Genomic DNA, 133,501 nt, shown 5'->3' with positions numbered 1-133,501 from the left:
TTTTTCATGTTAATGTTTTAAATGTCATGCATTTATTTTTTAACGAAGAGAAACACCATGATTAAACTACAGGCTATTGTTGCCTTTTTATAGCCAAAGAAAAGTGAACATCCAGAGCCTCTGCATTCAAAAGAAGTTCAACACTGACATTTATGTCGTCCTATTTCCCTCTTTTCACCAACATTATATTTTAAACTGAGGATTTCCTTTTTCTCGGGTCGCGCGTCTCTCCCCCAGCTCGCCCCCTCCGGTGCGCTCCTCTCCGTAATGCGCTCGTCTCCTCCCCCTAAAGCCCGCTGCTGCTACTCTGTAGGACGCTTTGATTGGGGCACCTCACCAATAAAATACTATTTTATATTTTATAAGCAGTTTGCCACCACACTGTACTTTTACTCTCCAAAGGCATATGAGTATTTGCGTGACAACTTTAATAAAGCTTTACCACACAGTCACACCATTCACACAGCTGATCCAGGATTTACTGTAGCATCTTTTACAGCACTAAAAGGTCATGTACAGGCAAACAGAGAGAAGGGAAAAGAAACAATCTGTGCTCTCAAATAACAAAGCAGTCTCAAATCTTTTTGAGGAATTACAGCTAAAAATCTACTTTGTATACAGTACATCCTCTGATAAATAAAGTGAAGTACTTTGATTGCATTTCTGTGGTGTTCCTGTAGGTGATCATGATGCAGCCAGACTGAAGCAGCATGTTGTGAAGGTGGACGCCATCATCTTGTCTTTGCAGTGCTGATTCTGAAGAGAACGCCTTCATATAGGACTCAAAGGTAAAATTATCTCTCATATGATTGGACTGTGTTATTGTAACCGCTATCAGCATCAAAGTAACTTCAGTAACAATTTATAATCCTTCTTAAAATGTAAGGAAGACTAGCAGAAGATTTTAACAGCCTCTATGATTCTGCAAGAAGTCTAGTTCATGTTTAAAGTGTTCTTCTTTCTGTCTTCAAGGAAATCAATGCTCAAAGGAAACAGCAGTCCATACTCTGATTCCAGCTCCGGTGAGGTTCTGCATACAAATCTGATTATGAAAATATTTAACATTAGTTTAATTTATCAGGCTGGCCCATGTGATGACAGTTTAAAATAATCTTCAATAGAAAGTGGCAGGAACACTTTTGTCTTAAAACATAAATTCATAAAGCTGATCATATTATTGGATTTATCCTGTCTTGTTATATATTTTGTTTTTCCTCTTAAATAGTTCTCCTGTCTTTAAAACAAACTTTAGAAGCTGAAGTTTAGCAGAACCTGAGGACAGATCTGATTTCAGGTCTGAGGCATAAACATCACAGTAAAATTCATTATACTTTACATTTAACTCCATGATTGTTTTTCTTTATTACAGAAGATGCCCTCAGATTCAGATCCATCAGCAACCACTGACAACATGGAGGACTCGTCCCCTGAGCGTTTCCTGTCCTCTCTCGATGGAGTTCTTCTCTTCAGTTATTAACTCTTGAAAACAGCAGCACAAAATGCCAGACTGTTTGACAAGTCTGTGATTGAATAAATTGAAATGGGATCTCATGCGTATCTTGTTATGCTTATTGGCTTTAAATGTTTAATATTAGATATGTTTGAAGGCCATTTATCTCAGACGAGCCCGGCTGTGACAAGCTGATCTTGTCTGTTAGCTTTGCTGTTGTCTTAGCTGTTGTTGGTCAAGAAGAAATTAATGTCAGTTCAAGGCATTTTCAAATGTGAGCTATAAACTTAACTGCTAAATTATTTTACTGTGATCAACACTTTGTAGTGCTCCAGTTAATCAGAGACAGTTAATTCAGATTTAAAAAAAAGTTTATTTAAACATTTTATGAAAAAAAAAAACTTCAATAAACAACACCTGGCTTCATTAACCATGTGGAAAATAAGTAAGGGAGACCAACAGGTTGAACTGCTGGGACATAGGAGAAAGTATAAAAAATTATTTAACAAAGATCCTGGATGATTGTTTGACTGTTAAAATATGATGGAAAAGCAAATCCAACACAACCCTCCAGCATCTGGCCTTTCAAACACAGGGCAACATCATGGAAAGAAAAATAGCACCATTGAATATTGACCAGGATCTGTGTTTTATCTGAGGATGACTGTGGTAGCCTTCTCACTGGTCACTGTCACAAAGCACCAGACTCTATCCACCTTCTTCAGTTGTGCAGATGTCAATCAGCTCCTCTGGGTGATGGCAGAGAGGACTCTTCATCTGGGAGAGCTGCTGGTGTAAGGTCATTTCTACCACAGTGGATGAGCAGGGCGTCTGCTTTTATCTCTTCTTTGCCTAAATGAAGACACAAAAAAACAATTGATTTACTGTTCAGTTAAATATATTAGAGAAGCAGACATGAATCACACTGCAGACTGTCAGTTTCTAACAAAATACAACATATCTTACCACCTGTAGCCTACGGTCTGTGGTGCTAACCTAGCTTAAATATATCTTAAATATACAACGATTATGTTAAAAACAGGACCCAGCAGCCCACGTATTTTCAATAATGATCAAAATAGCGGGATTTTTTAAAACACAGTGTGTTTAAATATTAGACTTTGAATACAGTGGTTTGTTGTACTTACACATTTCTTCATAAGACTCGTAGACCGGCGGAGCGCTTTCGGCATAGCTGGGCTGCGTAAGTCATCAGGGCAGTACGCTAAATGGGCGGGGCGTCTTACCAGGGCTCCTCCCGCCGGACCCTACTGCGCAGACTCTGGCTCCAAATGACGTCAAAATCGCAAGATGGAAGCGCCCCTAAGCGGCATATTTTGGCTTCAAGAACGTTGAGTGGGAACAGCTACAGTGCGCGCCCACTGGTCTGAAATCGAACAGCTGTAGGCAATGTTGAAATTGAGCTAAATTCCTTTTAGCTGCTTCAGTTTCATGTTTCTGTAGGTTATATTGTGCATGCTGACTCATCGAAATTCTGCTCAAACATTTAGGTTTAGCATTTTTTTTAAAGCTTTAAGCTCTGTGTTACATTTGATATCCTACCAAGACAACTGTGCCAAATAAGGGTCGTTTGTTGAGGTTAGCCTATAGCCTAAAAAATGCCATTTTGCCAGAAAGTGACATTTTTATTAGGGCTGTTTGTTGTGTTTCTGACACTAGGCTAGAAGCAACCATAGAGCCTGTGTAGAGTGAACAAATGTTTACAGGATTTCACATTTGTTTCTTAACAAATCATTCATTTGTACTGTAAGAATTGTTTTCAGCCTGTGCAGAGGTTTGTCTATGACTTGTTCCTACGTTTTTTACTTCTTTGTTTTACGATATGACATGGTTAGGCCTTTAGTAGTTACTCAGCCTAGTGTATGAAGTCTAATTTCTCATCAATAGACTGTCATCTGTTCAAGTATGCACGTTTTCCTGCAAAAGTCTTAATGTGTACTCAAGTCTGCTTGACATACATAGCCCAAAGCAATATATTGTCATTCAAGGTCTTTGCAGTTCCATTTTTCAAGAACAATTGATACTCTTGAATACTTTGAAAGGCACATTGAAGTGGGGCTCAAGCACTTCAATGTTCAACCCAGTATTCAAGATTGAAGCAATATAACAGTCACAACAAAAAGAATGAAAAGAAATTAACAACTTAGAAGATATTACAATAGTTTCTCTATTAGCTTTAGTAATAAATTAATTGTTATTTATGCAAGAAATGTGTTGATATGCATGTTCATCTGATGATGCTGGTATGCCCAAAGGCTGGTCCCTTGTGAGATAGGTGATAAAGTCTAATGAACAAAGGCGAAACACTCTCACCCTTTACCCTTTCTGCAACAGCGCTGTAATGACGCTCGGCCAACATTACACCTGTGTTCTTACATTGCATCTGTACTGGTGTATTATTGTTGTCCCAGTGTGTGAATTCACATTGCATAACAGCATTGCAGAAGCACAAGTAGAACAGGACAGGGGGAAACTCCACATAGGCCCTACACACAGGACGTTACACATCGCCAGTCTTCACCCAGTTATGCCTCTGTTACTACTTTCAATGGCAGATCAGGGGTCCAAAGACTTTACCACTATTGCACATCTTTGCGTGACAAATATCATGCTAGGCGTAACAAAGGCCTAAGTATCCCCTTCAACAGGTAATCTGTCAATGTATTGTGTCTCTGAGTTGACTATGGAGGTGCTTGGCAACAGCTGGAACATGTTGGTGTTGATTTGAATCCTTCTGTATGTGATCACTCCGGATTTGTGCATCCTTTTAACTAGAGCTCATCTTATTGATTCTACATAGAAATATAGAATCTGTACATGGGGGTCTGGATTGTCAGCATAGGAACTGTTCTGGTTTCTGTTGACTACATCTGACCAGTTATTGTCGACTCGGCATCAGCAGTAATCTAACAATGATTTATTGGTTTCTATAAACAGATATCCGGATAAAAGTTCAGCTAACAATCAATTATAGATCATATACATTACAACTTGAGCCACAAAATTGCTTGACGGCAGTTTGTTAAAGCCAAACAGCATTTCGATTTCCGACCACCTGAAATACCTCAGAAATGATCCATCCTCTCTCCATTCCACCAACAAAAATTAAAAAAGTAGTACCTGACAAAATTAGCATCTTTACTTTTTACCAATCTTCATCATGATGTTTTTTTTTTATTCGGTCAAACTTAATCCCCCGTTAATTGCAAATCATGACAAAATCAGTTTCTTTTTCTGGCTCCCTAAAGTGAGTTGGAGTGAAGCCGCTGTATACCTAATATTCTACTGTTGAACTGAACTCAGATTCAACAGATGAATGGATGCTACTCTGATATAATATGAACCAAGAAATGTCGTTTGGCGTTTACTTTGTAAACGCAAACTCTGTACAGAAAAGGAAGTCCTGCCTGGAAGTTTTTCATCACTAATTGCTGGCTTCACCAGAATTACGGAGAAATTAACATCCGTTCCCAGAGGCATATTTGTCGATCAGACAGTGATAGGTAATGATTGCTGAAGGGTTTAAGATTGAAGTACTGTATAGCCAATGTGGGCAAGTAAAACCCCATAAACTATACTGTTTTTCTGTGTGTTGCTGTAGTATTGAAGGGACTGATGATTATTACTTTGATTATGATCATACTGATGGAGACGATGATTATATTAGGATGTTGTTTATGCTGGTAAGAATTCTCATGAGAAGCTGTTGATGTTGACAATTATAAAAATGTGCTTTGCCTCTGTGCACTGCCTGGCAGCACCTGTGTCAGATTGTACTTAAAGCTAGTTAAAGTTACCTCAGATCCTTGTTTATGTTTTACTTGCTCCTTAATGTACGTCACTTTGGACAGTGTTTGCTAAATGAAATGTAAAATTGTAAATATGTCTATGTTGGAACTCTATGCAGTCATTTATTGGCATTTTGTGATTGGCATTTTTTGGTTACACAATCCATATTTGTAACAAGTTCTACAATTACTACATCAGACCTCAAAAGGGGATGTCTCACTCTTTAGATAATTAGTTATTTGAGATAGTCTTCCGCAGGCGTATTCTAGGATGATCAGATGTAATCAATAACTGACAAATCTCACCTCCTATATTTCCTATTTTTTCTGAACCATCTTATGAAAGATTTGCTTTATATCCTACAAATTATCATTAACTCTCTGTGCCTGACACTTACTTTTCACATTATGTCTTTGTACTGCTGGTCCTACACCAGATGCCCTGATGAGACTATAAATTGGTGTGATAAGAACGCAGCCTAGATACCTTAGCTATGTCTCTTCTCATTAAGTGAACAAGCAGTATCTTATCATAGAGATATGGTGTTGAAGCCAGATAACTTAATTTGATGTGGAAAAACACAGCATGATTAATCAAATCAGTAAAAGACAGCTAATGTTAAATATAGTCTAATATGTAGTAAATCTATTTGTTTTATGTGTAAGTGATTTTTACTTTGTCTTCAATTAACTTTTTCTATTGAATTCCAATAATACAACCACATTTGTACAAAATTTTAGCTGTCCACATGATGAACCTGTAAGCGTCATGTAAGCAGCACCTTTTAACATGTGCTAACTTTCTATCTTCTTTGGAGCAACACACATCTGACATGATGTTATTACATAGACTTTACTCTCTCACTCTCTCACTCACTCACTCACACACACACACACACCATCCTCTCAGGAAATCCACTCTTGATGGACATGATAACATCAAGACGATATTTCTTCTGTGACAGATAGCAGACAAAGAACCAGCTCAAACTGGATTACAATTAAGGGAGTAAAGGAGATTCAGACAGAGGAGGTAGGTAAAAACAGAAAATGATAGTTTTGGAGACATTGTAATAAAACTGGAAGGGAGTCAAAGACCAGTCATCTGAAGAGGTCAAGGCATTAATCGGGGTTAGGTATTTAAACAAACATTCTCTCCTCACTCACCACAGGACGGGGTTTGTGTTTTCCCTATCCTGCTCTGCTTTGTCTACTTAGATAGCACGTCATCTGACCGCAGTTCTTTTTAGTATTGCATAATTGTAAACAAAAACATTGGCTGAAAATTATAAACACGAGACTTCTCAAGTTTCTGGTATGGTATTACTACAGTGACAGAAAATCTTTGGTAAACTTTTCCCTTTGATTGTATTTCTAACTGCGGTCTGTCTGGTTTGCCGAGATCACTTTTTAATTTACTAAATTCATCCATCCATCTTCGTTATAAAAACACTGTAAATTATTTTTGGCCACTGAAAAAAACAGATTAGTGCTCAGTAAATGAAACCTCTAATCTCCAAAGCTAACATTCCTTCCTTAGGGCTTCTTATCACAAAAATACCACTTCACTTCCATGTTCCATCCATCCACACTGTTCATGTGGATGGATGGAAAGTGCAACACAAAATTACACAGCAAGCATGTATTGAGTGATTTCTACATTAGTTCATCCATCTAATGCTTATCTATTTCAGTAACTTTCCTCTTTTCCCACCATATAGGAACAAATTTGCTTATTGACAGGTTACAGGTTAAATGTGTTACAACAGTTTGCCACGACTTGAAGTAATCTATTGACTAAAGTCTTACCATAAAGGTTTTCATAAAGAAGAATGCAATTCTTCTATGGTTCTGCTAATAGAGGTCATAAAAAACAGGTTCAAGCAACAATATGTCATTTTCCACCTAAAAAAGTGTCTTCAAAGTCGATCTAGTAGTACAACAACTTTCACCTATGGGAATAGTGTCTATCCCATGTCCCATGTCTTTCTTTATGAAAAAAGAAATCACAGTGAGTAAGAGCAGCAATTCAATACATAACCACTGTAGTAATGTAAGATGGAAGTTTGTTTCTCACAACCCCCCCAGTTCTGCTTGTCAACAGATGCATGTTGTCTGATGGGAAACGATAACAGCAATGTCGAAAGTGCAGTTGTTCTCAGAAACCTGAAGTGGGCACCATGTAAACTATTTCCACACTGTGCAGCTTAAAAAGCCCACACAGTAGACACAGTTGACTCCATGGACATGTCCTGGTGAAGCTTTAGAATTTCCGATTTGTATGCCTTTAGAAGAGATAGGACAGTTGATAGAGTTTGAAACAGTGGATAAAGTCCCCCGCTTGGGTTATAGGCTTTGTACATGCACTAACCACTGGGCTACTGGCGCCCCAGTGAGTAAATACCTATTTTTTTCGGCCAAAGAGTAGGCTGCATCCTATAAACTAATGTGTCCTATATATATATAAAATGCTGAGACATATGGCTGCTCGATTATGGCAAAAATCACAATTATGATTATTTTGATTGAAACTGAGATCATGATTATGAAATGTTAAACATAGAACAATTACTCTAAAGATTAAATAACACAAACAGTCATTTCACACACAGAAAGCTATTACTCTCCTTGTAAGTCCTTGATGACATCCCCTTTTTAACAAAGTTTGACAATGCCCATGTGTAAAATAAAACGATTGTAATTTATTTTCAAACGTTTCCTCTCTGCACTCTACTCTTCCAAATACAAGACCAGTATCTGCTTCTGAACGGATTTACTTTATTTTCAATGTCAAGGAAAAGCAGATCACTGTGGAACTGTTCCTGTGCATTATGATGTTTAAGAGATATGCATGGGTGCGTATGCAGAACTGAATCTCAATGATATGTGCAAGTTTCCAATGATTGAATTAGCACAAATGTCCTTGGAGTCATTTGTATACATTCTCTGGGAATATTTGTAAGACCTGCTGTAGATTGCCAATTAATTGCTCAATGGTGAGGAAGAGTTATGAATATTTACTGGCCATCTTCAGAATTAATCACTTTAAGTCTATTTTGAAATTATGTAATAGATGAAAGAAGCTGAACAATGAGAGCAAGTGAGAGAAAAAAAGAAGGGACACTTAACATCAATCAAATGAATGTTGGACTATATGTAAATCAATGACATGCTGAAAATGTCACAAAACATTGTTAAATGCAGAAACCTATCTAGAGTGATAATGACTTAACAGAACTGTTCATCTATATGTGCTGACTCATATTCCAACATTTACCACAAAAGTGACAATCCATCTCCTGGTCTTTTTAAGACCCTCTCTGTGTCTATTTTTGAACGTGGACCTCATGTTAACTATCCCAGTGGGATTCATATCAGATGTTTGAGGTCTGCGATGGAATATTGTGCGTGTGTGGACACAGAATACGCTTCTGCAGCTGTGTAAATGTGGACATGGATGCAAGCTGTGGGTGTTTCAGTCATAATACTGGTGTCTTTCAGGGAACAATAGATGATGATACACTAACTGGTTTCTAAATAATTTGAAACCTTACTTTAAGTAAATGCTTTTCAAGTGTGACTCATAAAAATTGTCCTTTACACATACTGTTAATATCACATAGTAAGAGGGGAACAGAGAATTCTTAAACAAATCATTTATACAGTTTATTCCTTCAACGGTTACATCTTTGACTAAATGATATGCATGCTTTTTATTTGAGGTCAGATATATTTACCAGGAGTTCATGGAAGCTATGGCCAATTAATCATTCAATGGATTCATGTTTGTCTGAGACAAAAAACAGAGGCTACCTTGTATTGAAACCTTTGCTAATATGGTTAAACAGACTTGTGGATTAAATAATCACAAGGCGTTTACAGTTCTCTGCTTCTTGTGAAGACCATTTGGACCTAGTCCAGGTTCTTTGCGGTATTCACAGTTGTAGGGGTGGCCCAAGAAACAAAAAGGAAATGCATCATAGTTTACCCGTGGGAGAAGAGGAGTTTCCTGCCTGTGAGGAATGCCAGCCTTTATTGCCTTGCCCATAGCTTTTCTGTGGTTGCAAAGTATCCAAGTTAGCCATGTTGTTATAAAATGCCTTCACAGACTTGATTGGTCTCACACCTTAAACTGTAGGATATATTAGACATCATGCAGAACTGACCAGTAGCAATGCATGTTAACTCAACCCTTGGTTAACTATATACCAATTAAAATGTTGAAATAATTAAATTAGGAAATGAGGGAGGAAAAAAGCATTCCTGGGTATCACATCAATCAAAATGGAAAAACAGTTGCATGCAACCAGCAAATGTTTTTATTAAAACTCAAGTATTGAAACATTGTTGTTGTCACAGTTGGACATCATGGTGGAAAAGATCATCCCTCGCTGAGATTTCTTCACATTTCCAAGTAAAACAATGGAACATTTTATGCACCAGTGAGACACTGATGTCTTTCATTCTCTGTAACCAAACACCATGTAGTCGTCAACAAATCAGGGATGATGTCTGTACTGTACACAGATGTGGAGAGGTGTAATACGCATGTAGATAGATCTCCTTGGGCCCCATCAGATATTGATAGTAACAGCTGATCTGATTTCATAAAAAACTTTATAAGCATATAGTTTTCCTTTTTTACAGTTTCGAGGAGAAAAACTTTAGTGGAAAACCTCAAAGTATGATAAAACTAACACTTCCACAGTAGCACCTTCGCCGCTCTCCTTGTGTTGGGATATCGATAAAGTGATTCTGAAAACTACAGAAAGATTTAGTGCACAGTCACATGGATTATTCCCTTGCAATTGGATTAAGAGTATAGATGTCCTCAGTCTGTAAAAGGCTGTCCTGTGCCCAAATCACATTAGTGCTGCACAGAGCTGCCAATAAAGATGCAGTCTATTGTGGTCCAGCTTGACTTTTATTAGCAAATCTGATAAAAGTTTGTGTTTGACCTTTTTGAGGCATTAAAGAAGATCTTAAAACATTGAGAAGCATAGCAGGAATGAAATGAGAAGGAAATGAGGATAAAGCCCTTCAACACAACACATCAAAGGCAGAAAAAGTAGAGTGCTTATCAGCTGTATGTGTTATCAAATAAGTTTGTTCTAAAGAAGAACATGATATGTTTTTACCTTGTGAATTTTCCAACTTGCTAATATAATTGATTTAGCTGCCCTGGTCCCTTCATTACCAGTGTTTCCCCTAGGTTTACAGTGTTGGGGGGGGTGGGGACAAGCCGACACGATGACACAAACACTTGAAGGAATCTTGGTGTTCATGTGTTACTTTTAATGACAGATGTCCTTTTCTATCGGAAAGGTATCCTTAAATGACTTCTTTCACTGATTTCCGACTCTATCCACTATCCTATCTCTACAATAAAGGCACAAAAAGACCAAAAATGAATCTTAAAGAAAAAAAAAAATGAGGGGGGGGGGGGGGGGGGCGGGCCGCCCCCCCCCTCATTTTTGGTTTCAAGGTATGGTAGGGGTTTGGTAGGGGAAACACTGATTACTATGCTAAAAATACTCTGAAAGACTCCACGTTATTTTTGTTACAGTAAAGGGCCCAGCATTTAATGAAAAAAGCTTTATAAAAACTCCAATAACTGTTGGTGTTATTATGTTTCAAAAGTGAGCTGTCCTTCATCTGCCAAATTCAACATTCTTCACTTTATTGCTAGATCTGCGAATGGCTGAAATTGAAACCCATCAGGGGTTTGAAAAGAGTTGAGAGAGACCAGTGAAACAGTACTCTTCAACCTGGTCACAAGTTTCTCTTTAAAAATCAGCTAACAAGACATGACGACTGGCTTTAATATAGAAAAGTTGCCTGTTACATGTGCATTATGACCAATGATAATTGTGTGAGTGTGTCCTGTCTGAGTAATAAAATAATATTAGTTTCAACTACGATCTTTTTGAAGGGGCGGCCCATCCCCCAACACCCAGCTCCCGCCACTCCTAGAAAGGCCCAAAATACTTAATTTATGGTTTGTTGTCCTGAGCAATGTCCCTACACTGCTTGTGTATTCCCAACAAGTGCGGGGCTTATCCATGTTACAGTGCTGTGCCTGAACATGTTCATTAGACGCGCTCATATTTTTGGTGAACTTTAAACAAATCAATTTGCAACTCTTGAGTACCGAGAGTGGCCCAGCACTTCCGGAGCGCTGCTAGAATGAAGACTGTTTTGATGTTTTGGAAAAGTGTCTATTTGTAGATTTTCAATACAGACATGTGTAATTTTAATAGTTATCTAAGTCACTATGGCCTCTTAAGAACAACACTCATTTGTCATGCTAAAAGCTGATATTATTGTTTTTTGATTATGCTGGGATAAGTTCAGTTAATCATTAATGGAATTAACTGATCAACTACTAAGTGAAAGTTTCTGTTAATGGATTACGGTTATTAAAGTAAAATTTTTGTTTGACTGTTCCCACTTTTGAGCTTAACGTTATCCTACAGTTTGCTGTAGTCTGTAGCTGTATACTTAGCCAAACACTTCTTTACAGATCACTGTGATGGATTGAAAAACTGAAGATAGTCCCTAAACACATCCCGTTTGTTGTTCTGTAAAACTCTCGCATCAAGTGCAGATAGTGTACATTTTCACTCTATTTGTGTTATTTTAGGTTATATTATATAAGGTTTTGTTTGTGCACACAAACTTGCACCTGTCCTAACACACTAAGCGGCTTGTCTCAGCCCTTAAGTTTATTTTTTGTGTTTCTGCTCTTTTGAAATATTCATAAGCAATAAGTTTAATAAAGATGCTCCAACTACACAACTATTTTGAAATGTTTCACTCGATGTTCCGTTATTACTAAAGGGCATGCCAGCTTGACCTGTTGTTGATGACTTATGTATCATAATCATGTATGGCAATGATCATCCTAAACAAAGAGTAAAGGATAACAATAGGCAATAAGTTTTTATCGTTTAATTTTTAGAGAGCAGTGTTAGCAGACGTTTCTCTCTCATGGCAGACTCGTCAAGAGCCGTGTGCGCAGCGCTTAGTCCCCGCCAAGGTTTTGTTCCATCGGATGACACTTGCCATATCTCACTGGGTCTGTTTCTGAAGCGTAACCGAGTTGAACGCAGCAATGGGCTGCTGGACTTGGGTTCACAACATGGGAATAAAGAGAACAACGTGCAAACAACATGTTACTTTGTCTTTCCAAGGTTGATTTGCTGTTTGTTTCTTGCCTGTTTTGATGTAATGGTATTAGAGTGATGGGATAAACAGTATGATGGGGAGTCTGTATCTTGTGTTTTATTTAACAATTGACTGGATTCTATGCGTTCCCATGTCTGACTTCCTGTTAGAGTCATCTGCTCTGTGTAAATATAATTGGAGCGTATTTGGAATGTAGCAGAGTGGAGTGGTGCTTCTGGTATGCACCAGAGAGTGACCGCAGCATTGACTTGTTAGGGTGAGATCATCTCCAGAGTGCATGGCACAGACAGAATGTGCAGCAGATGGATCCTGTGGAGTCTTGTCATGAAGCTTCAGTTCCATCTTACTTGGGGACACTGTGGCTCGAGTAAGACAATCTTTAAGCAGATTGATTTTAGCACACGATTGTGCAGGTTGCTCTTCAGTTTAAAAATTGGAAGATTGATACCCTCACTCTCCTGTATACATACAGAAGTTTCTTTGTGAGAGATACTGAACCCGAAATAGCTTTCAAAGACATAGTTTTGAAATGTATGACTGTGTAAATAATTAGCTGATATGTGGCCTTGAATGAATATGTGCTATGTGTAAAACAAACTGGAGTGGTCCAATACTACAATGGGGCCAAGAAGATCCAGTCCATTTACACTTTTTATCATCTGGAATGATTGTATCTTTAAAAAATAGTCTTATTACCTTTTTAAGATTGTTGCCAATCAATTTTGTTTGTATCTTCAGTTGGCACTGTCTATCATAGGAATGGGTATACCATCAACCATTATGGTAATGCTTCAGTCAGCTGTAAAACTGAACGATACGGTTAGAGGGTCCAATACTTAAACGTTTCTCAAATATGACAAATTGAGAGGAAATAGTCTTCAAGTGTGTGTATAGAAGAAAATCTTTATTATCATAGTTTGATTACTTGAGACTTCTTCATGGATAGCGGTCACTCACGCTCAACAGGACGTTGGTATTGTACATAGAATTTTCATGAACATAGTCCAAGATGGGGTGTCTTTTTTCACATAGATGTGACGAAGGAGCCTGGGTTACACTGAGGAATATTTAATTTTAATAGTTTCTCTTAGCTATACATCAAACACCATGCTATGACTGTGGACAGTTACGCTTAAAATACTTTACATTCACGTTTTGTTATAAACTATTTGATAAATACAAGATTAGTTGTAACAAAAGAATATATTTATATATTTTACTATCTTATATATTCCACATATATCTGTATTTTTCTGTGTGGCTTTATTCCTTTCAGCAAGGGTCTGTTTGATTCAAGGTTTAAAATCAACTTCATTCCAATAAATAACAAAAGCAATATAAAAAGATAATCAAAAACATTCCTAAAGGAACATATTGGCACTTCTAAAGTGATATAAAGTGGACCATCACAAGATATGTTTCAAATGAAATCACAAAAGTTGTAAGCATACATTTGACAGTTGTCGCTCCTACATGTCACTCCTTCATGAACTCTACACCAACAACTAACTACATAGTTGGCAACAAAATACCAATAAACACATGCACACCCAGCCAAACAAACACACTTTCATTTACTCTTGCTGTTTTTTTAGAATAAGCCACATATTCTCTAAACCCCTAAGACAAAAATATGTAAAGAAAAAGTCCAGCAACAATAATACAAAAACTCTCTGTAACAGTTAAGTCATTTGTTTTGCTGATATTTTCATCTTCAGTTCGACGGCCATTCTGATAAGCCTTTTTAAAGCTTAAGAGGTGAATGAAGCAGTTCTAAAGCTTCATAGAGAAAAAATGCGCTATTCCCTTTTTCTGTAACTGGATGTGACACAAAAACATAATAACTGGTCTGTTCCTCTTGTTGCGAGCTTGATCTGGATGCACTGTTGACCTTCAGCTCTTTGACTTGAATATCAAAGGGCAGAGTCAAATCCAGAGATTGCCATCCACAAACTGTGGTTGGATTAAGTGGGTTCCTGAGTCAACACAGTTTATTTTGTTTCTTCCTGTAAGGACTGTGAGAAGCATGAAGTGTCTTGCTTGATAAGGCACTGACACAGATAAGCTACTCTGTCAACAGAACAGGCCATTTTTATACAGTAGTAACATAATAACTAATAACCCCTGGCCGAAATGAAGTTAAAAAATGTAAATATTTGGGTCCGAAGTTAAGTAGCACACAGTGAAATTGGGTTGTTTTTGGTTTTAAGTTTAGTTTCTGTCTTTTGCAGAAGATAATGGTTACATCACAGACATTCAAGAAACCATAATGATGCCTAATGGCAAATAACAGTACAGTTTTATCCCAAGTGTTGCCCCTCCTTTACCATCTGAAATTGTAGAATGACATTGAAATGTTAACAGGCTTTACTTTGAAATCAAAGTGCTTAAAGCTACTTTTGTCAACAAAGGCCATAGTTGATAACGGTAAAGGGAGAGGGGGAAGGATGATGGTAGAGTTGGAGTCTGTTTTTCTTGCTTTCTGTCCGACCACTGGTGGAACACAGGATCTCCAAACACCAGATGCAAGGATAGATGAGGGAATTCTGGGTGTCTGTCATATGGCCAGCCAATGCTTTAGCTGTAAAACACAAGCAGTCATGGTTTGTTGATTATCAAAATGCATTTTATCATATTTAAGTAGTTATGTCTCCTTTTTTAAAGACCAACACCCAAATGTCTAATCTGTCTTTTTTCTCTATTTGTGCAGCAGTTTAAACACTTTGAATAATAACTATCAGAAAAGCAGAACTTTTGGCCTTACTTTGAATTGCCGTATGTTTCCTTCAGCTACCAAATGATGTTCATGTTCTGGTGTGATGCAATAGGCTATCCTCTGCAAGAAAAATAAATTACAAAAAATCATTTCAACCACTTCAAAACCTAGTGCATCATTGAAGAACGCATACAGTAAACATAATTTGCCTTTTTTAGATGTCTCAATACTTTTTTTAAAGATTTATTTGTAATTCGAGTCATTTTAAAGAGTTACTTTCCTCATCAGCATATTTTTTTGATCGTATTCAGACTGTCAGCTCACATAGGACTTTTTTTCATAATTTAGATTGTATCCAAGTTGATTTTTAAAAAGTTTGGATAGCGAAAAATTAAAGGATGTGTGATTTCCAATCAAATTTCTTTGACCTGGTTTCAGTCAGTCCAGATGGTATGACTCCTCAAATTATATTTAAATGTGCTTTTGGTATCCCATGCAATGCAAAACACAGACAAACTCAAATCTACAGTGAGTAAAGTGTATCAGAGCTGCTGTAAAGAACAGCCTGCACTGTCCCTGAGTATGTCTGGTGCAATGGAGCACTGAAACCTGACACACGATAGTTTTGAGTGTGAGATGATGGCTCCGTATTTGTACTTCTGTACTTGTTGAAAAGAGCATCGTGAGCATATGTTGTTATTGCTCCCTCTGCAATTACCACAGCGAACCACACAGATAGGTCTCTGGACCAAAATGTGATGTGTTTTAAAGGTAAGCTTTTGAAACAAATCTTTTTTACCTGCAGTCTGAACAAAAACATGCAGGGCCCAATGAGTCCATGTATTACTTCACATTAGGAAAACAGTCATGATCTTTATCTCTGACTTAATACTTGTGTTTTTTGGAACCTGTAAGGAGTCCATATGATAACCTCAGGTTTATTCTGGATACTATGAGGGATAATATGGGTCCTTAGAGCTTCAGAAAAAATATTAAACCTTGAGTGCCAATGGCAAATGCCAATGGGATGTGGTAACTGTAATAGGAGAGTGACGCTTACATGGCTATGGGGGAGAAAGAAACTGTCTGGTGCTTTGATGATTACAATCATAAACTCTCAATGTTTTGAAGCAACTATTTTATCTGAGAATGTTCTCATTGTACCAGTGTTATTAAGTTCAGAGAGGACAGTTGACTCTTGAATCAGTTTGTTGCTGTCTGTTTTCTTTTTGAAGGGGAACATACTGTCTTTAATAAGGGCACGTCACACTGGCCATCTGTACCGTGCTGTACTCAAGCACGATTGCCCCCCCGCTGCGCCATTAGTCCTGCGTCATACTTGCCAGAACTAAATGCCTAAAAGACGATTACCGATTACCTCTTGTACATAACGTTGTAATACAACACATGCACGCTTTATGTTATTATGACGCGTGCTCAGTTTACAAACAGGCGGACGAGAGAGAGAGAGAGAGAGAAAAAGAGACGTGCAATCGAGTCCGCGTCTGCACATCGGAGAACAACACAGAGAACAGCTACTTTGTGGCTTATATTGTGTCATTTTAGTCAGATACAGCCATGAAACTCTGGATTTCTCCATAATGAAGGCTGTCAGGGTTGTGTACCCGCGTGCTTGTGCTCGTGCATGAAGTGTACCGTGCTGAAGCCAAGGAAGTGTACCGTGCCTGAGCATGATATGGAGCGGTCACACTGGCCAAACGAACTAGACTTTAGGGTTGAAGCGTGCTTGGGCACGGTACGGTCCAAGTACTGTGTGAATCACCAATATCCTTTTTTTTTTTTTTTTATCTCAATAGGAAACTCTTTTCACATATTACTTATGCCTGTCATTCGGAATTGTTTTTCCAATATTACTTAGTATCATCATCCACTATCACACTATTTAGATAAAAACTGTGTTTATAAAGCAGCTTACAAGGACCTTTTGGAGACAAACATGCTTTCATACTGACCTCTTTAAATGTTCCCGGTACACTGATGAATTTATAAATGGCGTAGCAAGGTACAAACAGCATGGAGGACATGGCAATACCCCAGCCAACTATGTTTGCCCAATAAGGGAAGACGTACTCATCATACTTCAGGCGTGACGATGTTAAAGTACTGGCTATAACAACAAACTGTAATTGAGAAAGGGGATGAGAAGGCAAAAGAAAGTTAAGATGTGTTACATCTTCATGTATTAGTAATGTACAAAGTCTACAACTTAATAATAAGAGTGTAAGCCAAAAATATTTCAAGAACAAGATTTGAGAAGAATATCATTGCTACAAGGGTGTCATCTACATAACAGCACAGAACAGTAGACAAATTTTGCACTTTCTTGGCAATTTTGACAAGCATGTGTAGCCTTCAGACTACAGACACTTTTAATTGGGGTACTTTACATATGATAATTAGATTTTGCATTTTCAATGTGAATTGACAAATTCTTCCACATTGCTGCCCTTGGTTATACAACCCTCTACTGTTGTCCAGGGCTTTCATATTAGGCCTTTTGTATTAGGGGAGCACCTAGCTATCCACACCCTTGCATGGACATTATTGCATACAAGACATGGTGCTCTTTGAGTTCAGAGTAGCGTGCTACTAGCCAGTTCTCATTGGCATCAACTGCATCTGCCTTGTCACGGCCCTTGGCATCTCATACAGACACAAAAGATACCCATCAGCATCTGAACTCAGCTTTCAAGTAAATGTGACTTAAAAATAAATAGATTATAAAATTTTAGACTGAGAAGGTCTGTTGGTAGTCCAGGGGGGCTTATGGATGGGCCAAAAAACACAAGACCTGGAGAATTTCGAGTCAGAGTCCAATTTGATACCAAAATGTTTCTTTGTCTTAACTTGCCCACCATGCAGGTTTTTTTCACCCTCTTGTAATAAATGGAGGCTCTATAAGGTTCTTTATAATCCTTCCTGATTACTCTCGGTATGGGCCTGAAGAACCTTGCCATGATAAAAACTGGGGACATGTAGTAAGGGGGTGAGTAAGCGCTTTTCCTTGTGTCAAACAACTTATTGCATCTATTTAATAACGTCAGCTATGGATGCTTACTGAACTGCAATTTAGATTCAAAGTTAGATCTTAGTCTGCTGGCTAACTTAGTTTTATCACAAACATGTAAACAAACTTTTTTACCTCATGCTGGCCTGAATAATACTTTTTTTTTTATACAGCCTGTAAGCATGTGGCTGATTTATTCTTGCCTTATGGCTGGGTTTACATATTATTACTGTCTCCAGCCCAACTGAACTACTTCATTGTGATTTATTGCACTTACCAACAGAAAAACTGGGCTGACAAATTTCCAGCACAGCCTCCAATAGAGACCTGGCTTAAAGCCCATCATTCTCTCGATATCTTCGCTGAAGCGGTCAACACCTGTAGTGAGCATGATTTTTTTTACTGATTATTGCAAGAAGATGGGAGTAGAGAAATTGATGTTTTTTTTTTGTTGTTGTTTTTTTTTTACAGTTTTTTAAACTTTCTCTTGAAAATGACCAGTATGTTAAGAAAAAATATTTTTTGAAGGCAAAATTTCAGTAAAATGTCATACCATAAAACCACGACACTCCAATCGCCTCAATCAACACACCAAATAGTATGGAAGTCCCAGCTGCATACTTATCCAACAGGGTCAGCACGTAGATACCACCCTACAGAGAAAAAACAGGGGGTTTAAGTGTGTGATATAACTTTTAACCCTTGGAGATACATGGACACCGGTGAGCTGTTAACAAACAGTGGTCTCTTAGCTATTGTAATGTATACTGTATGCTTGTTTTGATTTTTTATGGACTCTGTTGACTGCCTTGATCCTTTGTGTATTACAACTTTTTACAATCAATCTTTAATTTGATTCCTGAGTTCTGCAATCTGTTTATTGTACCATGAATCTCTCATGGGAAAGACTTCATAAAAGACATCATTCACTTCCTCAGTAGCCATGTGAATCACTAACATAATATTTTTCTGACTCCAAAGTCTGTATTTCTGTAATCAGCAAGGGTTTCCCCCTTCGTGCTGATACCATGTGAATGAATTGGGACAATAGAGAATGTTTCTCATTTGCTTCCTGTGTACATCTGTGATCAATGCTTAAATAGTTCTCAGAGATAGATGCCATGGCTTTGTTGATGAGTTCTTAGAATGAGTTCTGTGACATTGACATCATCAGACTTAAACCCTTTTCACACATACGGAAATCTCCTGAAAAACTCTGGAGATTTGGCTACCCGGAGGTTCTTTAGGCTATGTGTGAACGCAAACAGCTGCATTTTTCGCGCGAACTTTACCCGGAGTTTCTCCAGCCAGACCCCTATTTTATCCGCAGAAAATCCGAGTGAGCTGATGTCTGAACGCGGCCGAATATACTCCGGAGATTTCAACTCGAGCTCACCTCGAGCCAATGAAAAGAGAATGATGTTTATATACAGTGACCGGCTAAAGTGTCTGCCCGCGACCACTACAATCTCCGTGCACGTAATTAAACGGCTGCATTCTGTTTTCTGTTCGTCAGTATGTTGTTCTCCTCTCTTTTGTGGATGTTGTCATTCCATTGGATTACACATAGCATTGATATAAAGGCAAATATTCTCATTATAACGTCGTGTAGCGGACTCTGTTGCTTCGGCCGCTACTTCCGTGTTGTTTATTTACGTCACGTCTTACCTCAGGAAATCCCCACGACCCCCCTCCCCTCTGACAGGGAAAGTCCCCCGCTGTGAGGAGCATATGTGAACGACTAGTTCGGGAGAATCTCTGGAGAAGTCCTCCTGTAAATATCTAGCTATTATCCGGAGTGCATATGTGAAAAAGGCTTTAGATACTTTCTTCTTGACAGCAGTGACGTACAGTGTCATGTCTCATTTATTAAGGTTTGACATTACTGGCCATACATAGTTTATCACCATATTTAAACTCAAACAATATTTTTGCTGTGAGACCACCAAGTCTGTAGCTTAAATTATTTATGCAGTATTTTTGAATGGTTTAAATTAATACAATTAAAATCTTCCAGGAGTAAAACAAAGCGTGAAAAAATAGGCATTTTGTTAAAAGTGGGACTCTGAAATTGTGTCAATACTGAGTGTAATTGTGTGGAATAAATGATACTGACATTGGTAACGCAGAGCAAGGCAACCAGGAAGGTTCCAAAAGCCGTGGCAAAGGTGAAGAGCTTCCTGTGTCTTTTGAGGATCTTAAAGTCATCCGTCAGACCTGTGATAACTGCCTCCATTCCTCCCATCTGGTGGACACAATGAAAGAGAGATGGGAGTCAGAAATCTCTACCAATCCAAAGTATTGAGTAATGTAATGGGCAATGCAGATTTGCCTTCTCTGCAACTCGATAATTAAATTGAGTTTAGTACAGTTTGCTGACGGTGTTTAGCAACATTAGATCCTTGAATGCTTCAACATGTAGAAGTGCATGTGATCATTGGTAATAGTAACACTTTCAAAACATGTATGTATTTGATTAAAGTTAATGTTCATGCTACTGTAATTGGACAAATGTCTTGCTCTAATACCAATAACAAAAATTGAGAAACTTGTCGTCCTCCCTTAATAAAAGTTCAGATGCAAAAGGGGTTTCTAAGAACATTGCATCCCCTAAACTTAAAATAACTCCTATTAACAGTGACTAAAAATGCAATATACAACGTATGTTTAGTCTTAATTTGTTACTGTACAGTTTAATGGGTATAGTTTTACATTTTGACATTTTCACTTAATTGACAAGAGTCAGCTCATATCATTTAAAGAGAATTGGTACTATGGGAGGAAAAGCCAGCACTGTTATTCAAAAATCAAATTGATGCCATTGAGCATGCGATAAACATGTTCTTTTAAAAAAGGTTAGCTTTAATTGGCAACGCAGCCAAGCCATTCAGCAAGAAACACAGATATCATCGTAATCTCAAACTGTGTCTGGACATTCACATTGTCTGGTTTGTTATTTATATGAAAAGCAAAGGTGGCATTGTGTCAAAAAAGGGAAAACTAGAAATTCTTTAGGATGAAGAACTTTCTTCCAACGAATAAAGACTTAACCTTTTTTTAGTTTGAGTCATATAAAATGTAAAGATAATTTTGTAAGCACTGTGTAATTCGTAATATTCAGCTGAACAGGGCCTTGTACTTTCATACGCAATCTACTCACTAATTCTTTGAAATGCTTACATATGTCTTGTGCATATTATTAGTATGTTTTAGCAGAGCTGTCTCTTTCCAATCCATCAGCTGAAAATACTTCTCATAAGAAGATAATTCATTTAGCGCGGCCACAGTGGCCTTTGCATCTTACCGAGCTATCAATGCCCAGAGTCAGCAACATGATGAAGAACACAATGGCCCAAAATCTCGAGCCAGGCAGTGTAGAAATGGCCTCAGGATAGATGATGAACACCAAACCTGCCCCTGCACACACACAAAGAAACATGCACACATTAAATATGTAAATTTCAATTAAGGCCTAAAAGTGCACCTTTAAAATTATTCTTTATACTTGTGTCCATATATTACCCTCTGTTGCAACATCTTCTATTTTGACACCATGTTTGTAGGCCATGTATCCGAGCACAGAAAAGATGGCAAACCCTGAGAAGAAACTGGTGACGCAGTTCACAGTGCTGGTCAAGAGAGCATCCCTGGAGACAGAAAACACACAACACAAACATTTTATGAAGAAACCCAGGTGTCTTTAATTGAATGTTTTTAATAATTTAACTGCCCAAGTGTGGAAACAAGTTTTCTTTGGGTTGATCAGTCAGCCAAATACTTTTTCTTAAAGGGATTTCAGGTTTATTAGATGTTCTTGTTGTCTGCTCCTGGCAGGAAGTTTGATCTGTTCATAACTAGCATGCTGCACTAGAAAAGTCAGACTTCAAAAAAAGGTAACAACAGATAATATTAAGCTTTTTTTAATGTGAGATAAAGGCCCAAGGACTGTCTTGTAAGACATAAAATGAAGAATGGTAAGAATAGCCCAAATCCTGCATTTTCATCTTGCACACTTCTGACTGCTCTGGCAGTTATGTGTGCAGAGGATACAGTGCTTTTCAAGCATTGCCCTGTACCTTTAGCAGATTTCCTCCATCTGTGAAGGCATTAAAAACAAAAGTCTGGGTTTGATGCTTGTTTTTCTCACATTACCATGCTGCTGCCTTTCCCCTTGTTCAGATTTGGTCATTGGCCACTATGGATAAAATGCAAATCCCACCTGCCAGCAGCAGTCCACATGCATGTCTGAATGAGACATGAAAGAGGAGGAAGGCATGAGGCCCCGTTTAGGGTTGAGCAAGGAGGAAGATATGAGGGAAGACGGTATAAGAAGAGTACAATTCTTACAACACTTAAACGGCACTGATTTATCTTGCAAGCATCTGTGATGAAACTTCACAATATATTTTACCTTATTTTTAAATAACCAAAACTGTAGGAGAATAATAATTATCACTCAGATTGAGTTTAGTGCCAGTCTGCGGGGTGAAGATGGCCTTTATTTACTGTTCTGTTGAGATGTGCCTCAAACAGCACCACTGCAATTTATTTATGCAGAGAAAGATAAGCCAAACTCAAAACCTTGTGTGCTCTTACTGAGGAAGAGCAGGCCTTTGACACTCCAGCCAACATACAGCCCTAGGCTATTATCTGGAAATCCTTCCTGGCCTGTACTTTATCTGTCCTGCGAACACCTGGCCATTGGGTTCAGCTGGGCAGATTAGCATCACCCTTGCTGCTTGGGGATCCGGTGACATGCTGAAAAAACTGGCTACTTAAAGACAGCAGGATGTTATGTTGCTGTGGGCTTGTTTGGACTATCAAAAAATCCGCTATACTGGGTAACTAAGCTCTTACCTGTAACAGTTGTTGTCAAATTTGTTATAACTGGCAAATGCAATGAGCACACCAAAACCTGCTCCCAGCGAGTAGAATATCTGTGTTGCAGCATCAATCCACACCTGTGGCAAAGAAACAGACAAACAAGAAAGCTTTGATTCATGGAAAATAAATGATTCAAGGATCAAATTGCACTTAAGGACTGACTGTAATGTAATAGCTGCTTTTATTATTTAGGTGCAATTTTCATTAATCATGCAATCCTTACACTAATCATCAGCTCACTCAATGGAAGATGTTATCTGCAGTAAATGTGTAGTCCATTCATTAATATACTGATACTGGTATTGGAGCCACTAGTTGGATTTCAGACTTTAAATCTCAGAGCATGACTGTCAAATAGAAAATAGGCTCTCTGAATCAACTTAGACATTGTTGCAAATGTCACACAGAGTAAATGGGAAATGAATTGTAATGAATCTAAGTCATATATATGTTACAGTATATAAGTGAATGGACTAATACAAAACAAGAAGTCACAGAAACCCAAAACTAAATGGGTTTTGGCCATTAAAACCTCAGATTTCATATAAAATGAGTATTTAGATTTTCTTCACAAGTCAACCAATGGCAACCCATTCAATATCTCTCCAACACCCTTGGATGCTTTTGACTAACAAGCACTGTCTCTAACCTCTAGATTGTTGAGCCGATTGAAATCAATGTGTAGGTAGGCCCTTATGCCATCCATGGACCCTGGTAGAGTAACACCTCGAATCAGCAAAACAAAAAGGACCACATAGGGCATGGTAGCTGTGATGTACACCACCTGTATACAAACAGGGGAAAGAGAACATTACAATGATATTGAATCAATTCATTCTTGTAAAGAGGCAGTTATAAACAACAGTTTGCACGGTTAAACTGGATAGCCAAAATAAAGTCTTTTACAGATATTATTGTTGTCATGAAATGACTTGTATTTCAGATTGTAGAAAAAATTGAGGAGGATCAAATATTTTTTGTGTGTCCGTAGTGGTCCAGTTTTTTTACCTTCCCTGAGGACTTGACACCTTTCCAGAGGCTGAAGTAGAGGATGAAGACCACCACGACAAGGCACAAGGATAACTCCCAGCGTGGTAGTCCCAGGTCCTGGATACCCTTGCTCTCATAGAGATGTAGCACACCCCGTCTGCAGAATACACCAGCATTATTTGTCTTAGTAGTAACACGTGAAATACACAACACTATGATGACCATCAATGTTGAACAAGGCATCAGTCATTTTCTCTGGCATTGGCAATGTTGAAAGATGTTTTGGTTAAATGGGAACACCCAGATTGTATTGCATCTGGATGAGTCTATACCAAACAACCCTCACTGTATGTTCCTGAAGTGACGATGTGCAATTCAGTGTTGGATAGATTCTCTTTTAGGACATGTAAAAGAGATGTCTTGTATTACAGCACGTTCTCTTTCTAACATCTCCAGTCGGAATCCACCTTGTTTAACCCCAGTTAGTCATTGGCAAAAGTCTTAAGTTACATGATTCATGAATGAATTCCATGTTTGTTTTGACACTAATATGGATTAAAGTGTCAATCTTTGAGAGCTAGAGATGCTTATTTCATTATTTTCATTTTATAAAATGAATGCTGTATGTGTCATTGTTGACTGCTTTCAAATTAAATGATAACATATGTCTCTCTCTCTCTTCCAACTACTCAAAGTGCTTTGAACCCGTCAAAGAAGTCTCTTGGTATTGCTTTGATATCGTCAACCATGTCTCCTCACGCCAAACACTGTCAGCTCAAGGTGAGCATTCAAAGGTGTAAATGTTACCAAATGAAACAAAGAAAGACAAATGCTGTCTCTTTCTTCTCTATCTATATATTGTTTCTAGCTGTGAGATCATTCAGAGTTTTGGGAAAGAAGCAGAAGATCTGGGTTGTGTACTATCCAGTATGTGGTGGGCCTTTTAAGCATAACAAATACTATCCATCACATTTAAAGAGGACCATAGCTGAAAACTGACTTCATTAGTGAGGCTATGGTAATAGATAACTATGCTTACCTGCTTATTTTAGCAATTTTTTAGGAAATTAAGATATAATAAATATATTTGTGCTAATATATGTGATAGCATGATGACTAAGAAAAGAAGGCTTAAATTGCTCTATCAAAACTATACCAAGAACTTTAAACAACTATCCCCAGCCCTCAGTGTCACATGGAGGCAAAAAGAAGCTCTCTGCATCTGCATGAGACACCTAGAGAAATGACTCACTCATTTGGAGTTTGGAGTGTTGGTTTTGGGAAAGGTGAAAGAATCACAAAAATGTCAGTCACCCAAGAGGCCAAGGTTCTCAATTCATGCCGAACTAAATACTGCATTAAAGGGATACTTTATGAATCTGAGACACCAAAAGGATTTGAAGAAAGCATTGGTATTTGATGTCCTACACTTCTCCATCTCATTGTTGCTTGTATGCAGGCGGTGTGATTAATTCTTCATCTTTGCTACCATGTTGTAATTACCAAGTTGATAACCACCATTGTGTGACTGTTTAGCATGAATGCAGTTGGTATATCCTGGCTACAATAAACTTGCTTCAGACCTCATGTTTTCAATTAAAATGGATAACCAAATGGTATTGAAACTTTTTGAGTGATTTTTTTTCACAAACAAAGGGTGAGCCTATTTCAAGGCATACACCAGAATAACTGCTTTTTTGTATGGTCCCACCAGTCAGTTAAGTTGCAGTTAAAGTCAATTAGTATTTCCTACATAATCATAGTGTACCTGGACAGTCTGTGAAGGATCCTTAAATAAAACTGCATTAGTAGGTCTATATTAAACAATAATGATTTACACGACGGACAAGAATCTGAGCAAGTCTTTCTCTTTCTGTATGTTTTTCTACAGATTCTGTTTGCAAGTAGACCCTTTTTTCTGAATCCAGCTAACATAATTTAAAGGTATATAATAGTAAAGTGAGAGGATTTTCTCCACTGGTTGACTGCTAATGATGTTGTTCTCTTTGAAAGATACAGTTTTTAAAACAAAACCAGATTTTAAAAATGACCTACCAGAGTTTTTGTTCACAAGAATAGTTTGGGCTTAACATCCCATTGACATTGACCTTTGACCAGCAGGGTCCAATCTGTTTCATGAGCGAGTCCAAGTGGTCTTGCTGCCAAATTTGAAGACATTTCCTCCTGGTGTTCCACAGATAGTGCATTCATATGAATAATGCTGAAATAATGGCTACGTACATAATTGTCCAGGACATTATGTTGTCCTAGCAAGTTGACGGTCAAATGGGCAAAAACGAAATGACCCAGGCCTTGTCTCACATCATATCTGCTCAGTCTAGTGTTCCCCAAAATACAAAATAAGACTGCAGTACCTCTTTTAAATGCTACGTCTTTGCACTGGCTGCTCCTGCACAGAGCCTTGTTTGCTGTAAGACCAAACAACCAACAAGGAGTGTACATTTAGGGGCTGTATCTTCAGTTTCTGCATTGAACACGGCCCTGTTTAACAGAGTTTGTATCTCACAGTCTGCTGTAGTCTGTTGAAAATTGCCATATTCAACAGACTACAGCCGACTATGGGATAATGTTATAAACCTTAAGTTACTAATGCTGCCAAAAGCAACCACCAGCTGATACTAACATGATAAATGTAGACACAATGAGAGTGAGAGGAGTTGAAGCACTGTTAAAATACCAAGTAGCCATACTTATGTGACTGTTTTCTGTGAAAGTTTGTGCAAAACTCATATTATAATGTTCCATTTTAAAAAAGACTGGACTGTCATATTTGTACAGCTGATCTTCATGGTGCCTACACACACTACTTAAATGCTGCTTTCTTCACACTGAGACTCTACAAAGGGGTTAGCTTGTAGTAAATTAATTTCACTCCATGATAAAACATTTTCCACTTTATACATAGATCACATTCATTCTGAACCGTGGAACATGATCCTTAAAGTGCACGGGTCAACTGTGATCTTTTGCACCACTGATGATAATTGTAGAGGGAGTAAGCAGATTCAAATATCTGGGAGTCTAAATCAGAGAAATTAAATTAAATGCACGGTTCCTAGTTCTAAGGTTCTGGACAATTTTTCGTCAACCATATTTATAGTTCATATTAGGGTCATAATTTCTTTCAAGGTTGCCTTTTGCTCAAAATTCTGGTTATTGCTTCAGTATTTAACTATGTTTTAAATATTTTTCCTGCATTGATGATTTGCCAATAGAGGGCAGCATAAACCATTGAACGCTAAATGTGTTTACCTTTCTTACCAATCTACAATACATGATAAGGAAAAACTTTAACCCTTTTTTTTAATTATCACTTTACTTGTTTCTTCATTTGTATTTAGTATATGATACCGTTATACACGTTTGTTGACATTCTCCTTGAACTGCATACAGTATGGGGCTGAACAGTGTTGTTGAAAATGACAATAGAAAGTCATTTCTTGTAAGAGTTGGCTGCCTGCAGCTTATAACAGATGACTGGAGTATTTCGCTGCTGCACATCATTGATGACCTGAACACAGTGTCTCTTTCTGAAAGAAAGATTCAATTAAGTTGGCATGTGATGTTATGTTTGATAAACAAAAGTACCGGATTTGATCTGATACCCAGGTTGCTTACACAACTGCCTGACACGAAAATCTCCGGGAACACGCAAACTGAAATATGTTCAGAAACGCGATCCTCAGAGACTAGAGGATCTGTGAAACTCATCTTTAGCAATTACTTATCTTTGGCTGATAATATATTCAAAGCTATAAAGTCTTTTGGGAGGCAGATAGCAGTGTGAAGACATCGGTTTGTTTGGAGAGAGATATTTAGTCTGCGCTCGTGAAATGAAGTCCTTGTGTTGGTGTTATGTTGTAATGCCCCAAGGCCTCCTTGTTCATCTGATAGCATTAATAGTGTAGTGCCAGTAAATGCCCACTATAACATCAATCCAGCTCCCTTTGGCCCAGTTACTCTAAACACAATCACTCTTATCTTCACTCAGTAAGCTGGTTATGTGGATTTCTAACACTCAATGTTGCCTTCAGCTGGTCTTTGTATATTTGAGGTTGGCACACTATGGCATGTATATAGTGCATGTATATATGGCATGTTCAGTTTAAAGTTCTGTAAGCAACATCCAAAGTAAACATCAACGAAAGAGGACTAAAGCCCTGAGTTACTATACAAAAACAGCTTCATTACACCTAATTTATTTACTAAAACATCCTGTAATTTATTTTAAATTCGTTCATAAAGTCATTCATTACACAAATAAGTTACAATAAGAATTTAATGAAATATCTGTTTAATGACATAATTTAGTTTGAATAAGAGCTTTTTATCAAGTCTAGTTATCCTCATAATTGAATCAGATGTGGTTGTTTCAGGCTGGATCTAAACATGAAGTAAGTTTTTTGTCATTTTGTAAAAATGGTACTTTATTTTACACTTTTGTTAAAATGTGCACCTACAGTTGAATAAATTGGTATAACATTTATGCATTGAGGCAATGAATATAGTCTGGACATCAACCTTTAATGAAAAACGTCTCTATTTTCTTGCAAAGTTTACAGTTTGTAACAGAATTGGATTAACATTATGTCTATTTGGCTGATAGTTTTCTGAAGGAGGGGACTTGCACAAAAAGCCCATGTTCTAAGAGATTGAGTTTTTTTTATTGTTAACACAAATTAAAACATATAATTGTTAACACATTACATTCTTGAGGCCCAGTAAGGATTTTTTTATTGAATTGTGTAATTGCTACTCTAAATTTGACACTTTTATTTTATGTTAAGGGGCATGCTTTGCTCTAAAAGAACTTATTGGTACAATGTTGACTGACAAAGGAGTTTTATAGTTGCTTATGGTCAACCTTTGAAGGCAGGTTGAAAACACAGGAGCCTTGTGATAGCCATTTGAAAATGTAATATTGAAGCACACATTTTCAGACAGACTCTCTTGTATTACATGTATAGTGTTGCACCTGATTTCACTGGTGACATAAATCTTTGTTGAAACAATGATTCATAAGAAACTTGAAAGAAGTTCCCTCCCTGCTCATTACTGGCCAACTGCTGCTGGAATAGGAAGCGTACGTCATTGTCTACAAGGTTACACAAATTGTCTAATACGACACTCCATTCTGGAGTTGGCAAGGAAAGAAAGGAAAGGAAGGTGTTTCCAACTGTTTTTCCATCAGACATGCACACATAATGAGGCTTACTGACAGCTTAAGAACTCTTTGAAAACCTGTCTCATCTGCCTGTATTTATTACTTATATTACAGACAGCAATAACCACAGAAAAAGGCCCACATCTATTTTGCAGTCAGTCTTTTGGCAGAAAAAAATGTTTTTGTCTGCATTCACAAAATCCCTTTCACTCTACTTTCACATGTGAAATTATTGAAAACTCACTGGAGTTATTTTATAATTGTCTGTATGTGATGGTAAAACAACATCAGAAAGTTCCCCTGAAATAATCTTTTGATTTTAGTTGACACCTTTTGCAGAAGTTACAGTAACATACAATTTATTTTTGATAGGATTGACAGGATCTTAAGTTGATAAACTCGTAATCCAAACAAGAAGGTGTAAAAATGTATCTTATGTCTATACACAATGATATATAGTGATGGGTTTGTTTATTTTAAAGTATTCTTTGTATGTATTATCCCATTAGCTAATTGCTCATACTATAGTTGTAGCATTTTTGCATTGTTTAGCTCTTTATTTCTTTGTTTAATTCCTGCAAATCAGCTGTATGAGTCAGTCACATACAGTATAGCACTGTTTTCAGATTTAAATAAAACTTTTGATAAACCAAATGTTTGTCTGACTAGTTCATCTGTAAATACATGACAAACTTAAAAGACAAGCGGGTGAACAAAATGCAGCTGAAGAGCCCATTTTACAGTGGATGGCTTTATATTCAGACGGCCAAAAATATGACTTCCATTACGAGTCTGCTGGATGAGTACATGAGCAGCTGTTTGCTGTATAACGTTTGTGTCCCATGTTCTTTAAATTTACGATCCTGAAGATTCAATAACAGAAATAAAAGTCATCACATCTCTCAGATCTCTGTTCAACTGTCCTCCAAAATCACAAAGCAACTTGCAGTTGCTTGTTCACAGCGCAGGTGCAATCAAAGTGAACAAACTGACTTATTTCTCTTTATCTCCAAGATTTCACATCTTATTGTCACATAGCGATCATGAGAAACCTGGAGTGCTGTATGTCTTAATAAATAGATCCAAATGATTGGCTTAATAGTTACCGTGAACACAGTGTTAGTCAGTGAGTCTAAACCCCTACTTAGCAAACAGAAAGGCACTGATTAATGTTTAATTTAAGTTAGATTTTTGACTGTTATAGTTCTGGCTTTAGATGAAGACAGTATGGCTCAAGAGTGTTGTGGGTGTAAGAGGTGGTACAAGAGAATTGTTGACACAGTTGGCCTCACTCTCTCATGCTGTGCCTTGGCATTGCTCCTGCGCTCAAAGCTAGCTGTAAGCAGGAGGATTTATTGTCCCCTACAGAGCCTAACCCTTAGCAAGATCTGTCTTGAAGCACTTTATTGTTGTCAGCCTGTCCATGTACTTGAAGTGGTCTTTTTCTTACGAGTGTCTGCTTTAGATTTTATGAACCACATATACTCTTTGACTGACATTGCATCAACCATTTAAAGTCTGTAGTAACTCACAAGGCACAAGCTTTTAAGTCAATGCTGACCTCCTCATGCTAAGACAAACTGTTTACCTTCTCTTAATATATCAAGTTTGAGGGGTTCCTGGAAGTTGAAAGATGTCCAGGGATGCTGATTAAATAAAGTCGTTGTAGTGCAGCAGAATGAGAGTGGAACTTTTAACAAGCCCAATTATGTGCCTGAATGTATTCTGTGTGGCTTAGTATGAGTCCCCAAGTCTTCTCACAGACTTCCTCTGGGCTGCACAGTCAGTCTTCACAGAAGCTCGGGAAGAACCGGCTCTCTTTGAAGTATAAACAGATGGAGTTTTTTCATGCAGTTCAAAGTATGCATTTGAACTTTTCATGTAAACACCTTTTAAAGGTGCAAGTGTTTTTGGCTGGGTAACTTTGCACGCATTGACTCATGTTGCATGACTTGTGTCAACCTCTATGCATGAATAGCTGTTGTTTTGTAATGCGTATCTATGTAGAATACTAGAGTAGTTTGAAAGTAAGTCCAACATGAGAAAGCATCCCTTTCATGTGACAGTATGTTGAGTGGACTGTACTCAATATACCGACTCAGCCATATTGTGTTATTAAGTGGAGAAAAAAAAACAAAGACGAAGAACATTGATGGTCATGTGAAAACAGTGGCTACTTTAACATGCAGGCTAAAGCTTTGATCTTTGCACAATTGTGAAAAAAAGAATAAATGGTAGCATCAATCCATGTTACAGTGATTTAAATAACTGCGTTTTGACATTTAATATTGATCTTGATTGGGGATTAGATTTAATGACCTCAGCACAGAGTCTGACTTGTATTCTTGTTCAGACAGAGAGCGTTGCATTAGAGCAGCAGATATTCAACAGCAGTGTAAGCGTTGGTTACTTGTTGAGATTTTTATTTTTTTGTTGGGGGATAATTTGTTGTTGGGACTTAAATCGGATCCTTTTTTAGTTGTGATGTATGGAATATTGTGTAAGACCCCTAACCAACCACTGCATTCTAACTATATACTGTGGGGTCAGCGTTGTTACAATGTTACAATTCACTTAGCAGTTGTTAATAGTAAATATTAGACTTTAGTTTCTAGGAGGCAAGACATGACTTCAGAAGGACAATGTGGAAGTCACCGAGTGGTTATTAGAACTATTTCAAAATGGCACGGAAAGCAGCATAGTCCAACACTATGATCACAGTTTCTGCCTGTATACAATAAATATGTCCAAGTACACATAGCATTTATACAAACAAAAGTGTGCAACAGAAAATGCTAGCAAGCAGAAAAGAGTATGCTGCAGCTGCATTACATGCCCTAAGATTGAACCGTTTGGGCAGCGGTCTTTGAATAAGAAATTCATTACCCCCACCTACTCGCTGAAATGTCCTGATTATTACCTGCTGCATTCACTATTCAGTTCATCTTGACTTTGTGTCTAATTTTTACGAGGGGACATGCAGGTAGAAGTCCTAATAAAGTGAAAAACTCTGCATTTTGCTTTCACACATGCAGCTCTGAAACATTTTTGGATATTTTAAGGAGTTTTATGCAAGTGTGAAAAGGCTAGAAAATACTTTCCAGGGATGCACTACGCTGACAGTCCCATGCAACACCAGACACCACCATAGTTTTGTTACATCAGAGAGATGAAACATTCTATAGATCCTGTCGATTCTGTCTTCAGAGACTGTGTAAACAGCAAAATGAGCTGATTTTGAACAATATTTTCTAAAAATGTAATTTAATTGATTTTAGTGGATGCTTAATGAGACAATCAACTTATAAGATATATATTTTTAAACTTTGAGGCCACATTTGAAGAGGCTTTAAAACTTGGAAAAGTTTGGTTACTGTGAAGTGGTTCCAGTATATATTTTCTTCTCAAAGGTCAAAAGAAGTGTTTGAAACTATTAGTTTGGTTATTTGTTTTGAATTGTATTAAGGTGGTTATTTGTCATTTGTAATCATTGTCTCAAGGATCTTCCTAAGAGATGATCCATTCACTGTGCTTGTTTACATCGGGGTTGTAGAGCGGGGACTGCAGGCCCATTAACCAAAGCTAGAGGCAGTCTGTGGCTACAGCCCCGTCAAGTGATGGACGGCTGCATTGCAGTTCGACCATAACATTTGAATGGCATTAAAGGCCAAAAGTTTAACCCTTTAGTCAATTAATGCGCACATCCCTCATCAAGAGTTTTGTAAACTGGGATATCTTTTCTGATGGTAAACAATAACATGCAGTTTCGAATCTTGAACTTTTGTAACCCTATACACCAAATATAAGTCATGCAATGGTCTTCACAGGTCAATAACGGATGAAGAATTTCAGAAATCACTCACTCATAGAACTCTGCTGCCGGGGTTATCTTGTACTTGGCGTAAGACGTTCCATTGCCGAGGACTGATCCGTTGATGGCTTTGGGGTCGGTGCAGTTCTCACTGTTCCAGCTGTTGCCACATTTGAGCCAAGGCAGCTCTTTGGTCATTGAGGAGAACAGGTAGTACAAGGACCAGGCAATGATTACATTGTAGTAGAAGCCAACGTACAGGGCTATGACGATCACAGTGTAGCCCACACCTAAGGAACACCAAGAAATGAGTGAGAAAGTACAAAAGGATGTTTTAATCTCACATTGTGCTACACATTTGTAACACAAAGTGTTTGTATGTTACATGGAACAGTATTTGCTCGACAATAGTTTCTCTTCACTTCTGAATGGAATGTCAGCACATCGCAAATTCACTTAATATACACTCTCCAACAGGATTGTTGATTTTCTAAGGATATAGGTTGCATTCAGGGAAATGTTTCCAAACCATTAAAACCTGCTGCACTCATGTATTGATGACATGTGTAGATACAATTTTTTTTATTACATTTGCTTTATGATGTGTGATAACATTAAATATTTTTCATATTTATTAGAACAACGAATGTGCATTGAAGCCTTTACCAAGTTAATCAAATAAAAAAACATGCATAACAGGTACATTTTGGAAGTAGTGACAGTCATTTGAAAGCAATGTCATTTCAACAGTTGCATAACTCTTTTTTTAACTTCTGTACAATTCATTGAATTACTAATGATATAAACAATTCTATTCAGCCTTAGATCCAACCATCGATTTCCATCAGCAGTGTGTTAAGAGGTATTCAAATCATTATTTTGCCAAACCACTCCAGATGTGAGTAATAGTGATAAACACATTCACTGCACTTTTTATTTTTTGTGAGGGATGAGTTGTTTTGCTTCCACTGGAATGTGAAGACTATGCGCGATAAGAGTCGTAAAGCCATCACCTGCTCATTCTAGGCAGGGAAAAAAACACAAACCCTCCTCAGCAGTGACGCCAGCGAAGGCAGTGACTGATGTTGATTCAACTGAGAAAACGGTTACTTTTAAAAAATCTTTTCATTGTTATAATTTCCAAATAAAAAAAACTCAATGAAAGTTTGAGCTTTGCAAGTTATCACAATGTAAATCTGTTGTTCAAGTTTTAAAGTGCGCTCCAAGCTTTCTCTTTAACAGTACATTAGGTTCATTTGAGGTTTTCCTGTTTTGTTTCTGATCACTGGAATTTAGTGAAGTAATTATATAGAACCCAACTGTTTTCCACAGCATGCCATGGACACGCGCTCGGTTAGGTTTGACTTCAGCATTTCTAAATCGACATTTGCAGATACACTGACGGGGGTAAAAGGTTGAAAGTACAAGCGGAGAGAGATCAAAAAGTTCAGAGAGGTGAAACGGTGACGAAGGGGATGTGACAAAGAGCTTAGTTACAAGTGACACTTATGAACTTCTGAGGAAAGGACAAGAAATTAAAGGGCGAGACACTGAAGTGAAGCAAAAAAAAGGGCATGACTGAGCAGTTAGTAGCACAGTTAGTGGGGGTTAGGGAAAGGCTGAGTTAAACAGGCGTGTGCTTTTGCATGTGTGTAACGGCTCACCTTTAAAGACGGGGCATATTTTCCACACTGTAGCTGCCCCCTCCCTATTGTACTGTCCCAAGGCGAGTTCCATATAGAACAATGGCATCCCCGCAATGACCAGGAACAGAATGTAGGGGATCAAAAAGGCACCTGAGAGGAGAAATATGTAGATTTCATGCAACTTTAGGAAGATATTTCAACTTTTTCCTCCTTGTGAATCATGTATTGTTGCCTACAGTAAAAGCACGATGGCTAGTCGTGTGGAAATTAAGTGCAGGACACAACAAAATTCTGGACAAGGAAAGGAAAGTGTTGATGGGGGGTCTTGAGATTGTTGGATTAACAACACACCATGACGTACAAGCAGTAAGGCTCGCAGCTATTCTCATGCTGTGCCACAGTAGCACACACACCAACACGGAAATTACTTCTCATAATTCAATTGTTCTTGACATTGTCCATCACAAATGACACATTATCTACAGTAATGAATACATTCTGCTTGGGGCGATTATGATTGACAGGCCAGTGGGGGAGTTCACCCTTTGTGGCCTCTCCTGAGCACAACATGTTGATTTTCAGCATGTGAATGGACTTGCAGGCACACAGAGGACAGGGCACACCTTCTGGTGAGCACTCTGTTGTCATGTGAGTTGAAAGTAAAACAACACTTTGTTTAAAGAAATCCATTGTACATTTCCCTCACACTACAGTGCAGCCTCAGTGGTCAGTTATTTTGAAAACGGTGCAAGTCAAAAACATGTTACTCTTGTATTCATATACAGTATGAAAACCTGAGCTCAGACACTTGTAGAACTGGACGTTTTCTCTTTGTTTTGGGAAACCCTGAATAAAAAACAACATATTTATTTCAAACATAATAAAGCATATATTCCGATCACATGGTGCTTAAAAATATTTATGAATCCTTTAACATTATAAAGTGCTACAGTGGATGTTTGCATGTCACACCTTTATCAAACCAGACTTAATCCTCACTGTTGATGCATAAACATGTTGTCATTTAATGAGTGGATTTACAGAGTTTATACAGTATTTATATTTAACAGTGTAATACATTTGTTCTTTAAAGGGAAAAGTATGTTACACATCCCCAAGTTTAGATATGATTAAAGGTGGCTATTTGCATTCAGATGAGTTGAACACTATCACTTTTTAAAATGTGAAATGAAAAGCTAACTGATCATACATTTGCTGTATGTTTCATGTGCTTGCGTTAATGTAAGGAGGTATATCTGAAGGTGATATGCACTTCTCTATTAATGCACTTGGGACTATTAAAAAGATAGCTGAAAATGGGGGAGGTCCTATAATTAGAACAGAATAACTTTCCCTCCAAAATCTAAATTTTATCCGCAGTATTTACTAGGCCAGACATTTGGATAGAAAAACAGACACTCATTAGTACTTGATCCCTAAATGAAAAAACAACAACACACCGTACATTGTTGAATAAAATAATACACGCTTACTTTTGGTACTCCCTCTTTGCGGTTTAAGTTGTAATATCCCTGCTAAGCTCAGTGACGTCCTGCATTTCTATCTTACTGTCCCACGACACTTTACCTGCCCGTGGCGACGCAGTGATAACTTGTATGACCTCTTCTAAATTATCAAGGATCTGTTGTATACTCAAGTTGGAATACTGTATAATATTTAGACTACTCACCCCCTCCGTTCTTGTAGCACAAGTAAGGGAATCTCCAAACATTGGCCAGGTCCACGGCGAAGCCAATCACCGACAGGAGAAAGTCTATTTTCTTGCCCCAAGTTTCTCGCTCGTCCTCGGATCCGGGAGGACCTGCATGGTTACCGGGGGTTGGAATGATGGAGGAACTTGTGTACTGGACGCCATTCTGATCCTTCACCAGTATCAGTTCCACCTCTTTTTTCTCCACATTGCACTGTTTCAGCGGGGCCACCGACGAGAGCTTGTGTTCCGGCAGAACCTGGATATTCATCTTCTCTGCGATGCGTACGAAGCCCAGGCTGGACCAGTGCTCTCACGGCCCCCTGCGGGTTCTGGCGGAGCCGCTGGTCTGAATCGGTGCGCTTGGATAAGGACACCAATTCCGCCGACAAAACCCGGACAGACGAGTGTTCTCCCCCGAAACTACAGCTGAAACCTTCGCGTACATGGGCTGGAGAGGAGACAAAAACAGAGTTTAGAGAGGTTTGGTGTTAATGCGTAAAGTGTCAGTTCAGTTACGCACAGCGACCAATACAGGTTACGAGTGCCGGCGTGAATAGGTGACATTGTTCAGCGTATAACAGAAATACGTTGTTGCTGGTTGCTACTTATGTCACTCAGTACAGCATTAGTATAAAATACTGTTACTGTAGCTTGATGCTCAACAAACTCAAGCATCAAAGTAAAAGACTCTTCCCCTCTGCGTCACCGCGCGCGCACGGAGCGTAGTGTGGTTAACGGTCGAGTCAATCTAACAATTACCTTAAACATACCTATTACCTATAAAGAAGAAGATTAATGAGTATATGAATAAGTCACCGCTACAAAGGCACCATAGGTCTACAGCTCAATGACTTTCCCTCCGTACTTGGTGAAGCTATGGACACCTCGCCATGACCCGATGCTGCTGTTGTCCAGATGCGTCTGAGGGAAGACTGCCCATTCTGAAGGAACTATGAGACTTGCCTTCTCCAGCACAGACGATATAATATGTGAGCTCTTAAATCGGTTTCCTCTCTCTCTTCCACGTGATATTTTATAATTGAACACTTTCTCTCCAGTTTGATGTCAACTTGGCATGATGTTTTTCTTTATTTATTTTTGCTGAGCTCAGGTTCCCATAAGCTTGAGCATTTGACTTGTCAGCGCTGTCATAAGTCTGGATCCCCTCTTTTCAGATGAATGCAGAAGTGAAACATAAGGAAGCCCTACTTTTCTTTAAATGTGGTGTTCTGTTTGGAAAACTTCAATGTAAATAGCTGTTGGTGTGTTTGTATATTAAATAAGATCAAGAGTACTTTAAAAAGACAGTTTGTCTTATTTTTTATTTGACTGAAGTTTGGATTTCATCATTTAAAGAAGACAAGATTAATACCTCTTCGTATAAGTACTTGGATTTTAAAGACAACTAAACTTTTTAATGTTTGAATTTGGACTTTATCTGTTTCTTCTCTGTATCAAACAGATTGAATTACAGTTTTCTAAGAAGCCATAAAAGCATTGTGTTCTATTTGTAATTCAATTGTACAGCAGCTTTTGCCAGTGGCAATGATTTCTATTAGATATGGTTGATCAGTTCATCCCATTAAAGTCAATGAATGTCCTTTTTGCTCCCCAGAGCTTGTTTTATAAAAGCCTAATATGGCTGGTTTGGGGCATTTTGTCTTTGATGATTGAATAACTGCAGTGATGGTAAAGCAAAGGAACAGGTAACAAGGAAGGATCATGTGTTATTACTGTTGTTCTATCTGGAATTACTTCTATTCTTTTGCATTGAATTTGGTATTTTCAGGTATATCTGAAGCCAAGAGTGACACAATGTTGCGTTTGTACATCATGACGGTGTATGATTGGGAGCGTATTTCTGAATATAAATCATAGTTTAAGGGAAAAGTCCCCTCATGAGGGGCTTCAGAACAGATGCAAAGCAGGTGCAAATTGTTGGTAACAGCTAAAGGAAAGAAAATAACTATTTCAACTGAACCTGAATCCATACCCATATTTTTTAAATTTTACCCCTAGAGACATAGAGGAGTGCTTGAGGCAAAATGATATCATTCTTCACATTTTTACCTCTATCATCCTGGCTCCCAGTGTACATTTCTTGAGACCTCCCTTGCCTTTCTTAATGTTCGGGCTCTAACCTGGGGGACCTCAGCATTGGAGGCTAATGAAACAAGACACAGCCTCTCAGCAGTCACATTATGAGCCTCTTGAGTATAACAACCCATGCATTTAGGGTCACAACAAATACTGTTCCAAACTGTCCTTTTCTAACTATTTGCAAACATGCCCTGCATTACCTAATTCACTATCGTCATTTAAACCAGCAATCACCCCGACTGACACATACATACACGCACGCACACACACTGCATCGTAACCTTTCACCCACCTTCTATGAGTATTTATGTGACCTCACGGTTTCAGGCTGAGTAAAGCCTACTAACTCTGCCATAAGTGTCAACCATACATCACAACAAAGTGCTTATGACGGGTTGTACAACACGCCTTTACGTTACATTTTTTGTTTTGTCATTCTTTCAACTTAAAGCAACAGCCACATAAAGGCCAGGTCATGGTATTAGCTTTGAGGGGAGTTTGTTTTGTTCTAGACTTCATTAAAACTCTGGACTGGGCTTTAAACCTCTCCCAGCCCTTCAAGAAGAGGAGTGTCTTTAAGCTGTAAACTGTGGGCTTGACAAGTGTCTGCAAAGATTTTAAGCACCTCAGCAATGTTAAGTCTTTTTCCCTACATGTTGTATACATTCAGTGAGGAAAAGAAAGCACTGTGGCTAAGTCATCTTGTCACATAGCTTTCCACAGCACATCTGGGAAATTTAGTGTATATCCAACAGCAAAAGGTGCAGTAAAAATGAACTCCGTAGCACCTCACCTCCTACTTTGTAAGTATGTGATCCCATTGTCCTCCAAAAGCTTAAAATACAATTCTGTTATCTTGGCAGTCTCCTTTATCTATATATCAAAGACTTTATCTTTTTGTGGTTCACACCCTTTTGGTCCCAGAGCAACTAGTGAATAAGGAACACAATAGGTGGTAAACAAAAGTGGAGTTTGAACGGTGGATAAAATTAGGGGGCACTAAAAGGGGAGGTTTGACAGCAGGACGATTGGCATGATTTATGTTTGAACTCTAAGAGTGCTTGAATTGGGGGTGCGGGGGGGAAGTGTGTGATGGATTTAAAGTTTCAAAGTAGGATCCTGACTAAAGATTAGACCCAGACTTTTATCCAATATTAACATTTTCTATTTTGTCCTCTGTTAATAATAACTGTTGCGTAAGATGTGAAGCTGCAAAAATATAAACAGTGCAAGGCATAATACTTTCTGTCCCTTTGTACCAAGAATTATTTAAAAAAAGGGAAAATGTAGGTTACAGTATGTTCTATTGTCTCCCGCTATGCCGAGGAATGAATTTAGTTTGTGAAAAAAGGACTCCTCCATGAGACTGTCCAACAAAGGTGTGGGATTGTTTATACTCCAATCTTACTCTGACCCATCCTTGAATGTTTCTTGGGAAAAGTTGTTGCCCATCATCCAAATAACCATCTGGAACTAAATCAAACACACAAATCTGAAACCAGCAAAACACTGAAGAAGGAAACAAACCTGTGGTGCAGATGCTGACGTCGGACCAATGATGGTTTATTCGGTTCCCTAAAACCTTGCCCTAACCCGGACCTTGACTGTTCCTATAAACCCTCACACAGGAAATGAAGAACAATCACTTTCCTGAGAGAATAATAGCAGAGACAAAATCAACAAGGTGTCATCTGGTGCGATAAGGAAACATAACAATGAGGTTTGGAGGAACTCCCCGAGGAGCTGGAGGAGACGGCTTGCCAGGCCTGAGCCTTCAGGAGTCAAAGGTGGTGCAAGACATGTCCGTCTGTGCGTGTGTGATCATGAATGTGTATAAAATCAGCTCTCCTCCTAACATCTATTTCTTAGTAAAGTTATGTTTATTTCACTGAGCAGTTGATAAGAAGACATATCTGATCAGCACAGCAGACAAATCTAGGTCTTTCAAATGAATGTTTTCCAAATTAAAGGCACATTTTTGTAAACAAAAATCTGGTTTATTGCCAAGTAGCTTCGCACAATTATTAATTATTAATTTATCTTGGTTGGTGTCTTGTTGTGAAAAAATAGTATTAATTCCACCGTCAGTGGGCTCTCTGTCAAAAAAAATAACAAAAGATGACTTCGAGGCTGGTTTTGGAATCAACAAAGTGATTCTCGCCACTTCACCTTCAATGAAAACGAACGACCATAAAGTCAAGACAAACGGGCGAAACTCACCTGAGGAAGAGAATATGTTTACAGACGAGCTAATGCATCCAAGTATGATTTACATTAAGTTATGACAGCAGCACATACAGCAACATAATGCAGCTTTCAGTATCAGTTCCTGCTTCCTTATGTAGCTGTCTTTGACTTAACACCCGGTGTTTCCACGACAATGATAAACATGCTGTGTCTGTCATGGCGGCCGCCACGACAAGACGCGTCCCATTACAACTATAAAATAAAGGATTTCTCTGGCTTTAATAACTGTTGGAAATATTTGAGTTAATCTAATTACCTAACAGGTATAGTGTGAGCTTTGACATATATCTTACTGTCAAGGAACTTAAAACAGTCTGATATCTGAACAATAGGTGTAATGGAAGAGCTTAGTATCTTGTGTTTGAATTCTTTGGTCAATGATAGCATCATATGCTAACATGTTACATAATACCTAATTATTATTAAGGCATTATAATATGAATATTAAGGTACTATGCCTCTACCTTAATTATTAAAGTCCTTGTTTAAGTCCTCGTGTCAGCACTTTTCTAACCCTAAAGCAGACCGCTCTGAATGCTTGAAGCCATACATCTGTATTTGTCATACAGGACAAAGGAGGGGGTCACCACAGTATATACACTCCCAGGTATCCTGTTGTTATAAGCAGGAAGATCTATTCTATAGAAGCATTGGGCCAAAATAGCATTGCATTCTTCCTCTAGCATAACATTTATGAAATATCCTTGCAGCAAATAAACAATTACTATCCACCTCTGTTGAATGATTGCACTGACAATCAGTCTTTTTTTGTGTGTTGCTGGCATGCAGGTGAAGCTTGCTGCTAAGGTAAAGTCTGTATAGACTGTTTTACAAGATGGAAAACTTGTTTTTATAACATCAGTAGTTAACATATAAGGAGATGTGTCTCAATGTAAACAGTGTTTCTCCTCCAAAAGGCAAGCTGTCTGAAATGTACTTAAGGTGAAATAACCTTTAATTAGAAAAAAAACCTAAAACATGGCCGACTTGGAACTCAGCTGGGACTCGTCCTGATTTTGCCCACCTGGTTAAACGGAGGCAACGAGTAGTGTCACATTCATTTAACAGCGAGGCCTGTCACTCCTGACCTTTCCTTGAAGTCCGGCATGGTGAGTCCCCCCATCCGTGCAAGGCCTGTGTCCAGCCCGGGTCCACAAACAGAGGCTGCTCACTCACTCAGGTCCCAAGGAGACAAAATTCGATTAGCAACACATATCTCCTGCAATCTACTGCGACAGGATCAGCCCGCAGGCAGGCCTGAAATGGATGCAATATACAACAGCCATGCAGACTAAAGAGGGAGGATGGAGCGGTGTGGGACCAGATAGGAAAGCCAGAGCTGTGGGTAGGGAAGGAGTCGCATTGCAAGCGAGGAAACAATGTGATTTAATTGATTCCATGCCATCTCATCAATTTTGATTAAAATGAAATGAGCCTCTGTACGTTTGAAAAGGTTAAAACAAATTGAAGGTGGAAATAACAGCTGGTAATCACAGTTTGTCTAACAGCGGGCATTTAATGAAGCGTCCCACTCTCAATCATTTATTTCAGCCCCCTCTGTGTACAAGGAGCCTGCGATTCTTGTGTCTCACTGACTGTCTGTTAGTGTGTGAGCACATTCACCTCAGTCGTATTCAGAATGGAATACCTTGGTTCATGTTACATTTGAACTTCCAGATCAGAGGGGGAATTAATTAATTCAGAATGAATTTATCTTCAAAGCAACCCCTATGACCAATAAGCAGGTGAATCACATATTTGTGGGACTATTAAGATGTTAAGAAGCATGTGTATGTACTTCAGTTTTACACTAATGATATTCAGAGAAAAATCACACAGATAAAAATGTGTTAGAACAAAGACAAACATTCACATTGCTAGGATCTTTTTCAGGATCTGTATCTTTATTAACACACACTCAAGATACAGAATGGAAGACTTTCAGAATTATTATCCATGAAAACAAGATGGTTCACATAAAAGCAAAATGATCAAACCCACACAGTTGTCTGAAGTGCAGAATAATGGAATGTTTATAGCACAGCAATCTTCTTAAAAATAATGCCAATATGTTTTTTTTTTTCAAAAAAACATATGTATAATTTCCCTGCTGCCATGAAAGTATTAAGACAACAGAAATGATCTATATGTATACAATCTTTTCTTTTAGAGCTGGTGTTCGTACATGATAAATTGTGACATTTGTATTCATTTAAATATGTGTTGAGCTCTTGATTAATTTAAAGTTATTTCATGTTCAGCATCACAGTCCTAAAACCAACAAGGAAAAATAAAAAAACAAATTCCTCAACAACATCAGAATCCACCTTAAGTTTGGATGTCTGTCTAATCCTATAAAAACATAAACCTCATGGTTGTGTAGCCCTAAGTTGTAAAGGCCGACATGAACAAAAGTAATACAAATCAAGCTGGAATTTACAACTAGCACAGAAACACACAGTGGAAAAGTAACAGGTAAGTGCTGCCCTCTTGTGGAGGTTTTGAGAATTAGATTTAAGCCAATAGTCACCTCATTAGAAAAAATCTCTTTGAAAGTTGTTAATAATTTACATACTAGTGCATCTAATAACACATGCAAGAGTTAAAATTGTGTTGTTTTATTTTACAAAGCAAATTTTTTGCAGTGTTAACAAAAATAGAAAAAGAAAATCACATAATTGCAAAAGCACATGGTAAAATAATAACAGCGCTGCTAGTTAATCTAAAAGTACACCCCGCTGGAATACAATGTTGTGAAGCAGCACTGTTGGCTTTTTGCTCACAAATTGCTCTATTTTCAGTGGTTCATTTGCTTTAGTAAACTTAAAACTGTGCAGACACTCTGCTGTCTCAGCAACAACAGGCTTCAGTAGAAATGCAAATGGATACACATGCAAAGCAAACCTCTGGCTAATTATACAGCCGTCTTACAAGGTCTGTGTCCCTGAGCGCTGGGGGGGGGGGGGGGGGGAGAAAAAACTAATGTGCTAGCGTGTATGCTCTTCATGGACATAGTTTTTATACAGAACATCTGTGGGTTGCCAGATTGGAAAGATCTTAATAAAGTACACTGTACACTAATTATACGGCAACACAGAAGCACAAGGAGTGTTTGCTTATATTTAAAGAGATGTGTGTTTGGCATTTTTTTTTTCAGTCATATACAAAGGTTCACAAAGACAAAAAGAGACACACAAAGCTATGTTCATTTCAGTCCAAGCAAGGGTAAGCTCAGGGCAAAGAGAGGGATGGATCCAAGGCAGAAACATGGTGAGGCAGTTAACAATAATGTGAAGAAAGTATTGAATTCATCATAAACACACTGTCACTAACATTAGAAATCTAAACATTGTAGGGTTCATATAGTTAAAACACTGAGCGTGCATGTGAGTTCAGACATATATTAATCATATGATTAGCTTTTCATTAGTTTTTTTTTGTTTTCTTTTTTGTGCGGACACATCAACATTCACACACAAAAAAAAATGTAAGGATGAAAAAACTACATGTCTTGTGCAGTAGCTCAGGGAAGATTTCTTTAAAATCTATAAGGCACTAAAATGTAATGGCAGCACTCTAAAAAACGTCTTTAAAAAGGCAAGCACACAACCTATAACATGGCTCCGCAGTGACACGTGACTTGATTTTGCTTATATTCATTCGTTGGAGGGCTGATAACACATTTGCATTTTCCCCTCTCGGATAAGAGTTCAGTCTCTCAGCGAGGTTCACAGTCGTCCTCAATATCAGTCATCTTTTTTGTCAGAGGTGCTGTCTTCCTGATTTTCTTCTGAACTGGTCTGACCGGACAGTTGGAGATCACCTGGACACGCCTCCTGAATGGCCTGGTATCTCTGAAGCTCAAGATAGGTGGTGAAGAGTTTGGCATACTCCGGGTGCGTCGTGGCAAAGGCTTGAAATTCATCTGACAAAACACAGAGAAGGTTATTCACCAAAGTGTAGCGAAGAGTAAAGGAAGTAACATTGTGAAATACAACCTGGTTGGAAACTAAAACAGATACAAAAACACTAAAACATAGCCTGGCATTTGATGTTTGTTTTCAAAGTACTCACTGAAGGTGATGAAACCGGAGCCATCAGCATCAATCTCCTTGAAGAGCTTAGCCATGTTGAGATCTGACACACCCAGAGCTGAGCGCAGCAGGGCAGTAAACTCCTCTCGAGTGATCTTGTCATCCTCGTCTATATCAAACAGCTGCAGAGACACAGTAATATACAGTTCACTTAACAAATGTTTCGATAACTTTTATTTTTCCTTTACATGCAAAGTGTGAAAATGTGTAGGTGGGTCAAAAAAAAAAATGCTAGAAAATGTTTTTGCTGATGCTAAATTGGACAAAAATAACGTTCCAGCAACATTAAATAAACAAAAGAACGGTTTGTACAAAATCACATTTGTCCTTATGGCCGGCAAAGTGACTCCATGTTTCCTCAACAGACACACATTGTTACGTTGACATTATCCAAGCCTCTCTGAAGGCTGCCTCTGTTCCTCCTCCAGCAAGGCTTCTGTCTGCTGGGCTCTACTATCAACTGCAGGCAGAGCCATTGAGCTGACATCGTGTTTCTTCTTGCATCCAGCTCTTTTTTCATTGTAATATAAATATTCATACATACACAAAATGTATAGTTTATAAAAAATAAAAAGACCACATCATACAAAAGTTGTAGATACAGGGTTACAAATATTTCTACTGTGATTATTTATATTCAGTACACAATACTGTATCTTTTTTTCAGACCCTATAAGAAGCACAGCAATGTCGGGATATGACTCTTACCTTGAAAGCCATTACAAGAACCTCTTCAGTGTTAGCTGGTCGACACAGGATGGTCAAACCAATGACATACTCTCTGAAGTCTATGGTGCCATCTCCGTTCTAGACGGGGGTCAAAGCGACAGCAATACAAATACTTGAGTTGAGAGATAGAGTATGGGAAACTTGGACTGTAGTATGATGACGCTGATGTATACAGGGTGTAATTCTTTGTGGTACAGTATGAAGTACTTTTTCTAATGAAAAAAAGAGACACTCTGGATTAAATGTTGGTAGTTGTTTTTCTGCTTTTAGGCCACTCCTACTCAAACCTTTGGTTCACATACCAGGGAAGGAGGCCAAACTACTTGGATCATTTTCCTCCTTAAGGCTGTATAAATCCAGCTGGCACTATGAAATCCTCTAAGCTGGTAAACTCAAATCAAGCTGCCATTATACGATTGAAATATTCTATAAATTTCATTATAAGAGGGTTTCACATTCTGTACTCTACTAATACATGTGTAGAGCTTTTCCTTCTATGTGAGTCAGAGCCAATCCTTACTGTTCAGTTGTTAAAAGTCGTTCTGGCTATACAAAAAGTTCATATTTGATTAGCGTGTCCCTCACTCTGTCAAACAGTGCAAACAGCTCCTCAAGTGCCGGGCTGATGGATAGCTTCAGGAATCTGGCAAACTCCTCGATAGTGATCCGCCCTCCTTTACACGAGCAGGCCATAGCTGAGAAGCCCTCTAGCTCCTTCCTCAAGTTGTCCCACTTCATACTGAGGGAGCAGGGGACAAAGAGCCACATTTAGCACCGTTTAATGTCACTGCCTGGTAATGCCAAAACTGTTTGGAAGTGAAATGTGCTTACTTGAGTTTCCGGCTTATTTTGGTGAACTCAACCAGGCCTGCCTCCATGGGCAGCGTCAGCTCGCCAGCTGAAATCATCAGACGACAGTCCTCATACGTGTGATCTGTGACTGGCACTCCCAAAGCTCTGAAAGCAGACAGTTTGCATACCCAGTACACAGTTAATTAAGTATAACTGTAAAGAGATGGAAAACAAGGCCAGGGGGAAATGCAGAGATACCACAGATAAAAAGGAGTGCACTAACCAGACCAGCTATACAATAAAGCTATTCAAGTCTGTAATAAATTCAAAAATATTGGTTGAATTCAAATTCACAGGAAAAAAAAATGAACGAAAAAGAGGGCTATTCATACGCAGATCACATCAATACACAAAACAGCAGAGAGATGAGAAGCACACACACACTTTGAGTGTCACAAAAAGTTTGTATTTACTCACAATGTGTCAAAACATTTTGTGGTATTTGCATGCGGGCATATGTTCTCTCTGCTGAATTCAAATTTTCACCATCATAGTAAACTCAATATACACCAAGACTCACCAGCTATGATGTTCTTTCATTAACATACATGTACATGTGTGATAATTGTATTTGTTTTTTTCAGTGGCATGTATACTTCTGCTTGTAATTCATAGTTTATTGTACTGCATGCTTAAGTCGTGCACTGTAGAATGCCATGATGAATTAAGACAGATGAACTCTTACTGGGCCATAGAGTCTCGCACTCTGCTCGCAAACAGAGAAGGGGTTTTCTTCTCCTCCTCTGTGGGGATATGTGGTGGCAAGAACTGTAAAAAAAAAAAAAAAAGGAAAAATGACATAGTTGCAAATGTTTACCACTTAGTTGTCTTTGCTACAACTTAACAGCAGAGTGGCACTGATCCCTCCTGCACAGCTAAAATAATCATGTTCTCCGATATGACACGCTGTCTGTCGTTGGATTTCACTACAAATTGCACATAAAACAAATTACGAATGAGGATGAATGACATGAAAATGCTTAATTTTTGATTCTTCATGGGTTTTTTTTTTTTTTACAAGTGCGTTGATCATTATGAATATCTAGAAGAAAATGAAAAGATGAAATGTTTCTTTGCCATTATATATAGATGTAGGCTTGGAGAAGTTCATTTACCTCTATCTCTACAGTGGTGTACAGCTGGCACAGAGTCAAAAGTAGCAGTTTCATCCTACACGCAACACAAGCAGAACAGTCAGTTAAATATGTTGATCCAACAGTAGCAACAGTTTTAGAAATATGAAGCAACAACGAGGCTCTTTTATGTTCTAATGGTGTGTACTGACTTTGAAAAAGAAGCAGCAGACACCACTTTCACAAAAGCATTAATGAAACATGAGAAACCTTTTAAGATAACCCGCTGTATACAGAATACTTACGCGCCGAAACCCTGCCAAGTCCAAGACACTGTGTCCTGAAAGGGGGAAAATATTCAACAAGAAAAACCTTCATTAAAAGTTAGAACTGGGAAGGAAAAAAGGTATATAAATCAGGTTACGTGATACAGTTCATCTCATAGTGACAGTATGACATAAAGCTTTCTTTAGTGATGGATTATTATTTAGTTTTACAATTTAGTACACCCAACAACATGAGAGGCTATAAACAAGACCTTAAAGATATGCGGATGGGCAGTAACTGATAACTCCATACATTTTTTGCTTTATTAAAGAAATGATTTAATGCTGTAAGTGCGCATTCTCTTCCCCAATTGGATGAATTTTATCTTTGTTTCCATCTACATATTAACTGTCTCCTGAGTCTAGTAGTGAACAGCATGTCCTCTGTGAAGATTTGAGGTGAAATGTATCAAATCTGTGTTCCATCAGTCACTCACCAGTTTATTGGGATACCTCATAAGTATAGGCTGCACAGGGACCCCTGGGATAAAGGCACCTAGAGATAGGAAGCACCAGAACAAAATGTGTCACAGTGAACAAATGTACGCTGAGGAAAAAAATCAAAGTCATTCATGCATCTCCCTGAAAACCAGCTTTTGAACATAAGCTAAGTCATAGTCAATTTATTTTTTATTGTATTTGACACGTTTTGGCGCATACCAAAAGCTGTTAAAACCACATGACATCAAATTTGAAATATCTCACCTTGTTTGAAAGTTATTAGACATGAACGATTTGTACACGTTCCCTCTGGAAATATGAGGACCTGAGGAACAAAGCATTGTGAGTGAATAAAAACAACAAAGACATGCTGTGTCATTTTTGTATGGTTAATACAATGTTATGATTCTGATGCATACAAAGGTTAAATAAACATTGAATTATACAATCCGACATTTATTTATTCCAATGGTATGTGCAGGTTAGCTCACTCTTTGATATGGTTAAGTAATTAAACTATGAATACAATTACTTCACTTGAAACCAAACTACCATCCTGAGCTCCTGAGCTTTTCTCAGCTGACAAGCACTGAGTTTGATCTGTGCTGATACCAGTCAAATATGAGGTAGTGTCCGCTTGTTTTTGTTGTTGATGTTGTTGTGACTGACCTGAGGCCAGTGGCCCCCTGACTTGGCTCTGCTGTCGATCTCTTGGATTGTATTCTTCCTGGAATCTGGGTCCTTCCTGGACACCAGCACAGGCTGAAGACAGCGCACAAACCCTACAGGGTGGGAAAACACACACACACACACACATTACCTCACAACCCTAAAAGAGAAAGTACTTTTTTTTTTTAGTCATATTTCCCTCTGATCATTTCATGTGACGTCCTTGGAGCTATAGCTTAGGTTTATTAGTAATAAACAATCAAACAGGGTAGGGCCATTTCATTAAATACAAACAGGAACTGACAGGAACATTATTAAACAGCAGTTAGAAATTAAACCAGCCCTGTGGTGTCACCATATGGCACATAAATAAAATGAAAAACATGTTTCACACATATCAGTGTTTTCACAAGCTCACACACACCCCCACACGCCCGACGTAGAGGAACAGGAAAGCTCACATTGACACATAATCCCCTACAGCCTGTAGCATAGAACTGAGCAAACAGAATGTGTCTTACTGCCAAAGATGGGTGTAGCCAGGTTTTCTACACGAGAGACGGTGGAGGGCAGGCCAGCAACAATACACACAATGCCATCAAAAAAAGTGGAGTGGGGGGCCACGGCCAGGATGGGCGCCTCGCTGCTGTTGACCTGCTTGCCCTTAATCACCACTCTGAAACCCATGCAGAAGTAGTAAGCCCTCCCCAAGGCGGCCATCACTCTCCGACACATGAACCTGGAGAAAAACAGAATGTTACAGATGATGATTGATTTACAAGAACTCATTATTTAAAGGGGCTATATGTAACTTTCAAAAACACTGCGTTTGTAGCGATACCGCATGGCCATTTTGGCGAACGGCACCAGTAACCTGCGGCTCGCTCTCCCTCGCGTGCTCGTCATACGTGCTCGTACGTACACAAACGAGCATCATCAATCGGCCGCGAAACACTGGATATTTACCGGCATAATGTTTACAGAGGAGGTAAGTGGTCATACACATGTGAAAGTCTGTGAAGGAGTCTGTGTGGCTCTTCCTGTAAAAGTCTGAACGATATCAGACATGCAGTTGTGTGATTGCAAAGTGGAAACGTTAAACAGGAAGAGTTGCACCATTCTCTCACCACTTTCCTGCCCCCCCCATAAAGATAAAAATCTGTTTGCCTTAATCAGCTACTTCCCCAAAGTCAAGACAAAAGTGTATGAAGTCATAGTTTAGTGTGTGATAACATTTTGAATGTTGATGTGTAACCCTTAAAAGTCCAGAGTGTAAAAAACTTGATATATTTCCAATCAGCATCAGCCCTTTGGCTCAATGAGACACAAAACTGGAGCAGCATAATGTTGTTTTGAGATGAGGCAGCTCCCTGCACAATCACTAAATATCAAAAACTATCAAAATGTAAAGAAGCTCCCTGCAGCTGAATCATCTTTCTCTTGATCATATCTGCACCACATGCTTTACTTAAGCTCAGTACTCAGGAAAGGAACAGTCACTGGTATAAGCAGACTTTATAAAAGGAAATGTGATTTATCTCTTAAATACCCCAAACCAATATATCAGCCAGTGGTTACTATTATCATCATGCAAACGAATGGGTAGGCACTGCTGTTATAATCAATGCATTATACATTTACAGGAAATAATAGTTATTATCACTTAAATATTGACTTCTGAAAAAAAAGGCACGCATCAACAAAGAGTAACACACATGTTCCATTACCAGTCCTTTTTTTTTTTACAACCTCTCCAACACCATTCAAGTATACTCGTCTTAAAGCCCCAGTTGTTAACGCTCAGCTCAGTAGAGTGAGACAGTGGGAAAGGAGCCTCAGGTTGGACTTGAACCTGGGCTGCCAAATTTGGTGACTGTTGCCTCTTTACATGGGGCACGACCTAACCGCTAGGCCATCAGCGCCAGGAGAGTTAAGTGTTTATCTCAATGTGACCTGCTGTACAAGCCTTTACTAGTAACAGGGACGCATTCGAATCAACAACACAAACATCCCCAACACCATTTATCAGAGTTTGTAATTTGTCATTTAAGATGAAGAGGACTAACTCAAACTGTGAAACGTTAACTACTGACTTATCTTGTCCAAAGTGTCCTTGCTTTAACCACCATGAGAATATCTGGGCCTGTTCACAGCAAATCAGTAAAAGGGTTGACCTTGAAATGGCTTAAACGATAAGCTCCGATTTTCATCACCAGCACCATATATGGTCATACATATAAGAGCCATGGTCCAATGTAACAGGACTTATCCTGTTATCAGTACAACTGTGTAGCAGCTGTTAGTATTCACACATATGGGTCGTTTACTTTGCTGTACTGTCTGCTTCTCGGAGGTAAAAACACAGTCCAACAATACAATATTCTACATTTAATCAACATATGAGCATATAATGAAAATGTATAATGCATTGATTATAACAGCAGTGCCTACCCATTCGTTTGCATGATGATAATAGTAACCACTGGCTGATATATTGGTTTGGGGTATTTAAGAGATAAATCACATTTCCTTTTATAAAGTCTGCTTATACCAGTGACTGTTCCTTTCCTGAGCACTGAGCTTAAGTAAAGCATGTGGTGCAGATATGATCAAGAGAAAGATGATTCAGCTGCAGAGCATGCTCCTGCACATTTCAGTCATGTCAAGACCCATTATTTTGAGATTGTGCTGCCTTTGCTGTGTTTTACCGCCCAGTTTAAGAAACCAGGAAGCACACTGCTTCTGGCTTTAGAGAAACTCTGTGTGTTAGTCCAGTGAATCTCCTTACATTTGAGTTCAATCTCAATGTATGTATAATGTATGTAATCTTCCTTCACCAGTGTTTACATGATGGTAACAGTGGGTTTTTTTTTTCTCCATATGCTAAGGAAGTGAAAAAAACAATGTCACTGCTGACTTCCTGTATCGTTCCTGTTAGTTTTGTGTGGATCTATAGATGATGCGAGGGATAGTGTTTGTATCCTGATTACCGTCTCCATCCTCTCATTGGCTCCACAGCTCCTTTCAGAGGATGCTTGAAGGTTATGATAACAGACACTGGCCATGTCACCATGAGAACCAGGGAAATCAGGATGGCTCGAACCGGGACCAGGAAGATTCCCAGGAGGACACACTGCATGGAAAAGGGTACACACACACGCACACACACACACAGTGAGAAACAGGCCTTTACCATAAAGGGTCAAATCTGCTGTCAGAACTACACCCTTTGTTGCTGACGCTTCTCACAGCTGCAATACAGGCTACGCGAGTCTGCAAATTCACATCTTTGGGAGGCTTTCTAGAAAAGCACATAACGGATCTCATTGTTTCTGTTGCACATAACGAGGCTTTGCAAGCCGATTGTGAAAGCCTCAGTGCAGCAGATTATGCAGGCCGTGGTAACACAGCAGCAGCCTGTGTGTGAGTGTAATCTCACATCAGCTCAACACACTGCCTGTGTGTGAGCCGTGTGGCCGAAAGCGATGACTATAAACGGCGTTCTTCCCTCAAAGCTTGCCATCATATGACCACTGTAGCCAAACAGCATACTCACTTTGATTACAGCGGCTTTGGTGAGTTTGGTGTCTTGAACAAACGGGTTGATGACCGCAGGCAGCAGCAGGGATTGTTGCCTCGGCAGGGGGAATACTCGCTGTGGCGGCATCGCAGTCCGGTGACAAGAGCAAACAGCGAGATCAATTTGGTCGAGGCGCCGTTATGTTATCATCTCACTTCCGCAACAGGCACCCTGCTTTCTCATTTCGTTTTACCATTTCAGACGATTACGCGAGCCTGCCAGGAACTCCAGCTCGAGCGGTTCCTGACTGGCGTCTCAGGCTCCGCCCTCCAAAACGTGGTCACCGCAGAGTTCAATTCCGACCACCGTGTTCATTTGAAGCCTGCAGGAGGATTCGTCATACTTTCTCTGTGAACCCTTTGTTAGAACATGTGGCACTGTGCTATTACACCGTTAGATCTATTTGTGATTACAAACAGAAGGACAAGCTGATGTTGCAGCTAGGCTGCTCTCAGTCACTACAGGCCTATATTGTTTTTGAAAATGTGATTAGGCCAGCCTACATCTCAGCCATGTTATCAATCTGTGCTAAACATAAACCCAAAGATACTGGAAATAATGCACAAGTTGCATATCTGCAATGATTCAATTTCCAAGGCTATTTAAGGATGTAAGCTGTTTGCATACTCGTTAAAATGTCCACATGAGGGCGCAGTTTCCTTTGGAAATGTACCCAAGCAGTAGAGAATGGACATGTTTGAGCTAGATGAATTCGCTTCTTCACACTTCTACTTGATTTTATGATGAATTACTGTAGTTTTTTTCATCCACTGTAACTACTTCACAGCTATTAGCAGACCAGAATCTGATTTTCCATGAAAACATATGGCAAGCTCATAAATATATTGCAGTGTTATAGAACTACCAAGAAATAGAAACAAAATGTTAACCTTGCTCGTGAGCTGTCAGCTACAGAATTAAGAGATGTGAACACATTAAAGCACCAGACTACATTATTGAAGAATATGTAGGCTTCATATAACACTTACAGGGCCATTTGGTTGCATTAAGCATATTTTAACCTCTGGTTGAAGTAGGCCCATGCTGTGTTGGTAATTCATAATTTCTTTGACTTGTATATCATTTTGAATCCAAGGATTCCTAACCATAACCTGCAAGATTATTTTAAACATTGTTATTGCTAATTCAACTTGTGTTGTGAAAATCTCTTCCACAGCTTGTGTTTGGTTGCTGAATTCAGAGGCCCATAACTGTGTCATGAGTTGCCACATGAATACTATTTGAAAGTATTCATCAGCAGTCCACATGTAATCGTCCATCTTTGGGGCAAATTTGGCTCATTTGGTAGAGTGGGCTGCAGTCCTCACTGCACTGGTTGCAGGTTCCACTCTCTCTCCCCACATTACATTTAGCTGTCCTCTTAAATCAAAGGCAAAGACCCCAAAATAATCTATATTGACCATCTTTATTGATGACAGTAACAAAGTGCTCAAGCATTAAAAACAACACAGTACATTTAATGCATTGTTAGAACCCAAGAGAGAAAACAGAATATAAAAAAAGGAATTATCAAACAATACTACTGTGGTACTCTTGTCATGACTCCATCATGCAGCAAACCAATATAGCCTCTAGAGGCAACCTGTGCCTTAAATCCTTCTGTACCAAAAGTGAAGGGAAATCCAACATGGAGCTGCCAGGAAAATAATGTGGTCTCCATATTGAGCCGTTCCCCTTGTAGTCTATAGTCCTCTATGAAGTGCTAACCAAATGAAGAATAATGAGTGCCTGCAAATACTACTTTCTGACATCCAGAAGGCATGAATATAAAATATTATATTTAGGACTCTATGCAAAAAGCAATCTCTAAAGCACCATTTTCGGTCAAATGCATTGTGCAAATTCATTTTTTCAAATGTATTGCACAACAATCACAAAATTACTTAATCAAAAATGATACATTTATAAAACTGCACTTAGTACAATGGACAAAAAAAAGTAATTCTAAACCAACGTGAATTACTCATGTGGTTTAAAACAGCCTTTAAAAATAAAATGTGCATAAAACAGCAATATCTCACAGCACAGTAAAGCACTGCGTTCAATGCAGTGTTGACATACCTGATGTCTGAGTTTTAAAAAAACAAATCAAAGAACTATCAAACAATAAAATGGGGCATACATTTAAAAAAAAAAAAAAATCTGCATCAGCCTAACAAATGACATGTCGACATCACACAGTAAAATAGCAAATATCCAGTTGCCTATATTTAGCCTGTGTATAAAGTCCCGAAGTTCCTTTCTACAAAGCTGGAGGCGAGTTATTCAGGCTGAAAGGGACACGTCGCTCACAGGTGTGTGCAGAGTTGCCAGGGTGAAACCAAAAGTTGTGTTTGGTACTATGGCAATGTCCTCAAGAGGCCAGATGTGATTGCAGGAAAAAGCGAGTTGCGAAACATTTTGAAAATGCTCAACAACCGAGCCAGTCCTTTGTGATTTCTCCCAATTTGACAATCTTCAAGCTGCTGTCTTCCAGTTTGAAATAGTGGTTACCTTTGAAGAAGTAGCTGTAATCTGAGAAAAGACAAGCACAAGATATTGTTAACAGTTGTATTTTTTTTTTTTTTAAATAACCATGTCTAAAACAAGTAATAACATTTATAAAACAGGTACAATCAACGTGAAGACGATTCTAACATTTAATCAGGATCTGCTGTAGTCAACGATAGCCTCTCTGTGAATCATGCTAATCAGGAAGCATACAGAGGAACCTCTGTAGACCTCCACAGACGTCCTTTATATAAATATGTTTGTTCACTGTGTGGAAAAGCGGTTATGTTTTGCTTACAGTAATTTGTGTATGTTAGGAGGGCAGTAATGGAAAAATCCCTGCTTGCCTGCCATGGACAAAAATGTTTGAATTACACTCTTAGCATCAGGGCCAAAGGTTTGAGGACGACAGCATCAATGGAAGTAACCTTGAGTACAACAAATAAAATAAATTCTCACCATGTATGTATGTATGTGTTCCACTCTTGTTGAAATGCTCGGCTCACCAACAAGTACATTTAACATAAGGTATTCACTAACAGTACATTAAAGAAGCTAACTGTTAAGCAACTCTCCGTCTGTCTTCCATTAACATTAGACCACAGATACTCCCTAATTGCACAACTACTCCCTTTGGCCTGTCTTATTTCCTTATTTTCTCCGAAAGAGTCAGTTCCTGTCAACTGTTCATTTCTGGCGTAACGGCCTCACTGCTTGCTGGGTGGTATATGACAAGTTTTATTGACAGAGGCATACTGCCAGGCTCACTGATAGAGCCTAACATAACCAAAAGGAAGGCCAGTTGTAAAACATTAAACTAGAACACAGAGAACCACAACCACCACGAAATCAATCAACCAATCAATCTGTACCAGTCAATGTATAGCGTCAGTTCATAACAAATGTTAACTCAAGGCACTTTACAAACAAGCAGGTAAAAGACCTTACCCTGTACTATATTATATTATATCACTGTTAGAAATCCATTTATCCCTTCAATCTTCTTAAGACTAATATGAAGTTGTAGGCTAAGCAGGTCTTTTGCTATTTTGCTTTGGAAATCAGTACTAAAATGTATGGTTTACTTACTATTGAAACTTCTTTCTGTTACTATTTTTTTAGATTTTGTATCTTAGAAGCATCCTGAAATACCTCCATTGAGGCCCTTTTATTTTTAGGTCCTTCAATGTTAACTTGTGCTGTTATCATCATGGACACATATTCCTTCCTTTAAATCACACTGAGCCTCCAAGCACCAACTTATTTAAAAGAAAGATGTATTACCAATTCCATTGAGACTGAAGGCAGAGTCTATGCTGTCTGGGATGCCATTCCAGGAATCAGCAATAAGTTTGGGGAAGCCAGGGTCCATTCTCTTCTTTTCTTCATCGAATCTGTACACAGAGTAAGATTAACCCTTCAGTGAGTCTCCCTGCACATCACACCACTCAAAAATGTCCAAAGCATTAAAACAGTTAGTTGTAAACATTGTAAATTATTTCATTGTGCAAGGGCTAACAGCAATTATGGGTTGCAGGGCAAACACTAATTAGATCCAGACGTAACCCGGTACCACACATAAGAGGTGACGAGATTAACATTTCACAAATGGTTAAAAACACTCTGCTCATATTCACCTCCAGAATTGGTCCCCAGAAAACAAGTAAGTCTTCCTGTTCTTGTTGAAGCTGAAGGCAGCATCGACTTGCTGTAGGTCGGTGGGAAGCTCAAGGCTGGAGAGCCTCTTGGGATATCCTCTCTCCAACTCATCAGCTTTGTAGACCCACATCTCGTTGCCTGGGAGGACAAATATGTGATAGTTAAAAAGTGTGGAATCATGGCTTCAATAACACTGAAAACACATGTTTAAATGATAAAGCATAATTATTTTAACACAGGATTGTCTAATCGAGGTTTTAGTCTATTTTACCCCAAAATATTTCAACCACATAGATTTCCACATCGATGTGAGATCATCTTTAACCATTCAATAGCCAAACCAGTGCTGCTGTTAAAGTCTTCCAAACTGACAAATATGTCCTGTAAATTTCATTAGTATTCAGGAAGGTCGTCATATTCGTAAAATGCAAAGAACGCATCATAAACCACTAATTACTTGGCAGAATATTTCAACCGTCCCAAGAGTTTGTACCGCACACAAAAGTGCTCAGCCAACATTCCTGCTTCTCCTAATGTTTCAGTTTGCAGTGAAGTCTTGACTGTTAAAATGAGACATCCAGATGGTGAAAGAGTGAAGACTCCCTTTCATTGTTCGTGAAAGGGGAGCTGTCTGTTTATCTGATCACAGTTCGCAGATGATATCAACAGGGTGCATGGCTCAAATGCAGCGTTGGTAGTACAGCGTTACTCCTGATAAACTCCTGATATTCTCAGGAGGAACTGCATGCGTGAACGCAAACAGCCGAAAAGTTCATTCAGACTTCATCCAGAGTTTCTCCTGCCAGTCCCTTAGTATTTTTTCCGCTACATAAGATACGTGAGATTAAAGTTTATTGACATTATTTCGGAGGCTGAGGTTATGCTAACAACAGCACCAAGGCATCCTTAGAGAAAGAACCTTGCGCGCAGTAAACACACACAGGCTGATGAACATTTAGGCATGATCTCCTGTATCTGTCTTTCAACATGATTTTCCCTGCTCAAGTCAAACAACAAGAAAAGTGGTGAGTTTTAGGTGAAATGCTAATTCAGTTAATGATTAACTGATGTTAAAACTAACTTTAACATTGACCAGTATTACAAAAACGCTAACAAAAACATCAGCATTTTGCAATGTCAATAGATTCTAGTTAAGAGACCCTGATTACTTAGTAAACGCCAAAGTAAGTGTATTATTCCTGTTATCAGTTATTTAAACGTTGTTCTGTGTGTAGGCTATCACACATGCTATGCATAGCCTGAAAGCCGCGATTCTTGTGATTTGACCATTTCAACATCCAACCAACACAGCAGCCACAATCTATGCATCTGTCAGACGACTTACATACAAACAGGTCTTACTGATTCATTTTTTTCACCGTCTAACGGTCTACTGTACTCTTACAGTCATTTTTTTTTTTTTTTTAAATGGTCCTACTGCATCGTCAAGATTCCCCACAATCCAAATTCAGTAAAAAATGTAATCCAAACACATAAAATCCATAAAGATACTGTTGCAAGGCTGCTATAACCAATGAGAGCCTGAGTAGAAACAAGACTTTCTTTCCCCCTCCATGGCTGGCATCACACATGATACAGATGTGTCAGTTGACAAAAGAGATAATTACCCGGTGTTTTTGGAGAGTCAGGAGCAAATGAGGTCAGCTGACTTGAGTTAGCGAAAGTGAATCAAGTAACCAAAATTTACCAGACGTTAATAATCCGATGATCATTTGTAAAATTATCGTCCACATTGTAAATTAATAAAAGAAAATCACGCTGGTGCATTAACGTTCAATGGATTTCCGCCCAGCTGTGTGCCCAGCTCTGGAAAAAGCTAACACTACAGTTAACCTCCTGAGTAACTAATTTAGTTGCAGAACATTTATAATGCAGTTCCTCAGTCACTTTTTGATAGTACTAACTAGTTGTTACTCATTTTCAGTAACTTGCCCAACACTGCTCATTATGACATCACAAGTCAGAAAGATCTAAATCATTTTTTTTCTTCTTTTTCTTTATTCAGTCAGCATACCTGAGAAGAACACGGTCTTTTCCTCCACTGGGTTTTCATAGACAGCGTCTATCTTGGTAGGGAGATCTGGCCAGTAGGTGGCCACTAGCATTGGGCCGTTGGGTTTGCTTCTGAAGTTTACTGACCTGAACAGGAACCTGGCAGAAAGAGAGTGAGTGGTGAGCAATCGTAAGCTTGATGAGCTGGGGATGAAATGAGAGTGAGAGTGAAAGAGGGGCAGAGGGGGATAATCAGGAGGTGGGGGAAGTGTGTTTGTGTGCGAGTGTGCGTGTGCGTGTGTGTTTCTGTATGTGTGCGAGGATTTAGTTTTAGTGCAAGTGCTCCACTGGCCGAGCCAGCCACAATGGCCTGATTCATGAGCATCTGGTTCTCGTTGAGCTAAGGTTGCCGACGCCAACGGAACAAGACCTATCTTGCCCGGATTTCCAACACACAGCTGCACAACAACAGCAGCTTCCCAAACTCTTTTCCACTGACCTATTTTTTAAACCGAAAGAGATGTACCAATTGCAACAATAAGTAATGATAAAATGAAGACAGTTTACTGACGTACAGACAAACACACATACACACATTAAAGTGTTTATTTGACCAGAGAAACATCTTTATGATGCATTATTTAAGCAGTCTTCCTGAGGGCCTTACCCCGTCACAACTTAATTAAAACCAAAAATATATATACACTTTCTTTGCTCAAGTAGCTGGCTAAGAAGACAGACTAACAGGATATATATCCCAAGCCATTGCTGAGGCTTCATAATTCTGTATTTGCTGTTACTGAGGCTATTTCATAGTTGTGTGGTATTAGAGACTGATGTTTAAGGTCTGTAATGCAGTGCAATACAACACTTATGTAATTCTAACAAAAAGGCAGCAGCTGGGATGTTTACTTTAATGGATTTTTTGTCTCAAATGACATTTAGAAAATCAAATGAGGAATGTGAATTATGCTGTCAATGGTCTAAAAACAGGCCAACTGGCTGTAAAACAGGTTTAAGTACTATGAGCTATTTTGCTTTAAACGTTAAAGCTATTTTTATATAAAGTAGCGTCCCATTGAGCTGCACAAGTCACCCAATATGTTAGAATTTAGGTATTGGAAACAGTAATGTGGTTGTTTTTGTTGGCTGTTACTTCACTTTCTTCACGCAGTTGGAGGAGCTATAATAATTTCCTACTATTGCTAACAGAAAGTTTCCCACGTTAAAACAGAGGCCGTCTTTCATGGAAATCAGCCACTAGAAATTAGATGCATTTGTCACAGCGTTTACTACCTACCACAAAGGCTCATAAAATGTGTGTCTACAGTTCAAGATAGTCACAGTCTATTTCAGAACGAGATAAAAAAACTAGCTACTCTCCTGTTGTATTTCTACAAAGAGCTTATGAAGTATTAAACCACGACTACAGTTATCACTCTAACCTTTGGTCAAATCAACCTGGACTGAAGCATCAAATCTGAGAGTTAATACTGAGTATTTACAAAAAGTCATAATGGTAATGTAATGGTTATATGCTAGCATTCAAGCACTAGTTAGGTTGCTAGCAAAACACCTAGTCAGAAAACGAGCCAAACTGTTTCTATGAGACAGAATATAATTGCCTTCTTCTTAAGCCTCCAGACAGACTGACACAGTTTTCTGCTGAGCTCGGCGAGTTTTACAAGCATTACTCATTGTCAAGATCTGTCCTACATCATAAATATGCTGACTCAGTTGAAAAAGGGGGGATCCAACTTTTACAAGGGGGAGAGTCAAGTGAGTATTGGCTCTGATTTTTATCTGAAGCAGTATGGAACATGTTTTGTTTTTGAGCACTTGAGCTCATGAACGACAGGCGACTTTTTGAGCCACGCTGATACAAATGTGCTGTATGATGTATGTTGACTTCAATGCCTTTCAAATACTCTATTCTCAGTCTTTTTTATGCTTAAATCAATATCTCCTACAGCCTTGTACAGTTAATAAATATAGGCAACAAACACACTGGTTGAGCATAGCATAAACAGAATGTAAACGGCCTTTCAATGCCAAGAAATCTTGAATTTTAAGTCATTTTTTCTCTATGCCACGATTTTTAAATGTTCCAATAATACAATTTTCTCCTCTGCAGTGTCTTGCTTCCTAACTGAAGAGGCAAAGAGGAAAGTTTCACCCTGCTCGAATTCCCCAAAACAGGCCACAATGTGTCTGAGTTGCTCTGCCGATCATTGCAAATGTGTTGCAGAGAACCACAAAGAGCTGAAAAAAAAAGAAGCTCTTTTTTAAATCAGAGCAGGGTTGTGGCATGTTTCTCAAAGAGTCTAACTCTGTAACTCAAGGTCTCCTGAGAGGAATAGCAGGCTAACTGAAAGACTACACTCTTTCGTGCATAGGTATGCTGGCCTGTTTGCTTTGGACACTTTTCCAAAAATGGCTGTGATGGATATACAGCTCTGTAAAAAGTAAGTAAGTAGTCTATTTTTCAGAACAGCGAGAAATGTTTAACTGATCATAACTAACAAGGACAATCTTTTTAGCCTTTTATAGCAGTTCTTTTTAAACCACATTATTGTTTGTTCAAAGTGACTCAAAAGAATTTGCCTGTAACAAACTTCAGCTGCTGTAATGAAAATGTCCATCTTTCTACAGGAAAACACACTGACTCACAAAGACGGCTGTTGAAACCACAGCCTTTCACGAAAACTCCTCTTCTGCACAGGGTCAGCCAGTAGACACAGTAAGCTTACGAGACTTTAGATTCACTGGCGCCAGTGGAGGAGAGGATGGTAGACTGTGTTTGGGACTGATGACTAGCTTTGCTGTCACTGCATGAGTGAAGAGTTGTTTGTTTTTACCTCTTGCTAATTGTCACGTCATGAAACAAGCATTTAAATGACTATCTTCTCGGGGAACAAGACTGAAATATGAGACAGAGTAAATAACAATAAAGTCCATGACAATCTGTTTGATGTTTAAAAGAAATGATTATGACATCAAACTTTTTGTAGTTAGTTATTTTCTTTGTATCTTCCCATAAAGCACAGATTTTCCAGCTTCAGAGTCTGGGAATGACTGTGAGTTTCAACACATCCCAGCATGCATTTCACTTTTTTCATTATCGAATCAAGAGAGCTAACGAAAACATTATACCTCACCGAAATTAACAACAAACTTTGATGGATGTATTTATTATGTACTGTACATTCGCTAAATTCTACTTCTGGTATAAACAATATTAGAACTTTCATGCCTGATTTGAATTCATTACCTGTCCTTAAAGAAGAAGGTCTCTCCTCTGATCTGTGCTACAGCATCAAAGATAACTGGCTCTTTACAGATGTCCATCGGAGTCACTGGGCCCTGGGTTGGAGTCAATGGCTGGTCTGTTGACACACCTGTTACAGGAAAGAGTTTGAAAAGATCTGTCAAAAGATTTCATCCTCGAGGGAGTCACAAGACTCTAAAATAATCGTTCATAGTTTCAAATTAAAACAATGTTGTTGTTTTAGGATTTAATTTGAATCCCTGTTATGGAAACTAGCCACATGTGACATTTTTCTCACCGTAGAGCTCCTGGATGCCTTTAACGTCGTCCTGGGAGAGTCTGAAGTCTTTGGTGTAAGTGTAAATGGGGGCCATCAGTGCCCCGGGGTCTTGAGAGTGCTCCAAGCCAAGGGCATGACCAAACTCATGGGCAGCCACCAAGAACAGACTGTAGCCTGGAAGAAAGCAACAACATTAAGAAACTACACTTTGGATTCCCCTTTATAAGATACTGATACTCAAATGGGAGTGGACAAAGGTCTTTCAGTTGTTAGCTACAATCTACTAGTGATGGTACTTCATAGAGTGCTATACTGCGACATATCAATTAGAAATAATATTTATTGGGAGTGGCAAATGATCTTGCACTGATTATTTGTCTGTTGTGGTAAATCCCCCTCCAAATCTAAAGCATGAACCGTCCACAAACACTATTCCAACCTTGGTCAGGACAGAAACCCCATTTGCGGTCATCATCGTAGCTCTTGGTGGAAGCGCACCACATCTTGCCGTCGCTGCGTCCCGATGAGGTGCAGGCATCGTAGGTGTCTCCCAAGAAGGTGAAGGGGAAGGCACAGGGGCTGCCCTCTGCGTTTCCTCCCACTGTGGACATGGCTGCAGGGAACAACAAAAGGTTAAGCTATAACACTAAGATGTGCAGTCATATTAGTTCATTTAACTCCTCAGGAACTTATTCATATGCCATAATGTGTCTTCAGAGCAGTTTGGTTTGTATTAAGTTGTGAAGTGAGTACAGAAGATGTTGAAATCAGCATCATGAATACTCTGGCACAACACACACAACATCAGTAACAAATCCACAGGGCACTAAACCTAAAAGCACCCGCCCAAATTGATTTTCTTTCAGAGAGTTACTTTCACGAAGAAAAAAAAAAGTATAATTTCCTTTTTAGCAGAAGCTCACAACAAAGCTACATTCCTTATCAATCTGAACCAGATGAAACCTCTGGTAGTCGTACCTCTCTATGTCTACCGCTCTCTCCACTACCACACTACCTCCACTAAAACCAGTTCCACTGACAGAATGGAAAATCAGCCCTGCCACTGCACATTAAAATACTTTCACAGCCTTTCAGCAGACTGCGAGTACGACTGAAAAGCTCAGCTGGAGCATTCCTGTAAACCAGCACGCAGCAGGCAGGGCACAATGCACTGCACTGCAAAATAAACACAGGCAGTAAAACGCACTGTAGTATGAAGCCATTTGAAGACTTCTGCACAACAGATATGGACATGCAGTATTTACTAAAAACACTTGGTAGTTCTCATCTTAAGAGACAGTAGATGACAAATCTAACCAGTTTCAGGGCAGAACCCGAAGCTCTTGTCGCGGTCGTAGTCCTCAGTGGTGGCACACCAGCGATAGCCATCATCTCTGCCTGAAGTGGTGCATGAGTCGTACATTTCTCCTTGGAAGTTGAAGGGGAATTTACATGCAGCACCATCTCCGTTTCCACCCAGAGTGAATAACACTGAAAAAAAAATCATCACATTAAATAGTTTAAAAGCAAAACCAAGAACAGTACATAAACATTTACATCTTGATTAAAATGAGCCAACATTCCTTTTTTGTTAGTGTCAGAAACTTTGACTTTTAACCCCTCAAACTTTGTAAGATAAAGGTCTTAGAGAGAATATTTGAATTCAGCAAAAAAAAAAAGGTTGCATTTCTTCCATTTGAAAAACATGTAATAGAATGGGAGGCTCCAGCATAAACAATGTGTTCTCATTTTGAAAACAACTACATAAGTACATGTTTACCTTGGCACTACATCGTGAAGGCATGCGGTCATGTTCGAACCATAGACAACAACTCAACACAGATAAACAAGATGTTAAACAAAGCACAGTTTTCTAAAGTGGGGCAATGAGTTGGAAAATAAATATTCCATAATCCACTTCAAACAAAGAACAACACTTTCCTGGCATACCGTACAACCTACTTTCCATGTTTCCAAAATCAGCAGAACACATTCAAATTTAGTAACAATCTTGTATAATGTTTAATTTCCCCGTATGGTGCAGAACGGCTTTTGTTTCAGTTCAGTAACATGCAAGTAGGGCATGGCATTAATGACCTGACATCAATGACACTGAGGTCAGATCTGGGCCACAAAGTTCTAATTATAGTCTTTCTATTAAAAAGCCACTGGAGCAGAAAACACAGGACCAACTTACATTCATGGGGGCAGAAACCATATTTGCCATCGTCATCAAAGTTGTAGGAGGTTGCGCACCACAGGAAGCCGTCATCACGGCCCTGAGACGTACAGCTGTTGTATTCGGTGCCCATGAACAGGAAAGGGAATTTACAGAACTCTCCATCAGCGTTGCCAAACTTCACCTTCACCACTGTTAAAAAATGAAGACCATATTTACAAATGTCCACTGAAAACCCTTTATACATCATATCTCTGTCATCCGTTTCCCCCAAACCAATGAAAAGGTGTCATAATGTTCAATGTGATACACTGCCCAACCTTGCAGATTCCTGCAAGTATACTTTGTGTAGAACTAAATATAAACCAATGGCCTTCTAGATTACAGAAAAGCATTTAAAAAGCATGCTCTCACTTTGGTCAGCAATTTCGTAAGTGAGACACGTGCCAATTACAGCAAATGGCATAAACTTGGGAAAGGGAATGAAAACTCATCCCAAATGTTGTGGTACTTCTCTAAGTCGTGATAATGGGACAATGGGTTTATAGATTACTTCTGCACAGATAATGAATTTCGACGAGATCATATGTTGTAGGAAACTTTCTGGGTCAATGTGTTTGAAAGAGAGTTAGTTCATATTATTAAGCTTCCAGATGGCTCAGGTTTGTCATGTCGATGCCAGAAAGCTCAGACAAAGTTTAGAAAATCAAAATATTGGAAAGTAAAACAATTTTTCATTGTCAAACTTTGTATGGGTTGGACTCATCACTTTATTCATTATCTTACCATGACCTGAAGTTGTACATACAACTGTTTTGATTTATAGGACAAGATATGGAAATGCAAAATTTGATCAATTGGCACTCAATGCACCTTCCAGACAGGTTGATACAATTGTATATTATTTATACATAAATCACAAAAGCTTTCTGTAACAAATATTTGAGTCTTAACACTGAGCATTATTGTTTTTCTAAGCAAAGTATCACCATTACCTTGGCCGTCTCCTAGCGTCCACTGCTCATCATCATCAAAATGGGAGTCTCCCCCAATCCCTGGGCCTGGAGCAAAGGCATGAGCCAAGAGGCCATCTTTGCCGTCGAAGGGGTAACCATCTCCATGCTCTGTGCTCGACAGAAAACAACAAAAATGTGAATAACAAAAGTTTGCACCTAACAAAAAAAATCAAAATATTCTGTGTGCTTTTGAAAGTAAAGTCTCACACCTTCTGAAGGGGGCTGCTTTATGTCTGCGTTGCTCTATCAGATTATTTCTCAACAGGGTCAGCTATGACTCGACAAAATATTATGACACTGTGAGTAAATATCACATAGCTGATTTAGTTTGAGGAACGGGAAATACCCATGCCAATTACTGTTTCATAGGTAAACATAGCTTGTCAGGAATAAGTCACTGTAATAACATGTGGCTTGTTGCTCCTTAAACCTTAGTAAACAAGGCAGTGAACTTCTGTTCAACTGTTGCCTAACTTTGGTTTTATCTATCATCTTTGAAGAGGAAGGCAACTTAACGTTATCATAGTAACTAGAATGTTTGAATAATTCTACTGGAGAGAAAAAAAACAATTTAAACCAGCAATACTATTTTTAAGCCCTATCTAGGCAAGTTAGTATAAAAGCTGGCACTACTTTAGTAGTCAGCAGGGTTTTTAAGGCCCATTTTTCTATTTAAAATTGATGACATTTTAATTCTATGTCATACGAATCCTTAGAGTCTCATGATAAAGCTGCTGATTCAGCCAAAAAATATAGAGATCATCTTTAAATGTTAAAGCTGTCTTAGTTATTTGTAAATAAAAAATCTACACTGTTTGCTGTCCATATAGCCTACATGACATACCATTGCGACCAAAATTGATCATAATGTCAGCCTCTCCATCCATGAGGCGGGTGAATGAGAGTGGGGTGACATCACTCCAAACTTTGAAGGCTCTGAAGAAAGCATCGTTTATGACCTCCTCATCCAGATCAGGAGTATATCCAAGGATTCTACAGGGTAATCAGGGAGTCAGTTTTCATTCTCAAACAAACAATCTAAGGGAAAAAGCAAACTTATGATAATTAAAAGGTTTGTGTTATCATTCGATTTTTTGAAATTCTTCAGTTTGTGGTAAAATCCAACTAAACAGAGAGAATCATATACTGGAAATGTTCTTTGAATAAGGTTCAAACATTGTTACATGACTAACCAACACTGTCATTTCTTTAAAAAAAAAAAAAAAAACCTAAGATCTCCTGGTTGTTATTGTCTTTGGCTCAAAGTCTGCCAACGCACACAAAACCGCTGACATATAAAAGAAAGCCCAATTTCACATTGTTGTAAACCTCAAAAAGAAGAAAAACAAAGGACCTGACACATAGGGCGCAGGAATGCTGGTGTAAGCAGGACACAAGTTACAGGCGTGCAGTAGTGACTGTGAGGATGGGGGTGGGGTGGACTGGAAGTTGGGGGGGGGGGGGGGGGGGGGGGGGGGGGGGGAGGTCAGACAGGGCCAAGCTGAGGTCCATGTCTGAAGGCAAACGGACTGAGGCTTCGTATTTATACTTTTGTGTTCTCATTTAAGGCTGCTTTGGGATTTACAGTCGAACTGGTAGATCCTGATTCAGTAATATTCAGTGTACTATTTCTCAATGCTTGTTGTTAGATTTATGAGCAGTAGTTGGGTGGGGTCAAGTTTTGTTCACCTTTCTGTGATCTGCACCCAACATAGAATATGAAGATGTTCGTGGAACACAACTCCAAAGTACTTCACTCTGTTGTGGTTGTCTCTTTATCGGGTCATTCTGGTCAAATACTTCCATGATGTCATTATTTGAGTTGCTGTACAGTTGGTATGAATCGGACCCGCTCCCATTATTAGATTCTGTGCATTTTCATTGCAGGACAATTTAATGCCACTTGAGACAAAGTTTAGGTAATGATAACTTTCTGACCTGTAAGTAATGTCTTTCTTCTGCCACATTGGTCTTCTGTGGAAGAAGTTGTAGTTGGCCACATCTGGCACACCACAGCGGGGCTTTTTCATGATATCCACAGTTTTGGCATCAATCTCTCCAGTTTCTTGCAGAGAGAAGAACTTTTGCATTTTCTTCAAGGTGTCCTTAAGCACCATGAGGTTACATCTGTCTTGTGGGCATCCATAAAACTTGTTCAGATAGTGCTAATGGAAGAAAATAAACATTATTTAGCATTTCCATGTAATTACATTAATTAATAATGTAAAAAAATAAAGTAAAATATATATATTCCCAAACACTTATGCTTTCTTAACAATATATTCACAGCTGGGAGGGCCAATTACAGAGTTTTAGAAAAAAAACAGCCAATAAAACTTACCAGAGCAACTTCTTTGTCTGTTTTGGGGGTAGTATCGTCTCCTGGAAACCTGATTATAGGCGAAGGGGCAGCATATACAGCTTGTAATGCGATGAACTGAAACACAAACACTTTGAGCACATTCCGACGAAAACTAAATATCGTCGGAAAGCCCATATTTCCAAGTTTAACAACAGGCTATGTGCTGTGAATGCCGTTCGCTCTGGGTTGCAGTCGTTCAGTCCGTCCACTTTTGTTGCCACTGCTCCTCTGCAGGATTTTGTTTTCTCCTTAACGGGACATCCTGCACCTCGGCTCTATGAACTTTCCCCGTTTTGCTTGCACAGGCACTTTTTTCCCCACAGCGGTCTGCGCAGTCTCCAGGTTGGGAAATAGGAGGGGAGGAGGAGGCTTAGGCTCAATAAAAAAGTAATCATTTCATCATTACCCAAACATTCAAGCTATTATCGAGAATTTTTTCAAATTGATAAAGAGGGTAGATTTAAGATGTGGGCTAGAATGGTGCGTGCAGTAAATCACTTCATGAAGCTCACAGACGTGAAAATCTCCCTTAAGCCCCCAACCCTCACCCATGAAGTCTAATTATGTTGATAAAATATGAATGGAAAAACATTGCCTATTTCAGCTAGCTAGAAGGAGTTGTGTTTTGCTGTTTCCATGAAAAACGTAGCCTAGCCTACTTTTCGAATCTGCACTTGCTTTCTGTGGTTAATCTTATTTAAATGTCAGCTGCTTGTTGTTTTATGTTTTGAGTTGTTCAATAGGCTAACCATGCAGAATTGAAGGTCCTGTGAGAAGCATGTTTTTTTTCTTGAGTTTGGCGCCCCCTATGGTGGTGTTGTGTGTACTGATGAAAAATGTCCTCCTGGTCCTTTTAACATTAGGCTAATAGATGGTTAAAAACTCCTCATAGGAGCTTTAATTGGGCTGGCATTGTACATTCAGAAACACACAATTCATTTAGGCCTATAGGCTGTACTGGACTGAATCTTGTTTTATCTGTAAGCCTAGCAGTAAGTAATAAACATAGTTTATACAATTTTAGCACATTTTATTAACAATCCCCATAGAGGTTTGCACAATGATTTACTTCATATTAATTCATAATAACAGATTTGGTTGCAAACACATGTTTTCTCCAAATGTGCCTTGTTTCCTCAGACTGGAAGTAAAACGCAGACTTGTCTTGTAAATGGCTGCTTAGCACTGTTTACAAATGACTTTGTTAGGATTTAATTTACATCAGTGAAAACCTTCTCCCAGCAGTTTCTCATCATCTTGTCCTAAAACATGCTCACATGACATGTAGGTGAAGGAATGTCCCAGACTGGGTGCAACTATTTTCTTTTCCTATTGGATTTTCTACAAAATGAAAGGGACAAAGTCATATTTTCATCATTCTTATAAACTCCTTTAATTAAGAAGACACAAAAGTATTATCTGTTGATGTAAATGTGACACCAGTTTGTATTCGCCCGTAGAGAAACCCAGCAGGCTAAATGTTATTTAAAGTGATATATTGACATCTGGTGGTGAGATGCAGAAAGTCACCTCAATTAGATTGAAGTAAAACCTGCAACACACTTTTCTGTTATTATTTATTTTAGCTTTTGTAACATTAGGCAGATCAATTTCTTCTATAGATATGATTTGTTATGATAGGTCACTATTTATGTCACTGTATGTCATTTCAAACACTGCAGAATGATGTCTTGAAATCTCGTTTCAATGAATCAGAAGCAGTACAATTTTAAAATGAAAGTACATATTATGAACAAGAAAGAACATATGAGGTGTTGTGCTCATTTGTTAACCTAAACTTGTAGGCCTATATGTGTTTATTTTCAATATTTATTTCACCATTTTTATTAGTAGACTGTTTTCTTTGCTGTATAAAGATGTTTTCTGGACTAATGTTAGTACTTTACCATCTTTTTTATTTATTCCAATTCATTGTAATATTTGTATTAAAAGATTTTTAAGCATTTTTTTAATGTATGGATTGGTTGTTTGTTTTTCCACACTGTGCCTCACCTCCTTACCTTACAGAGTGAGGTCTCTCTGGTGTCCTTCATAAAACCATAGAACAGATCATGGACCAATCAGTATCTGAGTGTTCAGGGAAACTAGTCAGGAATATTAGGCAGACATTCAAAGAACTATTTATTGACCCACACCTTCTGAACAAGAGATCAAATTGACACTGACTGTACAGAAACAGTTGGTACAGCAAAGAGCCGTAAGCATCGCTACCCTCTGGTGGCTAACACATGCTTTACATCTCTGTGTGCTCTGAGACCCGTAGAGTCTGCCTTCTTCACCAAGAGATTTAGGATTTACTCTAACTCTCTTTGACATCTCTTTGTTTCCGCCCTCATATGCTGTTCACAGTAATCCATTATGGCTCTTTAATAGAGGAAGCTGAAGGACTTTTTTTGCAAAGACATCTGACAGATGGATAACTCACAAACAGGATTTTGTGGTCTATCTAGCAAAGCTATTTCCCCTCCCTTTAGCCAGAATACAGTTAATTTTTCATAGCAGGGGGGTTGCTGTTGGTGGTTGCAGAATGAATTTAACATCCATTTGCCAACAATATCCAGGGCCTGTCACTTTGGAGCAGGAGCTTTATTTCATGCACTGATACATGCCGCCATCTCCTCCAACTGACACACTTGCAGTGCATCTCTATCAGAGCTGGCGAGCAGAATGGCTACCTATTAAATGTACATGGGCCTGCCTCTCCAAATATAGAAAACGCTGAGATGTGAAAAGTTGAACCACAGCTACAGTAATTGAATGCCTTTGTGCATAAGAATGCAATTTTGCAGGGGAAAGTGGCATAAAGAGATTGCGCAGATAAGCTTTGATTTGCATGTAAATTGTTTTATTTTTTGCCTCCCTTGAATGTTTAAGCATCAGACAGACGGAAGAACCTTGCAATGTGTTTGTTTGTTTTGATGAAATGCTGCTTTTGAACAAACATGTGTTGTTACTGTTGATTACATGTGCATCTCTTCCATTTATTTTGTTTATTGCTTAGATTTAAACACAAGCATTGGTTTTATTCAATGCCCTTACACCAGCAGATCTCATTTTTACTTTAACAGTAAATATTGATATAGTTCATGTCAGTCTCATTACTGACAATTTTTTTTTTCAGTTTAAGTAACTTAAAGTATCTCTACATAAAATATGCATGCAACTTAATGCAGTGCTGCAATATGCTTGCTCTGTTCTGACACCCTTCAAACTCATGTCATTAATTATGAGGATGAGGGGCTCCCCCAGCATGCCAGCTATGGCCCCCTCTTGCAACTGGGAATGGGACATCCTGGACATAAAGGCCAGTTGTATCATGGCTCTCCAGCTGGCTCTGCATCTTCAGAAGCACTGACTGACCCCAGTCCAGCTGAACAGACCGCAGCTCTGGATGTCACCCCTCTCTTCCCTCACTGGCTCTTGCAAGTACCCAGACAGATTCTCTGATGGGTCATCAAACCAAACTGCCCGTATGGCTGGCTAGCACCAAGGTCATGAATGACAAATATGAGAGTCCCACTGCCGCTCTGTGTGCTCCTCTCCTCTCAGTCCAACTCTGAGCTGCTCTCAGTGCTTTAGGGGATAATGTGTGTCGAATACACAGTTAGCCTGTGTGTGTAGTTAATACTGACACTGAGTGGTTTAGAATCAGTCTATTGGCATTGTTTGTTTTATATGCAATGCAGGAGTAATTAAGCAATGGTTGCTGAGTGAATGAATGCAGCAACCGCCCTGTCAATAAATCTGTTTCAAGATAACTTAATTTGGCTAAGCACTGTGTTACAGAACACTGTGACACATATTATATCACTCGGTTTGAAACATTCGGATGATGAATTATTGAACATAAATCCATTATCTTCAACATATTTTATTTATGAATGCACCAAGACACTGGAGGACTTTAACACAGCAGGGTAATTATTGTTCCACATTGTGTCACCACTCTTCTCCCCGATGCAACTGCCAGAGCAAACTGCAATGAATCAAAGAAGTGTGAGTTTTTGATTGACATTTTGTGTGTGCACAAGGCCCAAAGCGACATTAGCTGAATTGCTTTATTTAATGCTTTCTCGCTCATTCTGTTTCTCTTTTAGCGCGCCTTGTAAACACTGATGCAATAATGCATTCCATTATACGGAGGAGAAGAGATGAGTGTCTCTCGTGGCTCCGCTCCATCTCAATAATAGGTCAACAGCTGTATTTAAAAAATTAATCACATTCTTGGCAGTTGCAAAGGTTAGCCGCAACACTCTGAGATGCAATATTGGAAGCTCAGATCAGCGGCAAATCTCGGCGGAGATGAGGAAGAGTTGCCTTTGATGAGTACAGCATGTAAATGATTTGTGTGTGTTTATAGGACACGGGGCTGGCCCTGCCTCACTCCAAGACAGCGGCGTCGGCACCACTCTGTGGCAGAGGCTGGCAACAGCAGATGGAAACGAGCAACAGAGGGGAGGGCTGACCCTGCTACAGCACTTCACAGTTTGTACTCTGTACCAACAGTATGTTTCTCTTTCTCTTTCCTCGTCCAGTATTGCTCTGGTTTTCAAATAAGCCTTTTTCAAATCTTGTGTAGATTAGACATCTAACTCTGGGTTCCTTTTTTCAAACAATGTTTGTGAAACGACATTATCTGAGATTTTTCACTCAATTAAACATTGCTAATGTGGCACGATTAACCCACAAATACCCTCCAGACTCTCAGGTTTGTGAGCTATGCATGTTAGTTATAACAGCTGAGTAAAGCTGGCTAAACATCTTATTTTAATGCTTTAGTTCCTCACTGAGACATTATTGGCCTGTTAGTTTGATCTTTTAAGAAAGTTTAAATATTCATGCCTTTCACACATCAAAAACAAGTTCCTCTCAAAGATACCTTGAGGTACGCGGACACACAGATTAAATATGAATGTCTTCCTTTGATTACTTTTAGTAATTCTAAAATATTTACAATGGTATCTTTTGGATTGCCATGGCTATTGCGTGCCGACACTGTAGGATGAATTTTTCACCAGTGATCTGATTTGGTCGTAAAACAGTAAAAGGATAGCCTTGATAAGTCAGGAACATTGCTACCTGGATTGTTGGATGAAGAAGAAGAAATAGTGCATGATGCAAGTGAGAGAAAGGAGTGTTGAAATCTGCCGTCTGTGTGGTGTTCCAGACACTTCTGGAAGCTGTGCTGCAGATTAGCTGTTATGCTGTTTGCACGTGTCGGCTTAGGAAACGTCTGTCTTTCTGCTGGCTGCTTTTAAGCTTATGAATTAGTAAACCCTACAATAATTATTACTTTACCTCCATGTTCAACCTTCACTGGGAAAAAATGTTCCTAAAATAGTGTGTTTTATAATCTGAGGGTCCCACCTCAGTTCATTCATTAACACCAATTTCTTATACTAATGGTGATTTTTTTTCCCCCCCCTCCTTGGAGCGTAATTAGGAATGAAAAAACATCAGAAGATAAGTAATCGTCCATTAAAAGAGAATGAGAATAGTATTTCAAAAACAACAGATACCCTTTGGGAAATCAGACTCAGCATCATCTCCTTTCACTCATTAAAAGCAACCAGGCCTGGCAACTTCCTTCCTTCCTGGCTCTGCAGCTTGAAAACGTCCTATTTCATTATCATTTAGTGGCCTTATATATCAAACAAGAGTAGTATTTATACATGTAATATAATCATCAGTTTGCAGCACAATCAGTCAGGCAGAGGTCTTGAACAACTTGTCATGAAGCCTTTATTTATCTGGTTAATGCACTTAAACAGACTAACGTGAGGAGTTTAATTACTTTAAATTCTACTACCTTAAACAGCCAATTTCAACAGCTGGACTTAATTCTTTCTTTACTTCCTGACCCCTGAATTTGAACATAAGTCATAGGTGAAGTGGCTCAAACAAATCCCCACAGTCATCTTATCGATCCTGCTTCATGGAAGATAACAGTAATACCTTTCAAGCTCAACAGGTCATATGGTTTGGGCCCACTGTCACAATTTCCGCACAAAAGTGAATTTCCTATTCCTTGTCAATAACAAGCTCGATGTCACCTCTGAAGCTGAGGGAGCATGATTCAATCAAGCTTTCTCTTTTTTTTCTGTTTTGACCCCTGGTCACCCTGTTGGTAAAGGGGAGTAGAGTTACCGTTTTTCTCAAGTACCCTTCAGATATCTGAAAACTCACTACACACACTTTTTTTTTACATCTGACAACAAGGCTTAACTTGTTTGGAGCTCTTACTCAAGCAGAAAGATCAGCTCAAGTTGCATGCATTTCTTTTAGGACAATAAGCATGAATCTTTCTTCACTTTAGGCTTGCATCATACAATTCAAAATCTACTATTTGCAATTACATATTGCGATGTGCAATGTGCACAAACGCCATAACTTGAAGTGTCAGTATGTTTCTGTGTGTGACATTTGTAATGGTTTCCGAAATAATTTTGAAATAGCTCTTATCTTCTTCATAAGCAAGTGTGAATGTGTCATATGTGTGTGTGTGAGTGTTGTATGTATGTGCGATGTGATTATTGCCCTTGTTAGTATTACGATGAGGATGATTATTTGTGCTGCTCTCAAAGCAGACAGTATTTTTAACATCTTTGAAAGGTTGATTGGAGACACAATCATTAAACATACCCAAAGATCTAGCCTGTACAGATCAGTTTATTGCCTGTGCCAAAGGGTTAAGTCATTGTGACACCTGCTGATGTTGTAATTATTTTGTGTTATTACATTAATATAAAACAATTTGAATTCAGTATATATTTTTAAATCTAAAACTTGGTTGTCTCACTGATTTCACACTCCTAGCATTATGGCTCCTTTAACCATGAGTCCAGTGTCTATTATGCTGCATGAAAACATCTTTGTTATGTAACGTGGAAGCAGAGGTGTGCAGATGTATGAGCCAGTGTTCAGGCCATGGAAGCCGTGCCTCCTCTTATTGCCGCCACCTGTGATCTGAGTCTTGTAGCGTCGTGTCTGCAGCCTCATAGGCCCCCCTGTGTGTTAAGTACCGGATGGCGTGCGCGCCGGCATCCATGTTTGCAGGATATTGAAAAAGACCTTTGTCGGGAAGCTGAGGCCCACTGGCCATTGGGGAGCAGTGATCGTGCTGTTCCAAATTACCATATCAACTTTCTGTCTTCATCCTAATAAACAACAAGTCAGACGTGTGATGGATAACACTCATGAAACACAGTCTTTTACTTTATCCTATCCGAAGAAGTAGCTAAAGATAACTAATATCCTGTTTAATTTTTGACAACAGTAAATGTATTGTGATTTCAAATATTTCATCCACCTGGCAGGAGGTAACATATCTTCCTGAGTGAATTGTGTTTGCAGGATTGAATTGTGACTAGAAATGAATCAGTGCACATGGTAGCCCTCTTGCTATGCAAACCAGATAGATGGCTTATATTTAATTTATATAATATTCCCCGTAGAATGATTTGTATTACCAAGGATCTCGGTAGGAATATTTGGCCTATAAAGAAATTAACTTTGTCTCTTTGCTAAGCACACCAATGCATCAAGCTATTACCTCTGTGATAGATGAATCATATTTGATATTACGCAAGACAAATGTATTCATATTGCATATTTTTCTAATTTTTTTTCTGTCCGACCATCTGTGTGTGTTACGTCTTACCAAGATTAATCCGCTGATCCTATTGGGATAGAGGGCAGGTGTTTTTTTTTTTTTTTTTCTTAACACGCAATAGTAAGCAAGAGCTGATATCAAAGCATAATCCACAACATTAGATTTCATATCATTGTAATGTATCAGGGACAGAGATTTCCTCAACTGGGCCATATTGAGACCTGATTTATTTCCTATTATAGGTTTATGTGCATGTGTGTGTGTCTGTGTGTGTGCGTTAAGACTATCAAAAGGGGGCAGACCATGACCAGAGAAGTCATATGTAGAGCACTGTGAATATCAATGATGTATGAAACAGTACTTTGTGTCCTTGGATGAGTGTGCAGTGCAGAATGACCTATGTCTGGATTACAGGGGCCCGTTTGTGTGGAGAGACAATGGGCAAAAGTTGTTCTCCATTATGGTCACTGTCGACCCAAATTCGATCTTTTTTCAGCTACGAAGATCTGATGAATGGCAGCAAAATGGCAGCATGTACAGCTCTTTATATACTTTGATTAAAGTCAGACAATGAATTACAGAGACTACGCTCACCTAGCAGGCTGTCCGGCCTGTTATAGCACTCTCTTACATGCGCCCTCCAAAATTCACTCGTGTACAATCCTTGTCTTTACTTTAGGCGTTAGACAGGACGATTGGATACACACACAGATTGCAAATAAGTGTTCATGTCTGGCCTGTCAGGCTGAATCTGTATAGCTTAATTTCCCAGTCCTGCTGTACATGATCAAAGCAATGCAAATGCAATGGGGTATTGATTTTCACAAGCATCCCTGCTCATTCACTTAAATTACTCCTCTTACTGCTACCAACACTCACCATCACATCTCAATCTCCAAAACTATTTTCATTTTAAATAACCTGCAACACAGCTGCTCTTTTCTGTATTTTAGTCATGTTTTTCTTTGTGTCTGACAAAATACAAAGCGATATCTTATTTGGTGTTATTCCGTCAGCTAACAACATCTGTAAAATGCAAGGTCTTTAGAAAATGTAACATATTTTAAATCTGTATCTCATTACAGATATGAAATTTATTAACCAAAGATCAGGGGATTATAAAAGATAAAGAGCTGAAACAGATGGTCTGCTATTAAATGTCCTAAAAATGAATCTAGTCAATCTTTCACATAGGCAGCTTTCTGACACACCGTGACATATTGTAAACGTTATATTCAGTGTGATATTGATCATCATCTCTGTACCCTCAAAAACCCTGTCTAAACTAATAATGGGCTGTTCCCTAAAAACAGGTTAGATAGTGAACTGTTACTGGTGCTGTTTTGATCAAGATGTCTGTCTGTATTTGGTAATACAGACAGACGGTCCTGCTTACTTCTCATAAAGGAATATAACTCTGTGGCAGTGAAACCCATTTAAAGTCCTGTTCTTGGAATGTGAGTAGCCACAGTGACCTCTCAGTCACAGTGAAACATGGTGATTAAGACATCCAGTGGCAAAAGAAAATGAATTCCTTCAGCTCTGAAGAGGTGCGGTATGGAATTGTCACAGGTCACTCTCCAGGCGTCTGCAGTTTGCAAAGTAATTCATCCTACGCATTATTGCATTCAAGATATATTTCAAGCATTATGAGGCAGGATGTTTTCTAAAAAAAAAAAGCTTTAAATTAAATTAAGGTTAAGTACAAGGATCATTTGACATTTTTTGTTTAATTTATCACATGCTGCTGTTGCAGACTTGAGAATCGTTTTAATTTTCAAAAGCAATTAATGACAAGTGAAACGGGGATAAATCTTGGCTGGGCTCTTTGGCATGTTGAAAAAAGTGGTGCCTATCTATTGGATTTATGTCTTTAATAATGTTTTCATGTCTTTTTTAATCTTGTTGTCAATGTCATAATTATATTCAGCTATAGTGGACCTTCTAAACCTGCTGTATGTAAATTATGTTCTCCGGACATTTGGGGGTAACACAAACAGTTCTTGGAGCTGTGTTGTGTACACATGAACTTTGTTCCTCTGTTGCGTTGGAGCTTGGGAGGTATTGTACATAGTAGTGTTTCTTTGTTGTTGTTTTTTTTTTTTTTTTAATTAAACACCATCTTGCCTTGGCCTAATAGTATTCAAATACAAGTGGTTAGAATAAATCACAGCTTTAAAATTTTGGGCTAGAAACCCAAAGAAGCCAAAAGACACCAGAGTTAGATAAGAACTCATTCAAATGTTTAGATCACTGCCAATTTAATTTGCATCCAAGGCTTATAAAACTTGTGTCTCAAGTGAGAGACCAAAAAAATTGAATTTAAAAATTCATAGCAAATCTGGGATAGACAATAATTTTGTAACTCTTTGACTGATACAAAAGTAGCCAATTGTTTGGCAAGAAAACCAAACTCCCTAACAACTAGCACTTTTCCCCTTTAAACTTTTTTCCTGTGATATTCTATTATTTCAGATTTTAAAAGAAAGAGATTAGTTTATTTGCTAATTTGTTTTCTGTTAAACAAATACAATTATGGAAAAAAGCCTGATAGTTATTTGATTCATTCCAGCTTTCCAGCTCAGAACACAAGTACACTTTATCTTTATCTTATTAAGTTTAACACTTCCAACTTGTGTATGTATTCAGAAAATCATGTAGTCCTTATATTCTTTAATTTGCTAATCCAGAACTACCCAACAAATCTACATTTTATTTGTATTGCAGCTCACTCATCATATTCTACTTTTAGAACTGTTGTGATGTTTAAGTTCAAGCCTTTTTTGACCATATACATCATGTGGCATGGTTGTTTATTAGTCTAGTATTATTGTAGGTCTGATATCTTTTCAGCAAAGCTGTCTGCTCAACTCAAACACAAATAGTGGCTGTGCTCATGTGCGGATGGCACCCTTCAGTTTTCTAATTGATGACTACTGGGTGCAGCCTGACGGAAGCAGTCTGCTGGCAAACACATGGGAGGAAACCACTGCCAAGACAGCTTTTCTATCAGATTGCTCTTTGAACTTCAGGCTTATGAGCTGCTGACAAACTCAGACTCTGCATGGCGGCGTTCTGCAGTACCCCTCGCCTTCCTTCCTCTACTCAATCCCTGAGACCTTGTGGAATCTACAAAGTCAACATTATAGTCTAAGGAAGGAAAATATCCTGCTGGTTTGCCCTCACAAATGTGTGCAACCTCTGGCGCACTGTGATACCGACTTAACTCTAAATGGAAACAGTGTTGTTTCTTTTCTTTCACGCCACCACCTAGCAGCATAATAGACTGTCCGACTACTTTCCTCTAGATAATTTCAGACATAAGAGACCTGTGTCAGCCCCCCTTTGCCTGCACAGCCTGGCCTTCATTAGTCTTGCTTATTGGTTGCACATGCCTAAAGTGGACTGTGCATTATCCTCACGCGAAAGGTGCGGAGGAAATTGCTGAGTCTTCTGTCATAAGACAAGTTCTGAAGGCGATTTCCTTGGCTTGCTTTGCACGTGTGTCCTGGCGTCAGCCCAGTGGTGAGGGAAATAATGAGGCTTAGAGTGAACAGGCCTTCAAGCCTGGCAGGTCCTCATGCCTTTAAGAAAACTGATATCTACTGTGTGCCGGACACGGAGCCCTGAGGGATCTCTAATGCCGTCCTATGGGAGATTAGCTTTGCTTACATTCTCCTTGTATACTTCTTTTCTTAATTCACTAAACCAATAGTTCACTTACACATCAGAGGGGATAAAAAGATTAAATAATCAAAGAAAGTGGCTGCTGTAACGATTAGCTGTTGCAGCAAAATTCATTTGATGAATAATGTGTACGAAAAATGAAAGGCTTCGTGACAGAATTCAGCACAGGCTTGACCCAATGTAATGCAGTAAATTTGATAATATACGTCTACTTGCAGTGTTGCAAAAAAAATTGCATTGGTTTTGAAATAAATTGAAGATAGAATATGACAATAACTATTATTTATTTGAAAATGATATCCATGCATAGTAATGTATAGTGCCCATCTAAAGAATATATTATTATCATATTTCTGTGATGAACATAGCTATACACAAATTAAAGAGGACATACAGTACACCATCACCAAACAGTCTTTTATTAGGCCTCTGTGTTTTTATGTCTTTCCCTGTGTGTGCTCTTGTGCCCTGGGTGAAGATGAAAAGTTTTTTGGACTTGTAACCCCTCTTCCCCTGCCGGTAATCACCCCAGAGCCCTGTAATCCCTGGCGAATGCAGATGCCGCCGGGGGAATATTACTGTTCCTAATATTAATCTGCTCTCAAATTCCTTTCTGTTACCAAGATGAGGGGACTCGTGCACCATGTTCTTATGGGTATTAAGTGTGCTACAAGAGATTCATCGAGAGGTAGATTCTGACTCGTCAGGGATCAAGCCCAGCCTGAGGTCGTATCGCTGCTTTAAGGAACACCCGCAAGCACGCAAAACCCATCTCCATATTCTCATAAACAGCTTGACATGAAAGACGCTGTGCCATAGCAGGAACACAAATCCACACCTAGCCCACATGAATCATGTCAGCCTGATCCAGGGGAGGGTTAAAGCCTCTTTAAGGTGCTCGGTCCCTGGTTGTGATACTTGACTTAGCAGCAGGTAAACCCTCGTGCCACGCGGTTGAGGAGAGGGCCATTGTCTCTTTCAGCTGATCAAAGCCACAGTAGAGCGCCAACACCGCATATTTCTAAAACCACAAGAACAGAAATGAATAGGAACGACAGATGGATCGGAATCCTTTTCCCATTCAGTTGCTGTTCATCATCCTGTACCTGGAATTTAGCATTGTTACATTTGTTGTACAAAGCTCAGCGCCAGGGTGGATTTGTGGCAAAGGGCCTCTGCACAACAGTGTAATCATGCTTAGCCTCTGGGAATATATTATTTAGGAAATGCATGGCTAATAACCCCAATTACTTTAATCAAAGAGTAGCTGTCTTAGAGGTGTGGAGACAGAGTATTTAGCTAATATGTGCTATTAGGAACTCTGATGACCCTTTTCCCTAATGACCCATTTCTAGTTGTAGCTTATTATTATGGTGATGTACTGCATCACTTGTGTAAACAAGTATTTTTAAACAAAAACAACACGAGTTTAGGAGTTGAGGGCCAGTCTTAAAGATGAAAGGACCTTCCCCCCACTTGTGCATGTGCAGCCCGAGATGTCTGAGCGGGTGTGGAATTGGATGCAGTCCACTGTGTCACTGGGAGTATTTATGCAATCAGGAAGAAAGCAGGCAGAGGTGCGGTGGTGCCAGTGGGGTGTGAAATCTGCCAGCAGGATTGACACTTGGATGACGGATACCTGTAAAATACATTCGCGCCTCTGAGAGTGACGAATTATTTGTCTAGTGTAACACAAAACACTCAGCGACACTACTGAGGGATTCCATCCTCCCTCTGTGGTAGAAGAAGAGAAACCCTGTCTGAAGTTCGGCTGAGGTAAAATGAAGAGAGGCCTCCGCCACAGCATTCAGATCATTTTGATGTCTGGGAAATGCACATTCAATTATAAAGGCAGCGCTGCATGTAAAGCTGTTTGTTCAGTTCCCTGAACAACAGCCAAACTGAGAACTTGTAATGGAAAGTCGTTCTCTTGAAACAGTGTTCATTTACATGCCAGGTGTTTGTGTTCTGCCTTCACAGGAGATTGGAATTGAAATCTGCATTATTTCTACATTATGTATCTGCACGTGTGATTTTGTTGAGAGGAACAAAGAAAAATGGGCGAATCTGTAATGTAGGGTATTGATCCTGTTCGTCGTTGTCTCTGTATCGCTGTCCTGTAAGTGGTGTGGCTTGTTATGACCCTTAGCTTTCTCTCTACAGGAGTATTAGTCACCATTAGCTGTTCTAAGGTCACCTTGCAATGAGTGGATCGTCCCTGTGGAGACGACACTGTCAGTGTCACTTGGCTTATGTAGACTTGAATCTTAACCTTGACCAAAGAAAACACATTTTCCTGTAGTTAAAGATTTCCAATGAGGCCCAAGGCTATAAAAGCCTTAGGGATTTGACTGTCCAACCACCTCTGCTTATCCTGCTGCCTTCCCTGTTAGCTATCAGTATAAATGCAGACCACCAGCCATGCATTAAGTGCATAATTATTCCATTTCCAAGATAAATTTGGTGTATAGTGTCATATCCATCATGGCTGTCACCTCTTACATGGAGAGTAGGGCACTAAATGAAAGCCTTTTTGCTCATATGCACTTCTATATAGTCATCAATTTTGAGCAGTCTATTCATTGTTTGGTTTGACAGACGCGAGTTAATAATGAATGATCAAGCAATGTCCCTCAAACGAGAACAGCCAGCATAAGCACACACAGTACTGAGGAACAGGGGAAAGGGGTGAGGATGGTGGGTGGGTGTCATTCCACAACACAGGCAATCCTCTTTTGTATTACCCCTTATTTCTTCAAGGTTGCTGTTCTAGCAGTGGGAACAATGTCACAAAATGTGTAGCGATCAATATATGTGAGTATGTCCGATCAGGAAGAAGGCCGATATACAAGTGTTAATAAAGAGCCTAGGCCATACCAGCGTGGTTTTACAGCTTGTATACACTGGGATATGATGTGAAAACAGTGGTTCAGTCCTCAGACGATGCCCAAAGAGGAGCTCTGATCCTTGTCCCCGCCTTGTTTCACAATAAATAACATTGCTTGTCCACTCAGGGCAGACATGGAAAAGAGACTTAGGAATTGACTACCACATGATGTTTTTTTTTTCCTTCTTATTATGTGTTATTCCGTTCAACATGGGATTAGGCATGTCACTGCTGATAAAAAGCTGAAGTAAGTCTTCTGGGGCTGATTGGAAGTAAAGCAGGTTATGTGATGTACATAATAAGAATATTTGGGCAATATTGGGGTTATTTTGAAAGGCTTAGTTGAGGACAGCAATCCAATAGCCACTGCCCTCAGACTAGACTGGGGACTAGTGTGAAAGCAAAAATACTTCCTTTACATAAGCCATGGCTCTCTACCACAGTGGCATTATTTTCATTTATTTCCTGCTAAATTCTTTCAGCACTTGACCTGGTTTGATTGTACGAAACTAAATAAATTACGATGCAGCCTTAAGCTGTTTAAATTTGTTTTATTATATCTTATACAGCACGTCTGGGACACTTCGGTGGTAGATATCAGTCTTTCAAAAAGGATGCATTAGAAATGTATCCAGCTTGTTGAGGGGATGTATGTGCTATACATTATGGGTATTAGTTTAAGTAATGTTGGCTTCCTTGCAGAAAATCACAATAGATAGCCCAAATGCTGCTTTAGGCTCCCCAAACTGAAATGCTAAGATATGTCGTGCATTACATGCTTGACTGCCTCTGTTGCATTTACAGTAATTGATTCTTTTCAATGATTTTGAAAATGCTGGGGCCCCTTTCGGCGTCGCATGTTTGAAAGGAGTGCAGGCATGTCACGCATGGCTTACTCCAACAGATACTCTGCTTTCTTGTAATTCAATCCAGCCTTTCTGCACTCAACCCAGGTGATTAACTCTGTAGGACACAAATGCTGCTGGACTTCCTCCTCTGGATTATGTCCACTGACTCTCACTCACTCTCTTGTGTTATGTCATGCATAATGACACTCATTCAGACGCTCTCATTCTTTACATTACATAGAGTGTGATTTTTTTTCTTATTTTGTAGTTAACTGACAGCAATGCTCTACCGAGGCAAGACAGTGACTCTGTTTTATTATTATACATTTTCAAATGAATATGACTTCCTGGGATGTTTACTGTACAAAACTCCTGTATAAGTGTATAATACCTGTGGTTGAAGCTTTTTTTAAAGATGCAATATAAAACTAAACAGCACAATTCCACCTAAAAGTCCTGCTTATATAGGCTGCTTTTCCACCAATCTATTTACAGTCTCTGGGCTATATTACCTATTGCATATTTTGCTATCTGCCACAAAGACGCGGCAACACAATGGAAGCAAGAGAACTAAATCCAGTGATAGCTAACAAGTGGAATAGCCTCAGCCAGCCTCAAAAAACATTTAATGCATTTATTTTTGCGTGTAAAATAAAATAAACATATTTTATAGAGCAGATATTTTGATTGTACACTGAGCTATTCCCACATAACTAAATGAGGAACTATAGGCTACACTATAGGCTACATGGAATTCATCCTAATACTTATCCTGTTTAAGGTAACTATCTTAACTTTAGCAGCTGCTGTAATGGCTTTAACTTCAGCAAAATTCATCTAGTCTCATGTTTTAACACTATCTATAAATTAATAACAAATCATTTTGGTTGCTTGTATGGAGTAGAATGTTGTAGTCAGACAACTAGAAATACAATTTTACATTTTATCCTTGGAAACCAAATGGAGTGTATATTCATTCTTTTAAAACATTCGACAAAAACACAATAAAAAAACAAAACATTTTTGTCAACAGAAAATGCATTTTTTAAATGTAATTTTCTTTTATACTATCTTTCATGCCTAGCAGTGAATGCACTTAAAGATGGATGGCGCAACTTTTTAATCTGAATGAAGAGATATGTTTGTGATTATTTATTTCTACTTATTTATTTGTTATGCTTCCAATATTGCCGTCAAAAGAACCTTACTCATTATACTGCATTTTAAAAAGCACCCTCTGAATTTCCAATAATCACACTGTATTATACACACACAATGCAAAAAAAAAAAACTGCATCAAATGAACCACCGCACTCCTGTTCACAGCCTTTATCTGTATTGTGCTGGTAAACAACAGAGAAGTTATTTTAGAAATGAAGCAATTAAGCAGATCCAAAATGAACACAACCCCCTTGTAAACCAGCACATGGCAATGTCATTTGCATGCCTTTGAATAACTAATCTCTGAGGGGAGTTCCTTCAGATGGAATTCTCAATGCCATGCGCTCTTTGTTTTAAACACGGCAAACAAACAAACAAAAGCGTCCTGGGTCCAGAGTTACTTGAGCTACCCCCCACTCTATATTCTCTCTCTCTCTCTCTCTTTCCCTCTCTCTCTCTTTCCCTCTCTCTCTCTCTCCCTCTCTCTGTGCTGTCAGATGACCTACAGCTGACTGACAGTGACTGTTAAGTCCAAACAGATGAGGGGGTTCCACTTTTAAAAAAGATAGAGTAAATAAAAAGGGAGTATAGCCCCTCAAGTTTAGATCTCTTTCTTTTTCTTTTTTTTTATTTCGTCTTAATTACAATCTCCATCCATCATGGTCACAGCATTTCTATTCATCCAGCTGATTGGGGACATGACAAATGAATGTGTGAATAAACGGAGTGTCAGGCCAGAGGAGGGAGATGGATGTTCTCTCGGCGGGGAGGAGCGGGTGATGTACAGTTAGTGCTGGCATGTGGCCAGAGCTTCTGGCCGCCACGTCTCTCCTCAGATCACCCCATGGGGCCATGAGCAGGAGCACTGTTCGTCTTCTGGTCCCCCCCCCCCCCCCCCCTTTCACCCCCCCATTCTGTATTTATTAGTAAATTAACACCATGTCAAATTGATACACACTCAACCCCCCACCACCTGCCCTGAATCTCCCAACTCACCTCTGTGACCTGCAGTGTCTGGGTGTCAATCACAGAAAAATCTGAATTATACCAGCATGAAGAATGGTTATTTTATGATACGTTTTCTCCGTTTGACTTCCCATGGTATGATCTAGCATGAATGCACAATTAGTGTTAAAAGTTGTACTGGATGTTGCCTGAATGTTATTAAAAAACCAAAACACTGAACATTAGCCCGAACAGTGAGTAGATTAAAGACAGTTTAGCACAATGCCATGTTTTATTCTGCCCCACTGTGTTCTCGGCAGGAGCCAGAGGGCCAATGTGCCGATTGATGTGTAAAGCAAAGCGAGCGATGCAAAGGGTTGCAGAGTTCAGCCTGAATTAGACACCATTAGAAAGGGTTTGACTGACACACTGTAATCCCCTTCTTCTTCAGACATTATTAGCAAACTCACTTTGATCCTATTATACAGCAGACAATTGTTATCCTGGAAATGAAGGAAAAAATAATAATGTTATAAAGATAAATGCACCCCTACACCTCATTCTTCCATCCGCCCTCTTTTTGCATAGACTCAGCTCTCATATAAATCTGAATTGGTTTTTCAATTATTAGAGTGCCTCAGCTCTCTCTGGCTAAACAAAGAATTTCCATCAGATCCATTGAGATGAAGTTAGATTATGCATTACCGCAATATCCAATTTAATAACTCAGATTTCCCTTTATTGTTTTTTCTGTTTGCATTGTATTCCTTTAAACGACTGAACCAGGCTCCATGGCAGGCTGGAGTAGATGGAAGTTCTGTTCGGGGCTCATATCAATGACTGAGAGCATGAATAAATACAGGCCCTCTACAGCAAGGAGAACAAAAAGTTGAATTCATGTTTCATCTGACTTAGAGGAGCTGAATAAATGTGATTAAACTAATTACGGAGTGAATCAATATCTGTGTCAGCTAGAATAGCTTCAAAAGTAACTGTGATCATTGTCAGTCTGTCAGTTCAGCTCCTTTTAATCATATTTTAATCACATTTCATCTTAACGCTTGCACTTATTGTAAGTCAATCTATTGCCTTTATTTAACAGATTCAAATAGTCTATTTGCAGCACATATATTTCTCTATATTTGAATGTGTTTTGTAATATACATGTTTGTGTTTTAAATGACAATAGGCCAGCAGTCTTTGCACAACGTGATCTCACAGCTCCACTTTCCACAAAGCAAGCACGTCAGAAGTGTCATTTCAAATTTGAAGAATTATAGTGATTGAGCTGCATAAACAACCTGCAGAGGAAGTCAGATTCACTGTCACATCCAGACGCTTTACTTTCTAAAACAAAGAGAGTGGAAAAAGGGATTGTGATCGCAGCTCCGTGGCATATTGGAACAAAAGCCCAACCTGAATGATTTATCTTTTTCCCCTCTTTGAAGCGAGAAACGCTGTCTCCCCGCTGCCTATGTTTGAGCTGCGCTGGTGGAGTACCTGGGGAGGGCAGCAACATGCAAGACAGGAGGCTGTGAAGCTCTTGTCCCCATACTTAGTCTATGCAGAGAGACAGTGCATACAAAAGGGAAAGGGAGTACAGCGATTCTGGCCTGAGGCTATCTTGTGTAGGGCTCCCAGAGCTTGAACAAAGTGCATGAGACATTTTCAAAACACAGATGCATTTTGTTACAGAAGAAAAGACTAGATGAGAAGTAATGGAAACTCATGAAAATTAAAAAAAGCTCTGATGCATACCATGTTTCCACAAGATCCCCTGGTGATTACGTCCTATTGAAATAACCAACACGATGCTTGCTATGGCTTGCTAGTATTAAAGCTGAGAGGCAGTGTTAAATAAGGCCATTTGATACAAATCTGTCACTTGACACCCCCTCTGGTAGCTCACAATACATGATGTCAGCCAAGAGCTCTTCAGCTAATAGGTGCCACCCCTGTAAGCCTTATTGTCTGCATGTCTAAAGTTTTTATTGAGTTATTAATGAATTTCCCTTCATTTCCTTATTTATACCAGAGATCGGATATTCTGAAGACATCTGTTATGTTATTAATTTCACATAAATCTTAAGCTCCTCTATGCTTGAAATGAGGCTTCATTCAAGCTGAATTAATGAAACATGATTGTAAGTCCCTCACGTGGAGAAGGCTGTCATACAATATTGAGTTGCTTATAATCACTGTGTAATCTCACTGTCTGCCAGGGGAGGGCGGCGCAAAAGCCCTCGGTAAAAACAATGTCTTGAGGAGATCAGAAGCGTGTGCATGTATCTGGTAGGATAAAAAGGCTTGGTGAGAAAAAGGATGTATGTTGATATGCGCGATTATTGTTGAGATCAGAGTGCTGGCTGTTTGAACTTTAGTAATGTGGGTTTGAGTGGCTGTCAGAGCACAGTAAAACACTCTGAGGCCTCGTGTGTGAAAGGTTGTTGAGGACATTGACAGCATCATTTACTTCTAAGCTAGCAGGTGCAAGAGGGTGCAAGCCACCAACCATACTGACGGGGAAAGCTGTAGTAGGTCCATGCTCCAATTCAATTTGTAGAGCACATTTCATACAAAAGCAAAATGCAATGTGCTTTAAAGAAGATACAATCATACACAAACAATAAAAACAAAATACAGATGAGTTCCTGTAGACAAATCTAAAGTTTAAAACCCATTCATATAAAACGGCCTTGCACGTCTTATAGTCCCCTGACCTATTCCTGCTAAAGATCATACATACATTCACACACACACACATACAAAGACTAGTTTCTAAAGGCATGACAGTAAAGCAGTGTTTTAGTGTGTGAATCTATGTGTCTATCAGTCACATTTCAGCTTTAACAGTAGCAGTTTATTCTGCTGTGAAGGCTGCAGTGACTAAATGTCTCAGGTGATGTGATGTGTTTAATGTCAGTTTTTTACAGAAACAGCCACAGCACTCTATCAGACAGACAGCTTGTGTTTCCAGGGGTCACCAGTCACCGTACACATGATGACTGGGCTCACACTTGGCTGTCCGTGTCACATTGTGTAGTGCTTGTCGCACCTGTACAAAAGTGTCATTGCATGATTTGCCTTGACTTGGACAAGGCAAAGGACAAGTTTCCAAAATAGTCATTTTGTAAATCGTTTAGACAAACCTGCACCTGGTTTGAAATGTGTGTTAATACCCAGTGACATATTTTGTACTTCATCACCTACACCAGTCTAGGGAGCACAGGGATTTATCTGCCATCCACATCCACTGTTGCTGCTCCAACCCAACCCTAATTATTATTTTATGCAAAGCAAAACAAGAGGAGCGAGTGACACAAAAACATAGTTGCAATTGGGATAGACCTCATCATTGTTTGGCTGCACCCACGACTTAATTATAATTCGCAAGGAGCCTGGCTCCTTTGTTCCCTCTGTAATGCAGCATTGTTCATCAGAAGTGAGCAGGAGTACAAATAATGGAGTGCAAACACTTCCTCCGGTGAAGCTAGCCCTTTCTCTAGAGGTTTACCCTACTTTACTTTTCAAACTGACAGAAATGGGTTGTCTCAAATCTGCCACGGCATCAATTCATTAAAGAAGTAGCCCGCTTTATAACAAACAAACAATGCACCCACCCACCCTAAATCTCTCACCCCGCTAAGCAGGCACAGGCACACACTTGCCACCCAACCCATCCAAAATGTGTCACATCCCCAGCAATCTGTAATTCTGGACTCTAGGGGTTAATTGCCTGCCATGACATCAAAGGAGAGTTTTGATGTGCTTTTTGAGGGCTGTCTTTAGCCAAGTTTTACGGTGAAGGTAGAGAGGAGTGAAAAGAGAGGGAGGGGTGTGGTGAGAGCAGACGGAGAGGAGGGCACATGAGATTTCACTCGCGGCGTAGCAGCGCAGGCGTCTCCTCAGGTAATCCTGCCTCTCAAAGGCATTATTGAATTTTCTTGTTTTTTTCTTCTTCTCTTTGTCAAGGCAGGGAGGAGAGAGTGTGTGCACAGGGAGAATCGAGGAGGGGGGGTGGGGGTGGGGGTGGGGGGGGGGGTTAAACAGAGTGAGCCTGACTTCTGAAGGGTCTGCAGCGGGTGCTTGATTCTCATTCACCTCTGCAGATCCACGTCAAAACACAGCCAGACCTTTTAAGGCGCCAGGCTTTGAAGTGAGAGGAGAGCCTCAAATCCGAGCTCTCCGCCACATATGCCCAGGCTGAAAAATTAGCAGCCATGTGTGTCTCCCTGCATGCTTTGAAGTTCCACGGACCACTCTTCTCTCCATGTTGTAACAGAGGAATCAGAAGGTATGCAGCCTGACTCCCAGATTAAGGATAGAGATCGTGCTGCATGGTAGAGCAGGCTAAATGCCTCATCTCTGGCTTTTGTTCAGTCAGACCATGAAAACCTCTACCTTGTTAACACTGTTTACCTAACTCTTCAGAAAAGCTCTGCAGAGTTGAAACAACTAGTAAAACAGTCAGCTGTGACAAAACCCTGCTGTGATCTGCCTGACGTGGATCTTTAATGAAGTCTGCGTGAATCAAACCAGAAGCTGCACTCATCAAAGACGTTATACAATTTTATTTTATTTACCGAATGAAGCTTTCAGTGAACATCTCCAGAACCTTTTTTTTTTTTTTATGAACAGCATATAAGAAAAAGTTATGAATGACCAACCTGATACAAAGTTATTATAAATGTCATCAAAAGGGCGATACAGGGTCAGCATTAAAGAACAGAGCAATTGCCCTGAGGGACTCCATTCAACAAAAAGAGCAAAGGACTTAAGACAGGTTCTGTAAACTGATGGAAAAATCGTGCAAAATGAAGTCTCCATAGAAATATTGTCTTTTTTTTCTGGTGAAACAACTTGTAGTTCAGAGTAGTTATGAAAAATATTTACGTTCTCTTAATTGAGTCCTTCTAGTTGCAAGGAGGACCTGTCAAGAGAATAGTATTAACCACACAATGTGCTGGGGCTGCTTATCCCATTGTAATCTGACCTGATTGGAGGGGTTTGATTAAAAGTGAAGGGGGCCACACGCCTCCTAATCCCCGCTGCGCAACGCTCCATGGCCCCAGCTAACCTCCTCATATGCTATACACACCCCCACCCCGTCAAGACAGCTCAGTGCACAGAACCAGACGCTGGAGTGTGCAGGAGTTTAGAGGCCTCTAATCCCCAAGCTTGTCTTGTCCCTTTCTCCTCTTATCCTCATCACTGAGACTTTCTCCTCTCACAGGAAGATTTGGGAGATGACTGCTATTTTGGTGCTGGAAAGTGAAATAGCCCAGAGGGGCTGTGTAAACATTGTGGCTTAGCACTAACCATCATAAGAGAGGCTTCCAGACGAGTCTCCACGCTTCTAAGACAAGCAAATCCGCATCTTGTTATGAGGGAATCGGCTGTGCTAAAGCCTTGCTTAGTGACACGTCTTGTTGTCAGACGGTTTGTCTAAACAGGTATCACAGCTGTAAGCTGTCGTATCACTGTGCATCATTGGCATCCTCTGAACTTAACGTCATCGCATCATCCACCCGGTTCATGAGGAGGCATCAGTATCAGGGGTTTCAGTGACAAACATCATTTTTATGTCAGTAACACAGAAATCACATCTGGGTGTGAGTGCACCTGTGTGTGTTCAAACAAATGTGCATTTAGGCAAACCCCCCCCCATCCTCAAGAGAATCTTTAAGGCTCTGCCTCTGCACTGAGTGCAGAAAATCATCTCTAAAACCCCTCAACTGACTTCTGTTTGGTGTCAGACTACAATGAAAGAAATTGTCTGGTAGAGATGTGTTTGTGTGAGTGAGAGTGGGAGAGATGAGGGGAAGGGATCAGCTCACTGTCACTGTCAGTCTCACATGGTTTCCTGTTTGTGAGCTTAGAAAAGTGCATGTTTGTGCGTCAGTTTCTCAAGTATTTGGGGTTTTTACATGGTACTTGTGTGTGTTCATACATGTGTTTGGAGATAGTAGTGTTGGTTCTCAGAAGGCCGCCCTGACCAGATCTTGTTGAGACTAGGGCAGAATGTGTTGTGACGCTCCTAAGAGGGTCCGGTTCAGGTGTCAGAAAGTGAATGGAAGGAAGATTAATGGCCTCTCTTTCCTCCAGTTACCCCAGCCCTGCATCTCAGGGAGGGGTCCGCTAACCGACCGGATCGCCTGGGACAGGTAGGGTGATTTTCTAAAGGCCTCTCTGCTGATTGGTGTGGTGTGTCCTGTTGAGGGGTCACTGAATGATGGAGTGGGAAGGGGGGAGTGGACTGCCTTTCGTTGCCCTGTTTGAACAGTTCCTTCATTCATGGACCTGTCTTGGGCAATTTCAGTGGGACAGCTGAGGAAGAAAAGGTCCTAATAGGTAGTCAGTGGATCTCAACACTCAGAAGCTCTTATTATCTAATGAGAACATGAATAGAACAGTTTGAAACACACAGCTCCTCTCCTGCTGCTTGTCTTTTTTAAGGGTTTTGCTGAACCATTTTGGAAAAGTGGAAACATAAGAACATGAGAAATGACAGTACCCATTTTTTTCTCAACATTCAGTCAACTATAAATACATTTGTTGAACAGTTCTCTGTCATGCTTTTTTTTTTTTTTTTTTTTTTTTTACTTTCATACCATGTAAGGGCCTATTGAAGACAAATTACATTCATAAGGGAGTCTTTTATTTAACTTTGACAGAGGTACTGTACGAAAACTCTCAGAAGGCAACATTTCTGAGATGTCACAATCTGTTTAATTCCAGTCAAATAATTAAATGTGCTCCAATTTATTTAGGTTGATTTGAGTCCTCCTGTCCACTTCAATCTGAAATAACCTACTCATCGTATTTGTTTGCAAAACTTGGAACATTCTCACACTTCTCCACTTCAGTCTCAGTAGGTTGCTTCTTTGCAAGCGTGTAAAACATGCAGGTTGTCCAGATCTGAGCTTGCTTCTTAACCAGATAAGTGGAATCTTAGATAATGAAATGTATGACTAAACTGATGTGTTTTTATTTGCCTGTCCATACCCTTGGGCTCTATGAGGAGGCTGAACATCGTGAGCACTGCCAGATTAAATAAGGTGTTTCAGTTAGATTTAATTAGAGGAGGCCACTCAGGGAGAGTTTGTTTTTATGAGTAATTACAGCAGGCTGAGACAGAGGACTTTGGCGGGAATATGTAAGAGTCTCCTGTATTGTAGGACTAAGAAGCTCCAGGCGTCTCACCTTACACATTCACATTGGATCAAGCACTGAGTCTTTTGTGCTCTTCAATCCAAGCACTATTAGCCAGTCGCCACCAAGGCTATTGAGTGTTATGTCAGAACAGGCTACCTTCCTCTCCCTGATGGCCACAGACACTTTTTTTTTCTTGGCTTTCGTCTCCATAGTAATAAACCTTTATTGCATAAACATGTTGACAAATGGCCCTTTGTAAACTTTGTTGCTGGCGACATTTATTCACTAACAAAGCAGTTACTTGAGCTGGCTCCCTGGGCTTGCTCTCTATTCAGGCTAGTGATCAGTTGTCTGCACGGCAGTGGCCCCTGGGCTGCTAGCCCACCCATGATGGGAGGCTCAATGAAGGAACTTATTTATAATTGGAACTTAGGAAAGGTTTCCTAAAAGCATTTTTTCGCCTTAATGAAGTATACTGGCACCAGTGAGCTGGTGTGTAGCCAAAAGGTTTTAGTATTCTTTAGTATCGTGTTAATATGATTTGTCTTGGCAACAAGCAAAAAAGTGAAATTGGCACAGAGGGTAGCCATGAGCTGGAATCTCAATGCCAAATTTGTCATACATGGTTTTACTTTGAGGTGGGGTTGGAGGGGGAAAAAATGTAATTAAGGCCATTGTTGCAGTTCTCTGTGGGAGAGCATTGGCTTTTGCTAAGCCTTGTAATTATGAATGATATCCTCTTTGGCCTGCTTTACTTTCTGTCCCTGTTGCAAAAATTGGATTTGTTCCACACACCCCTGCAAGACGCGAGATTATCTTTGACCTGAATTGTCGTCACCTGCATGCGCTGCTCAGAGCATTGCTTTTTCCCATTCATTTAGCCCATTCACTTAAAAGCTTGCCTCCTCACAGGTAACTGTTCTAACATGATGAGGACAAAAAATTACCACTCTGCCTGCAGAAAGGCTGAGTGATCCCATCGGCGTTGGGTTACCCGGCTGCCCCCCTGCTCACTGTACCTGTTGAGAAAGACATAAGTGCAGTGGTATGCTAAAGCAAGAGGGTGGGATGACCCCTGAGGATTTGGTTGACGGTGTGAAGGCTCCTCCAGGCCTGAGTACTCTCTCTCACTGGGTGTCTCGCCTGACCTGGCCGGTTAGGCCCAGCACAAACCAGGCTTTCATTCCAGTTGGCCCTGCGGCTTCAGCTTCTAATAAAGCTACCATCTGATCCCCTTGAATTTCTAAATCGTTCTCCTTTTGATTCTCTCTTAACTCGGCCTGAGTTTTTCACTTTGTTCTGAAAGAGGGTCAGGTTTCTGCCGTCAGTAATGGAGTGTTTGCTGAACTGTAAAGTTGTGTGCAAGTATGCAACGGCCAATTGACAAGAAGTTTTGGCTCTTAGATGAGATATTTTTTAAAGTAAGTTATTGCTGCGAAGACATTGAAATACTAATAGTCTGGGCATTTGTATAATCCATGGGAGTGAGCATATGGAATAGATGAAAAACAGGAAAATAAGTTTGCATGTATGAAATAAAAAAAATAAAAAATGTAGAATACAAATGTGGATACATGTTGTGAAAGTTTGAATAAATAAAATGTAAGACTGATCAGTGGAACAAAAATAGAGAATACTAAATTAAATCTTGTGTCATCAGTCAACCTTATCATGCCAGGCATTACCTACTTTGTTAAAGAATGACCAAAACTTCACACTCATTATTTTTTAAAATTTCTATTGAACCTATATTTAGCCAGGTCAGTTCATCAGTTAAAACAGATAGAGAACATTTGGATTTAAGACTAATGATTAGATTGTGGATTCAAAAGATTCCATACCGTTATGTTCATATGAATTGAAAATACCAAGAAAGAATACTATAATATACTACAATTATGTGATTAGTACGACATACACGCAGCTGTAATACATAAATAGCTCGAAGATCACAAACTTACTGATGTACTGTGGAGGTATTCTTGTTTGAAATTAACAACAGGCTGAGCTGCAGATGATATGAATAGACTTATGGACTTCAGGGGCCCAGAAAATTATAGGTTTGTTTTAACAGACTGAATATTCTCTGGTGTAATGAGCAAAGTACACCCATAAATTTGCACAGACGCCTCCAGGCAGGGCCTAGTGTGTCAGGACTGTATGGTGTTTTCTCTTTAGCACCCGTCTTTAACTGCCAAGGATGGTGTTTAAGGAAATTACACCCTAGGTAGCAGACACTCCCAGACTTTAATTGAATAGCCTTTTTATCACTGTTGTCCAATGTTTCCTACTATGAGCTTTGTTTTTGTAATTACTGCTTTAAATACATAAATGAATGCACAATTATCGTCTGAGCTGTCTGTAGTCAGGAACACAGAATCATTGTCTTATCCTATGCTTTAAAATACAGCTTTCATACTCGGTGAGAAAACTCAGAATTCTGCATTGTAAGCCTGATTGGTTGAGTTGTTCATTCAAAAAAATATACCAGTTAAATGACTCAGTGCTAAACTTAACTGCAACTAAACTAAATCACTAAAAAGTGTGTAAGATAAGAGATTTATTTTAAGCTGCTTCAGAGGGAAACCTCATGTTGTATTGTATTGTATGTAAGGGCAAAAATTACATCAGTTAACTAACAAACACAACTAACGTTAGGCACTTGGCACTTTGTCCATAATGTGGGCGCACTTACACTATAGGCCCAGTTGCCCTACCATGCTGAAGCACGATTGTCCTCCCTCCCCAGTCCTATGCTGGCCTGCATTCACATTACTCCAGGCCAAACCAGACCTCTCAGAGCGCACTTGACAAAAGTCCAGAGGGACTGAAACGTTGTGTTTTTTTTTTCTTCTAATAAATTGTTTAGGTGTAATATAAGCGCACTCACCCTGAAATTTCTGTATGATCCTTTTCCACTTGTGCGATCTCTGCAAATTCTACATTGCAGTTCAAATGTCTGGGGAGCATAAGTTTGGCTGTGCTCTCTCAGATCACAGAGAAAGTATTTCCTGACATGTGTTGGTGCCCTAGCCTGTACCCATGCCCGGCTCTGTGTGTGTGCCCGTGGCACTCAGCAGAACAGAGGGAAATGAAAGACCTCTTATGCTGATGCCAGTCACAGATGCCCAGCACTACCACCCGCCTACCTCACTGCCTGCTCTGTCTGCATTCCCCTCTGACACTGTCCTGACGGGGCCCCGCTCAGACCTGCAGGTGGCCCCATTAGCAGGGAAAGTATGTCAGTGGAGCTGCCCAGGGAGTGTGAATGGAGCAGGCTGTTCCTGAATTGTGGTTCCTCTGGAACCAAAAAAGATGGGAAGTATGGCTGTGAAGTTTATAACAAAACCATGAAAAAAATCACTAATTAATATAGATATATGGTGGTTAATGGGGTTAAATTAAATCAGATTGTGACACATTTTTTGTATTTAAACTGTATTTCAAATGCTTTAAAGGAATGCAGGGCATAGCTATAAAATGATCAAGAGCTGGTTGGATAATATGTCAAATAAAGCTAAATTAAACTGTCAGTCAGTTAGCAGGAGTTCTTTATTTTTCTTTCTTTACTTATTTTAAATACAAGCCGTATCTAAAAATGACATTATTTCCCAAAGAATCTTACATTTTGTCTCTTCGGGGATGCTAGGACGTGAAACATTTCACTCACTGACCTTTCATTTTGTCATGACGTCAATAAGTAAAAGACTCTTTCTTGTCAAAATCAGAAATGAAAAACATAGAGTCAAAGCAGAATAAAGGCAAAATAAAAGCTTCTTGAAAGTTTGTATAAATGCTGTGTATTTCAATGGACGTTTTTGGTCACATGCAGGTTCCCAGGTGTAAGGAACAGGATATGAGGGCCTGTGGGATTGGAGCCACTGTGTATGCGAAATCATGCAGCACAGCATCCAGAGTCCCGGTCCAGCCACACAGCTATCTGTTCCACAAGCTGAGATCAAAGTACCAGTGCTGGCAAAACCGCCTGGGCTCCAGCACTGCCTCGCTCCAGCAGCTGCTGAGCAGGAACAGCCCCAGCATGCCATGGTGAGTCTTGGGGAAAGGAGCTGCAAGATTCATGGGCTGGAAGTGTCATTAACTCACTGCATGATTGATGTCCCACATGACTGATAATGTCACAACTCAAAAGGAGACAAGAAATAGACAAGTATCTTCGATCGAATCATTTCTTGTTCGATTTCACTTTGCCAGTGTCTCTCTTTGGCGGGTCCTTTTTTGTCTTGTGCGCTCTCCGGGAGTAGTTTGGGACTTGGGAAGAGCAAGGGAGAAAGATTTAAAGATTCTAAATGAAAAATGTAGAATCCGTACAGGCCCGACTAGACCTTGGTTTGAGAAGTGTTCTGGTTTCCATTTGTAGTACATATGTAGTCCAGCTAATATTGACGATCAGCAGGCTTTGATGTAGGGAAGAAAAACACTCGCTCCCATCAGTGTTAATCTGAGGATTACTTATTTAGCTGTATAAACAGACGTCTGCATGCATGTGCAGCTACCTATCTGTTCCATCCAGAATGTATCAGAAATGATGACAGTTTTCTTCTACTCTCAGACCTGACTAAGTTTCATTTATACACATCTGCATCATGATGATGTTAATATTTCAGGTACATTGAGGTAAGCTAGAGTGCAGTCTCTGCGTAACTTACTATGTTCAGTGTTACTGAGACCTACCAGAAACAGATGAACGGGTGCTACTCCACGAAATGAACCAATGAACCAAAAAATGGCTGGAAATCACTTTTGGCTAAGCGCTGGCTACACCAGAATTACAGTAATTGTAGTAATCTACAGTAAAGAGGCATAGAGCTGTCAGTTCTTTATTAGCAAACAAGACCATCAGCATAATGGTTGGCTAATTCTATATAGATATCTCTAATGCCTGAAACTTCCATCGCTGGGTAGGTCGGTGGCAGATGAAGTCGAAATAACAGCAATAGACTTTTATTTGAATTGTCCATAGCAAATATTCTTGGTTATACACTTGACTTTTAAAAGTAACAGGGATGAGATTTTTTTTTTTGTTCAAATCAACACTTACAGGATACAAACAGGAAAGAGAAAAGGTACCACTTTGTCCACACTTTGCAGAAATGGAAACAATTGAAGCTCCTCCCCTTTAACTGGTGAGTTAACTGCAATATTTCTATGAAATACATATACCTTGCTCCTATTGAAATAAAAATAGTTCGACTTTTAACAACCATCACAAAACATTAAACAAAATCAGCTTCAGTCTAAGAGCATTGTATTACCTTCCAAAAACCTGTGTTGGTCAAAAGACTGTGTGACACCTCATGCTGTTTGCTGGTACATTCTGTCCAGTTGATCTAATTTATTTCCCTTTTCAATAAAGGGCCTCCTGAGGCAAGGTTGTGCACAAAGACAGACATGTGAGTCTTTGGCCGTCTGTGAGTGTCTGCTCATTAATTAGGCCTGGGAATTCCACCGGCCCTCGTTCTGAAGGGGAGCAAAGGTACCAGATGGACTCTGAGAGGGCTGTTAACATAGGAAAAAACAAAATGGACAGAAAGGAGGAGGAAGGGAAGGCCCAGAAGAGACAATACACATACATATCCACACAAACAATTACAACGTTGTGAAATTGTCATGAAAGACCAGCCAACCCTCCCCTCCCCCTGCCTTGTCTAAATCTTGTACAACTCTAACTATATGACCTAATGAGAATCAATATTAAATGCTATAAAATGTTCTCAAAGCACTATCAAACTGAATTTGTGTTTCCTCTGGTAAAAAAGGCATAATCTGCCATAAAGCCAGCTAGGCTGTGTTTGACCCATAAATACCCTGTTTGCATTTTGACACAGTAAATCCCCAACCCTCTCCTGGTAAATTCCAAGTCAAAGGAGCTTAAGAAAAGATAGAGCATTGAATTTGTGGCTCATGAATACAGTTAATGTTGTTTTTTCACATGTCATATGTTGCTTGATTTGATTTTCTGTTATTGTTATTTTAGCGCTTAATCTTCTGGGATTGGAACTCTCCGGGGTGAGTGCGTCTTAGCCCGTTTGATGGACGATGACTTAACACATGTTGGCTCTTTGAGCAAACAGTAAGATGTTTACTGCTTGGATAGAAAAGATTTTAACCAGAAAAGTTGTTTTTGACAGACTATCAAGCTGCTACAAGCAACAGATTTCCCCATTTTTAAGACAAATATTTCGGCAACACAATACCATGCTAGACATAATTCTTGTTTACCCAGAATCTGGCAAGTCCTCTAGCAGCTGTTTTTCTCACCCTGATTTTCTCCAACATCCGCTGGATGTTCAAAACTATAACAATAATACAACACTGAAGAGATACAATCAAAAAGTCTTATTGTGAAATGTGAATATTAAAAAGCTATTTCTGATTCCATTTTGGTTAAGGGAATGATAAAGAAGGGCAGATAGATCAGTTGATGAATTATGAACAGGAGGAAAATGTGCAGGATGGAAAGATTTAGATGTTAAAATTGAGAAAGTGAAGATGACTGAGTGAGCATGAACGGGCCTAGAGATTGAGAGAGTCAGGGGGGAAAACGCCGCAGATGGATAGGAGTAGTGCGTGGAGCAATTGTGATAGATACAGAGGGAGGGTGAGAGAGGGAAGGAGCTTCTTGATTGCTGGTCTCAGGCAGTTTGACTGCTTAGTGACAGCATGCTCCTGCTCCGACCATACGGCCTGTCTCCTTAGCTAACAGCCCAGCTGCACGGGGAATGTCCCCGTGCCTGACATTTTGACACGGGCGCCACGTTGACAAATAGCTGGAGTTTTCACCTCCTGCTACACTGTCTGCTTCCTGCTAAACCAGCCCTGGCTGACTGTATGAAGCGAGGGGGCGGGAGGGTGGACAGATCTGCTGTCGGGGGTTTGGGGGGGTTGCTGATTTGAGGTCTCTGTGGGTGGCAGGCTTCTACAAAGAGGGAGGGGCTGGGCGGCGCTGGCCATTGACAGAACATTTGAGCTAGTTTTTGGGGCTCTTTGCTCACCGGTTACTACAGTTATCTCACATCCACCCCCCCCCCCCCCGACACACACACACACACACACACACACACACACACACACACACACACACACACACACACACACACACACACACACTCAGACACTGTCCCCTTGTACACAGCTTGGTGTGTCATTATAAAGTGAGCCTTCAGAACTCAGATGAGGTGCGTTCACAAAAATGGAGGTGTTTGTCAGTGAAAGGGTCTACTGTTTGATGTATTATTAGATTATTATATCAGTATGACTTTATTGACATTGACAGATTCAAGGTATAGGACCCTTATTGTCATTGTAGGTATAGTCAAAATTTGGTTTTGTGACTTTTCAGGCAAACAGCATCACATACATAAAAACATAACCTTAAAGGCTAAATTAGAACGAAACAAAGTGGCTTAAAGCGATATCATGATAAAACTGTGACAAAACAGCAATAATAAATGATGATAATGTGTGTTAAAATAAATATATAAATTCAAATGATGCATCAGAAGCAGATTTATAGTGCATAATCACATCATCCATCGGGCAGATTATTATCCAATGTAAAGTGCAAACAAAGTGCATCATTTACAGTCAATTCTCAGCTGCTCTCTGAAGGCATGTGTTTGCAGGGAGGTGTAATGGAGGCTCTTGGGAAGAATCTGTTCTGCAGACTGTTAATCTGAGTTGTGTTGTCCTGTATCTCTGACCTGGTGGCAGGTCAAGTTAGTTCCTTTGAAATTGCCCCACTCTTGAGTCCTGAATGCCCTCCTCACTGAGCTAAATCAGTTATTTCTTCTTGACCTGGCTTTATTTCTATTCATGACAAAGAGAAAAATTATTAAGGCAGTAGCAGTCAGTTTACAGGTTTACTTTTGTTTTCTCAGCCTATACTCATCTCTCTCTTACAAAAGACAGGAAATTTGTATTATAATCTGTGCCTCCCTTTTGCCCGAGGTGTCTACCTGTTCCGGCCTTTTACACAGTCTTGAATGGGAAACACACATTGCGTGACAGCGTCCGCTTCCATGTATCTGTTAGTGAGTCTCCGAGTGAGTCGGCTGGGTTGGATGCGTTGTGCCTCGGTACCAGTGGGGTTTTAAGTGCTGGCAGTCGGCTGTTATTATGGGACTGTATTGATTAATCCCCTCGCCTGTATAACCTCCAGCTCACTTTGAGGTGTCCCCAGTGTGCCTGTGCCTGCGCTGAGCACACGCTGTGATTAATGCCCATCTCCTGAGTCTACCCTGCTACAGAGCACCATGTCAGGCCAGATTTGTCAGCTCACAACTATAGATTAGTCTACGACTCCTCCTCAACTTTGGAGCCACCGGTGCCCTGTAGTGTAAATCTGTCCCCTCTCTCCCCTCTCTCTCGGCACCTGTCCCTTGGGCAAAAGATGGCAGATGCATTAAACAATTCACTTAACAGATAAGCTACAATACGCTTGACTTTCTTTTTCTCATACCCTCCCCTCTCTCTCTGCCCCCCCCCCCTTGTCCTTCATCCCTCTCCTCCCTCGTATCTCCTGCTGCTGAAATGGAATTGGATCAAAGAACGAGAGGAGGGGGTGTTGGGGTGGTGGGAGGGGTCCTCATTGGGTTTTGTTAAAATATTTATAGGTCAGGGTTGACTGGTTAAATTGAATATCTATGCTGATCTCACTTGCCTGTTTAACTTGCGGCTAGGCAAATATGTTTCCTAGGTGATAACCTTTTATGTACCAGTCTGACTTCATTGAAATGCATAGAGATAAAAATGTGTCACACTTCACAGCCAAAGTCAGGCAGCCACTGATGCTCGATTATTCAAATGATAATTGACCCCCACCTGTAGCTTGCTTATATTCAGTAGTCAATCACTCTGTGTGCTGTTAAGATATGGAAGAAAATACGTTCAGTAATTTACATTACAAACCACTGGTGAATGTCAAGTACCCCAGGCGAGCCATTTGTGTGGAGAAGAATGGGAAAAATATATGGCCAATTATGATTTCCAATCTTTTTAATAATTTAAATGCTGTTGATATGTGAATTACTGGCAGCATAGCTCTCAGCCCTGTGCCCTGTTTATTTCCAAGCAGTGTTATTTTCTTCCTAACAAATGACTTGATGTTAATCTTCATATATAATTTTCATTTGTCTGATATAATGGTTTCTAGTGGCTTGCTGTCAAAGGCTGATAAATTGACAAGCAGTATCATAGCACTGGAATCAACAATGCAGAAATGTTTGTTGGCCAAGACAGGGGCTCTTTTTCTACCATAGGGCACTCATGGAAATTAAGCAATGCATATTCATGTACACACACATGTGTATGAACACATTCAATCATGTGATACTTTTGCAATGCAAGCTTGATCCTCATGGTACCGAATATCCCACCTGTTCAGGGTTTTTCCCTCCAGTGGCCTGTCAGTATCTCCTCTGCATTACTCCCAACATCACTTTCTGATCTTTGTTAGCATGAGCCATGTGTTTAAACATTACCAGTTTCATCGAAGAAAACACATGATACAGATACAATTTGCATAAATTTCCAAATGGAAGGCGTGAAAGCATGCTCGGCAACCATGCCTGTTTGTTTAAAGCCAGCCAAAGCTCTATAATTAGCAGTGTTTAATTATGGAAATGGCTGCCGAGGAGAATTTCAAACACACTTCTTCCCTGGATCATTAGTCACAGGGGCAAAAAAATGAAATGCTTTCAGCAATGAAGGGTTCATATTTCAAGCTTATAGCTGCTAAAAGGGTGTACTCAGAAAATCAATTTTATGAAAGTCCGTTCAGCACTAAAGGGAGTTCCATGCAACTAAGCAATTTTGAAATAATGTCGGTGGGGGCCTGATTCATGGACGGTAACAGGACTTTGCTCTCCTTGCCTGGGACATTATCCTCTAAGCCCAGGTCAGAGGCCAACCTCTGGTTTAAATCAACCTCTGTTTAGCATAACTCGATTCTTAAAGCGCTGCCGGCTATCCCACGCTGAATAGATAAGTAGTCTTCTGCAGGCGGAGATCAGCCAGTGAAGCAGATCAAAGCTGATGAAAGCTGTCTGAAGACTAAAGTGGGAGGGGAGAAAGTTCAGGTAAACTATGGGAGGAAACCTAACCTTGACCTCATGAAGTGCTAGTTACCCCTCACCACAACAATAATGTCTTAACCTTGGCCACAACCTCACATGCTGACAGTAAACACACCGTTTCTGAATGCCTTCCAGCACACAGGCGCCCTCCATGCTATAAATCCAGTCTCGGCTGGTTTTTTTTTTGATAGCCCTTCACATTACGCCTGGTGTCATTCCCTCATACGGAGGATATGGATGACACATGTGCGGGATCCTGCAGGCTCTCCCAGGCTTTAGAAACCACACGCTGCCCACATACTCTATGGGAGGCTCCGGCGCTAATAGCTTGTTGTGGTACTTTGGTGTCTTTTTTGGTGCGTCCTGGGTTCTCCAGTGTTGGTGGCAATGAACATACAGGGACATTTCTGGTGGGTTTAAGCTGGGAGGTCACATATAAAAATGGCTACAGCTGCACTGGGACGGCTGGCCCACGCTCCTCACAGGGAATTCCCATTAGGCAGATTGATTGTTTCCTCTCCTCTCCTCCTTTGATTCATGTCTTCCATCTGAGCTCTAATGAGCCATCGGCCGTATGGCACCACTCAGGGCATCTGTGCATCAGCCCCTGTACTGTACATGGCTAATGGGAGGCACATACCTTACTGTAAATGCATACACACATATGGAGTATGGACACCTCCGATTTGTCTATCCATGCACTTTTCTGTCAGTTTATTTGCTGCATTCACACACCTCCTGTTCACTTAGACACTGTTAAAAAATCTGACTTTAAGCAATCGGAAATGTGCCTACATGTCTTCTGCTTAGTTAGCATCAAAGTACCAGAACAAAGCAGATCTCAGACGAGGGTAATTCTGCACTGAGCATGTGCACACGTGTTATTTATTCTGCCACAGAAGAGAGGGGACAGCTTTACAGCCCACCACCACAACCATTATTTACAGCCTCAGCCACCCATATATCCTCCATCATCCACTTTTATGGTACACGCAGAAGGATAATTATGATAACAATAATAACTACCCATATAAAATACCTTTACTGCACTAGGGAGTATAACTGAGCTCTACTCTCTGCGTTCCCAAGTAGAGAGTTAAAGCAAGCACGCGTTTCCCTTCACATGAAACTCCTGCAGGCCTGCATCTGATATTGATTCCTGGATATGTTTTGGAACATTTTATTCTGGATAATTTTCTACCTTGGGAATTTGGGTGTAAAGGCTCCATGGCGAATCATTCAGCATGTTTGAAGATTTGGTATTATGTTTTTTTATTAAGCTAGAGTCCTTCTACTTTCATAGTGCAACTACAGGTAACACCCTCTCTCTCTCTCTCTATGTGGTGCTTTTGTGCATCAAAAACGAGGTGAAATTCAGTATAATTCCATTTTCTTATGAATCGAAACCTTTTTATTTGCTGAGAGAAACCTGGAAATACATATATTAAAATGTGGTCCCTCTCCTCATGCAGTGGCATGTTAACAATTTGAACTTCTTGCTTTAGGCAGACATACTGTATGTATTATGTGAAAATAATACTGAATTGTCTTTTGTCCTTGATAACCTATACCAACTTGCCTCCAGCTTGGTTTTAATTTAAGTTTAAACAATGCAGATAATTAGGTGTGTATCTAGATGTGTATGAGAGGAATTGATATCAAGAGAGATAAACAGAGATGTTGTTGGTATGAAAAAGAGATAAGGGCTTGGTGGTAGAACAGTGTTAAAGTTTCGATGAACTGCACGTGAACTGAGTGTGCAGAGGCAGAGTCATAAACACCTGCTGGGTTGTGTTATTGATTGGGATGAATAAATGAATGTTTGCTAAACATATTAGATCAGAGAGGACACCGCTCGCACGCTGATCATGCTGATCTACAGGGTGGCCCGGTGTCTCATCTGTTTGTGCTTGTTTAAATGTGTGAGTGCTGGTATGCACTTTTAATGACATGTGTTCATGTTAAGAGTGTGATTTGCATCTCTCTCTCTGTGTGTGTGTGTGTGTGTGTGTGTGTGTGTGTGTGTGTGTGTGTGTGTGTGTGTGTGTGTGTGTGTGTACGTGTGTGGTTCTGCTCTTATGTTTGTGTCTGTCGCTGCAGATGCATTTAACGATGCACTCAGGCTTGGCCTTGGAGGAATCCGCTGTTCTGACTTGCCTCTGATCACACACACACACACACACACACACACACACACACACACACACACACACACACACACACACACACACACACAAACACACACACGTCCACATTACCTGATCTGTGCCTAAACCCCTCTGATTGCCTGCACACTGTATGTGGGGAGAGCTGTCTCTAGAGGTCACTGCAGTTCCATGGGTGACAGATGCAGCTGAGGCCAGACACAACATCCTGTTTAATATAGCCACTTAGACAAAAGGTATGGACTGAAAGGGAAGAGGAAAACACTGAAAGGACCCAGAAAATATCAAACACAAAGAATAGACAGACACACATGAAACCCACTTTGCTACCTTTTCAGCAAAAGCTGCAGATCCAAATCAGCATGAAGCTGCATTAAGTGCTAATAAGAGTGATTTCACACCTCCACTGAAACCTCCATGGCTACAGCTAACATGTCTGCTACTGTATGAGGAAGGAAATGATATCTATCGAGCAAGTCCCCATCCCTCTGGTGTATATCTCACCCCATACTTGTACTGTAAAAGCGTACATTCAACACTACTTTCCCATGTATTTTGGAGGCGAAAAAGTACTTTTTACTGCACTCCCTTTGCTTTGTTTTTTCCATATTCAGAATATTTATACAGAATATTTTGTAGCATATAATTAAAGCTTAGGCTGTTAAATAGCCACTTACGTTGGCCAGCATTTGCATATAAGTTATATTAATATAGCAATAATTCTAATACAAAAATAAAATGTATATTATTCTGACAATGGTTATGATTCTGCATGGTGAGGGGTGAATACTTTTACTTTTTTATAAATTGATACTTTCACTTTTTTTATTATCTTGAATGCTTTATTCCCTACCTTATGTAACTGTACAGCGTATTTTTGCAATGTTGTATTGATCCTATTACTTTTAGTCCTCTTCAGTCCTCTTCAACCTCTGACTTTCAGGGCTTCTATTTAACACCTGATTTAAAGGCATTCACTGCTGCACCACAGCGTGCACGTAGCTAAATTAGCTATTTTATTGTAGTCTGAATAATTTGAAGTGTCTCTAGGAAAGGTTTTGAACATGAAAAAAGTATAAGAGGCCTTTTCCAGCCACAGGCAGCTCACAGGAATGATCATAAAATCACAAAAGCAGCCTCATCCTCTCTTCAGTTTTCTTATGCTACCCAAACTATTATTTTAATCGGGTACAGGAGTCAGAAGAGTGGGGAAAAACATGCTGCCAGGCGCCTCGTTCCCACTAATTCTATTACACTGGGTTATTTTTAAAGTTCCCTTTCTAAACATTTACTGTCAGTAGTACAGTGGGAGCTGCTGTTCCATATGCTTTGTTTGTATTGTGGTTGTGGTCGCAGTGGGGCAGAACCCGCCTGCTTGCAGCGAGCTAGTGGCAGCTACGTGGTCCATCATGCCAAGTTTAAAATTAGTAACAAATTTAATATGTACTCTGCTGGCATCCGGTGCCTTTTGTAGAGTGCAAAAATGCCTCAATAGTTTGTCAAGGGGTGTCTCTAGAAGACCACAACCAGGCCCAATGTAGAAACTCCAACTGATGAGCAGGGGGTTTGAAGAAAAGACGAAATCCAGAGCAGATGCAGATAACGTCCGCAGTGAAGAGGCTAAAACAGCTAAAGCATTAACACAAGACCACCAAGACAAACTCAGCCAACCCTCCCTTACTATCAAAAGGGGAACATGCATTTGCTCCGGGCTCCTTCACCACGGACAAAACCTCAAGCCCAAACTATTAGCATGACCTAAACGACAAAACCATGCTCCTGTTAATGGCATAATCACAGCAGGAAAGTGATTTATGGCTTTCATTTTTAGTGAAGACTCTGCCCATAACTCCTTATATGGAGGGAAATATCTGCTTTTACTAAGGGAGCCCTCCCATAGTGCCTTACAGGCTGTTAAAGAGTGGAAAAGAACATATAGGTGTCATAAATCTGGACTTCTAATGAGACTGCATAAAACTTCATGTTGGATTCGAGACGCGAACAATAGTGAGGACGTTAAACCAAAGTAAAGGTTTACAGAACATCTTGGCTTGGACATAAAGTCTGGAAGTTTGAGGTGATTTCTATTAATGATGCTTCATCAACAGATCTCCTCTTGGCTTCCTTTGTCATCCATCACCATTTCAACTGCCCACAGTAATAGTTAGAGGATTTACAACACATTTTAAAATGATTAGGACTTCTTCTTTACTGCTGAGTGATTCTAGGTAATGCAAGAATTTACAGTGTATGTTTAATTTGTTCCTTTTAAATTCAATATACTTTTTTGTTTCTGTGTGTGGGTCTAATTTTTCACAATTCAAATTTGTTTTTGAGAGGACGCATGAAACTAACTTGATATCTTAAGGATGTTGTTATCCAAAAACTAAAATAAGACTTTTTTTTTTTTTAATGTTCAATTTTTTTTTTTTTTATAATCACTGACTCCTTGTTTGCATTTTTCTTGGGGGCGTTACAGCAGACAGTCAGCAGTCAGAGGGCTTGTAATTCACTCCCCTGTAGTTTGGCCTCTGACCAGTAGAGGGAGGACACTGATTTATTTCTGCCATGCAACAGCAGGGATCAACAGCCGCCTCCTCTGGCTTCTTGATTATGAGTGATTCTGAAAAAATGTGTCAGTTATTATTTTTAGACAATCGCATAATGCAAGCACAGTGGGGCCTTTGAAGGCTCATTTATTATGGAGGAGATAAGCGTGTTGCTGCGACCAGATTCCTCAGGAACAGGTCACCAGCTCTGATTATAAGTGACTTCACGTCAGGCCATAAATATTTGTCAGCCCACCTTTGAAAGGCAGGCGAGCCATGGCTTCTCTGCTCGTTTTTGCCACATGAAAGTGCAAATGGAAACACTTAGGGGTTGGGAGCTGCATCAGTCATATAGCTGGAATAAGATGGCCAATAAAACGGGCGTAATTATGATGCTCCATCATTTGACACAGCTCGGGGGGTTCAGGCTGTTTGCCTGCATGCTGTAAGAAAAAAATCCCACCCGTGAATAATGGGACCCGTGCTTTTATGAGCATGCTGTGTTTAAGGATGAACTTTGAAAATGTGTGGTCTGTGTGTCACCTCCCTCCTCTGCTCCCCCCTCCTCTTCGACCTCCTCCTCTCAGCTGTTTACCTTTCTGCTATAGAATGTGGAGCGTGTTTCAACTGCCCCTCTTTGATGCCTCTCACTGTATGAAAGCACCGTCACAACTCGCATGCCACCAGAACAACAAGGCCTTGTTGTCAGCAGCTTGCTTGTTATGGGTCAATGTATGGCCTATGCAGTGATGCTGCTTGATGCCAGTCTTTATTCTGTTTGTTTGCGATAAACCAAGCCATTTTGCACCTTTCAGGTCACCCATATAATCCATTTAACAGATTTAATTTGATTTACAGTGCATAAAAGGCACTTTGCAGACCTTACATTTATTTTTCCCCAAGAGTCTTCTTTAGTTATTCTACATTACATGGTTGCTTAAAAGAGCACTTTTGCAACTTTGAGTCTCTTTGACTGCGTTTGGTTTTGAGGTCAACATTGTCATTTTAATGATAGGTTCCATAATCATGGAGATACTGTTCTTGGAAATGCCTCCACATTCCTTGGTGTGTCTGCGTGATACATGAGGGCCATGAGTAACAGTAAGCAGAGCTGATGTAGACATCAGGCAGGTGTGGAGACTCCATTAGAGCTAGCATCCATTTGACTTGCTCACCAGTGTCTAATCCTACACAGGAGCTTCACACAGAGAGGCAGGCCCCCAAGCAGAGCCCAGTGGAGAAGAGTGCTGTCGACACCATACTGTTACACAGCCCCGCTGTGAGTTTTCCTCCTGCCCGCATGATGCCAATGAAAGTAATGTAGTGGAAATAGTCTGTGTTCAGACGGAGGTGGCTGTTCATTATAGGTGCTGCTGCTACAGCATCTCATTGTGCCGCATATCTGTGAAGAAGGGAGAAAAAACAGACAGGTGTGGAGTCTCCAAGAGAGACAAGCTGCTGGCTTCACATGCTGGACTTCATCTGTCAAATCTGCGGCGCTGTTGGCACAGGCTGAACTCAGGAAATTGGAGACATAAATTGAGGAGAATTGATAGTGCAGCTGCTGCTTTGCAGAGCACTGTTGCTGAACATTGTTGCTGTCTGCAGTCACAATGAACTGCTCCGAGGGGTGTCACCCATACAGCCTAACAAAAATAAACTTAATGTGACACAGAGTTTCTCCAAATCATCCCGAATCTCTTGTGAAACTCGTATATTGAACCTTATGCTATACCTCATCAAATTGCACTATTCCATCCTCTCCTTTGTAAGGAGTTGTGCAACCTGTATATACCTCCTATTTCATTTTTATTTTATGGTTCTTCTCTATTCCTTTTTAGATTTACCTATACTGTTTTTGTGTTATTGCAATATCCAAATATCTCAGTTCATCTCATCTCACCAAACCAAACCAAACCAAGCCAAAAGTTTGAGCTTGAGTATGATGAATGTACATGTAATGTGTAAGTTAATACACAGTTATTGTGTATGTATTGAGACTTTTTTATATACATAAAGATTCAGGATAGAAAAAAAAAACCCATATATTTTCATACGAAAATCTTGATAGAAATACCATATAAAGTGAGATCACTTTTTTCAGGGGGCACTATACTATTTATGTACAACATTTTTCCAGTGTTTCTCCAAGTGTAAGTGTGCCTTTACTAATTCTATTAGTGTTACTTTACAGAAACATATCCCATAATCCCATTACGGATGGCCTTTGGTGTCCTTAAATTATCCATTATATTGTATAACACATCTATCAAATTACATGTGTAACATTTGGCAACAACTCAGTTTCAAGTTAAGATTCAAGTTGCATCAAAATAAGCAAACATGAAATTAAAACGGTTTGACTGACGCTCGTTTAAAGCTGCACTTTAATTAAACATTAAATGGCAAGAAAAACACAATGAATTCACAACTACACAACCATCCCCATGGCCTCAAACTATCAAGTTAACTACTGTACTTCCAAGCTAATTGGACATGATGCAACAGTTGATTCTATTACTTAGTCCAATATTCACTTTACTTTTAGCTCATTGTTGGTCTCCACCAGTGTAGGATAAAGAACAGGTGAAAGTCTGTTATTGCTTCTCTGTGTTAAGAGCGACTCACTTACTTTTCTTTATGTTTCATAAATTGTGTTTATAAGTCTGAAGACGTTGATTAGGCAGCTTAGACACAACCAATCCAAATTTGGGACAGTGCAGCCATATAATGAACTAAAAGACACCATCATTTAGTCACATGACCCCTACCTCTTCTTTCACAGTCAAAATTGGGATTTACACCTATTTTGTTTTCATGTTGTGACACGATAAAGCCTTTTAAAGTCAAACTCAGACTCAACAGCAGGCATAAAAGGCCAACAGATGCCCAACATAAATGAGAAGAAAAACAGAAGGAGAGAGCGAGATTAAAAATGAGATGCAGGGGATTATTAAAGGGCATGACACAGAAGATTATTCTGGTGTGTATACACTGGTGACACCAGTGTAAGGTCACCAAAAGAAAACTGCCAGTCCAGCAGACAAACATAAAAGACAAAAACAAGATAACAAGAAGAAGAGCGCACACAGTTTAGCACACTCTGGGTACAATGTAGGAATTCAGGCTGCACATGAAAGCGGCTCTCGTACTGGCATTCTGTAAGAAGTTATTTCATTGTGCACCCTTGTGTTATTTAGCCTTTATAGAGGGATTGACCTGCTTACGTCTGTATGTGTTTAAAGTAAACACAGTGATCTTTGCTCATATTATCCTCTGAGTACCATTTGTCAGTATTTACAGATGGTCCAAGATTGAGATTGACTTTGCCTTTGGTTTAACAGTTTAGCAATTGACACTGGGGGAGAATCATTTGGTTATTAGTAGAAATCATGAAAGCACAGATGTAATGTTATCAGGTGACTCTTACCTTAGTGTTTTATCATCATTTGTATGGGGCTAACCACGTCTTTAACGATAGAACAGTGAAACAATTGAGATGAGAGGTGATTAAAAAAAACTCAACATTTGGTTAGAAATCTTGATTATTTCCAATTTAACAGACTAGGGAAGACTCAAGGCTCAATTCCCTCTGAAGAGATCAAGGTCTACAAAAGAATCAAGGTCCTGGGAAATGGCAGCACTAGCATCAATTTGTGCTACAGCCTGGATCTAGTCAGGGACACAACTGAGAGGGCAAAGGCGCTGGAGCAGATCACTCCGCCTGGACTCCAGCCCGGGTGACGGAGTAGAGGCCTGGATTCTTCCGGACACGAACAGCACAGGTCAAACACGGGTTATGGAAAGACTCAGGGGTCACAATGCAACATCTACCTAAACCACACAAAGCCAGCTTTTCATCCACTCTCTGGCCAGCCCACCAAGTCCATAATTGTCTTTGACAAAACTCATTAGCGGAGACCTTGTAGCAACATCGGCAATCAGAAATTCCATGGAGGGAGACATGCACAGAAACAATGACCCACACACATTTCATTGCGCCTTTTGACAAAATGTAATGAAGTGTGTGTATGGTCCCCCTCAACTGAACCCTGAGCCACTGCGACAAAGACTTTGTTTTATGAGCCCGGGCTGCCCAGCGTGGGACACATCAAATGGCACCTCCATGCTGCTTCTTTAGTCAGACCAGAGGGCAAATTATTGTTTGAGTTGTTGTTGTTGTTGTTGTTGTTGTTATGGCTCCTATTTATATGAAGGGGCCCTCGCTATCGTGTCAGAATAATTCATATTATACTACATCGCAGGCACATGCTCATTAAGAGGGGGCCTAGATGTAAAGTGCACATGTGATGGATGCTCCTGACAGCGCTTTGTCAGAGGTTAACCTCTCATTGACCTTTAGTATTATATCCTACCAAATACCACTGTAACAGTGTCAGCGCCTTTTAAGACCATGGTTAAGAGTAAAAGCAACAAAAACAACAAATGTTTAAAACAAGGCCATGTCATGCTCATATGCTTCACTTCAGTGTCACTCAAACAGGACAGGCTTACCTATGACTCATATTAGGGACGGGATTATTCAATCCCACCATTATTTTTAAGTGTGCTGTAGATTTCATATTTCAGTTACATGTTGGCGTTAAGCCGACATATGTCTTCAAGATGTCGAGCAAAAAAGAAAAAGGAAGAAACACGTGGAGCTCTACATAACTGGGATCACTGCATGCATTTCACCCAGACATTTCAGCTCAAGTGAAATTAAACTCAGATGAATGATTTTACAGTACTGGCAAAGAAATTGTCTCAGAATTTCTAGAATGTACACATATAGCCTAATAGTTCCCTGCAGTCCATAAAAGTCCCTTTACTAAAGAAAAGATGAGTGTCGTGAACTTGTGTGGTGATGGTTCCATGACTACATTCTTAGAACATCACTCCTTGCACAAGTGAAGGTGTGATTGTAGTTTCTATTAACCTTTTACTGCCTCTGCAAATAGATATATATACATATTTTAAAACTGCGAGCATGTACAGACAAACTTTAACATGACCTGTTAGAGAACGTGTTAACTTTAAACTTATTTTAAAGCTATAAGTTACAATACCTCATCTTTACTTTTTACTACTGCTATTCTGAACATTGAATGTCCCACCTTTTTGGGATAGACTGAACAAATAGCAGACCAACACTTCATATGTTGAGATTTTTTCACCTCTGTGATTACAATACAATGGTACCCCACTCCTGACAGTCAGCTGGCCTGTTGACTTGAAAAGAGCAGAGGATAGTAGCAGCGACTTAGTCCAGAAAAGATCAATGACCCCTGACAATAGAGGAGGAGGGGAGGAGGCGGGGGGTCCACTGAATGTACACTTCTGGAGGTGTTTGTTAATGACAGACATATGAGTACAAAGACACCCTCTGATTGAATACAAAGATTAAAGATGTCAAACCTCTTTAAGGATTCATGTTCAACACAGCTTGTTTTTCTTTTCTTTTTTGAATATTTGGGCCTCAGTCACAGCTTATCTAAAATCTGTTTTGGATTATGCAAACATGGCTTGTAGGCGCACCCATCATCGAGCCCCCCCCCCCCCCAACACAAAAATGTAATTTACAAGGAGAAGGGTGTGTATTAGGGAGATTAAGTTGCGCATAATATAGGCTACCTATGGAATTTATTATTCCCTAACATTGTACTTTGCAACAGATTTCATGTCTCGCCTCAGATTAAGAATGTCAGACAAACAAAAAAAGTATTGTGTTTGCCCCCTCCTGCTGTGTCCTCCAACACCAAAAACACCCAAATGAAATCTATTTATTATCCCTCCTTCCTCACTTCGGAGTAAATCTTGGTTGTCTCCTTGTATTATAGTATCTGTGAATAGCATTAGTGTAGTTTCTAATGTGTGGCAGCTGCTGATGTGTGTCTTGATTGTCTCTGCTGTGTGTGGGACAGACTAATTGACCTGTTAGCTGCTATATGAGCCCATCATGGCCATTATCTCTGCTTTCCCCCAGGTAGCCCACGTCTCCACGGTGCTAATCCCATTGCGCATGCATCATTACCTTCAATAGCATAAGGCAGTTTTTTTTCTTTACAGCTGAAGATTTAATTAAATTTAGTTGTAAATATTTGATGCACACATATACCCTATATTTTCATGTAAAGAGCAGCTCGTCAGGCGTCAGGACTGATTACTGCCGAGGATGAGGAGGAGGAGGAGGAGGAGGAGGAGGAGAGAGGCTCCCTGTTAGCAGCGCGTCATTAACAGACGGACAGCTACTGCATCTGTATAAGTAAAATCTTTGAATTTAGATTCATTTTAGGGGGAGTGAATCTTTTATCCTTAATATATTAAGCTAAACTTAATTTTTATTCATAATTAAAGACTACTTTTATTAGGACTTGCTTCACTTCCTAAATGACCACATTGACTCTCCTATAGGTCCTCTCTGATTAAAGAAATATGTCATCAACAGCCTAGGATGCTACCAGCTATATGTGTCCTTTTTTAGTTTTCATGAAAATGAAATGCATCAAATGAGAGGTGAAGATTCTCAAAATAGTTTTATTTTACACTTTATAAGCCAGATTAAAACATGTTTTGTGTTTCGTTCCTGCCATCAGTGTCACGCAAATCTTTTATTAGGTCTCAGATAATAACAGAGGAGATAAAATTGAACCAGTAAAAAAAAAAAAAAAAAATCTAAATAGGCCTAAGTTATTATTTCTGACCTTCCTCATCCTCGTCGTGTATTTGACCGGATTTAGCAGCTCCGTGCATCACGGACAAGCTCTGCCTTTGGCCAAGGACGCGCAGAGTGGACCAGGCGCCTCTCGACTGAGCCTGAATTGCGCAAAAGACTTTTATTACAAGCGTAATCCCAATAACACGACCTCAAATGACTTAAGAGAGGTTGTTGACTGTTTGCAGGTATTGAATAATAACATTTAAATCTTAAAGCCTGCAGTGCTGATGTTGAAGTAAATCCTCTGGCGTTAGTAATAATAAGTGACTCTAGTATAAAACACAAAAGAAGAAGAAGGAGCAAATAACTCAATACAATATTACAAAACAATAACAATTATAGTACGTACATGTAAAAGCATGTCTCTCTTTTGTTTTAGCAATTTAAAATCTTTCTAAAGAAACAAGATGTGATGGATTTATGAAGCTTGATATGTCCGGCGGGTTGTGTAGCAGAATTGTGCGTCAAAATCATTATTCCGACCGCAATTAGTTCAAGCTGCCTCCTTAAGTTGTTTTCAACTAAACTATTTGATTTGAGAAGTTAGAAATGTGAGGATCAAAAGTTTTCAGACTGTCAGGAGGCATCTCTACAGTGATCATCTTATTACAGATGTCTGCAGAAGATTCACCAAAGTTAGCCTTTAATGAGATGGACTAAGGGCAAAACAAGCGAATCAAAGAGACTTTGATGGACCATGTGAATTTCCCTGCCGGGTTTGATCCTACAAATGACCTTTTAATGAACACAATGTTAAGTTAGTGCAGCGGCTCGCTACACAGGGGACAAAGCAGCATTCATCCTGTGTTTCTGCCTCGTTGCTCGGTCTGAACAGTAACAAAGTGTTTGATGCCACTTGTGATTAGACGCTGACAATGGAGAGATGATGTCCCCTTTCTTCCACAACTTGTGGATTTCACTCACGTCCTCCTGTGAGTTATGACCCTCCGTCAGCGCCGCGTCGAGTCAAGATGAGAAACTTTGATCAAATGCACATCTGCAAAGCTTTTAATTGGCTCTAAAAATAACCACGAAACAGAGAAAAAGGAGAGCTCTTGGAAAAAAGTGTATTCTTAGAAAAAATGTCATGAATAGCAAAAAAAAACAACACACACACACACACACACACACACGGAAGAAGCTTACACTGAAACACAATGACAAAAAAAAACTGTTCAGGTCCACGCGCAACACAGGAGGATCCACTCCTTATATGGTCAACGACAATTTCTCTTTTACATCAGGCAAAATGACACAGAGCCACAGTAAAAAGCAACATGTAACGAACCACGTAAAGAAGATCAAACACATTAAATAACCAACGAACAGACAACATAACCAAATAATAATAAATACACACAAAATAAATAGGGTTGCTGAACACTACAGGATTGCCTTACACAAATTTGGCCGTTTTATTTTTTGAAATCTTGGCCAACCTCATCCCTTTGCATCTAGAATTTTTGCATAAAGTCTTTAACACTGTAGGAAACAAAGTTGTGCAAAATCGACAGCCACGTTCACAGTTTCACAGCTCTCACTGCTGCAGCAGCGCCAGGTAGCTCCCATTTAGAGTCCACTGCATGGCCAGTGTGTCCTTAAGTGCATAAAACATGTCCCTTTTTTATGGTGGTGCAGACTGCAGCAATCTAGGAGCAAAAAGAAGAATGAAGAATTAAAAAAAAAAGGCCCCAAATAGGAAGGATTAAGCTGTCATTTAAATGTATTTAATAAAAAAAATAAAATTAAGGTTTATAGCTCGTGTGTTAACTGCAATAGAAATATCAATACTTGTATTTTGATGGCTGTTATTGCGTATAAGTACTCACTTGTACATTTAGTGTTGTACAAATTTGCAATCGCAATAGTTAGGTCAATAAAATACAATTTAGCCACACATATTTAACAAAATAATACTGAATAAAGGTTGATACGATCGTCCTTGTTCACATGTAAGTGTTGGTGTATGGTGTTATTTTGTGTCTCGTGTATGTGTTTGTGTGTTGGGATATGTGTGTGTGTGTGTGTGTGTGTGTGTGTGGTGACTTCACTGATTTCTTTCAGTTCAGTGCAGACCCTCACCTGCTTCACCTCTTCATCACTGGTCTGAACGCAGTGACCTTGTCATCCTGCACGGTCCCGCAGGCTTCACTGAGGTCAGATGGCTGTGTCTCTACTTTGCCACCAGAGAATCCTGAACACACCACACACACAAAAAAAAAAAACACAGGTCAGAAAGTTGCTTTAGATGTAAGATGGGAGACTTTAAAATAGCCTATTTTGTGTCTGAAAACACTTTGATTTTTTATTTTTTTTTGCAATACAGTGCTGCTAGGCAATGATATATCCTGTCACTACATCAGTCTGTCACCAACAGAAAACCTCTAAGCTGGGAGATTTAAGATCAGTAAAATCCTTTAAATATGTAAAACGTTGCATGTATAGGAGGACATACCTTCAATAGTAGAGTAGTGGCATGTTTCTGGGAGTGCGGCATAGGATGAGCAGTGGAGTTGGAGGTCTTTGTGACTATAGCTGCCTGTGCCGTAGACCTTTGAGTGCAAGGACGAGCCCTCGGGAAAGGGGCTCTCAGTGTTGGTCACATTGCTAGATTCATGGAGGCCCCTGATGCCACCACACTGTCCAGCAGGAGCTCCACTAAGCCTGGAGCTCTGAAGCTGGCAGTCCCCGCTTGAGTTTCCTGCCCTCAGCTGCTCAGAGTTCTGCTGCTGAGGGCTCAGTATGACCCCAGAAGCCGCCGTGCGAGCCAGAGACCAAATCCTCGGCTTATCGGATGCCTCGAAGTGGGACAAGGACACTGTTCCTGTGAGGCCAGCCGAGGAGGCTGCCTTGGACACTACCGGGTCCAGGAAGTCAGATGGGAGAGGAGGGAGGGCGCTTATGCTTTTGATGGCGCAGGGAAACGTGTGGAAACTGTTGGTTAAACTCAGGTGCAAATCTGAGCTGCAGTCTCTCTTTTGAGGGTTTGCAGACACAGCCATGGCCCTGTGGAGTTCCTGCTCTTCTGCTGCCGCCTTCTCACAGTCACTGTCCAGCTTATCACAGTCATCCTCGTCCATATCGTCCAGATCACTCAGGTGCAGATCCTTCTCCTCCTTGCAATCGCTAGAATCTGCATGGAAGAAAGTGTTTTTAGGAAACGCTGATTAAAATGTTGCCCAGTTTAAATCTATATACAAAAATGAAGTTTAAAAAAAACTTTTTTTTTTTCACAGGACCTACTTCTTTTATTTTAACTTGTACCTTTTAGGAACAGTTTCTATCTAAATTTGGTGTTCATTACCATTTTCTAACTCTGACACAAATAAAGTGCCATCATAAAGCTCTCAAATGATTTACCTTTGGTGACACAGTCTTGTTCGCTCTTGTTGAGGTCATCCTTCCTGTCATCGCCGGCCTTATTCTTTGGGGACCAGGTCATCTTGTTCTCCTTCTTTAGCCTCCTCCTGGCGTTGGCGAACCAAGTGGACACCTGGGTGAGGGTCATTTTGGTGATGATGGCTAGCATGATCTTCTCGCCCTTGGTGGGGTAGGGGTTCTTGCGGTGCTCATACAGCCATGTTTTCAGGGTGCTGGTGGTTTCACGGGTCGCGTTCTTTCTCCTGGCTGTGCTGTTAAAATCTACTGTCCCGTATCTGGAAATTGAGAAACACAGTGGGAGTTAGTGAAGTTAATTTACGATTCACTCAGACACCTGCGTTGTTTGAAATATTAAACAGATCAGTGAAGGTATCAGCATGGAGTCACACTCTGACCTTTTATCTATTTCCCCCTGTGAACGGTTGCTTTTAATGTACAGAGATGGAAAACGTCTATGTCATTGCTCATATAACACAAAGTGTAGAGAAATGAACTCACCTGTCATACTGATACTGTCCCAGTGAATGGTCATACGGGTAATACGCAGCTGTTTGAGTGATGCCAGAGTGTAAAGTGCCTGTGCTGTCCTTGATGTCGTACTGTGGATTCTGTAAAAGACAATAAGGTGCTTTTAAGTATGCAACATTCATATTCTGACATCCTTTCAAAGTTTATATTGACAATATTCTTATATATAACAGACTTAACTTTGTGCTGTTCAAAATAATGAATAACTCTTAACATGAGTAATGCAAGCAAATAAATCATTCCCATTCAACACATCAGTTTGCTTGACTAGAAAAGGTTAAACACTCTTATAGGATAATCATTTTAAGAAATACTTTTTTTTTTTAGGTTTCCTGCATTTTTTAAAACGTTTTTTTTTCTAAACAAGTGTAATGTTGACATGGAGATTTCTTTTTTTGCTCACTTCAGGTATTGGAATAAGATAGATATAAGAAATAAAGTTTTAGTAACACTGCCAAATGTTAGTTTGACAAGTAATTTAGTCCTTCATCCACTCAAAAATCGTACTCTTCCACAGTGGTAAATTCTGACAGTGGAGTTATATTTAACATTCCAATATTATTTTTCATTTTCAAAGAGGAAGGTATATTTTTATATAATAAATTGAATTCAGTGTCACAAGCTAAACTAACTTCTGCACCACTTCCCTTCATCCTATATGACAGGTTTTTGACTTTGTGCAGACTGGATGCTGGATTAAGCGACATGCCCGGGCAGATCATGATGGAAGTGACCGATAAAATTGATTAACAAAACCTGCTTGATCTAATCGATCATGTTGAGGACCCCCCCTCCCCACTTTTAACGCATCAAATGAACCCACCAGAGTGGAGTAGATCGCGGATGGGTCGGTGCTGTAGGGGAAGTAGTTGGCGTAGTTCTGGCTGGCTGCTGCCGCTGCTGCGTATGGAGAGCTGTACATGCCCAGCGCTGCGTTCAGCTCCGTCCGGCTGCTCGCCAGGAGTCGGTTCTCGTAGGACGGACAGCAGAAGGAGGCGGCGGCAGCGGCAGCGGCGGTCTGGGAGCCGCCTGTCCCGTCAGAGACCGACCTGGAAATCGAATCGCAGCAAGTCGTACTGGGGTTTGCCGACACGAAAAACTGCATGAAGAGAACCGTGGATAGAAATGGTCATTGGCTGTGTCTGCTCTTATCTGGATGATGACTATGCTAACTCTGAAGTGACGGCACTGCATATAGAAGTCGAAGTTTAGTTGATCAATCGAATGCTTAGTCTGAATGTTAAACCCGAAGAAAGAACGTGTGAGCATGTTTCGTTTGTTTTTGTTCACATCGGTTCACTTTCATCAATCACGTGTTTTTATCCTCGCGAGTGACCTGCCTTTATTAAAGGTAAGTCACTACAGAAGATTGTGATAACGAGAAAAAGTAGCTCACACTGTGAACAAGTGTGATAGCCAGCTTGACATCCTTTTATTCTCATTTTTTTTTAAATCAAAATGAGAATGAAATACTGCATGTCAATATATTTGTTATCAATATGGTGTATTTTAGTGGAAGATGGAAAGAGATGTGCGTAATCTGTGTGTAGTGATCTGCTCCAGTTCATCATCGGCTGTAAAATTTGTATTTCAACTTGGGATGGGAAAAATCTGAAGTTTTCAATGTTAGCTGAATTTCCCCTGTCATCTAAATACACACGCTTTTGGTATCATATCAAATCAGCCAAACTTTGAAAAATAATGAAGTTGGGTGACAACTTTTCCATGAGTAACTTTTGTCCCATGATCGACTTGAACTTCCCTGAACTTGACATTAGGCACAAAATGAACTTGTTAAAATGTAAATAAACAACTTTAATCAAGTCTACAAAATCTTCCATGGTGATGAAATGTGTCTGACGTTCTGTTTGTCTCAGTTATTTGATGAGAAAGTAAGAGCCGCACGCAGCACAGTGCAATTACACCTCGTATAGTGAGCAATAGGTGACATTCATCTCTATTGTCATCAGAAAAACACGTGAGTTCATTCATAATTCAGTGTAATTGGACACGGGTGCGTGTATATCGATATTTGGATCAACAACAAACGCAGCACCCGAAAATAGCTGTCAATACCGCCAAAGCATTCACTCATTCAGGATGTTTCTATAGAAAAGTGCTATGACTTTACCGGAATTGAAGAAAATGTACAAGATGAAAAAAGCAATTTGAATGTGTGTGTACACTAAAGTTAAGAGAAATAAAAAAGAGCGTCTTACCTGTGAAGTTGCATTGTAGGGGTATCCAAATTGCGAGAAAGACATAGCTGCTTCTTTTGTTACCATCAGCAATATTCTTCACCCTTGATCGATTGCAACCAATTCTACTTCAAATCCACCGTCTTCCACACATTTCCACGCACGGCCTTTCGCTCAATAATAGATGACTTCACTCATAGGAGGGAGACTTTAGGCTGGCACCAGCTGCAGATTGTTTTATATGAATGAATAATCCCCCCCGAGGACCCGATAAGAAATGAAATTAAGCGTCATTAAGTGCAAAAAAAGTGTTGTTGTGTTAGCTGAAGGAGGCTTAAAGGATAACGTAAGACTTGCAAGATATGGACTCTGCTTGTGCTATTATTTGTGGCTCTATAGTTCTTTAGCATTCATCCATGCAAGGGTATCAGCGTGACGTCACTGTAATCCCGGAACGGCAGGGTACCAAGGATGGAATAATGTCTTTGCCAATCACGTCCAACGCAGGCTTTTCTTGAGGTGCACTGTACACAGTGTTGTACAGCGTTTGTAATAGAATTCTTCACCGATTTGCTGCGATAAAGGCTCGGGAAATTGTTTTTATTGTTCATCATTATTGAATTGTAGCATGGCAACGCTTGGAAACACTTTGTGAGGTTAAATGAATAAGGGAAAAAGAAAGATTGAAGAAATATTTCAAAGAGTTATAGCTGACATACATTCATTGGAGAGGTTATCTTTTTTTTCTTTACCAGGCATGTATTCATTTACGATATTTATTTACTTTACAAAAATATAAAGTGTTTTTTATTTATTTTATAATATAATTATGTATTTTTAAATGTTTTTTTGTATTTGCAATCTGTCACAATTAAATCTGTTAAATCTGACGGAATCAACACTTTTTTTTACTTTTTTTCCCTCCCCTTTTTTAATCCCGACCTCTGTTCGCCTCTGGCTCTGTGGCCAGAGGTCCATCCCGGAGTTAATGACGATGATGTTTCTATCTTTCTCTATTAGAGAGAAGGGTAGTCCCAGCAGCAGCGGTTAGAGGGCTTTTTGGCAGGTCAATAGACCAGTGATTGATGCGCGCCTGGAGACCTACGTGACCATTACGCGTAATGCGTAATTGTATCAATTAACAAATGGATACATGCCCTTGTTTAACCAACGAGTAACAGAGTGAAAATATGCCTTAGAGGTGAAATCCGAAGAGCTGTTGTGGATAAAAAAAAAGACAGTGGAAGCCCTGCTCTCCAGTCTAATTAAATATCAGTGGAAGGGGGCGACGAGAATTGCATTTTAATTGAATGATGCTCACTTGAAAGATGGGTAAGAAATGATGCTGCCTCACAGTGAATGAAACGAGAAATAATTTTAAGCCTTATTAGATCAGCAGCTAAGGCATCAGCAGCTCGCGCGCACTCACATAAACATAAACAAGCTACCCCCCCCCCCCCCCCCCCCTCCTGTGATGCTGAGCTGGGAAAGGGAGGGAGGGGTGTATAATTTTCCCCTATACAAACAATATTTTTATTTACGGTGACAGCGATGAGGAGTCCCACCGAGTCACATGATCTGCCTGTTTCTGACTCTATGGCTGTGTAAAGTTTCCCTTGTCACGACAGATACCTCGTGCCAAATTTCCCGGTGCCCTGCCCTTCATCTCTGATGTATGGCTCTTCTTACCTCAGAGACTTGTCTGCGATTATGGGCTTTCTCTCCGAGGGGCGCTAAAGAGCCGCGCGCAGGAGATGATGATCTCTCGTCGAAAGATTGTCCACAGAGATGCAGTGGACAGAGCCTCTGGTCATGGTCCAGACTCCGGAAAGATCCTGGGAAATAAACACACGCAGGCAATAGAAACTCTCTCACACACACAGTCTTTGGTTCTGCTGATTTCTGCTGACAGGCAACTATGAGCTACACACCTTCAACATAAAGCTTTATTCCCCAAGTTACCAAACTATATCATCATTTAAAGCGGTGAAGTTATACTTGGAAAAAAACAAATCTTTAACTTCTAATTGACCAATTTACATGTTGTTTTAATTTCCTCTTCTTCTTTATTTTACATCTCACTTTGGCTTAGCCAGGCTGAATCTGCACCCATCATTTTTAAGTAAAAAAAAACCTGACAAAATATAAATAATCATTCTATCTTCAAATGAAAGAGGAATGTTCTTTATCGTTGATAAAGAAATATATGATTGTGACATCAGAAAAAAAAAAAAAAAAAACATGGAATAGAGTAAGTGAAGACAAAGGGTTACAAAATAAAGGGACTGTAATATTTGTTGGTCACTTGTGTTTGCGCTCAAATGTCTGAATGAGCAAAACAATGTGTCTCCAAAACAATTTCTTCTCAAGGGACAGTAAAAACAGCCCTGTTTTCGGATTTGTGAACATGTAATTTGAGATTATCCAGAGGGTTTTTAAGTTGTTTATGGAGAAGTAGGAGAATTTTGTCAGCCCCTTACCAACACTTAATCCTCTAGTTTATCTGAAAATTCAAGATCCCCAAATTAAGTCATACATAGTTTTAACCTAGTCAAGTCCCGTGTTTAAAAGGGAATAACAAAGAAGTAAACAATAAGCACGGTTAACATTCTAAACATTTCATTAACTGTTGATGACAGGTACCAGAAGAGTTTATCTGAAGGCTGCTAACTTGCCTAAAAGTTTATTTCATAGGAGAATGTGCACATAGAGAAGGTTGAAACAAGCTAAATGTAATTGCATGCCGGTGGTCGATGCATTTCTACAAGGGCATGCATGATGGCCAAGTGCATATGGACAGACTCATGCATAATGCATGTCCAGCAGTCAGCATAGATCTCCCAGAATCTGGCCCAAATGAGCACTAATTGTACTGGCAGGCTGACCACAGTGCCCTTCCCTCTAAAATGTGTGACAACCCCACAGTGAGACACTTTTTTTCCTTACAGTGTTTTGTCTGGATTACTTAGTGATCACATTGTAACAAGGTTTTGTTTTTTTAGAAGCTAAATAGCTGACAATGGCAATTAGTGAGTCCTCTATCTCAGATGTTTTTTTTCTTTGTGAGTAGAATTGCTTTAGCAAAGTCTGCCTCCTTTGACATTTAAAAGGATTATTTGGTATGAATCATATAGAAACAATATTGTATCAGAAAGAACAACTTTTTAAGCAGCAGGATGATGTAGTAGTAATCCTTAAAGTGCTGGGCCCTGTCGGAATCCAAGTGCTTGATCACATGCACAATTTGGCTTTAAATCGGATAGAGTGTATATCAAGTCTGGGCTGTGTTCAAAAAAAAAAAAAGGGAGAACAGAAGGTTTCTTTTCTTGTCTCCTTGTTGATTTTGAAAGTGAGCAAAAAGTTAAGATAATGTCTACAATATTTGATGCATACGCAGGGATCATAGGCGGGACCATTGAACCTGCTCTTTTATTGGTCTTTTTGGTGGACTATCAAAGGATCTTACTCTAAAAAAATCAAAATGAAGTAGCGTGGCCTACTCAAGCCTTCTGGCAAGGAGTCTCAGTCTTTTGAATTGGAACAGTGACCGCCCACTCTCTTTTGGCAGGTTGATTTGTGAGGTCATGCAATTTCTCAAAATAAAAAAGATAAGATGCACACCGTAGGGATCGAGTAGGGAGTTTGTTTAAGTTTGACAGCCTTTTATTTCTTATGTGGAAAGTCTGCTGCTTAACTCATGAAAAACAATGTTTTTGTCTAGATACTACTACTGTGTGAACTGGCATTTTTCATTTTCTTTTGCCGTCTTGTAGTTCTATGATTTTCTAGATTGTTTGGTTTAGACGCTCCTCTATTCAGTATGTCTGTTTATGTGAAAAATACAATAAAAATGGTGATAAAAAGTTGAGATAGTTGAAAGAAAGCGTGCACCTAAATACAGAATCACTTCAGACAAACAGATCAAAACACAGCGTGAAAGAGCGTCCAAATAGTCTTCAACTGAGGAAGCTGCTTGTTATTAACTCAGACTGCTAAGGCCTGAATGAAGCTGAACTTGAGAATACTTATTGCACTGAACAAGACTTAAATCAGACAGCAGCAAACTCTAAAAGCTGGAAATAGTAGACAAACCAGTTGACTTATAACTGCTCATGTACTATAACATTTAACCACTAGCAGACAAAAGCATTCCCCCCTACAGTACATTCAGTCACGTTATTTGAAAATAAGCAAGTCGAAACCTCCAGTATATCTTGTTCTAACGGATCCCTGTGGTTACTAATGAGGCGCAGTTATGCACGCATCCTCCATTAGAAGCATCACTGGGTGGAAAAAGAAAAAAAAACCTGGAAAGGTTAAGTCAACACTCAATAGCTCACAGCCCTATTCTCCTACTTAATACATTTCCTATGCTGACTTAATGAACCACACAAAGCCTTTCTGGTTTTTCATCAGATGGGGGGTGGCAGCAATGGAAGGGTTGGGGTGGGGGGGGGGGGCGTTGTATGAAATGGTAATAAGGGCAGACAGACGAAGAGACAGAGGGAGAAAGCCCGAGCTGAGCAGGGGATGAAGCTGCACCTACCCGGAGGTGTGTGATCTCATTAAAGCCAAATTGGTATATGCCAATAAATCCAAGGCACTTGTGATCTGGAATTATTACACATGCACACATGCACTGCATACACACAGATTTTCCCCCCATGATGAGCATTAATAACACAGCAAAATTATCCAAAATGGAAAGAACAGTAATAAATATTGTAATGAGAAATAATGGCGGATATGGTCACGGCTGTGGTCGGTTTACACCGAAAACAAATATCTCCAGGCCTGTAGAATAATGACAGCACACGGAGGGAGTCATTAAAGCGTCTTTAAACACAGAGAAAGGAAAATGGTGAGTATGACATCATGACGTCTGTCTTAATTAATCAAGCTGCTGCAGAGAAGAACTGGATGATAACGGTGTGATTAATTACAAGTTTGAATGCTGTACGTGTCGTGCCATGCCGCTGCAGTGTGCTTTGATTAAAGATAGACAATGTGTATTTATTTTTAAAAAAGAACATAATCACACACATATCCATTGGCTTTTGTTTTCCACAATTGAAACACAAATCTCCACTTTTATGGACAGGCATAATTGGTGTTTCCTTTATAACCTCGCCACTTTGATTGCTTGTAGTCTGATGTTTAACTCAAACAAACCCTAGGCATTTTGTGTTGGGAGGCACATATCCCAGAGGCCCCTGGGGCTCCTGGGAGAGAGAGAGAGAGAGAGAGAGAAAGGGGGAAACAGACAGCGGGGAGAACGAGAGGCATGTGTGTGTTGTTTGTGTGTGCTAGCTGGCTGGCAGAGTCCCCTTGAGGCTCTACTGTAAAGCTATCATCAGTGGTGGTGTCAGGGATTTGTAGCTTGTCACTGAGCGAGTGAGCGAGTGCTGGCAGTGACTCTGGGAAATAACTGCGTATCGAGAGAAAGCCTGGCTCGCACAGCCTGTGTGAGTGAAGGTGTGTGCGAGAGATAGAGAGATGCAGAACAAGTGGGAGGAATGTGCGTCTATTTTCTCCCCGGGGTGTCTGGAGATGTATGTATGTGTGTGTTCGTGTGTGTGTGTTTTTTTGGACGGGTAGGTTGTGGGTCGATCGATGTGTGCGTCTTTCATCTCGGGGCCTTAGGCTCTTTGTCTATGTGTGTTCTTGCCGGCGAGTGGTGTGTGTACATGTCTATTCTGGGTGTGTCAGAGCGGCTGCGGTGGCTTTGCAGAGATCTGTGTCTCCTTGTGAATTAATGTTCAAATTTGGACCTGAATGTGATCAAATATGTATTTTCACTCCTCGGTAATAAGGAGTCTGTACCGGCTGCCCCCCTGTTTGTGTATGTGTGGTCTTTGCCGAGACGGATGCCGACTTCAAACCCAAGTTTCCCTCAAGGCTGAGGGCCAGCAGCAGCAGCAGCTAAAACGCTGCTGTCGGGTAAATACATGTATCTGCAAAACAACAAGTTCCTCTGCGATGACGAATGGAGGGCCCGTTTGCTCATTGACAACCATGTATTTCTGAAATCGCATGTTGGCGGTAGACCAGGTTTCAAGGGCCCGAGGGTCATGAAATTCACTCAGCTCATAAATGATCATGTCAGTGTTCAAACGGAGGAGGGGAAAAAAAAAAAAAGAAAGAAAAGGAAAATTGCAGTTACATGGTTTCCATCTGACTGCAGCTGCTAAATCCACGGCAGCATTGTAGTCCTTCTCCAGGGCTCGCGGAGGCAGAAAGACAGTTCCTATTACTGTCAGTCCAATTACCGGCCACAGCACAGCCACCGCTGTCAACACCAGACAGGTCATGATATGTATCGGCATCTTTGCTCTCATGTAAAGCCAGATTTTCAAGGCAGAGGAACTTGTATCTTATCCTGCAGAGCTTTGAGCTACAAGCCACTCCTTTTCAACATTTTATATAATCTACGTGCATAAATTCAACATTACAGGAGGGTCAAGACTCCAGTACAGTAGGAAGTGATCAGAGAGCTTGCTACATATAAGATGTGAAGGACAAGCACAGCAGTGTATGTAAAAGGATGATTGGTCTACTTTAAGGATACATACCGGAAAAAAAGTACACATTCTTGTAAAGAATTGACAACCCGTAACTGAATTCTGCAAAATTCACCCAGCGGTTTTATGTGTCCTTGTGACAATCAACCACACATATACACAGCTTCGCTCAGAAGTGGCAAACGTGATGATAAGTGGTCTAAATATTGAAACACTCTCCGTTACAGAAGACATTGCTCTGCGTCAAGCGTGTCTGCTGAGCTGCCTCTAGTGTTGCACTGCAGGGAGGCAGAGAAGGCCCAGTCCCATCTGGTCCTGGTTCAGTCTGGTTTACTGCAAAGTGGTGCCAATACAAATAGCTGTGCTTGATGTTTGTTTGCATAAATTGTTTTGAAAGGCTTCACCAAGAGTTTTTTGGGTGGATTACGATGGGGAAGTTGGGGAGCCAGCCGTGGTGGAATAATCCTTGCTGAGCTGACAGTTAGATTTACTCTTCTTTAAGAATAGAAAAAAAAGAAGAAGATTGTTTTGGATTTTTCTGCTCCGTTCCTGGCAGCCAGTTTGGACTGTGAACTTTTTCAGTAGGTCGTGCATGTGAGAGTGTGCATAGAACATGGACGTTTGATGATGGAGAAATCGCAGCTGCTCCCTCTCTTCCCTCTTAGCATAGCAGTGTCAATTTCAATAACATCAATGTAGCGCTCAACACATGTTAAAAGTTCAACTGTAAGTTCAGGAGGCCCAAAGAAATGAAAGCAAAATGTCTCTCTTCCTAAAGCCCTCACATATCCACTTTGATTTTGTGATTGTAGGTCAAGGTAAAGGAAGGGAAAAGCAAAGTTGGACTTGTATTACAATGATGAAAGAGAAAAATGTAAAAGTATATTCCATTACAGTGGGCTCATTTTTTGTTTGATTGTACACTCTGGTAAAATAGACACAGCAACCAATTGGTAGTCATCATCACTTAGCTCGTTTTTTGCTGCAGGTCTGAGAAAATTGGCCTGATTGATTTCATGTTCAGGTAAGTGTACTAGCTCAGCTCTAACTAGTACCAGACAGATTGTTTTTGTAGGCTGTATGGATACCCAGGCAGGCCTCTGACTCTCAGCCAGAGCCCCTGATAGGATGGAAATCACAATTCTACCAATGACAGTTCAATCGCTCCGGCCCTCTGTTCCTCATTTGCTGCTCAACCAGTGGAGGTCCCTGCATGGCTCACTCCCAAATAGATCCAGATGCGGCTAAAAAAAAATGTTTTTTCTGCAACATTGGTCTTTGTCTTCAGCTCCTTCACAGGCACATTGTGTCAGACTGCAGAGCTAATACTGGTATCTTCATGTCTGTGGACAAAATCCTGACATTACTCTTTATCCTGAAACATTAGTGGGTTTGGTTTCAACACACACAAGCCAAACAGTGTTACAGTATGAGAAGAGCTTATTCCCCCTTTTCAAGACTTTAATTTCAAATTTTAAAAAACTGAGAACAAAAGCAGCAACAATTATCATTTTTTGCCAAAATTCTCCAGTGATATGAGAATATTGCATCTGAAAAAAAATCCCTGGCATGTTCTAATCTTACAGTGGAATCAATAAAAAGCTGTATTCTTCACAGGAAAGACAGAATCACACTAATACAATCCAGAATAAAGCAACATGTTATACTTTTTCCTTCACTAAATTTCAGCCACATCATTTCACATGCCTATTTCATTTCCCTCTTTTTTTTTAATCCAAGCTCCATCGGTAGGTCTGAACAAAGGTTTTTCATAACTTTCACCTTGGAAAACTGTGGAGGATCTACTCATGGAGAAAAAAAAGAATGGGGCTCCCACAATCCATCTAACTTAAAAGCAGATGTTACATGGTTGCCAACATCAAACGGTCCTGTTAACTGTAAAGAAGGTGAAATCATATACCTCTGATTAGCCTTTTCACTGGTTAATGTAGACAAGTTTAGTACATGGTTGCTGAGTGAACCTCGGCCTCATGGTCGATACAACATCAGATTACAGGGGGGGAAAACACATTTTTGTTTCAACTTGGCCTTGTTCAGGCTAATTTCTGATTTGCAGATTGTCAAGCTTACTTTGGAGAAAGCAAGATCCCTGGATCGGATCTCCACTAGGCCCCCTGCACTGGGGAAACAGGGACTCCTATAAATAAGGGGGCAGTATCCTTGAATTATTGTAACTTGCCTTGTTTTGGGATCTTTTTTTCTCTGCTCTGTTCAAGATGTTTCCCATTTTGAGGTTGAGATGTCTTGAATGTGGACACGTCTTTGATACATTTCAAGGATATTTATTCTGAGAACGATAAGGGGGTAAAATAAGAAGATAAAAAACATTACTTAAAGGGGGAGGATGAGGTGGGGTGGAGACAGAATTCCTTTTAAATATATGGTGAATGAGGGTCCTTTAACAAGTGTTGTGTTTACTTTGCTTGTGGGAAAACAAATTGACACAGGCGGCGTCTGAGAGGGCTGTAGAACAGCTCTTTGGTATGGAGCAAGGCTTAAATTCCAGGCAGCAAGCACAGCAGTGTCACCCCAAGGTGTTGAGAGTAAATATACGGTGTTACCTTTAGGCTAAATAGGGGGAAAAATACACAAAGATTGAAGTGCACATCAGTGCCAAAGTAGAGCAAGTGTTTCACCCACTAGCAGCAAAAACTACCACGCATAATACCACTCATCATTTCTATTTGTTTTTAGTGCTTTTTGTTATTAAATGTTACATATGTCACTAAAGCAAATACTTGTGCCCTAGCAGAGAGTTAAACTTATCCTCAAAGCTCCCATTTTCAAAAATAATGAACACAATACATGTAGTGAAATCTTTTAGATTTTTGTGTGCAATAATTGGCATCGGACATAATATTTCAATCATTTTACAAAGATGTTTTTGATTACACCAAATAAAAATGTTTTTTTTTAATGGAATCACATTGAGGAGAAAATACTGTGGAAATGTAGGCCTTGCCTTTCATCACACCTTGACGGAGAATATTACTTTAAGACAGTTTAAAATCCATCTGCATATCGAAAACCATACAAATGTAGTGTAGTGGCATTATACTTTAGGATGTAAACACGTTACAATGTCTCTCTGTCGTGTACGTCTGGTGACAGTGTATTGTACATGTGTGTGTTTTCACTGCAGACTGTGTTGATGTGGGTGTAGTAGGTGCTTGACCTTTGCCAGTGGGAGAGCAAAGCAGTGAAAGAGAGATATCACTGTGCGGTTCTCTAATCTGTTCACTTAGCTGCGGCTTTGGGGCTCACTTCTCTCTGATTCATCTCAAGTTTCCTCATCACAAACTCCTGGAAGTCTCCTCACAGACTACAATCTGGTTTCAGTAACACAGTTACACTGTCTTCTCTATCGCTTTTTGATCCCTGTTTTTTTTTAACTGATCCGCCTTCTGGCACCTTAGCTCCACCTGACCTATCATGTGTAAGTTTGATTTTGGTAAGCACTGTGACATCCACTTAAACTCTAGATGAAGTTCATATCTGTGAGATGAGCCTGACTGCATTTTGACATCAAGCTCTCTTTCTTTCTTTCTCTCTCTCCATCAGTTCTTAAGCCTGTCTTGACCTTTACCTTCATACTCTAAAGCAGTCCAGGTGAAGTGTAGATCTAGAGATGGCTACATTTCCTTACTCCCATATACACTGGTTTTGTAGACTAATGTTCATTAATTCATGTGTCTGCGTAAGCATTATATTTATCTTAAGAAGAATAACTTATCTGACATACTGTTCACTGATTTGAGGTAGATTACTATACACTGTATTGTGTGTGCTCATTATCTTTATAAGAAGAGTGTTTTTCCAGTTCAAAAAATAAATCAAATAAAAAGGAAATTGTACGTTATCTCTTATTTCATTGATTTACCTTTGTATTGCTTGAAGCAATTCATTTCCCTTTCTATTGTTGTCTATATGATTAGAATTTGTTTTTAATTAACATACTGTATATGGAACATTTTAGAACAATACATGTTCTTCCAACAGCACACATTTTATTAAAATAGTTCTTCCTACATGGTATTACATATTGTATTTATACTGTGCACATATTGTATTTATACAAATGACACTGTAAACCAGTCACAGCAGGGAACATTTACAGCTTGTAAAATGATATTAAGTATATTTTCAGTTCACATTATATCATTGCAAGTTATATTTTAGTTTGAGTTTTAATTGAACAACTATTAGCTTCTCCTTACTGCATTTTCAGATCTGATCTTTTATTTGTGTTTCAAATTCTTGGTAAAAATTTCAGCAAAACTGTAGCCCAAATACAGAACAATTCAACATACTGTACGCAAGTTGTGTCTACACATTTGGCAGTGAGACGGCAGGGTCATCAGGGACAGATGAAGGAGCACTGAGGCTGAAGTCTTGTAGCCCCCAGTCCTCCCCCAGGGTGTGGGGGTCCTTGCCAGGGGCTTATCGCTTCAAACACATTGTCATTTCCTATGGTCTCTTTCCCATTCATCCTCCTCCTTGTCCTTTTCCTCTCTCCTCTCTCCCTAGCACGTCCTCAAGCTGTTGGCACACTGGTTCTGAGGGTTTCCTACAGGAAGGAGAGGTCCATGTTCCGACCACTGGCTGATAGAGGGAGCCCGATAAACCCCAAAACAAGTGCTAAACTGCCAGCTGACATGAAGCAGATGTCCTCCTGACCCCCTTTTCTTTGGGAAGTGAAAGTCACTATGAGACAAATACCAGGGGGCTTGAATGTAGCAACACCCTTCTACTACAGAGATGGTGTGATGTGATCCTCCAGACTTCATGAGCTGCAGAAACTGTTATGATAACATTCAAGCCTTGGTGTGACACGGCAAGCCTTCTGAACACATTATCAAAACCCATGTTTCTTGTGACTTCTGTGACAAATGTTTTGTTTTTCTCATTCAGGTTACTTTTTAATGCATCTCAAAATGTTCTCTTCTACAAGACAGACCTGGACAAGCAATGCAAAATTGCAAACACATTAAGAGCAACAACAACAACAAAATATGGGGGGCGCTGGTGGCGCAATGGTTATTGCAGGTGCCCCATGTATGGAGGCTGTAGTCCTCTAAGCGGGCGGCCCTGGTTCGAAACCAACCTGTGGCTCATTCTCCACTCTCTCTCCTTGATTTCAGACTATTCACTGTCCTATCTCTACAATAAAGGCATAAAAAGGCCAAAAGAAAATCTTTAAAACAACAAAATATGGGAAAATCAACAACAAAACAACAATTAAAAAAAGGTATTCAAAACACAGTGGCATTTCAAGCAACCACATGTATCTGTTACCTCAATCTGTGTGATTCCTTTACTAAGTGATGTCAGTGTGTCTCTTTTCTGAGATTATTATGCCCAAGGTATACTATAGAAAAAGTCAGTTTTCTCCAGATCTGTCAAAATTCTGGTTTCAGTGGAGAGAAATCAATTCAGCTGGTAGAGCCGAAGGTTACAGAGAAGTTACAAAGTTAAGCTTGAAGTTTTTTCAGTGTTGCTCAGGAAAATAAAAATAAACAAAATCTGCTGTCTGCAAATTTTTTATGAAGTCCTACCCACTAATTCATAAGGAATACTACGGTGATTAAGTGATTTCAGGTAAGTAATGAAGGGAAGAGGTGAGGGATATGTATCAAGAGTCTGTTAAGTGAATGACGATGTTTACAATTTGTCAACTTAATCAATCACAGACAGAAATTTAGCTTCTACATGTTTTTTTCTTTATTTTTTATTAGCATTTTATACTAGCCACTACTAATGCTGTCTGAAATGCTAAACTATCAGTAGTGGTCTGCTCAGACGATCCAGCAGCTCTGATGACAATAAAAAACTTCATTTTCTTTTTTTACTTTTGAGCACTGCAGCTCTGAAGTTTAAAGTCACATGAAGTTTTTAGTATTGTAGAGAGACCATAAGAAGGTATGTCATCCTGTATGTGCATCTCACACATGCACATACAGGTCAGCCTCTTGGGGAGAACGGTGGGGTTGAGTGTGCACAGAGACCTTACAGCCTTGTGACCTCATTACTATTCAGAACCAGTGGTGAGAAGATGCGTGCTGACGCGTTCCCAGTACAGCTCAGCCCCAGCACTATGAGATGATGTGCACAGAGTTAAAATACCCCACCACCACCGCCCGCAGTACGGATATATACACACACTCACTTCCTCCTGGGAGATAGGCGGCCTCTGCTTTCTGTCAGGGTGTCCTCGACTGCAGACCCTTGGGGCCCCTCGCTTGGTGGGAATCTGGTCTTCTCACTCCACTGCTGCCCCCCCTCTCTACAGATGAGAAGGAAAACAAGACCTGAGGAGGACACTGCTGCTCATCCTCTGCTTTTGTCTCCCATATTTTCTCTGCTATTTCTCCTCTCCACCTCAATCCCTTTCTCTTCTTCACTTTCTTCTGCCAAGGCGGTCGATAGCGTTAATTGGCTCACTCAGTCAGCACTGCATTGATTGCGGTCACTAATAAAAGGGCTATTGATTGGCACTTTGTTTAACACTGGCCCAAGCAGTGAGAGCTGCCCTCTAATACCATCCAGACAGCAACCTTTTCCTGTTTGCCAGTCTCTTAATGTCATAAATTATGTCAGTCGATTAAGGAGATATTTCTTCGCTTAAGTTTTTGCCCGATCAGTGTAAGGACAAAGCTACAGTAGGTTGTGTTTCTGAAGAGAAGTGGACCCTGAGAACTGAGAGTATCAACCTGGTATTTTACATTTTAAGCTTGTTTTCTGTCACACCCAGTTAGAGAAAAAAATGAGAAAAACTTTTATGTAGCCAGTACATATAGAAAAAAAATAATCTTTGTCTTTGAAAGCTAGATATGATCACAATGTGTGTTTATTTAACATAACAAGTAGAGGACAGGTATGTGAAGAAAACAAAGGATGAGATGGCGTACAAACGGTGCCTTGTAATACCTATGACGATTATTCCCACAGCAACAAGATTACACAAGATTTTTTTTTAAATTGTGTTTTGTTCATGTGAATCTTACTTTCTTCTATTTCACTTGATGTAAATAAAAAAGCTATAGCAAAGAAGCAATTGATAACATCAAGTACTGTTCATTCATATAAAAAAAAATACTTAGACACTGACAAACAAATAGATTTCAATAATAAGTCAATCAATTTAATGTAGTTCATAAAGTAACATCTACTCTAAGTTGTTTCAAACAAAC

The 133,501-nt window shown here is 39.7% G+C and overlaps 4 protein-coding genes and 2 long non-coding RNA genes across 8 annotated transcripts; 2 read left to right on the top strand and 4 right to left on the bottom strand.

Moving 5' to 3' along the window:
* Positions 1 to 628: 628 nt before the first annotated feature.
* Positions 629 to 1,551, top strand: LOC132980264 (uncharacterized). The gene is made up of 3 exons (XR_009674151.1): positions 629 to 788; positions 973 to 1,022; positions 1,370 to 1,551. It is a non-coding gene; the product is annotated as an uncharacterized LOC132980264 (long non-coding RNA).
* An 11,773-nt stretch (positions 1,552 to 13,324) lies between these two features.
* slc6a2 (solute carrier family 6 member 2) lies at positions 13,325 to 37,444 on the bottom strand. 2 transcript variants are annotated; one of them, XM_061039175.1, is made up of 15 exons: positions 37,306 to 37,444; positions 36,398 to 36,869; positions 34,726 to 34,857; positions 33,114 to 33,351; positions 24,084 to 24,222; positions 23,725 to 23,859; positions 23,049 to 23,152; positions 21,714 to 21,838; positions 21,496 to 21,608; positions 20,308 to 20,436; positions 18,745 to 18,844; positions 18,469 to 18,569; positions 17,137 to 17,304; positions 15,212 to 15,283; positions 13,325 to 15,028 (listed from the first exon to the last, which is right to left on the bottom strand). In XM_061039175.1, exons 2-15 carry the CDS (start codon positions 36,687 to 36,689, stop codon positions 15,005 to 15,007), a joined length of 1,872 nt encoding a protein of 623 aa, XP_060895158.1. In that variant the 5' UTR covers positions 36,690 to 36,869; positions 37,306 to 37,444; the 3' UTR covers positions 13,325 to 15,004. The 2 variants fall into 2 exon arrangements, with proteins under 2 accessions (XP_060895158.1, XP_060895165.1); XM_061039182.1 differs by having other exon boundaries at positions 37,238 to 37,392.
* A 5,926-nt stretch (positions 37,445 to 43,370) lies between these two features.
* Positions 43,371 to 52,792, bottom strand: lpcat2 (lysophosphatidylcholine acyltransferase 2). The gene is made up of 14 exons (XM_061039192.1): positions 52,509 to 52,792; positions 51,943 to 52,085; positions 49,474 to 49,691; positions 48,953 to 49,065; positions 48,548 to 48,608; positions 48,280 to 48,338; positions 47,822 to 47,856; positions 47,559 to 47,613; positions 47,129 to 47,211; positions 46,423 to 46,548; positions 46,177 to 46,330; positions 45,571 to 45,669; positions 44,843 to 44,984; positions 43,371 to 44,693 (listed from the first exon to the last, which is right to left on the bottom strand). Exons 1-14 carry the CDS (start codon positions 52,617 to 52,619, stop codon positions 44,515 to 44,517), a joined length of 1,578 nt encoding a protein of 525 aa, XP_060895175.1. The 5' UTR covers positions 52,620 to 52,792; the 3' UTR covers positions 43,371 to 44,514.
* Positions 52,793 to 53,939: 1,147 nt separating this feature from the next.
* Positions 53,940 to 68,122, bottom strand: mmp2 (matrix metallopeptidase 2). The gene is made up of 13 exons (XM_061039163.1): positions 67,800 to 68,122; positions 67,397 to 67,623; positions 66,303 to 66,451; positions 65,438 to 65,566; positions 64,461 to 64,634; positions 63,581 to 63,754; positions 62,703 to 62,876; positions 62,282 to 62,437; positions 61,987 to 62,113; positions 58,738 to 58,874; positions 56,681 to 56,840; positions 56,328 to 56,437; positions 53,940 to 55,067 (listed from the first exon to the last, which is right to left on the bottom strand). Exons 1-13 carry the CDS (start codon positions 67,953 to 67,955, stop codon positions 54,964 to 54,966), a joined length of 1,977 nt encoding a protein of 658 aa, XP_060895146.1. The 5' UTR covers positions 67,956 to 68,122; the 3' UTR covers positions 53,940 to 54,963.
* A 45,380-nt stretch (positions 68,123 to 113,502) lies between these two features.
* Positions 113,503 to 119,929, bottom strand: irx6a (iroquois homeobox 6a). 2 transcript variants are annotated; one of them, XM_061039211.1, is made up of 7 exons: positions 119,791 to 119,929; positions 118,395 to 118,620; positions 117,542 to 117,651; positions 117,023 to 117,318; positions 116,118 to 116,795; positions 115,745 to 115,856; positions 113,503 to 115,311 (listed from the first exon to the last, which is right to left on the bottom strand). In XM_061039211.1, the coding sequence occupies exons 1-6, from the start codon at positions 119,802 to 119,804 to the stop codon at positions 115,750 to 115,752; spliced, it is 1,431 nt and encodes a 476-aa protein (XP_060895194.1). In that variant the 5' UTR covers positions 119,805 to 119,929; the 3' UTR covers positions 113,503 to 115,311; positions 115,745 to 115,749. The 2 variants fall into 2 exon arrangements, with proteins under 2 accessions (XP_060895194.1, XP_060895184.1); XM_061039201.1 differs by having other exon boundaries at positions 113,504 to 115,311; positions 118,395 to 118,670.
* LOC132974899 (uncharacterized) lies at positions 118,517 to 131,504 on the top strand. Its single transcript, XR_009673151.1, has 2 exons — positions 118,517 to 118,922; positions 130,839 to 131,504. It is a non-coding gene; the product is annotated as an uncharacterized LOC132974899 (long non-coding RNA).
* The last annotated feature ends 1,997 nt before the right edge of the window (positions 131,505 to 133,501 follow it).

Source organism: Labrus mixtus, chromosome 1 (assembly GCF_963584025.1).
Source record: "Labrus mixtus chromosome 1, fLabMix1.1, whole genome shotgun sequence".
NCBI classification, from domain to species: Eukaryota; Metazoa; Chordata; class Actinopteri; order Labriformes; family Labridae; genus Labrus; species Labrus mixtus.
Note: the sequence above shows the minus strand (reverse complement) of the source record. Positions and strands in the feature narration are given on the sequence as shown.

Bases quoted from the DNA above. Each gene is read 5' to 3' on its own strand.
- irx6a (XM_061039201.1), bottom strand. From the start codon at position 119,856: ATGGTAACAAAAGAAGCAGCTATGTCTTTCTCGCAATTTGGATACCCC. The intron at 117,652-118,394 runs GTGGGTTCATTT...TGTCTTTTACAG, and splicing joins CCGCGATCTACTCCACTCTG to AATCCACAGTACGACATCAA. The intron at 116,796-117,022 runs GTAAATCATTTG...TCTTCCATGCAG, and splicing joins ACAAGACTGTGTCACCAAAG to ATTCTAGCGATTGCAAGGAG.
- slc6a2 (XM_061039175.1), bottom strand. From the start codon at position 36,689: ATGAATATCCAGGTTCTGCCGGAACACAAGCTCTCGTCGGTGGCCCCG. The intron at 33,352-34,725 runs GTGAGCCGTTAC...GGTGTTCCTTAG, and splicing joins AATATGCCCCGTCTTTAAAG to GTGTGGGCTACACTGTGATC. The intron at 17,305-18,468 runs GTAAGTGCAATA...TCTCAATTACAG, and splicing joins TCAGCCCAGTTTTTCTGTTG to TTTGTTGTTATAGCCAGTAC.
- lpcat2 (XM_061039192.1), bottom strand. From the start codon at position 52,619: ATGCCGCCACAGCGAGTATTCCCCCTGCCGAGGCAACAATCCCTGCTG. The intron at 46,331-46,422 runs GTAAGCACATTT...CTGCTCCCTCAG, and splicing joins AAAATAAGCCGGAAACTCAA to TATGAAGTGGGACAACTTGA. The intron at 44,694-44,842 runs GTGAGTACTTTG...GTGTTTTGTCAG, and splicing joins CTCCGGTTTCATCACCTTCA to ATGAATTTCAAGCCTTTGCC.
- mmp2 (XM_061039163.1), bottom strand. From the start codon at position 67,955: ATGGGCTTTCCGACGATATTTAGTTTTCGTCGGAATGTGCTCAAAGTG. The intron at 66,452-67,396 runs GTCAGAAAGTTA...ATTACCCTGTAG, and splicing joins AAGAAAGACATTACTTACAG to AATCCTTGGATATACTCCTG. The intron at 64,635-65,437 runs GTAATGGTGATA...ATTTTTTAACAG, and splicing joins GACGCTAGGAGACGGCCAAG to TGGTGAAGGTGAAGTTTGGC.